The sequence below is a fragment of the Microtus oregoni genome, unplaced genomic scaffold, assembly GCF_018167655.1.
Source record: "Microtus oregoni isolate MIOR12 unplaced genomic scaffold, Mior012 000031F_ref0000149, whole genome shotgun sequence".
NCBI classification, from domain to species: Eukaryota; Metazoa; Chordata; class Mammalia; order Rodentia; family Cricetidae; genus Microtus; species Microtus oregoni.
In genome coordinates this window covers 27823819-27952719 of record NW_024543090.1, presented here as the reverse complement: position 1 = coordinate 27952719, position 128901 = coordinate 27823819, and the positions used below count along the sequence as shown (strand labels likewise).

Genomic DNA, 128901 nt, shown 5'->3' with positions numbered 1-128901 from the left:
ATTCTCCTTATGTCATGGACATTTCAGTCAGGTTTGCTAAAGCACAAATTATTTGTATGAGTTTTTGTGTAAATGGAGGAAAAGTTAGAACTTGTGAGACAATAGATGCAAAACATCAGGTCCAAGAAATGGCAAGATAATTCCCAATCTGAGCCGTATGGAAAAGAAGAAAGGGAGAAAATGTTTACAGATAATTTAGAAAAATCTTGGGATGAGCATTGAGTTTTCCAGAACTTGTGCCATGAGAGAGCTTAGCAGGGGTACCAGGATGAAACTGCATTCATTCAATTGTACTGTAAGACATAGCTCTTTTTCAGATATATATTCTAACAAAACAGGCAGGAGTACCTGTGGTGCCTAGAGTTGATACATATTCAAAAGTCATGGCCCATATTGAATCATAGCTTCAGTTCTCATATAATTCAATACCTGGTTCACTTACCATTTATTAAACATCCATTTACTGGTAGCTGATCAAGATGACATGTTGCAGGACATTTGATCACACTGTGAACCCCAAGATTGCATTATTTACTGAAAAAACCTGCTTCTAGCTATGTTGTGGCTCAATCCTAGCACACACCTTTAATCCAAGAGTTTTCTGCTTGAATATTGTGATCAGGATCAAATAAAATCAACCATAGGTCAAGAGCAAGTAACCAGTTGTCAGGAAAACATCATAGAGTAAGAAATCAGGAGGATGGAGGGGCGGGAGAGTGGAAGAGAGGTTTTGTTTGAAGTGACCAGGAAAAAGTCTCTTTCTGGGATGACAGCAGAGAAGGAAGCAGCTGAATACTTTCTCTGCCTCCCTGAGTTATCAGATTTTTCACTCTAGCATTTGGCTCCTGAGACTTTATTGATAAAATAGAGCTGGTGTGGGACAATGGTCTGTATTCTGTCAATTATATTTTAATAAAGCTGATTGGCCCTTAGCTAGGCAGAAAGTATAGGCAGGACAACCAGACAGGAAGCAGAGGTGGGTCAGTGAGAACAGGAGAATTCTGGGAAGAGGAAAGCTTGGTCTGCAGTTCTGGTGCAACCACAGAGCAAGCAAGATGTGACCGCCTCGCTGAAAAAGGTACTGAGCCATGTGGCTAACATAGACAAGAATAATGGGCTAATATTATAAGAGTTAATAAGAAGCCTGAGCTAATGGGCCAATCAGTTTATAACTAATGTAGACCTCTGTGTGATTTCTTTGGAACATAACAATTGCAGGAACCGGGCAGGACAGAAACCCCGACAACATAGAGCCATAGAGACTTAGTTAAAAACATCAGTGACACACATATAATTCTAACACTTGGAGGGAGGGGATAGAGGCAGGAAGATCAGGAGTTCAAGAGCAGCCTCTGCTACACAGCAAGTTTGAAGTCAGTTTGGGCTACATGAAACCCTATCTCGCCGGGCGATGGTGGCACACGCCTTTAATCCCAGCACTCAGGAGGCAGAGGCAGGCGGATCTCTGTGAGTTTGAGACCAACCTGGTCTACAGAGCTAGTTCCAGGACAGGCTCCAAAGCCACAGAGAAACCCTGTCTCGAAAAAGCAAAAAAAAAAAAAAAAAAAAAAAAAAAAGAAAAGAAAAGAAACCCTATCTCAAAAAAGCAAGGCAAAACAGTATTTTGAAAACTATGCATTTACTGAATGCACATTCTGTGCCACTCATCATTTTAAATTCAGGAAGTAAAGTCCATGGTCAATAAAGGGTTGATTTGGGTTCTAGTGAGAGAGACATAATACATACATATATTCATTCTATGTATGTATTTTAACTTTCTTAAATTATAAGAATAAAAATACTAAAGGGTCAGGAAGAACAGCAGTCTCTCTAATGGGATTGACAAGAGAGGGATCTATGGAAAAGTGATACTCAAGGCCAGCGTGGTCTACAAGAGCTAATTCCCAAATGGATGGAGAGAGAAAACATCAGATTGAGTGAGGTAACCCAAACCCAGAAAGACAACTATCATATGTACTCACCTATAGTGATTTTTAAACATAAAGCAAAGAAAACCAGCCTACAAACCACAATCCCAGAGAACCTAGACAACAATGAGGACTCTAAGAGAGACTTACATGGATCTAATCTACATGGGAAGTAGAAAAAGACAAGATCTCCTGAGTAAATTGGGAGTATGGGAGTCATGGGAGAGGGTAGAAGGGGAGGGGAGAGGCAGGGAGGGGAGCAGAGAAAAATATATAGTTCTATAAAAACAAAATAAAAAAGCTAAAAACGTTATCTATATATGAATACAATACAAACTTTAGATTTAGACTTGGGATTTCCTCTCCAAGATACTGTAATGAGATCTGGTGCCCTCTTCTGGCATGTGGGCATACACGGAGGCAGAATGTTGTATACATAATAAATAAATAAATAAATAAATAAATAAATAAATCTTTAAAAAAAAAAGAAAAATTGTAGGTGGTCAGTAATGGTGCACTCCTTTAATCCCAACACTCAGAAGGCAGAGGCAGCAGGCAGATCTCTGAGTTCAAGGCCAGCCTGGTCTATAGAGTAAGTTCCAGGACAGCCAGTGCTACACAGAGAAAACCTGTCTCAAAAAAAAAAAAAAAAGATTTGTAATATATATTATTATAATATCTCCAGAATTTAATCCCACTTGTATGACTTGTATTAGTCATTTTTCTACTGCTATGACACTCTTATGGGCTCCAAAGGGTTTGAGTGACTCTACTAGCCACAGTATACACAGCTTTCCTCACAGGCTTAGGGCAGCCCTCTTCCTGACCACACTTGCTGCTGACCTTGGTGGTCCTTCCATGGTACTAGCATCTCTAAAATGCTGGGGTTTCTATTGCAACAGGACTGCACCTATACCAGTAGCCTCTTCTGGCTTCTCTTCAGGGATTCTAAACACTGCCACACAGTGTCAAGCCTCAACTTCTGTCTATGACCCCTTCAGAACTGAGGCTTCTAATGCAACTAAGTTTGCACTTTCACCAATGGCCTCTCCTGGCCTCAGGTACCCTCCATGTCTCCTTCATGCCTTCAAAATCAATACTACTGGCCAGGCAGTGGTGGTGCACTCGGGAGGCAGAGGGAGCCGAATCTGTGTGAGTTGGAGGACAGCCTGGTCTACAAGAGTTAGTTCCAGGACAGGCACCAAAGTTACAGAGAAACCCAATCTCAAAAAGAAAAAAACACAAACAAACAAAAAACAGTATTCCCTAGGAGACTCTTACACATTCCAAATTCACCTGCCAGCACAGGGTACAGCCTTGGTTCCCGTAGGACCAGATCTGTGTACTGACTCTGAGGAAGCATTTCCTAGAAGAATCTGCTTTGCTGATACTGCTGGTCTCTTAATCATAGTGTATACTTCAGCCCCAGCTGTTTGAGCATAGGTAAGATTTTATTTTAGTAGTTCTGGCCTCCTAATGACAGCAAATTATTCAACCCCGTCCAACCAGAACCAGAGATTCTTAATTTGAAATACCAAATGGTCCTAATAGAGTCGTTAACGGAATCTCAAACTGCCTCTGAAACTTCCAAAGCCAGGCCTCCGTCATCTACTCTGGTCTCAGCATTATCTTCTTAGTTTCCACAATTTCTCATTAAGCTCTGAACACTCAATGGCTTCTCTGATTCAAAGTTCCAAAGTCCGTTCACAAGTCCTCCTGAAAACTTTGTTGGGTGTGTGCAGGTACTATTGCAGTAAACCCACAAACCTGGTATAGACGTCTGTCTTAGTTAGAATTTCTATTGTTGTGGTAAAACACCATAACTGAAGATAACATGAGAAGTCAAGTTAGTGCCTCCATAGAGCCTTCACCCTTACATGCCAGCGTCTTTGGTACAAGAAGTTACTCTGCATGCTAGCAAGGTAGAAATTTAAACACCAACCCAGCCACAAACGCTTTGATCTACAATCATGTCCTGCCTGCAAGATATGCTAGGTTTGTCTTAGGGCCCATTGCACAAAATCGAATCTATACCCAACACTGTTTGGGTGACCAAGAACTTGAGACTAGATAGCATAGGGACCTAGGGTAAAGCTAAATGCTACTGATTTTTTCGTTTGTTTTTACTGTTCTTAAGAAATAGCAATAACATGACTCCTAGTGACACTCAGTTACAGTCATAGATCAGTGCCTTCCTTAGGTATCATCAGAGAAGCTTCCTCCTACAGCAGTGGGAACAAATACTAAGACCCACCACCAGACACCATGCAGACAGTGAGAGACCTTGGAACACTCAGTGCTTTATGGGATTTCTCCATCAACCTCCCCCTCCCCACCTTTAGGGCTCAGGGAACCCCATGGAAGAGGTGGGAAAAGTATAAGATCCAGAGTGGATGAAGGACAACTAAGAAAACAAGGCCCTCTAAATCACTAAGATATATGCACGTATGAACTCATAGAGACTGAGGCAACACACACGCACACGGGATCTGCATGGGTCTGCACCAGTTGAGGTTATAGAGCTGAAAGATAAAGTGGACATGCCAATCAACCTCGTCTTTCCAGGAGCTTTTGTTCACTGGGCAATCATTACTTCGGTCTATTTTGGGGATAAGTAGGTGTGTGTGTGTATGTGTGTGTGTGTGTTGCCTCTTACACAACAGGCTCATATACACATGCAAAGAAAAGCCAAAAGAAAGTCAGGAAGCAGAGAAGGAGCAACCGGCCTACAAAGGGAGCTGTAGCAACCAAAACACAAAGAAAAACTTTCAGTTTTCCTCCCTCCGCAGAGAGAAAGGGACTCGATTATAAACTTTTACTAACTTTCCGTGGACTTGGGGTCTCTTGACCCCTACTGGTTTGACGGCTCTTCCCTGAGTGGGCCTAATTTTTCACTTTGTTTGCATAGCTACATTCAACCCATCAGGGACAACTAGGCATAAGTGGCACCCTAAAATTTGGACTTCAGAGCACAAATGGTAGCAGAACGGCTACAGGAGGCAGGAGAGGAGAAAGACTTCTGAATCCATCTCCCGACTCTAACTGCATGATCAGCTCTGATGCTCCTGCTGTCTTTGGGGGAACGTGCCCTGAAGGAGACTTTGGAGCTCAGCTCCAGTTGACTCCTGCACTGACAAGGAAGACACCCTCAAAACACCCTGGAGAAAGCTCACAGAGAACCTTGTACCCAAGGCTTCTGCCCTGGACAGGGAGCTCACCTGATCCAGCCTTCAGGACTCTGAGATTGCACGTTAGCTGGAGATTCATTCCCGCAGTTAACCTGAGTTCTCTGCAAGAGCAGCAAGTGCTCTTAACTGCCGCCGAGCCTTCTCTCCAGCCCTGTCACCTCTCCCCTGAATTTTCAGCATTCTGGCTTGTTCTATGTGATCTGAACTTGCCAGCTCTAATAACTGCATAACCCAATTTAAAAAAAATCTCTCCCCCTTCCAAATAGAAGTTTGCATATGCTATACCTTTTATATTTATCATATATATTTTGTATATAAATAAAATTTATATTTAATATGTCGAGTTGGGATTTATATTTTTATGTGTTTGTATCACTGGGTAATCAAACCCAGGGTTTATGCATGATAGAGAATCAATCTACCATTGAACTACATTCATCTCTGAAAGAGATTCTCTCTCTCTCTCTCTCCTTTGATGCCCATTTCTTTTCCTTGTTATCTTCTCTATATCCCCTGAGTATTGTGTACTTAATTTGTTTGTTCACTGCAGAGTGTAAATCAATCTACCTCCCCCTCCTATTCCTCAGCTCTGTGTAGCCTCACTTCTGCCAGTGGATTCTGAGTGTTTGACTGGAATTGGGGGCTATGGGGTCAGCAAGGGTGGAAGGAGGAATCACACTGGAAGGCTCTGCTGAAAATAAGTCAATTGGCCCAACTATAGCCTCCTAGCCAGTACTCTAAAAGGCGAGGTTTGACTTAAGAAGTACTCAGCAAATATTATTTCCCAACAGTGCAATTATCTCACAGTGATCCAGCAAGGTTTTGTAACCCTCGGAATTTTGAAACCATTTTATGCTGCAATCCGAGTAACAACAGATGGAAAGATTTTTTTAGAGTCATGAAATGTCAGTAGGGCATGGTGGCACATGCCTTCAATCCCTTAAGCTTGGAAGCAGAAGCAGGCGGATCTCTGTGAATTTGAAACAAGCCTGGTCTACATAATTAGTTTCATGCCATTCATGGTTATGTAGAGAGACCCTGTCTCAAAACTAATAATCATGAGTTGTCTTTAAGAAACTCGTGATTCCAAAGTTGAGCTTGGGATCAACGATGGAACTAAAGTTATTCCCTTTTAATTGTGTGTCTCTCTACAGAACCCGCCTCTCAACAATCTTCTTTTCATGCCATCATGCTGTCACTTGTAGCCCTCAACTAGGGCACCAACCCTTACTTCCAAGACTGGTATTTCCCCTTTAAAGACCTTTAGGGATTTATATTGTCTATCAGAATTATTTCTGTGTCTCATTCTATTCTACTGGCTAATACCAGTCTGCAAGTCAGGCTATCTTTTCTGATCTTTGTGAATGGCCTTCCAGGAATTTTCATAAACATTGTCGCTGCACCTGTACCAGCCAGACGGCTTAGCCGATATAAGTGCCTGCAGCTAAGCCTGAAGACTTGGGTTGATCCCTGGGACCCACGTGGTGGTAGTAGAGAAAAGACTTCTACAAATTATTTTCTGACCTCCCCATGTGTGCTGTGTTGTGTGTATGCTCCCCTATACCCTGTTAAAACCATTGTTTTTCACCAGACTCTTCTATTACCAGTTTGCCTCTGTTGTTGGGACACAAAGTGATGCGGATGCTCAGCTGAAGTCTCACATCGATGAACACATCTTCACAGTTCATGTGCACTGCTACTGACCTCATATACTTGGTGCTTCCTGCATTGTCTGTTTTTTAAAGCTTTTAAAAGATTGATTTATTTGTTTTGTTTTATGTGTATGAGGTCAGAAGAAGGTGTTTGATTCTGGAAGTAGAGTAACTGATGATCGTGAGCCACCATGCAGGTCCTGGGAACCAAACCGTGGGTCCTCTGCAAGAACCATAAGTGCTACTAACCTCTGAGCCCTCTGAGCCCTCTGTTCGCCCCGTTGTTTTGTCTGATTGAAAGGCTTATCAGGAACCAGCTTTCCTGTACAAATGATGTCAGAGTGAAGAAGTTAAACCTTTGACCAATTATGAGCCAACGAAGCCTCAAATTAAGATCAGAATTTGAGACATACAGTCCAAGAATCCTTTTAACTTTACTCTTTCTTCTTTCTCTGTTTCTTCTGTTTATCAAATACTTTTTAGAGTTTGTAGCACAGCTGAAATGGCGAGGCCACGGAGTGTAATACCAAAGAGCACAAATGCAGGACTTTTCTTTTTTAGCCCATGTCCATGGCGTGTGTGTGTGTGTGTGTGTGTGTGTGTGTGTGTGTGTAGGTCAGAGGTTGGTATCGGGTGTCTTCCGCACTCAATTTCTACCTTATGTTTTGAGATAAGGTCTTTCATTTAACTCATAGCTCATTGTTTTGGCTAGGATGGCTAAATAGTGATTTCAAGGGGCCCTCCCGTGAGTGGAATATATACCTGTGATGTAGGATTTCCCTCTGTATGCTGTGAATATCATTGGTTAATAAAGGAACTGCTTTGGGCCTATAGCAGAGCTATAGGGGAACAGAGCTAGGTGGGAAAAACTAAACTAAATGCTGGGAGAAAGGAGACGGAGTCAGAGAGAAGCCGTGTAGCCCTGCCAGAGACAGACGCCAGAACTTTAGCCAGTAAGCCACAGCCACATGGCGATATACAAATTAATAAAAATGGGTTAAATTCATATGTAAGAGTTAGCCAATAAGAAGCTAGAGCTAATGGGCCGAGCAATGATTTAATTAATACAGCTTCTGTGTGATTATTTCAGGGCTAAGCGGCTGGGAACAAACTAGCCCCCTCCTTACTACATACTTGTGTGCTTTCTAATGGATTTTCTGTAGGTGCTGGGATTGGCTCAGGTCCTTGTACTTATTGTTAGTGTTCAGGCATCTCTACTGGCCTGCTCTTGGGGTTCTGATAGGCTATGTCCTGAGCAGCAGCCTCTAAGAGCACCTCCTGTGCCCATTCTCTACATTCCCTGTTTTTTTTTAATATTTATTTATTTATTATGTATACAATGTTCTGTCTGTGTGTATGTCTGCAGGCCAGAAGAGGGCATCAGACCTTATTACAGATGGTTGTGAGCCACCATGTGGTTGCTGGGAATTGAACTCAGGACCTTTGGAAGAGCAGGCAATGCTCTTAACCACTGAGCCATCTCTCCAGCCCCATCTACATGCCCTGTTAAAAGGGCCCTGCCCACCTCCCATCTCTCTCTCTCTCTCTCTCTCTCTCTCCCCACTTCTCTGCCTATCTTCTGTCTCTTCCTCTCTCTCTCTCTCTCTCTCTCTCTCTCTCTCTCTCTCTCTTCTGCTGCTCCTGTCTCCAGAGGCCAGTCTTCCCTCTCTCCTCCCCCCTTTTCCATTTACTTCCCCCCCCCAATAAAACCCCCCTCCACAAGAGCTCTGTTGCATGGCATCTTTCTCTTTCATGCTATCTTTTTTCTAAGTTACAACATTGGTTCCATGACCAGGAAAGGCTCTCCTGCCTGCAGGCGGTTTTGTGGCATGTCAGGATCCTGGGACCCAGTCCACCTACAATAGCCTTCATTCAATGGGTCCCTTCATCCAAAACCTGCACTGGCTATCTCGTACGAGTGAGGACTTGTCTTGTCTCTCAAGTGTGATTCCTCACCTTTTGACTTATGTTCAGTCCTGGAACCAGGCAACCACGGCTCTCTCTCGGGCTCAGAGCCCTCGGCCCCCACCCTTTGCTTCACGACTCACTGGGTGGCCTGTGCCATTCTCAGATGCTTGGGTCCTTTGGGCTTTGCCCTATGCCCCCCCCCCCCCCCCGCACTTTGATGACTCTCCAGGGCGACTTGTACCGTTCTCACGATCCTCGCTTCATAAAAAGTCATCTTAGATCTTGTTCTGCCTCACTCATGGGGAGTATGCCTACCAAAAATCCACTTCCAAGCACTCTTTAACCTGATATTTTACCGGACCTCTGCAATATTCTGCCAGCGATCCTGATAGATGGAAGGAGGTATCACCCCTTCATACGTTCACTCTTCTGCCCCCCCCCCCCCCCCCCCCCCGTAAACCGTAAACCTTACACTAACTCTGTTGCATATGGCATGTTTGCTCAGTGGCAGAGCTCACCGAAAGGTAATCACTTAATGCTAGGACCCTACCCACCTGCTCCACCCTCAGCAGATCCGCTTTCTCGTTCACTGGTGGCTTTGCCTTCCGTTCAGTATTGGCAGTTAGGTCTCCGGCAGGGCTACCCACCTCTGACCATTCCACTGGATGTGAAGCTTCCTTTCTGGAGCACAGTTCTCTCCTCTTCTTCTTGTGTTTCTCTCAGGCTCAGAGCCCTTGGAACTGCCCTTTGGTGATGATCCACAGGGTGGCCTATGCCTATCTCGAAATTGACCCTCTCTGAATTACTGGGATGCTAGGAACAGTCTTGTGATCCTGACCAAATGTTCTTGCACTTCAGTTTTGTAAAGCAGAGATGACAATAAGAGAGAGCATCTATTTCATAGGGTAGTGTGAGGGTTAGAATATCTAGTACACAAGAAGTTCTTGGCATATACTCGATCATCTAAAATATTAACTAGAATCTGTTACTTAATTTTTTGATATCTAACGTAAGTTAAGTAGGAGAACAATGGATGGTGGGAAGAAAAAACTTTCTAGATAAAGAAATATCTTATTTGAAGTTCACAAGACAAGAAAAAAGAGTATTAGGAGAAGCATATAGAAACCAATGGTGTCTAGTGAGATAGCCTGGGACCAAATTATTAGGGGCCTTATAGACTATATATTATAGAGGGTTTTATTTTAATTATGAAAACTAGGAGAAATCGTGTGAAGGGTTTTAAACAAAAACCCAATTTTCTTTTCTAAAGATAACTTCTGTTGCTATGGGAGAGAATAGCTTGAAGGTAGACAGAGAAAGATTGGAAAAGCCAGGGAGCCAGAAAGTACACTTGATGGGGGTGGGTAATTTACAGTCTTGGGTCAGGTTGGCAGTAGAAGAAAGTGAACTGTACAAGGTCAAAGACTTTGATAATTTGTGGGAAGGGAGTATGTGAAATATAAGTAGAGGGAAAATACCTAGTGGCATTAGCCACTGGAGCCTTTAGTTACTGATGGGGCCATTCATTAGGAAGAACACCAGAAGAGGAAGATGTGCATGCAGAGAGGAGAGGACTCAGTGCTGGGCCTTTCAGATGTGGGCAGTGGAGGCGGCCCTCAAGTAGATCTCATTATGGGGCGGGGACTGGGTACTCAGTCCCGGAGTTTAAGGTAAAATCTGTCTTTTCTGCTCTTCAGTGCACAGGGTCAAGATGGAAAGGGAAGTTCCCTTCCAGCTAAACAAGACAGACTTAGCAAGTGATGGAAAAGGAATCAATACATGTCTACATTCCCGCACTTTCCTCCTAGGACATTTTAGAGCTAAGCAGTGACTCTATTGAGGCCGTCCCTGTACGATCCTGAATTGAGAATATGGAGTTCACACGGTCAGCAAAGGATAGTGAGTGGGCTGTGATGAACAAGGGAGCAGCACTGAAGGATTTCCTCTGGGTCAGCATGAAGAGGTTGTGGTACAGAGGGTCACCAAAGCTGTATCTCAAGATGGCAACCAAACTTGGAAATGCATCAGAGTCTTCTTCATGGTACTGGTTTCAAAGGCATGGAGAGCAGATAGGGCTTGGAGCTCTGTGGCAGGGCTGGAGTCCCTGCAGAGAGGACAGGGAGGGCCATTGGCAAAGGTGCAACCTCAGTTGTGGTGGAGAACCCTGGCCTACTGGGAATGCCAGGACAGTGGCAGCTGTATAGCGGTGCTAGCCTGAGTTTATAAAACAAGCTATGTATGCTTCAAACCTCAGACCCAGAGAGGTGGGGAGACCAGAACGCTTTGGCTTCCAGAAGATCATGATTGAGTCCCAGATATTGACCATTGGACTATTTACACCGGTGGAGTTTCGTTTTACTTTACTTTGATTGTGACTATGCCATGGGTCTCCCCCCCCCTTTTTTTCGAGACAGGGTTTCACTGTGGTGGAACTCACTCCATAGACCAGGTTGGCCTCAAATTCAGAGATCTGCCTGCCTCTGCCTCCCGAATGCTGGAATTAAAGGCAACATGTCTAGCTGGGCCTTCCCTCTTGAAATAAAAGTATGTAACTTCTTTTTTATTTTACAGGAGACTATAGTTGAGAGACTTTGAACTCTTAAGAGATATTGGATATTTTAAAGAGGTTGAACTTTTAAAGTGTTTGAAGTTTTTGAAGACTGTGGAACCTTTAAAGTTGAACATTATCTTATCTTATTAATATGAGCTCTTGAGGAAAAAGGAAAGGTTATGCTTTCTTTGTCTTATTTTTCCTTTTTTTTTTTTTTGGTTTTTCAAGACAGGGTTTCTCTGTTATTTTTCCTTTTTTGATACGGTGTCTCACTATGCCACTTTGGCCGGCCTGGAACTCACAGCTGTCTGCTTGACTCTGCCTTCCTGAGAGATTGTGCACCACCAAGCCTGACTAAAAAGGTCAGGGTTTAATAGTAATATATTCAAGAGTTAAGATAACAAGGGGTCAGCCAGGCTGTGGTGTCGCACGCCTTTAATCCCAGCGTTTAGGAGGCAGAGGCAGGTGGATCTCTGTGAGTTCAAGGCCAGTCTGGGCTACAAGAGCTAGTTTCAGGACAGGCTCCAAAGCTACAGAGAAACCCTGTCTCAAAAAAACAGAAAACAGGCTGGAGAGATAGCTCAGAGGTTAAGAGCACTGACTGCCCTTCCAGAGGTCCTGAGTTCAATTCTCAGCAACCACATGGTGGCTCCAAACCATCTGTAAAGAGATCTGGTGCCCTCTTCTGGCCTGAAGGCATACATGGAGGCTGAACACTGTGTACATAATAAATGAATAAATCTTTTTTTAAAAAAAGAAAAACAAAGGGGCTGGAGAGATGGCTCAGAGGTTAAGAGCATTGCCTGCTCTTCCAAAGGTCCTGAGTTCAATTCCCAGCAACCACATGGTGGTTCACAACCATCTATAATGGGGTCTGGTGTCCTCTTCTGGCCTGCAGGCATACACACAGACAGAATATTGTATATGTAATAAATAAATAAATATTTAAAAAAAAAAAAAAGAAAAACAAAAAACAAGCAAACAAACAAAAAAAAAACCCTGTCTCAAAAACAAAACAAAAAAAATTTAAAAAAGAAAGATAACAAAGGTCAACTGTATTGGTTAGGTTTTTCTTACCAACTTGATACAAACTAAAGTTGTCTCTGAAGAGGGAACTTCAATTAAGATAATGCCTCTATCATATTGGCCTATAGGCAAGGTTGTGGGGATATTTCTTGATTAATGATTGACGTGGGTGGCGGCGCACGCCTTTAATCCCAGCGCTTGGGAGGCAGAGGCAGGCGGATCTCTGTGAGTTCGAGGCCAGCGGCCAGCCTGGACTACAAGAGCTAGTTCCAGGACAGGAACCAAAAAGCTACGGAGAAACCCTGTCTCAAAAATCAAAAAAAAAAAAAAAAAAGAATGATTGATGTGGGAGAGCCCAGCATACTCTGGACAGTGCCAACCCGGGGCAGATAATCCTGAGTTATGTAAGAAAGACTATTTCTAAGTTTGGTGGCACACACCTTTAGTGCCAGTACTTGGGAGGGAGAGGCAGGTGGATCTCTGAGCGTAAGGACAGACTTCCACAGAAAGTTACAGGTCAGCCAGGACTACACAGTGAGACTCTGTCTTAAACAACAGCAACAGCAACAACAACAATGACAAAAACCCCCACAATCCCCATCTCCCACCCCCCAAAGAAAGAAAGTTGAGCAAGGCTTGGAAAGCAAGCCAGTAAGCAGTGTTCCTCCATATTCTCTGCTTTGGTTCCTGCCTTGAATTCTTGCCCTAACTTTCTTTTCAGGATGAACTGTAGCTGTAAGATAAAATTAACCTTTACCTCCCCAAGTTACTTTTGATAATGCTTTCAACCCCAGAAAACAAGCTAGAATGTTAGCTCCAGGAAGAGAACCCGCGGCTAAAGGAATAGAAGCCGTGGTGTGTAGGAATGGATTTCAGAGTGACTGGCTAGCAGAGAAAGCATAGTCACACAATGGCAGTCTGCCAGTTGGAACCAGTAGCTTCTCCGTCCAAGAAGCTAGATGACTCAAAACAACAGGGAAGGATTATGAAGTCCCAGTCTAAACCTGAAGCCCTGGAAAGTACAAGTCTGCATTCAAAGGCTAAAGAATGTGGCATCCACGGGCAATGGCAGCCACAAACCACAAACCTGCCCAAGCAGAGCCAAGCATGAGAACAGCTGTCTCTCCTGTCCATCCTCGGCAAGTCTCAGCCTGCCAGGCATGCTGTTCCCTTTGAGGATGACTTTCTTACTCACTTCACGGACCTACACACCAAACATTTATGGAAGAAATATTCTCAGGGACATACCTACAAGTGTACTTCCACCAAGTTTACAGTCTCTCAACTCAGTCAAGTCGACATCTAAGTTCGGCCATCACAACATATGGTGTGGAACATCTTTTTATACATTCATTTGCTGGTTGTGTGTCTTCCTTAGAGGGTGGCCTAGCTTACTTTCTATTGCTATGTTAACACACTGCCCAAAAACAACCCGGGGAGGAGAGGCTTGCACATTCTGATGACAGTCTGTCACAGAGGGAAATCAGGGCAGGAACTCAGGACAGGAACTGAAGCAAGGGCCTCGGAATGCAGCTTATTGACTTGATCTCCAGCTTGCTTTCTTATATGACCCACCACCTCTGCCCAGGGATGGCACTGTCTATAGTGGACCAGGCCTTCCCACATCAATCATTAATCAAGAAAATGTCCCACAGACTGCCAATCAAGTGGAGGCATTGTCTCAACAGAGTCTCACTCATTTCATATGACTTCAGTTTGTATCAAGTTGACAAAATTCTAATCAGCAGAATGAGGTACTGTTGAGGTCTTTGGTTAACTACAGTGTTGAGGATTGAACCCAGAGCCTTGTACATGCAAGGCAAGTCCTCTCTGCCGCTAAGCTGTAGACCTAGCCTTCTTAGACCTTTTTGTTTTTTCGAGACAGGGTTTCTCTGTAGCTTTGGAGCCTGTCCTGGAATCAGCTCTTGTAGACCAGGCGGGTCTCGAACTCTCAGAGTTCTGCCTGTCTCTGTCTCCTGAGTGTTGGGATTAAAGGCGTGTGCCTCCACTGCCCGGCTAGCCTTTTTTTTTTTAAAGATTTATTTATTTATTTTGTTTACAGTGTCCTGTCTGCATGTGTGCCTGCAGGCCAGAAGAGGACACCAGATTTCATTACAGATGGTTGTGAGCCACCAGGTGGTTGCTGGGAATTGAACTCAGGACTTCTGGAAGAACAATCTGTGCTCTTAACCTCTGAGCCATCTCTCCAGCCCCCCCCTTTTTTTCTTAATCTGAGACACTGGCACTACTGAGATCATTCTGTAACTCTGGCAGGCAGACAGGCAGGCAGGCAGGCAGACCTGAACTTGTGACCTTCCTGCCTGGGTTTCCTGAGTTGCTGGGACTATAGGTCTACATCAACTAGGCCTAGCTGACTTTTAAAATCAGGTTTTGAAAATCATAAAGTTTGCTGGGCGATGGTGGTGCACACCTTTAATCCTAGTACTTGGGAGGCAGAGGCAGGTGGATCTCTGTGAGTTCAAGGCCAGCCTGGTTTACAAGAGCTAGTCTCCAAAGTCACAGAGAAACCCTGTCTCAAAAAACCAAAAAAAAAAAAAAAAAAAAGAAAGGAAGGAAGGAAGAAAGAAAGAAAGAAAGAAAGAAAAAGAAGGGCTGGAGAAATGGCTTGAGCCCTCCTCTGGCGTGTGGAGGCAGAAAGTTGTATACATAATAAATAAATTTTTTAAAAAAAGGAAAGAAAAAGAAAATCATAAAGTTCTTTGTATATTTTGGATAGTGCTCTTTGATACCCAAGCCTTTAACAAACGTTTTGTCCTAGCCTGTGCCTGTTTTCTTTCTATTGTGGACTCTCAGTTTTTAAGAGTATAAGAGTCTTATTTGAAAAGTTTAAGCATCTTTGCTTTGAGTCATTGAAACGGGTTTTTTGTTTCAAGACAGATGAAGAGTTGTGGTGGCAGAAGTACTTCCTGGGAGCTGGATGTACTTAGCTATGGGAGTGGTTGTTTAAGCCGAGCATCAGAAGCACTCTTGTGTTAAGAATGTTCTACCCTAGGCGTGCTGGTGCCTCAACACTTAAGAGGGTGAGGCAGAAGAATTGTGAGTTCAAGGCCGTCCTAAGTTACACAGTGAGACACTTGTATTTACCTCCAGGATTTTAAGACCAAATAGGCACATGCTATATTGTCTAAGATGCCTGGCACTCACTATGAAGCTCAAGTAGGCTTCGAACTCCTACCTCCGTTTCCCTAATGTTAGGATTATAGAATGAGTGACCACACATTTAAAAGAGGTGTGTGTGTGTGTGTGTGTGTGTGTGTGTGTGCGCGCGCGCATGCTATATACCATGCCCTCTATAGCATAGTATATGGCGTGAAGACCTTTCCTAGGCCATATGACAAAGCTATAGAAGGCCAAAGCTAATGAGAAAATTTGCTGGGTAATCATACATATTAAAATTTTTACTCAAGTCAGAAAATAGTGAAATGCAACCTTGTGATCCTTATCTTTCCTTTGCCAATTAAAAAATTTGCCCAAGGCCGGGCGGTGGTGGCACGCCTTTAATCCCAGCACTCAGGAGGCAGAGGCAGGCGGATCTCTGTGAGTTCGAGACCAGCCTGGTCTACAAGAGCTAGCTCCAGGACAGGCTCCAAAACCACAGAGAAACCCTGTCTCGAAACCCCCCCCCCCAAAAAAATTTGCCCAATTAAAAAAATAATTTATTTGTGGTGGCAGGAATTGAAAGAGTTTGTTTCTGAATTGTGCTGGGAAACTCACACCTGAGTTGTACTGGGAAGTGTATACTGAAAGAGGAAAAGAATCATTTTCTCCCTATTCGGGCTCCTTTGGGAAGGCTGAATCCCAGCCTAAAGGGAGAATCATCAAAACTTTATATAATCTAGGAGTGAAAGGGTTGCAGAGATGGCTCAGTGGTTAAGAGCACTCACTGCTCTTGCAGAGGACCCAGGTTCAATTCCTCACACCCTCAAGTCAGCTCACCACTGCCTGTAACTCCAGTTCCAGGGAATCTGGTGTCCTCTTTTGAACTTTGTGGGCTCCTGCACACACATGGTGCACATACATACACGTGGGCACACACACATAGGCATATTTTTATTTAAAAAAAAATAGGATTAGGTGGAAAGATACACTGTGCTCTTGAGTTAGAAGTGCAGTGTTATTTAGAATGCCATTTCTCCCCAAATCCCATCTTCAGGGAAAGGGAATTCCTATCAAATTGTACATTCTCTGAGAAAATAATGTTTTTTGTTTTTTTTTTTACTTTTTAATGGATATATTTTACAAATGCATTGGAGAGTCATGCACTGCATTAGATGCAATCCTGGGCCACAAGTCTATACACTCCTTTGCAACTGGACTTGTGGTAGTGGAATCTTTCATCTCACCTTTATTGTTTACCGTGACCCCTGCATTGTCTTCAAAATAAAGAAACACTCCATCTTTTGTTCAATATGAATTTTGTTGTTGATTTACCACTGCTGGTTGGGCCTTTTTTCTTAGTTCTGGTTTGCCTTTCTTAACTGTGACCATTACCATGTTGTCCATATCAGCAGCAGGAAGTCTGTTCAGTCATCCCTTGGTTCCCTTCACAGAGATGGTTTTGGCCCCTGGATTGTCAGCACATTTGGTCATGGCTCCTCCCAGAAGACCCAGGGAAACCAGGAATTTTGCTCCAGAAGACCTACCACATATGTCCTTGTTTCGCCATCTTGAACCATAATATATTCTTTTTAAAATCAAGAATTTATAATACCCAGACATAGTGATTGCTTCTATTCCCAAAAGCTGCACTCCTGAGGCATAAAGACCACAAGTTCAAGGCCAGCCTGGGCTATATAATATGACACTGTCTCAAAACAGATCAAACAAACAACAACAAAATAAATCTTTGATATGAAGCATACTTTTACTCTTTAAAAGTTTGCTTATCAGGGCTTTCCCCATCTATCACTCAGAGGTCTGTATTAAACGTGGTGGGGTTTACTTATTTTTGTTTTGTGTGTATGTGTGTGTGTGTGTGTGTGAGAGAGAGAGAGAGAGAGAGAGAGAGAGAGAGAGACTATTTCTTCTAAATGGTGAGTGATTTATAAGTAAGGAGTTTACTCCCTGCTGTGTCCCCCTCCCCCGTGTCCGTCCCCCCCCCACCGTCCCCGTCCCCTCCCCCCCAAAAAGGCTCTTGTATTGGAACACTTGGCCCCCAGATGGTGGCACTGTCTGGGGAAGTGATGGAAACTTCAGAAGGTGGAACCTTTCTGGAGGAAGTCTGCCAGTGAAGGTGACCTTTACATCTTGGTCCCACTTCCTGTTCTCTGCTCCCTGTGGGGGGGTGGGGGGGTGAAATGTGCTCTCTGCCTCTTGACTGTCAGGGCTGCTTCCTGCTCCTGCTGTCATGGCTTCCTCCTCATGATGAACGCTGTCTCTCCAGAACTGTGGTCAAAAAAACAAAAATGAAACAAAACAAAGATCCACTTTTCTTTCCTAAGTTGCTGCTGCAACTTAGTTCTCCCAGCAACAGAGAAGGAACTAATACGGTGTTTCTAGATGAACTGGAAAAAATTCATGAACAAAAATTTAGTTACTTAATAATTTCAATTATCACATATCTTTTCCCCCTTTATGTTTGTGTGTGTTGTCCACTTAAGAAATCATTGCCTATTTCAAATCATGAAGAAATACCTTTACACTTGTTTTCTAAAGACTTTATTGTTTTACTTGTGACGTTGTAAAATGCCTGAGTGAGAAGTTGTAAAAGTCAGTTTCTATCCAGCTTAGAAACTTACCTTTTGTTGAGACAGGGTCTCTCTCTGTGGTCTGGGCTGTCCTGAAACTTGCTCTGTAGAGCGGGCTGGCCTTGCCTCTCCCCCTCCCTGACTTAATTTTTTAAGAAGGGGAGAATTGTAATCTGTGATAGGAATTCTGAAGGAGTCAAACAAGCAGCTTGCCACAGCCAAAATAGTAGGGAGAGTGATTACACAATTCTACCTCAGTGAAGTCCTCCCAACAAAAAAGGGTCATGCAGCAAGCTTCTCAGAAATTAGCTTTTTGATTCAATAACTAAGAGACCATAAAAAAGTAAAATGCAGGGCTAGGGCAGAGTGCCTGTCTGGCATGCACAAAGCCCTGGCTTCATCCTGAGCACTGCACAAAACACATGTGCTTCACCTCTGTAATCCTACCACTCGGGGGGTTCCTAATGAGCTGGAGGCCAGCCTAGGACTCTGTGACTATAAATAATAACTTGCAGGAAAACCCTGAGATGATCTGAATTAGGATGTGAGATCCTTTATCTCCCATCACAGAAACAGTCTCTTCTTGTGATTTAGATGTGAAATGTTGTCTATAGGCCCATGTGTTTGAACTGATCCTCGACTGATGACAGTGGGTTAGTATGTTGTGGAACCTTTGGGAAGTGGGGGACTTGCTGAAGGAAATGGGTTCCTAGGGGGCAGGGTATGGAGTAGTATAGCTGCCCCCAACTTCCTGTCTACCTGTTTCCTGACTGAGATCTTGATGTGACCATCCACCACAGGGTACTGTAACCACACTCTACCTGCCGTAATGTATCCAGGCTGTAAGTTGAAATTCTTTGCTCTCTTAGTTTGCTTCTTGTTGGCTGCTTGGTCCCATCAACAATGGAAGTCTGTAATGACATTCCTACCTCAATAACTTGATACCATGAGCTTTCCCTGCTGTTTATCTCCTCCTCTTCTACCACTACTTCTACTCTTCTACTGCTCGGCACCTTCCATTCCAACCTGTAAGCAAATCTCTCCAATCCATTTGACGCCGGAAAGCCTCAGCCACCGAACTCATGCATTCTTCCTTCACTGCCGAAGTCCATAAAGAACAATCACATTGGTGCCCCAGCTTTCTCATTTCTACTTAACTGGCCCGATTGTTTATTGCACATTTGCTCTTAGCAAACTGGCCAAAAAGTCAGCCCGTGATCTTATTTCTCTCTCATCTCTACCAGTGTATAAAAACTATGCTTTTAATGCTCCCCAGAACCAGCATGTCCAAATTGATTTTTCCCACCCCTCCCAAACCTTTTTTCTACCATTTCTTATTTCTGTTGAGATACTTGGGTTATCAATAACAATGCACTCATGTCTGTAACATGTATTCATTTTTGTCTTTCTCTTTTTTATAATTTTTGTCTTTTTTATTTTACTTTATTTGCAGTGGTGGTACTGGGGGTCAAATCCAGGGCTTTGCTAGACTAGTGCTCTGTTAATCACCGCTTTCAAAACATACTGAGGATACCATTATAACCCAATCATTTATTACCAGTATTTATTACTAATTGTTTATTACCAGTAATAAACAAACATATTTCCTGGGACTTTCTTCCCTAATAAATTTTTAGTCTCAAAAACAAGCATAAAATAATTTAAATCCTTGAAAAGTTAGTTTATCATAATATCTTACAAAGAGATATTTATAATCTACTGAGTGCAAGTAGCCTAGGCTAGCCCCAAAACCAACTGTGAAACAGAGAATAACCTGAATTCTTTGATTTTTCTTCCCTCACCTCCCAGATGTGGGAATTACAGGCATGTGCCAACATGCCCACTTTATAGAAATACCTTACATTATTTTTGGTCAGTGTATTCATCCATTCTATTGATAACAAAATATCTGAAGTTGAGTAGTTTATAAAGAAAAGATGTTTATTTATTTTACAGCTTTGGAGCCTGAAAGCCCCAAATGAAGAAACCTATGTTTGGTCCCCAGTGGGATCCTTCCTGAGCTGTAGTGTGGACAGAGCAAGAGTAAGAAAAACAGCTGCATATGGGAAGGGGCACAGGTGAGGGGAGCCTCAATCTGTAATCACTGTCTCTCTGAGGAACTACTCAGGGTTCTGGAAGAACTACGTAATTTCCTGCTGTGGACAGTACTTCTTACCTCGTCACCTTTTAAGGAGCCCTGCCCCTTCAAAGTACTTCTCAACATTGCCACACTGGGTTCGAAGGTCCAGCATGGAACTCTGGGAAGACACACTCAAATCATAACAGATGACAAGCATTGAAAAGCTATAGATAAAATCTCGTGTGGGCTAATAGGAAGGTCCTTCCATAGGTTCCCTACAGCATTGGCATACTAGTTGTGGCTTTTCATCAGGTCAAACTGTCACGTCTCAAGAGCACGATGTTTCAAAGCTAGAGTGCTTGAGACAGGCCCAAGAAGGCAGCTAAAATACCTGCTTTTCACCTGTTCCCAGACACTGGTAATTAGGGTTCTCCTAATAAGTACTGCTGCTCAGGAGAGCTCTTCACTTATTTCTTCATCGCTTTGTAAACTGCTTTGTAGAAAAGGAGGACGTTAGTTATTCAGTAACATGGGTGGAGTTGTAACAGAATCAAGGCTTGAAAGCAGTCTGTGAGACTCTCAAGCGTGAGCTCTTTCCTCCTCATCTCTAACACACTCGTGTTTCTGCAGAAACAGCTGGAGACCCTCTTGAGCCGTGTGGGAAGCATAACCCCCCAGGACCAAACATCAAATGTACATAACTGTGAGAAACAAAGCTCCTGATTTATAACAAGAGCACTGGAGGCTCATAGCAGTGAAAGTGAGACAGATTATTTTGCTGCCTTGCTAAGCCAGGCATCATCCTAGAATGGTAGACACACTGATGTAGCCAGTCACCATGGCTGGTTACAAGAGATAGTTTGTAAACCCTAGCAAGCCCCCTCCTGCTTTTCCCCACTTGCCAAGGAATCAGTAGGGAATGGCCTTACATGTTAGATAAGATAGGTTTTACTGTCCCTTTATTGCAATACTTGTCTTGGTTTCAACAAAAACTGTGAGTCATTTCTGCATTTTATATACTGTTTATTTTATAGCTTATCATGTATGTAATCTTGTCACCATTATGGTGGAGGGTTTTGCCCCATTTTAGTTAGGTTCTATTGATGTGATGGAACACAAAGACCAAAAGCAAGCTGGAGAGGAAAGGGTTAATTTTAATCACACTTCAATATAATAGCTCCTCATTGAAAGCAGTCATGGCAGGACCTCCAGAAACTAAGAAAGCAGTCAGGGCAGGCACCTAAAAGCAGGAGTTGATGCAAAGGCGATGGAGTCTTGATCCATCAAGTCCATATCTTTTTTAAAATTATTATTATGTATACAACATTCCTTCCATGTATGCTTGCCAGAAGAGGGCACCAGATCTCATTATAGATGGCTGTGAGCCACCATGTGGTTGCTGAAAATTGAGCTCAGGACCTCTGGAAGAGCAGTCAGTGCTCTTAACCTCTGTGCCATCTCTCCAGCCCCCCAAGTCCATGTCTTGATCAATCAACTTTCTTAGAGCACCTGAAACCACCAGCCAGGGATAACACCACCCACAGTGGGCTGGGCTTGCTCCCATCAATCATGAATTAAGATACTGCCTACAGCCTGCCTACAGCTGGATTTTAAGGATTTTTCTCAGTTGATGTTCTGTTCTCCCAGATGACTCTGGTTTGTGTCAAGTTGACATAAAATTAGCAAGCACCCCCAAACCCAATTAATGTTTCCAGGAAATACCCTTATCAAGCTCATCTCTCAGTTGATTCCCAAGCCAATGAAACTGATACCCAAGATTAACCATTGTTGCAAGACCTCCTACAAATTGGCATGCTAACGTGGTGGACTAAAATCTACCTAAAACCTGAGAAAGCTTGGAAAAGAAACCTAGACACAAAAGAACAAAGTTAAGCATGGCTTCTTGGTAGCTAGCATTTTGGTGGTGGCATGCAGTAGCTCCTTTAAGAGAAGTTTTCCTGATTCAGTGGTAGTAAAAGAAAAAAGTCACGCCATTTTGACATGCCAGCTTTCTGGGCTTTACTGCCAGTGCTAACTCTGACTTTTTCTGGAGGTTTGGCAATGGAACATTTAAATGGGATTTGTGAGGAATGTACTACAACTTGCATAGTGACAACATAGACCTGCTGTGTGCCTGAAACTGGGGCAATGTGCAGGGCTTGCAGAGGCAGGGAACGGATGTCCACCATGTTAGATTGTGCAGAGCAAGCATCAAGTACCATATATACCCTAGTAATGGGTCAGTTTAAGGTTTTAAGAAGTACTTAGCATTTTAAGAAGCTGTCCTGGTCAGTAAAGAATTACAGATATGCAATAAAGACAAATTCAGATGGAAAAGACCTTTAAATGGGTCTCAGTGTTGGATAAATGTACATAGACTTGGGAGAGAGAAGAAAAAGAGTACAGAGAGTTATAAAAAGAAGTAAATAGTTTTTTTAAACTTGTAGAAAAAGTAATAAAGTAAAAACAAGCCACATAAAGATGGAAAATTCACAGAGAGTCTGGATTATGTATATTATTGTGTTATCTTTAATTTTTTTTGACTGCAGAGAGACATTTGATTCTGGGGACTGCTAAGTTAAGCCGACACATATATTTCAAAGGTATCTTGAATTCAAAATTTGAGTATAAGGATATGTTGCTTTGGAAAAGAGATTCTTCTTTTGTTTCCACAGAGGATGAGAACCTGTGGATTGCTTCCAGACTAATATGGTTTGATGGACCAAGACCCTCTGAAAGGTTACTGTGAATACCCCCAAAAGAAAATACTTCACCCAATAAGCAGCAGGAAGAAGTTTGGACAGAACTATGCCCATATTCCCAAATATTATTTATAAATGTTTGTTTACATTTAAAGGGGGATATGCTATAGAGATGGGTACTTTGCATTGGTATGGATCTTGGTTTATTGAAACGAATTTAAGGTCAATTTTGTTATATGTATATTTCTTCTCTTGATTAAGGTATCGTAATTGTTCAGTTCATTAAAATATAATTTATAATTAAAAATATAGGCTAATAGATAATTATCAAGCTTGTAGTCATGTTAGTTAGATTTTCTAGATGGATAGAGATGTATTTCAGATGGATAGGCATTCCTCAACTCTTTCAAAGACTACAGAATATGGCATTTAACATGTTTTAAGAAGTTAGGACTTTTCATGATAGAGAAACATCTGCTCCTGGCAGCACCAATTACTTCAAGAGGAAGATGGGCATTGAAGAGGCTCTTTATGGAGTTTGCTAGCTGTTTGGGCAAGAAACTGCTCTTGCCTGGACTGCTTAACTGGACATGCAGGACCCACAGAGAAATGACTGCTAAACTTGCCTAAATGAGAGACAATCCTTCAGGGTTCCTTGCTACATGAAAGAGTCGGCTAGACGTTCTGTAGGATACAGAAGAAAGTGACTGACAAACTGCCAATATAGGCAGACCTGTCTTTGAAATTTCCTGTGTCATGAAAAAAAATCTGCTGGATACTATGGGCCTGTAGGCTGAAGATGTATGCCCCAATGTTACAGAAGAACTTTGGGTGACTGTTCAGGCAGCAAGATGTTTCTGTCAATTCTAGAGTTTTAGAAGTTGCTTTACAATGTACTTCCCGTTTACTTAGGTAATAGTATATCCTTCTGGAATCTTTGATGGAGTTGAAGAATTTATAATTAAAATTATATTTTTCCTTAGTTATGATAAAAATAGATATAAATATTGTAACTGTAATTCTTACTTGATACCTGTCTTGTCATACGTAATTTTACTAGGTTAAAGTTAAAACCTCCCTTTTTTATTTAAACAGAAAAGGGAAGTGATGTGGGATTTCCCTCTGTATGGTGTGAATACCATTGGTTAATAAAAAGAACTGTCTTGGGCCTGCACTGGGAACAGAAGTAGGCAGGGAAAACTAAACTGAATGTTGGGAGAAGAATGACAGAGTCAGAAGAAGCCATGGAGCCACCACCAGAGTCAGACATGACAAAACTTTGCCAGTAAGCTGCTGCCATGTGACAATACATAGATTAATAAAAATAAGTTAAATTCATTTGTAAGAGTTAGCCAATAAGAAGCTAGAGCTAATGGGCCAAGCAGTAGTTTAATTAATACAGTTTCTGTGTGATTATTTTGGGGCTAGCTGGGTGGCCAGGGAACCAATAAGCTCCCTCCTCTAACAACAAATGGCCTCTTGCAACAAACCATCATAATGACTTCATGATTAAATCAGTGCTTACTAGTTTGAAAATGCTAGGTGTGATGGTTTGAATGAGAATGCCCCCCGTAGGCTCAGATATTTGAATACTTAGTCCCCAGTTGATGGCACTGTCTGGGTAAGTTTAGGAGGTGTGGCCTTGCTAGAGGAAGTATATCCTTGGGGTTGTTTTGACATTTCAAGCCACGTGACATTGCCAGTTCATGCTCTCTGCTTCCTGCTTGTGGTTTGCTGCTCCAGGAATCAGCAGGCCTGCCTGCTGCTATGCTTCCCCACTGTGATGGTCACCTAAGTCTAAATAAACCCTTCTTTCTATAAGCTGTCTTCATTATGGTGTTTTTTTTTAAAATATTTATTTATTTATTATGTATACAATATTCTGTCTGTGTGTATGCCTGAAGGCCAGAAGAGGGCACCAGACCTCTTTACAGATGGTTGTGAACCACCATGTGGTTGCTGGGAATTGAACTCAGGACCTTTGGAAGAGCAGGCAATGCTCTTAGCCACTGAGCCATCTCTCCAGCCCCTTCATTATGGTGTTTTATCACAATAAGAAAGTAACCAATACAGAGAGCCTTGGAGAAATTTAATTGTTCTGTTTTATAAATAAAGCAACAAATTGCAGATATTAGCACATTTGTTTATAACATAGTTTACTAAAAAGTTTAAGCTGATTGTTGGGACCACTTAAAACAAAGATTCATTTCAAAATATCAGTGCTGGGAACATGGCTTGGCCACTGCCAAACCCTCCAAAACAAACACCTCTCCTAGAAAACAAAACAAACACATACCTTGCCTCAAATAAGAAACAGTTTATTTTGGAACCACATAGGAGTGGGTCATGCTTGGAAACAGACTCAAATTATTCAAAATTCCATGTTTTAACATGGTATCAGTTTCATTAAATTTTTTTTTTTTTTTTTTTTTTTTTTTGGTTTTTCGAGACAGGGTTTCTCTGTGGCTTTGGAGCCTGTCCTGGAACTAGCTCTGTAGACCAGGCTGGTCTCGAACTCACAGAGATCCGCCTGCCTCTGCCTCCCGAGTGCTGGGATTAAAGGCGTGCGCCACCATCGCCCGGCTAGTTTCATTAAATTTTTATAGTAATAGATCAAAAACAGTCATAAATCAAAGCTCAAAGCACCCCCTCCTTTTTTCCTAAATAGGGTCTCCTGGTGTAGTTCTGGCTGACTTGTAACTCATAGACATCCACCTGCTTCTGCCCCCAGAATGCTGGGATTAAAGGCTTGAGCCAGCATTATTTTTTTTCCCCATAGCAGTCTTAAATTGGGTGTGGTGGTACATGCCTTTACCTTTGTGAGTTTGAGGGCTACATTAATGAGTCTTTAAGTCAAATACATACACAGTCTTCTTCTTCTTCTTCTTCTTCTTCTTCTTCTTCTTCTTCTTCTTCTCCTTCTCCTCCTCCTCCTCCTCCTCCTCCTCCTCCTCCTCCTCCTCCTCCTCTTTCTCCTTTTTCCCCTAGCTTTTCAAGACAGTGTTTCTCTGTGTTGCCCTGAAACTCACTCTGTAGACCAGGCTGGGATCCGCCTGCCTGTCTTTCAGTGACAAAGGAATGTACTACCATGCCCGCTTGTACACAGTAGTCGTTAAGGCCTTTTATCTTATGTTCATTTTCCTAAGTGCATGTATATGCATTCCATGTGTACAGGAACCCATAGAAGTGAAATCTCCATGGAAACGGATTTATAGATAGTTGTGACCTATCCAATATGGATTGTGAGAACCAAACCCAGGTACTCTAAAAGAGGAGCAAGTGGTAATAACTGCTGAATCATCTCTCCAGTCCCCAAAGACACTTTTAAAATACACTGCTAGAAGCCTGGCGGTGGTGGCGCACACCTTTAATCCCAGCACTTGGGAAGCAGGGGCAGGCGGATCTCTGTGAGTTCGAGGCCAGCCTGGTCTACAGAGCGAGTGCCAGGACAGGCTCCAAAGCTACAGAGAAACCCTGTCTCGAAAAAAAAAAAATACACTGCTAGAAACATTTGCTTGTCAGACGGTGGTGACGAATATCTTTAATCTCAGCATGCAGGCGCCAGAGGCTGGAGGATCTCTGTGAGTTTGACAGCTTACAGGAGAGCAGTATTGTCTGCTACAGTTCTCAGGTGTTACCTGTGCAGTTCTAGCTTCTGGCCCAGTAGAGGCTAAGGATCTGTTTGTACAGCTCAAAAGGATTTACATTAGGCTACACACAGAGGCAATAAATTGTTTAGGAGGGCTAAGAAAGCAAGGAAACTTGGTCCCGGGTCTGTTTATTTCTATTTTCCACAGTTGAAATTTTAGTTTGACAATTCGTCTTATAGAATGTTTAATGCATGTGTGATGCCCCCGCCCCCTGGGGGGACTTTAGTTAATATTGCACAAGATGTCCAACAGAGACGGGTGATCAGGTGCTGCTTTTGCTGACCCAATATTCATTCTGCAGGCCCTGGATCAAGAAGCAATTTCCACTTTTTTAAAATATTTATTTATTATGTATACAATATTTAATCTGTGTGTGTTTGCAGACCAGAAGAGGACAGCAGACCTCGTTACAGATGGTTGTGAGCCACCATGTGGTTGCTGGGAATTGAACTCATGACCTTTGGAAGAGCAGGCAATGCTCTTAACCACTGAGCCATCTCTCCAGCCCCCAGCAATTTCCACTTTTAAGTGTTAATATTTTATTGGGTCTTGTGGTGTACACTTTTAATCACAGCACTTGGGAGGCAGAAGCAGGCTGATATCTGTGAATGTGAGGCTATCTTCTGTGAGTTCAAGTACCACACAGGAAACCACCTTGAAGCTCCCTAACCCCCACCCCAATTATAAGTATTATTTTTATATGACTTCAGTTGGTGTGGTGATTCCTTTGGTTGGTGTAGACAAAGTAACCGAAAACCTTCTGGAAGCAATTCACTACTCAAGATGCCATTAGGAAATTCTGGGAGTCTTGGGAGGAGGTAAAAATATTAGTATGGGGAGTTTGGAAGAAGTTAATTCTACTCTTCATCTGTCAGTTTGAGGGTTTCAAAACTTCAATGTAGTCAGTAATTGCTGATGTGGTCAAGTAGCAGGAGAGCTAGCAGTGGAGTCTGAGGCTTAGACAGAATTTCTACTAAGAGATTAGCAAAGAAAGCAATTTCTTTCTTTATTGGCTCCCATAAGCTCATATAGAACGGCACTACTAGTAGATGTGGCTTTGCTGGAGGAAGTGTGTCACTGTGGGGGTGGGCCTTGAGATTTCCTTTGCTCAAGCTCCACTCTGTGACATAGTTCACTTCCTGTAGCCTGGAACAAGGATGCTCAGCTCCTTCTCCAGCACCATGCCTGTCTGCATGCTACCATGTTGCACTATGCTAATAGACTAAACCTCTGAGAATGGAAGCCACCCCAATTGAATGTTTTTCCCTTTATAAGAGTTGCTATGGTCATGGTCTCTTCACAGCAATAGAAACCCTAAGACACTATGATCATAAAGGTGGATTTTCCACTGCAGTATGGATGTGCTGACTTCCCCCCAGTGTGGAAAATTTGATCGCATAAGCTGTGGCAGTGAGGACTGCATTTGTACTGTCTCTTACAAAAATTAAATACTTTTAAAATTACACTTACATATTTTGGGGGGCAGGCATGCACATACCATGGTACACTTGTGGCAGTTGGAGGACAACTCACAGGAGTCCGTTCTCTTCTACCATATGTGACACGGGGCTCAAACTCAGGCCATCAGGCTTGGTGGCAAGTGCCTTGACCAGCAGAGACATCTCACTACCTGTTGGTGGTTTCCTCCAGGATTTGCTTAATCTAATGGGGCATCTTATTCGGAAACAGGAGGTTTCCAAGGAGTTGAAACAATATGATGTTCTTTTTTTAAAAAAAATATTTATTTATTTATTATGTATACAGTATACAATATTCTGTCTGTATGTCTGCAGACCAGAAGAGGGCAGCAGACCTCATTACAGATGGTTGTGAGCCACCATGTGGTTGCCGGAATTGAACTCATGACCTTTGGAAGAGCAGGCAATGCTCTTAACCACTGAGTCATCTCTCCAGCCCCACAATATGATGTTCTAAGAGGAGGTAAAACATTCCATCCTGCAGGGAAGTTTGTTAATCTGAGGAAGGGAAAAAAAAAACTCAAATAGCTTTAGGAAGTTCCTGAGACCAGTAAGATTCACTAGGCTCCTTCCTCCCCGTGTAGGTAAGCAGTGGAGACTGCCAAGAAATTCTTAGACAAGCCAAGCTGCCTAGAACAGTGGGTCTCAACTTGTGGGTTGAGACACTGCTCTGTTATGACGCAGCAACAAAAAATAAGTGGTTGGAGATTGATTCCTAAGACCATTGCAAATATGTATTTTCCAATGGCCACAACCCACAGGTTGAGTAGGAGAATCTCAGATAAGGAATATTGCTTAGAAGAAGCAGAGACCGATTAAGCTAAGCATTTAGAACAACTGGACTACCTGGAAAGGACACTCTCCAAGCTGGTGAGGTGCCTACAGGCTCTGCAGTGTGCCTCCGGTTCCCAGCTTTTGTCAACTGTTTCCCACACTGGGATAGGATTTTGGTAATATAATTATCTTTGAGTCATTTCTGCTCCTGTAAATCACCCTAATAAAACTCTGTTCACCAACTTGGAGTTTGGTGGTATCCTTCCTCTGGTCTGCCATGTTCCCCTAGTGAGCAGACATTTGCTCACGTCTCCCCAGGAACAGTTATACAAATCACCCCAGAAAGTAGTTTCTTAAAATGGATTCTGTTTCTGCTGACGATGCTATGAATACTATCAGAAGGATAACAAAGGATTTAGAATATTAAATAACTTGTCGTTGTTTTTCTTGGTCATTGTGTGTTGTGATATGTTTTACTCTTTTGACTTTTTGGGAGGCCCACCACCCAGCTCCCAAGTAAATCCCCCACACAGAGGCTTATTATTATTACTTATGAGTGCCCAGCCTTAGCTTGGCTTGTTTCCTGTCAGCTTTCTTAAATTATCCCGACTACCTTTTGCCTCTGGGCTTTTATCTTTCTCTACCTCTGTATACCTTTACTTCTTTCTCTATGGATTGCTGTGTAGTTGGGTGGCTGGCCCCTGGTATCCTCCTCTCCTTGTTTTCTGGCTCTTCCTTTTCTCTTTTTTTCTGTTTTTTCTCTCTGCCTGCCAGCCCCACCTGTCCTTGCTCCTGCCTCTTAATTGGCTGTTCATTTTTTTATTAGGACCATCAGGTGTTTTAGACAGGCACAGTAATGGTTTCACAGAGGTAAACAAAAGTAACACACCTGAAAATAATATTCCCCAACAACTGTGACCAAATACATGATAAGAGACAAATTAATGGAGGTGAGGTTTATTTTGGCTACATCTTGGCAGGGAGGGCATGGTAGTGGGAGCCACTCTTGGCTGCAGCAGAAATATGAGGTACTAGTTCATGTCTAAGCAGATCAGGAAGCAGACAGGACAGGAAGCGGGGCTGGGCTATAAATATGAAAGCTTGCTCCACCCCCTCAACCAGCACTTCCTCTAGCTAAGCTCTGTCTTCTAAATGTTCAACAACATCTTAAAACAGCACACTAGCTGGAGACAAAGTGTTCAAACATTGGGACTTGTGGGGAGCAGTTTACATCTAAACCTCAGTGTTTGCTAGAGCAGCAGCAAGGTTCTACTGTGAGCAAAATGCTATCCGAGAGTATCCCATGCTGCAGGAGTCGGGTAAGTAGCTCAGTGGGTGAAGTGCTTGCTGTGAAAATATGAGGGCCTGGGTTTGGAGATCAATCCAGAATTCCAGGTAAGGACTTTCAGACCCATTCTGAATATCAGCCACCCCAAACCTGTGCTGCCCAGGTACTATGCGGAGTCTGACACAGATCTCAAGAGCACCCCCACCAGATCCACTCCACAAGTCTGCCTACCTAACAGCCACCCCACCCACCATGATGCCCCAGTACTGTATGGAAGATGACCTGAAACTCCAGGTGTGGACCCCCAGAGCCAGTTTGCTGCCACACCTACATCAAGATACCTCGGTACCATGTGACATGCTATGTCTCTGACCCAAGATATGAACTTCAGTGTGGCCTCCACTTAACCCCCCTCCACTGGAGGAAGTTGTGACATCCTGTGCCCCACACCCACAGAGCACTGCCCACTCCAAATATGACACCATCCCCTGCCACCCAAGGACCACCTGCAGAAGTCAGTCAGCCCTTTATAGATTTGATGATCAGCAGCAAGAACCTTATAAGCCTACAGAAGGCTTACTCCCAGTCTCAGAAGTTACATCCATCCCTACCTGAGCTGAGAACACTTCTGCTGAGCACCCCCAGCAGGCTTATTTCTTCCAATACCCCAATACTCACTACTAAGATCCCTTGGCTGGACCACAATCTGACAAGCTGTGGTAACAGCAAGCAAAGATCCAAACACCAACTCATGGAAGGCGAGACAAGATATCCCCAGCAAACAACACTTCCAATGACCCAAGCCTAGACGCCCAGGCTCCATCTCTACAACACAAACAATGTGAACAGCCAAGACAACATGTCTACTCCAGAAGTGAGTATTCCCAGAGCAATGTTCCCGGACAGAAGCAACTTAGCTAATGCATGAAAATGCCCAAATGAGAACAGAAAACATAAGCAAGTGAACCAAATAATAAAACAACTCAAGATATGAAAGTGGAATTTAATAAAAAGAATTTCTGAAGAAAAGCCAAAATGAAATTAACTCGGGAAGTCAAACAAAAAGATCAAAGAAATGTATTCCCGACAGATTAGATTGGGTGGAAGAAAGATTATCAGGTTGCACAGACACGGCAGAGGAAATAAATCTTAGAGTAAATGAAAATGTTAAAAACAAAAGACAAAACAGAATCTGCGGGAAATCTGGAACACTATTAAAGACCAAACTCCAGCACTCAGGAGGTAGGGGCAGGTGGAGCTCTGAGTTTGGGACCAGTCTGGTCTACAAGTCGAGTTCCAGGACAGCTGAGGCTACAAAGAGAAAACCTGTCTCATTACAAAGACCAAATCTATGAATAATAGGTATAGGGGAATGCAGGTCAAAGATACAGAAAATATTTTCAGCAAAGTCATAGAAGAAAAAGGTTCAAGAGGCATACAGAGTACCAGAATCAGAAAAGAAACTACCCAGTCGCATACTAAAACAAAGGATACTGAAAGTAATAAGAGAGACCAAGTACGTATAAAGACAGGCATACCATATCAACGCCCAACTTCAATGGAAGCTTTTAAAGCCAGAGGACTTGGTTCTACAAGTTCCAAGAGACCACAGATGCCAGCCAAGACTACTATACAAGAAAACTATCAGTCATAACCAAAGGAGAAAGGAAACATTTCTATGATAAAAACAGATCGAAGGAATTTATGTTCACTAAGACAGCTGTAAAGAGGATATTAGAAGAAATACTTCAGTCTGAGGAGAGGATTAAACATACCCAAGGGGGCACATACGTAATCCCAGAACAGTTAATCAACACAAGTTTAAGAAAACATTACAGTCACACAAAATAACAGGAATTAATAAACACTGCTGAACAAGTCTTAGTATTAATGGTTTTAATTCTCCAATAAAAAGCAGACTAATAGATTGGATTAGAAAATGGGATCCATTGTTTTACTGCCTCCCAGAAACACACCTCACCATCAACAACAGACACCTCCTTAGGGTACAGGGACAGAAAAGGCATGCTGTACAAACAGACCAAGCGGCCGGCAGGTGCAGCTATTCTAGTACCTGACAAAATGGGCTTAGAATACCATTTGTTCCCCTAAGTTCACTGGGGAATCTTTTGATGGTAGCAGTTTCACATTCTCTCTGAAGAATGTACAGTTTCTTTGTGTCAGGGAACCCCTAGATCCCTGGGCAGAACTAGAGGCCTGTTTGGAATCCCGACTCTAAGACGTAGGTTCTTGGTGATTTGAGACAAATTATTAAGCACAATTCCTCACAGGAAATTAATCTTAATAATAATACCTGTTCCGCAGAATTATTTTGAGCACTGAATGAGACACTGTATTTACAGGCTATACATAGTGGCTGGCATTTAATAAACAGCTGCTAGGGGTCTGGGAAGACGGGTCAGCAGTTAAGAGCACTGGCTGTTCTTCCAGAGGACCAAAGTTCAAGTTCCAGCACCCACATAACAGCTCATGACCATCTATAACTGCAGTTCTAGAGGATCTGACACCTTCTTCTGGTCTCCCCAGGCACCAGGCATGAACAGAGACATACATGCAGGCAAAACACCCATATATATAAAATAAAGTTTTAAAAAGTGGCAGCTATATAGTTTTGTTTTTATGCAGTTCTCTGGGTCCATATGGAAGAACATGAGATATTCTTTTATTAATAACAGTTGTCATTATAAAGTACAAAAAGCTTAGATTTAGCGTCTTCTGAAAACTTGATCCTTCTCACCCTCTTCATGATATTACAAAAATGCTCTGAAAGGCTGGGGTGTAGCTTGGTTAACAGAGACCCTGGCATGCACTAGGTTCTAGATTTGATCCCCAGCACCACCATATGTAGTGGTGCATGCCTGTCATCTGCTTGGGAGGTGGGGACTAGAAGATCAGGAATTGAAGGCAATTCTTGGTTACAAAGCGGCCAGTCTTGGCTACACGATAAGCCCTCCTTAAAAAAGCAAAACGCTGGGTAGTGGTAGCACATGTCTTTAATCCCATCACTTGGGAGGCAGAGATAGGCAGATCTCTGTGAGTCTGAGGCCAGTATGGTCTACAGAGTGAGTTCCAGGAAAGCCAGAGTTGTTACACAGAGAAAACCTGTCTCAAAAAGCCAAAACCAAATCACACCAAAACAAATAACCAAACAAATAGAGAGCTATGTCTATAAAACAAAAATTATTAGAAAAGGGGAATAAAAACAAAACCCCATGAAACAGCCAGGAGTGGTTGTGTATGCCTTTAATCCTAGCACTCAGAAGGCAGAGTTTGAGGCCAACCTGGTCTATAGAGCAAGTCCCAGGACAGCCAGAGAAACTCTGACATGGAAAAACCAAAAAACCACACAACAATACAGCTCTGGAGGGTACATTTATGGATATTAATCTCTATTCCACACTTCTGAACTCTTTACTTTCTTAAATGTCTTGGGTGGTAACAAAAGGAGGGTCTGCAGACTGGCACTAACTAATGGATTAGACTTTTGGTGGCATTGTTCTAGAAGAACTAAGCTAAAACTGGATTTCATAAAGTCAAAACAATGGAATGAAACATTGGTTTTAGGAGTCACCAGATGGCCACCTCGTGGCCTCTTTCTAGTCTTAAATACAACGAGGCTCAAACACCACACGTGTCAGCGTTTCACAATCCTTTAGCTTAGCATTCAAGGCTTTCTGGTAAACTTCTTTTGGTAGTGCTATGGATACTCAGTGCCTTGCTAATGACAGGCAGGCACTCTACTGCTGAGCTGTATTCTCAGCCTTCAGAACAACTTTTCTTCTTCCGCCCCCTTTTTGAGACAAGGCCTATCCACATAGTTCTGACAGTCCTGGAACTATGTAGACAAGGCTGGCCTCAAACTCAAAGAGATCTGCCCGCCTCTGCCTCTCAAGTGCTAGGATTATTCAATTTAAATCTGATTAATCTAGAAATTTATTTTCAAAACTTTAACTTCATCTTACAGTTAAAATAAGCATGGCTTAATGTCTGGAACCAAGAGGATAGATAAATCAACTTTTCAAGATTAAATTTTATGAAATCAGGTATTGAGATAAACTTTAACTATAATTTATACACTAGATTTCAAATAGCAAGAAAAGGAATGTAAAACATTAAACTATATTTTATATCACATATAATATTGGCATATATTTCAAGAAGACTTTAATTTCACATTTTTTAGGCAACTACTGCAAAATTATATGTAGCTTATATTTCTACCTGATGGTGGCAGTTAAGGCAGCCATACTCAACGCTTGATTCTTCCTTCCCTCGCTCCACTTCACGAACATACAGATTATATCTAATATCAGCTGTTTTTTGGCTCCATCTGCTTTCTCCATCTCTACTGCCATGCCCATGCCGCTTCATTCCTTAAGGCTTTCAATGACTTCTTACCAAAGCTGCGGACTTTTCTTTCCTTCCGTCCCTTCTTATTCCCCTCCACTCCAGTCACACTGACCTCATGTTTGACCTCCCTTTGGATTCCACAAACTGCCCTAACTTCTTCCCAGTCAGGGCCTAGCGCAGACCAAACTTCAGCTGTCCGCGTCCTCACCCGGAGAGCTACTTTATTCAGCTGCCCTTCTATTTTCCTTGTGAAACTACTATGGGACATTATCTCTCGTTTTTGGGTTTTTTTTTTGTTTGTTTTTTTTGTTTTGTTTTTCGAGACAGGATTTCTCTGTAGCTTTGGAGCCTGTCCTGGAATTAGCTCTTGTAGACCAGGCTGGTCTCAAACTCACAGAGATCCGCCTGCCTCTGCCTCCCGAGTGCTGGGATTAAAGGCGGGCGCCACTGCCGCCACTGCCACCACCGCCCAGCTCTCGCCTTTGTTTTAAATCCTTAGTCTCTCTTCCCTTTACCAGAAATGGGAGCAGAAGCCATGTTCTTCGTTGCTACTTTTATCTTTTCTAGCACAGAGAATGGTATCAGGTAGAATGGGCGCTCCAACAACTGCTGAAAGAATCCAACTTAACTGCTGATTAGACAGGCCCGCAGGCTTTAGGTGGTCAACAGAGGCTCCACCTTCCCGAGCACACATTCCTCTCTCCCTTAGCATCTACTGCCAGGGAACGCATCACCCTCCTTCTGGTACTCCTCTGACACACATGAGAGTCATCTGTGACATCTCTTCCAGACATTCTCATCCAGTCAAGCAAATTCTCCGAATTCTCAATCAGTTGTGGTTCTCTTCATTTCTACTTGTGACTACCTCAACCCAAGTCATTATTGCCTTCCAAATTACTCTTTCTCATGCCTTGGACTTTTTTTTTTTTGTTGTTGTTGAATAGTTACGAAAGATATCAGTTCATTCATTCACATAACATTTGAGGCTGTCACTAAGCCTCCACAGATACATCTCTGGGAATGCTTAAAATGACTCAGTCTCCCCTGTGCTTGCCTCTTAAACTTTTGTATTATTGTTTCTTTGGCTGGAGGGCCTTCACTAATCCTCTTATTAAAGAGAATTGCTTCTGAGGACCCCTTTGATTCCTCCTATTGGTGTGTGTTATCTCCCTTGGAAACCACATCAAATTTGGCAACATTTCTGCCATCATAATCATCGATGATGTATACTTGTCTATATGCTATAGCACAACAAAAGTAATATTCTGTGGCAATCATTAAATATTTACTCCAAATGTTATGGGAAGGCGTGACAATCTGAAAAACCTTAACAGCTGGACATATAGACACACACCTTTAATCCCAGCAACTGGGAGGCAGAGGCAGGTGGACCTCTTTGAGTTTGAGCTCAGCCGGGTCTACATTTTGAGTTCCAGGACAGCCAGAGCATCACATAGTGAGAGTCTGTCTCATGAAAAAAACAAAACACGCAAAACAATAAAATATTAAATCAAAAGAAAAAAAAAAAGCACCCGACCATGGCCCCCATAGTTTACTTTGCTATGCTCTAGTTAAGTCACACTGACTAGGAACTTTCACCATATTAGTAAAAAGGGCAAGTGGAGACACAATGATTACGTGTTTGAGGATACACACACACACACACACACACACACACACGAACTACTTGGATCTCATTTAAGCCTTTTTGCTCTTAGGATAAATTGCCAAAGTGTCTCAGATATTCCCATTCCTAGACACCAGATGCCAAAAGTTCCACAAGTAGTGGACTTCCCTGTTAAACATACCAAAGTGTAGCTTTGGAAATCTTGTGTAAGTTAAAATTTATAAGTCTTTTTCTTCACGAATCACTATCTCCCAATAAAATCTTGGTACATTAAAAATGGAATTAAAGGCGTGCGCCACCACCGCCCGGCCTTAATTCCATTTTTAATGTACCAAGAGTTTATTGGGAGGCAGAGGCACGCGGATCTCTGTGAGTTCGAGGCCAGCCTGAGCTAGTTCCAGGACAGGAACCAAAAGAGCTACGGAGAAACCCCGTCTCGAAAATTCAAAAAAAAAGGAACTCAACACCAAGGGTAGCACACGCCTTTAATCTCAACAATCCAGAGGCAAAGGCAGGAGGATCTCTGTGAGTTCGAGGTCACTCTGGCCTACAAACTGAGCTCCAGGTCATCCGGGGCTGTTAGAGATTCTATCTAGGAAAAAAAAAAATCTTGACATTGCAGACACGGCGGTGTCACTCTTACCACATTAAAAAAAAGCCGCCGAAACATTCTCATCACACACGAGCAGTTTACGCCAGGAGAAGAGGACACATCTTTTGTTCCTGCACTGGCACCTAAAATAGCAACTCCGGGTCTACCTTCCTGGACCACTTTAAGGTAAATCCTAGGCTCCTAGCTGCCTTTCCGCCTGCCGGGAATCTACTACAACACCCCACGAGCAAGCTTAAGCCCCAAGCGTCCCGCAGTCACTGTGATTCACGTGTCACGCCGGGGAGAAAGGACTCTCAGCACACGCACCCCAGTTCCCACACATTCCGCCCCACGGCGCGGCGTGAACACCCGGCCGCGCACATGGCCTCCGCAGCGCTCACCCCGCTGCCGCGCAGGCGCCGGGCGAGCCGGGACTTGCGGTCGCTCAGTGGATCATTCCGCCGCAGCCTTTGTGTGGCCGAGCGCTAGAAATGGCTTATTTCCTTTCTCTCTGTTTAAAGTCAAAACCAGACCCTTTCGTCCCTTTCACCCGCCGGAACGGGGCCCGGGGAGGGTGGCGGCAGGTCTGCTCCCGGGGGCAGTGGGGCGGAAACCGGCGCGGGCTGGCCAGGCCTCCGCAGGCATGCTGGGAGCTCGCCCGCCGTGTCCCTCCGCGCCGACGGGGACTTTTCGGTGGGGATTTTGGGCGCCGACCAGACGCGGCATTTTCGGAAAATAGCGCCCTGTGCAGCGAAGCGCTCTGTGTGTGGCGGGGCCGCGTCAGCCCTGCCGGCTCCGAGGCGCCGCGGTCCCCGCACCTCCTCCCGCTGCTCCCCCGCCGCCGCTCCCGAAGCTTTTCCAGGTCAGTGCGGGTCTGTGTAGGGCCCTGTTACCACCGGATGTGGAAGTTGATCTCTTCGCTGGTAAAAAATAATTCCACTTCCCCCGGAACCCAGATCATCCCCGCGATTTCCTGTTTATTGCATTAAGGCGCCGGGTTTCCGGGGCTCCCGGCCCCGCTCGTCTGGCGGGGGTCGGCGGGGTCGGCCTGGGTGTCCGCGCTGCCGTCGCCGCGCTTTGTCCGCCCGGCGCTTGGCTTCTGGGAGGGGCGGCAGACATGGTGGCGGCCGCCGCCCCCTCCTCGGCCAGGCGCCGCGGCCTCCTGCGGTCCCCACGGGCCGGGGCTGCGGTGGGGTCGCCATGGCCGTGGGGATCCGGGCCGGTGGGGCGGGCGGCTGGAAAGGCGGCGGGGCCTCCGCCCGCTCCTTTGTTTCGGGGGCCTGAACACCGGGCCGGGCCGGGCCGACGACCAGCGGGAAGGCCGGACTGGGCCGCTCCAGCGCTCTGGGGCCCACGGACGGGGTCGGGGGGCGCTCGGGTCTCGGCGGGAGAGCCGGCCCGGGGCAGGGTAGACAGGAGAGCCCTGGAGGGACGGACGGAGCCTGCCAGTCTCAGTGGTCGAGGCTTTTGCCCCCAGAGACTTGGCTGCCGGAACCCACGCGAGCGGGGGTGCGGGAAAGAAGCCGCGAGTTTTCGTCGGGTCATCTCATGTCTGGGCACAGATCGGTGTTGAGTGTGCTGTTGTGAACCTCTCCCACTGTGTTGAAGCCGCGTGCCTAGCTCCAAATGGGCATCTCCGAAATGAAAGCGAAGGATGGCACGGGCCTAATTGCTGTGTTTTCCCTTGAAGCTTTTGCTTTAAGTCCGTTTGGATTGTGTCTAGCAGACACATCTGTTTAAAGCAGGGGCGAGACCACAGAACTTCCTAAAGGGAGCTTCATAGCGTGGAAATAGTTTGAAGTTCCTTCTGCAGACACTGGTGTGCTGTCTCTTCAGGCGAGTTACTTTCTGAAGTGTAATTTTTATCTGGACAAAACGCTGGTGTACTTTTCCTTGTGAAGTAGTTGCCATCCCAGAATTTAAAACGCACCGAATTTACTATACGGAAGATATTACCTGATAGAGATTCACCCAGGTTTATTTAACTTTAACTGATAGAATTTGACTCAGCCCTTCAGACTCTATGGCTTTGTATCTTAAGGGAACTAATAACTGTTATCCCTTTATTCATTTTTCTTTTGTGAAAAGTCAAAAGTTGTTTCATGTGTTAACTCATGGTTTAGGCAAGAGACACATTGTTCTGCATTTTTGCAAATCTTTTTAGTGCCTAAACAGAAAAGAGGTTTTTGAATCTATTTTGCATGCTGTCTTATGTGATAATCACACCACATAACCACTGGAAAACACCGTACATCATGCATTTTTTCTTTATCCTGTTTTCGCCATGTAAGTACAATCAGGATACTGTACAAGACAAACTTTTAAAAAACATGAATGAGAAGAATGATTCAGAGATTCCTGAATTTTGGGAGAGAGGGCTCTCACTTTTTAAAAGATGGGGATTAAGATACGTAAGCATTACAAAGATTCTAATTTACCGATAGTCTTGAAGTCTCAGGAACATTTGGAACTAGTTCAAGTGACAAGACAGACAATAATGTGAATTTACAAGTACATCTACTGTGCTTGTAAAGACCTGTGCATCAGTGTTCTTTTCAGCACTGTAGGGCTCAGACTTGAGTTGAAGGTGAGACTTTTACTGAAACAAAGCATAAGTAATATTCATATATAATTTGCATATATAAGCCCTTAGCTTTTTTCTGAGTCAGTTTGGGTTTCCTAGGTGTGGGTGATGAATGTGTAAAATTTCAAGATGAGTTGGGCCTACTGGTTTTGGAAGGAAGCTGGGTTTGCAGTGGTTTCTTGTGACCTCTAGTCCGAATCTGTCAGTTGGCCTTTCTCTGCTGTTCATCAACAGGAAGCATCTGGCCATTCTTCATGTAATTGTCAGAAAGTGCCAGGTACATTTTCAATGTGTGCTATTCATATATATAAAAAGAAAGAGAGATTGGATCCTAGTTAATTTTACTTGATTTTGATTGTTTCCCCCCCTTTCCTGGCATTTTAAAAAAACTTTTTTTTTTTAAAAAAAAGTATCTCATCAGGTAACAGGTAAGGCAAACATTACTCAAAATATGTCACATAAAATTTTAAGTCAGAAATTCATTTTTGAGGGAACTGGAGTTTCTTTCAAGTTGCCTACGGCAGTAAATGCACCACTGGGATCCAGCCCTTATTTCACATTGGAGTCTGTTAGCACTTGAACATCTAGGAACTTGGTTTTTTTTTTTTTGTTTGTTTGATTGTTTTTCGAGGCAGGGTTTCTCTGTGGTTTTTGGAGCCTATCCTGGAACAAGCTCTTGTAGACCAGGCTGGTCTCGAACTCACAGAGATCCTCCTGCCTCTGCATCCCAAGTGCTGGGATTAAAGGCGCGCGCCACCACCACCTGGCTAGGAACTTGTTTATAGATCACCAACTACGATAATTTGACCTTGTATACGATATGTAGTGATCAAATTAAGGTCTTTAGTATCTCTGTCTTCTAAACTTTTGTGTGTGTGTGTGTTGGGACCCTTTCAAGTCTTCTGTCTAGTTTATAGAATATATAATTGTAAACTTTTTTATTTGAAATCAGGTAGCTTTCCAGTGACCCCATGGCTTTATAACTAATAGATAAGTTTCTGTAGCATTAATGTCTCAACTTTGGGTCAGTGATAATTAGCATTTTATTTTATCCCTGTAGAAGATATATTAGTGTCAGAAGAAATTAGAATTAGGACCTGTTTGTGTCCTTTGAACATATTGTCTGAAAAGGTCGGTGCATCTTTATTTGGGTTGCTTATGTTTATGACACTGGAGTAGAGACTTAGGCTGTAAGTAATTTCTCCAAAGATAAATCCTGATTTTATCTTGATGTAATAAAGGTGTGAAGAGTACCAGTTGAAGCACTATTGATAACGAGCAGTTGCTGACTCTTCCTGCATGCCACAGTTGCCTTCTTTGTACAGTAGGGATCATTCTAGCACCTATTGTGGTGGTAGGGATCATTAAATGATTTAGTACATATATAAAGTGGTTTTCAACCGTCCTAATGCTGTGACACTTTGAACAGTTCCTCATGTGCTAACCCCCAACCATAAAATTATTTTTGTTGTTACTTCATAACTGTAATTCTGTTGCTGTTATGAATTGTAATGTAAATGTTTGTTTTCTGATGGTCTTAGGCGACCCCTGTAAAAGGATCGGTCGTCTCCTAAAGGGGCTGTGTGACTCCAGGTTCAGGACCACTGCCTTAGATAGTTAATAGATCAGTAAGTTTTTTTAATTTTTAGTTTTTTTTTTAAGCAGAGTCTCCATTTAACCTCAATTTGCCCCAAACTCACCATATACTCCAGACTGACCTTGAGTTTGCCATAATCTCCTTGCTTCATCCTTTCAGATGCTGAGATTACAGGCATGAGTCACATGCCCAAACTAGTGTATATAGTTATCATGGGATCTCAGCCCCACCATTCAGAACCCGTGGAATTAGTAATCTTGGAATTTGTCTGTGTGTGAATGCACATGTGCACACCAATATTCACATATATTTGTGTGCATATACGCAAAAATAATAATGTTATGTAACCTCTGGAAGGAGTCCAATACAGTATCCCTTTTCAATTTGCTTACTTGTGTGTGGGTGCAAGAGGCCCATGCCACTTGGAGATTTACAGATTTGGGAGCCATTTTACTAGGATCAAACTCAGGACTGGCTTGGTGGCAGAGATCTTTGCCCTGGGGCTGGAGAGGTGTCTGGTTGAGAGCACTCGCTGCTTGTTCAGAACATTCAAGTTCAGTTTCCAGCACCTTGTCGCATAGCTCACAGCTGCTTATAATTCCAGTTCTAGGGGATCTGACCCCACTCTTCCGAACACTCACGGGATGTGTACATCCTGTTCCTGTGCATCACACACAGTAAAAAAGACCCTTTACCTACTGAGCCAACTCAATAGCCACTGTGCTTCTGTCTTTTAAATTAGATACTGTAATTTTATTATACAATGCAGTATCTTTTTCTAGACAAATCTTGAGAGTCTCTATTAAAGTTAGGTGTTTCAGTCTCATTACACTAGAGAGGTAGGCTACTGTTAACCCTGGTAGTATATCTAGTAGTGATTCTTTAAAAGAAGTGAGTGGGAGGGGTACCATGATACTGCTTTCTAACATAACCCCCTTCCATTTGGTAGAGAAGTAGCTACTAAGGCCATAAAATTTACAGTATTGGACACTATTTAAGGTCAGTTTCTTTCATGATGTAAACCTATCTGTTGGGTGTGGTAGCACACGCCTTTAATCCAAGAGCTGTGGGGGGGGGGAGGTCTCTTGAGTTCAAGACCAGCCTGGTCTACAGGGTGAGTTCGAGGACAGCCAGGGCTACACAGAGAAACCCTGTCTCAGTTGTCCCCCGCTCCAAACAAAACAAAACAAAATTGGATGTGTAGCTGCCTTGCTGTATCTCCCTTGTGTCTGTAGCACTTATGTCTAAGCAGGAAACTTTGGTGCATAAATGATTTGAAATTTTTCCTTTATATCCAAAATGGTTTATGTAGAATCTTTGACCTTTACTCATGTGACTGATTATTCTATTTTTTTTTTTTTTTTGGTTTTTCGAGATAGGGTTTCTCTGTGGTTTTGGAGCCTGTCCTGGAACTAGCTCTTGTAGACCAGGCTGGTCTCGAACTCACAGAGATCCTCCTGCCTCTGCCTCCCAAGTGCTGGGATTAAAGGCGTGCGCCACCACCGCCCGGTCTATTCTTTCCATTCATAGGGACCCCCACTGTCTTTCACTTAATACTGTGGTCTGAATGTGTCCTCCTGAAATTCATGTTGAACTCAGTCTTCAAGATGATGGTTTGGGGAGACTAGATGATGAATGTAAAGCCTTTATGCATGAGATTAGTGCCTTTCAGAAGAGACTGCAGACAGCCAGTTTGTGGTGACACCCACCTTTAGCACTCAGCAGGCAGAGGCAGGTGGATCTCTGTGAGTTTGAGGCCAGCCTGGTCTACTTAGTTCCAGAACAGTCAGGGAGGGCAACATAGAGAAAACCCTGTCTGCAAAAACAAAAACAACAAAAAAAGAATGCTGTTGATCTGTTGACCCATACCACTGTGATCTTGGACTTTGTCCTGTAGGGCTATGAGAGATACACCCAGAGAGAGCAGTTTGTTTGTGTAGCTCACACTGAGACAGTTTGTCTAGTGAATTTGGACATTAGTCACTTTCATATTTACTGTGCTTCCTTTATCAGAACCTCCCACCACTGAAGAAGTCTAGTGCTAGGATTTCTTGGCCACTTTAAACTGATGAACAATTTCAGTAGTCTCATGCTACTTGGGAATAATTTTGTTAATCTCTTGTTTTGTTTTTGATTTCTTCTATTCCTTTAACTTAATTGATACAGTTGACTCCTACTTACTGGAGAAAAATACAGAGTGAGCTTTTGCATTGTTTACCGTCACTATGGTGAATTTCAGTTCTGCTACTTGATAGACTAAATGAAAGAGGAATCTTGTTTTTTTCAGGAATCTAGCTGCCATATTTAACTTTTTCTTTCTGGTTACTCCACTGTCTGTAGAGGTTTATTCTCCCTGATTTCAAATGTACAGACATAAAATAGGAGAAGAAAATAAACTTCACAGGCTCCAAAGCTACAGAGAAACTGTCTCGAAAACCCAAAATAAATAGACTTCAGAATCTCTTCCAGTGTCTGCCTCATTCCTTTGTCTCATTACTGTTAAGAGCTCAGGTACAGTTTTTGCACTAGGTTCTCTCTCTCTCTCTCTCTCTCTCTCTCTCTCTCTCTCTCTCCTTTCTCTCTTTATGGGAAATGATTTATTTTAGCTCACATTTAAAGGATACAATCCATCATGGCAGCAGGAGCTATCCTGCATCCAGTCAGGAGCCAGCGTGATGATGCTCATCTTTGATCACTTTTTTATTCAATCCTGGGCCTTTTCTCATGGAATGTTTCCATCTATATTTATGGATGGTCATCCCAAGTCCACTATTAACCTAATGGAGATAACTGCTCACAGACATGCCCAGGACCTTGTCTCTTCAGTAGCTGTGGGTCCTGTCAAGCTGACAGTTGACAACAAGCATCTGATATACCCATGGATTTCCAATTTTAGTCTTTATCATTTCCTTTAACAATCCCATATTTTTTTCTAATAATTTTTTATTACTTTATAAATAATGCCATTCAAAATTTCTACTTTCTTCCCTCCTTCCACTTCTCTACTGTTCTCCCATCCCCTTCTACCCCTCCAGTCCTAAGAGAGGGCAGGGTATCCTGCCCTGTGGGAAATCCACGGCCCTCCCCACTCCATCCAGGTTTAGGAAGGTATGCTTCCAAATAGAACAGGATCCCAAAAAGCCAGTACATGCAGTAGAGACAAATCCTAGTGCCATTATTGTTGGCTTCTCAGTCTGCCCCAATTGTCAGCCACATTTAGAGGGTCTAGTTTGATCCCATGCTCATTCAGTCCCAGTCCAACTGGATTTGGTGCTCCCCTTAGCTCAGGCACAGTGTCTCAGTGGGTGGACCAACCCCTCGTGGTGCTGACTTCCTTGCTCATATTCTCCTTCTGCTCTTCAACTGGACCTTGGGAGCACAGTCCAGTGCTCCAATGTGGGTCTCTGTCTCCATCTCCATCTGTTGCCAGTTGAAGGTCTCTGGATCCCCTCAGCCTCTAGGTTCTCTATTACTTCCCTAACTTCCTGTAATACTGGATATCATATTTAAACTGTTTAAGAGAACTTATTTTTGTCAGTAATAATGGACTATCTTAATTATATGGAGCAAATATAGATAAATTGCTTGACATTAGGAAATTTTTAGATTTATATTATGTGAATGAGTGTTTTGTCTGCATGCACATATGTGCATCACTTGCTTGCCTCGTTCCTGCAGAGGTCAGAAGAGGGCATCAGATCCCTGGAACTGGAATTATGGGTGACTGTGTACCATCTTGAGGGTGCTGGGAATCGAATCCCTGTCTTCTGCAAGAGCAAGTGCTCTTGACTGCTGAACCATGACCTTAGCTTCCTGTTGCTTGATTTCATAAATACTCTTAAGCTTTTTCTCTTATTTAATATCCTATTCTTAGCCCCATTTGATTACTGTCTTTCTGTTTTGTGATTCTGTTACCAGTGTTGTCATTCCTGCCAATGGTAAGATCATCTGCTCTCTGCTCCCCCTCTTTTTTTTCTTTTCAACATGATTGTTTTATGTACTGCTGGTGTCTGAGAGTGTCAAGGCTCATGGTTTAGTGGAATGCTAAAGAACTTCCATCTTCCATAGATTTTTTTACTTTCTAGCTTTCTATCAGTTCACAGTTTTCTCCTATTTTGAAGTTGTCTATGATAGATGCTTTTCCTTTATTATGTCCACCAACCAGTAGTTTTCCTTAGATTCTCCTTCCTTGAATCCATCCTGCGTATAGCTGCAGAATAATTTCCCCAAAACTTCCAGATCACGTGCTCCTAATCTAAAAGCCCAAGGACAGAACTTGGCTTTGTCCTTTGTACTCTCCGCCGCCGTGCTTTCGACCTTTGCATTCACTGCTGTGCTAAGCAACATGGATTGAACCTGTGCTGAATAAATGTTTGAGTACATCAACCCTTTGAATAACCTACAGCAGTCTTCAGTAGTCTGCAGGGTAAAGTCAACTTTCTGATGCTCAGACATTTTCGTACTGCTTCTTTGACCTTAATCATGTAACATCTGTTTCCTTGTTGATGTTTTCCCCCTTTTCGTCCCTTTTAAAACTTAGTCAGATGCTTGCCCCGTGCCAGGCTCTCTTCATCTCTTATAGTGATGAGTAAAACCAAACTTTTGAGTGAGGGATGTAGTAAACAGTTTCTGGTATGGGGTGGTAATGAGTAGAAGAGGAATAAAGCTAGGCAAGGGGAGAGAAGGTGTGGTGTGGCTGCCACTTGAAATGGTCAGAGAAACCCAATACCTGGTGTCAGAGGGAACATGCTTGGCTTGTTAGAACATTCACTGAGACCTAGCTGAATGAATATAACAACAATCAAAGTTGTTTTCAAGTTTTTTTTAAAAAAAAAACTTTGCTGACCCTCATATATCAAAGGAAGTACTGCGAAACTCATTTTCAATTCCCAGATATCTTACAGTAGCCCACAGTAGGAAGTATTACACAGTATTACACAGTGGTCATGTATACTTGTTACTTTGGTTTTGTGTATATGTGCACAGGTAACTTTATATGCTAAGATTTTAAAAGAATAGTTGGTGTAGCTCAGAATAATGAGTCTTGGCTCATGATCTTGAAAATCATTGAAATCTGGTATGGTTTCTATTGCTGTGAAGAAACACCATGACCACAGCAATTCTTATAAAGGAAAACATTTAATTGGGGCAGACTTACAGAGGTTTAGTCCACTGTTATTGAGGGAAGCATGGCAGCATGCTGGCAGACATTATGCTGGAGAAGTAGCTGAGAGTTCTGTATCTGGATCTGCAAGCAGCATGAAGAAACAGTGGGCCTAGCTTGAGCTTCTGAGACCTCAAAGCCTACCCCCAATGACACGTTTCCTTCAACAAGGTGACATGTCCTAATCCTTTTAAATAATGCCACTCCCTATGAGCCTGTGGGAATCATTTTTATTCAAACCACCACAATTTTTATTTTTAAGTCTGAACTATAGTTTTTTGTTTTAGTCCATATATTCTTTTCATAGCTAACAACACATTTTTCTTTTCTTTTCTTTTTTGATTTTTCCAGACAGGGTTTCTCTGTAACAGTGCTTTGACTGTCCTGGAACTTGCTTCATAAACTAGGCTGGCCTCAAACTCACCTGCCTCTGCCTCCTGAGTGCTGGGATTAAGGATGTGTACCACCTTAAGGAATACAGAGATGTGATAATTGGATCACTGCATTGACACGTGGCTTTATACATACATCATTTCTTTGTCTTGGGAATATCCAAGATAGACCCTATTAGCTATTTTTAAGTATTTATTTGTTATAAATCAGTTATATAATTCATTCCTTCTATCCATTGGAACTTTATCCCCAACTATCCTCACTATTCTTTTCTGCAACCTTCCCAGGGTTTTGCTACCACTATCCTATTCTTAGAGATGGTATTTAACTTGTACATGTAACAGTATCTTTCTGTTTTTTTGGTTTTTCTAGAGTTTCTCTGTAGTTTTAGAGCCTGTCCTGGAACTAGTTCTGTAGACCAGGCTGGCCTCGAACTCACAGAGATTCACCTGCCTCTGTCTCCCAAGTACTGGGATTAAAGGCGTACGCCACCACAGCCTGGCTTTGGTTGTTATTTTTTAAAAAAGATTGATTTTTATTTTTAAATTTGTGTGTCTGTATGAGATATTTAAGACATTGGATCCCTTGGAGGTAGGGTTAAAAACAGTTGTAGCTGCTCAGTATGGGTGCTAGGAACCGAATTTGGGTCCACTGGAAGAGCAATCAATACTCTTAACTGCAGAGTTATCAGGTGTACCCGATTATGAAACAAAGTGGTTTAACTTAATGGAGAGAGAGTCACAGCATGGTTAAAGCTGCCTAAAACAAGGTGTTTGCCTATAACATTTGAACTTTAAAATTTCTTTAAAAGAGTTATATTTCAGGCCTTTTCCCTCTTTGTTCTGTGAATTGACCCTGTGGTTTCACACTTGCTAGGTGAGCAGTTTACCTTTTAGTTAACTCTCCAGCTCCCAGATTCTGATTTTGAGGCACTTGTATATTGCTTTTGTTGAGTTTTTATTTGGCCATAGTTCAGAGCAGATCCCTACCTAACAGTGCTAATCTTAGCTGGATGGTAGTGGTGGCACACACCTTTAATTCTAGCACTCGGGAGGCAGAAGCTGGTGGATCTCTGTAAGTTCAAGGCCAGCCTGATCTACAGAGTGAGTTCCAGGACAGCCAAGGCTATACAGAGAAACCCCGTCTCAGAACACACACATGCACACATATGTACACAGAGGATCAAAATAATAGTACTAAATCTTAACAATTGTAGCCTCTCTTCTAGCACTTGCTTTGGCTGTATAACATTGAACTTCTCAGCGTTGTGCCCGCAGCAACCTCGGTTCGAATCCGAGTCACGGCACCAAAAAAAAAAAAAAAAAATTGAACTCAGTGTCCCTTTTCTTTCCAAACCATACGTTCTGTATTTCTGCAGCACTTGTTCTCTTTCAACCGTAGACCTACATCACTGTTATCAGTATCCATGGCATAGACTCAACTGTAAATGGAGGTGGAGCTTTTTCTTTTTTTTGTCCCTCCCTGCCCAGTACCAGATTAACACACTAAAGCTTATATTAGTTGCAGGATGTTTGGCACATAGATCAGGTTTAATATTAACTAGCTCTTCAACTTAAATTAACCCATTTCTATTAATCTATGTTTTGCCACGTGGCTTTGTGGCTTTGCCTGTTCTTTAGCGCATCTTTTTCCTCTGGCAGTTGGCTTGCATCAGTTCCCGACTCCACATATCTCCTCTCTTTATTTTTAGTTTGGCTTTCCCATCTAGCCTTATTCTGCTTTGTTATAGGCCAAAGCAGCTTCTTTATTAACCAGTGAGAGCAGAATTTATTCACAGCATACAGAAGGATTATCCTGCAGCATTTCCCCCTTTCTGTCTAATCATAAAGGAAGATTTTAACTTTAACATAGTAAAATTACATACAACAAAACAGTTATTAAGGTAGAATTATGGTTACAATATCTATTCTATTTGTATTTTACAAAATTAGAGAAAATATTATCCATCCTATCTTGGTGAGTTTAAAGTTTTATATCTGATTTACCCTTTTATCATAACTAAGAAAAGTTATAACTATGATTATCTAGTCTTCAACTCTATAGAAGACCCCAGAAGGGTAAAATGTTACCCAATGATAGGGACCTCAAGCTGTCTGGACTGCCTGGACAGTTACCCAGAGTTCCTCTGCAATGTTGGGATATCCAACTCTGACCTACAGACCTAGCATATCTGACAGACTTTCCTATTAAGCAGGGAATTTTGAAGGATTGCTCTACCTAATCTTGGTAAAGCTTGGCAGTTGCCTTTCTTGTGTCCTGCTGGTCTAGTTTGGACAATAACTGTCAGCAATTGAGGCAAGGGCAGTTTCTTTGCCCACAAGGCTAGCTTTTGCCATAAAGAAAATGAATGCTATACAGTTTCTTTGATGCCCACCATCTTTTCTGAAGTAGATTGGTGTTGCCAGGAGGAGATGTATCTCACTATCTTGAAAAGTTTTAGGTTATTAAATAATTAAATGCTATATTCTGTATGTCTTTGAAGTGTTTGAGACCATCTATCTAAATATATCTGTGTATGACATTGAAAACATATCTAATATGACTATAAGTTTGACTAATATATATGACTATTATTTTTTTTTTGTTTGTTATGTGTTTTTTTTCCAGTTTTTTAAGACAAGGTTTCTTTGTAGCTTTGGAGCCTTCCTGGAACTAGTTTTGTAGACCAGGCTGGCCTCAAACTCACAGAGATCTACCTGCCTCTGCCTCCTGGGTGCTGATATTAAAGGCATGTCTTATCACCACCTGGCTTAATCTGTATTTTTAATTATACATTACATTTTTAAGTGAGTTGCATAAATATAATACCTTAAAAGTAGAAATATACATACAGTATAACACAATTAACTTTTTAAAAGATTTATTTATTTTTTATGTATATAGTATTCTGCCTGCATATATCCCTACAGGTTATAAGAGGGCATGAGCCACCATGTGGTTGCTGGGAAATGAACTCAGGACCTCTGTAAGCCAGTGCTCTTAACCTCTGAGCCATCTCTCCAGCTCCCCCCCCCATTAACTTTATATGTGAATCAAACCAAAATCCATACCAATGTAAAGAAATTTAACATTTTTTGGATTAAAGTTAAATTTAATAATCTACCCTTTTGGCTGGAGAGATGGCTCAGTGGTTAAGAGCATTGCCTGCTCTTCCAAAGGTCCTGAGTTCAATTCCCAGCAACCACATGGTGGCTCACAACCATCTGGAATGAAGTCTGGTGTCCTCTTCTGGCATGCGGGCATACATGGAGGCAGAATGTTGCATACATAATAAATAAATAAATTAAATTAAAAAAGTTAAAAAAATTAATCTACCCTTTTTCCCATCATCTCTGTATTATATCTCCCTTTCTTTTAGAAAGAGATTGATTATGACTAATAATATTTTGTAATCAAGCCCCTTAAATGAAAAAAATATTTATAACCAATATTTTGGGAATGGGGGCATAGTTTTCTGGACTACTTTCTGCTGTTTGGCGGGGAGCACTGGTAATCTTTGAGGGACTCTGAGGAAGTCAAGATAATTGCTAAGTCTTGGCTGTAGTATTCTGTGAGGTTGGATCATCTTAGTCAGCAGCCTGGAAGCTGCTTTGGATAAAGAACTCGGAGGAAACTGCAACCGAGGCATTTTGAGATGCTGTTCACCGGGGCTGTTTGTTTTTATTGGTGTCTGGTCCTCTTGTTCTGAAAATACATAAGCTTTCAAAGGTAACATATGTATCTGGATAAGAAGTATAGACTGTGCATTGTACATAGTTAGCTTAAGATAATTTCCTTGTTATGTGTTTGAGCAGGTATAATATGCATTTCATGTCTTGTAGTTCTTTTAGGTTTATTTCTTTATGTTTGTAGCCAGGGTTTCCAGGGAGTTTTCCTCAATCACACCTGATTTTTCTTAACTCAGAATGAATCCAGAGCCTCTCATTTCCTGTGGAAATAAAAGCATAATCTCTCTTCCAAAGTAACATATCTTTTGATTTCCATTTTGAAGTCAAGACATTTTAAAAGTACATAGGTTGTTTTAATCCAGCAACATTTATAATCAGATGTCTCTTAGTAGCTTTTGCTCCTTTTTTTCAGAAATCAAACAATCTAAGTCAAACAATTTAAATACACCATAATAACACATAGTATCTAGACTCTGTATTTTCCATCTTTATGTGGCTTTTTATAAACATTATTTTTACTATTTCTTTAAAGACTTTTTAAAACTAATTTTTTTCTGTGACTGTCTATACCCATTTTCCTTTTTTTTCTTAAGCCTACACCATTTTCAAACATGCTGTGACCCATTCAGATGCCTTTTTGTCTGAATCTGTTTTTATTGTGTATCCCTAACCTTTTCTGCCGGTATTAGCAAAAACTCTAAATCTGCCATGCAGAGCTGTGCTCTCAAGCTCTCAGGCAGTGGCTGAGAAGCCTCTTTACTGCAGCCCGGGAACCTTCCTTGCAGCGATTGGCCGCTAGCTCCATCTCGCAGGCAGTTGTGTGGAGATGCGTCTCTGTACCATGGCTGGCATGAGAGACTAAGAAGCCTTATTCTGCCTTGCTAATGGCCAAAAGCAGCAGCTTCTTTACTAACCATAATCACAGCGTACAGAAGGATTATCCTACAGCATAACATTGTGCAGTCTTGATATAGGCCTACATTATCATTACATCACTGTTATCAGTATCCATGGCACAGATTCAACATTGTGCACTCTTGATGTTTTCTCTGTCAAAAAATTAGTTCATTACTTTTTTTTGATTTTTTTTTTTTTTGAGACAGGGTTTCTCTGTAGCTTTGGAGCCTGTCCTGGCCTCGAACTCACAGAGATCCACCTGCCTCTGCCTCCCAAGTGCTGGGATTAAAGGCGCGCACCACCACTGCCCTGCCTAGTTCATTACTGTTTAATTTTAGCCTGAGGCAGCTTCTTAGGACATGAGGGGAAAAAAGGCCATATTTTTTTTTTCTGCAAATATCTCACAAATGTCCCCTAGCAGAGTTGTTAATATTATTTTCCTTAGAAACCTCTTAGTGGACCTACAGAGCCTGCAATGCTCTCAGAACTACTGTCTTCCAGGCTTTTGTGAGAATGGCCCTTTAAACTTTACCGTGTTCAACTGCTTTTCTAGTCCAAAGTTCCAGAGTCTTCCACCTTCCTCATTCATGTTCCGTCTCACCTCATCTGCCCCACCCCACGTAGTACACACATCACACCCAGACACTCCTATCTGCTATCAGTATCGTGTTTTTATCACATACTTCTCAGCTCCTCCTTCCTCTTTTGCATTGTGCTTGCCTGGGGAATCACATATAACATCTTTAAGTCAACACAAGTTCTGGAAGTAGACATCTTTGGGGACTAGTATTCAGCCTGTGTTTTGTAATATATATTTTTATAGAGTATGACTGTGAAAAACTTAACTATTTTTGCTTTTCTCTGAGAACCAGCCTTTTTAAATATTTTACTTAGCCTTCCTATGTCCATCATCATGCTTCCCAGACTCTTGACTGGACGTTTCCGTCCCTTACCAGGACTCCTTCCTGGAACCTCTGTGTGCTGGTTCTAGTGTAGATGTGCTTTCAAGTCTGTCAGTGCTCCCTTGAGGTCATCAAGCTTCTGAATACTTTCCATTGCATGTATTTTGGGTCCTTATTTCCCAAGCCATCTATTCATTCTGACTTACTCTGCTTTGGTTAGAACAGATACTCTCGTGATTTTTATGAAAAAGGAAACCATTGGCTCTGCTTTTTGGATTTTTGGTCTTGTATAGCACTGAATGACGTCAAGTTTGCTGTGTAGCCCAGACAGGCTTTGAACTCATGCTGATCCCCCGCCCCCGCCCCTCATCCCCTGGCCCATTCCTCAGCTGACTACTTTGTCTACCTTAAGATGACTAACTGGGGTTGGGGGATGAGGGATGACAAGAACGAGATTCACCCAGGGCCTCCTCAGATCTCTCTCCAGCTCTCATTTTATTTTTAAATAAATGTGTGTTGTATACTAGATGTGGTGGCACTTTTGTTTTCCCGGCTAAGGGAGGAGGGTCTGCATATGAGGCCAGCCTTGGCTACTTGGAAGGCTTTCTCAAAAAGGAAAAGGGGGGGGGGTATAGTGATCATTTTTCCCTTCCAGAAAAAAGAATTACACAGGGAGGAGAGACCACACCCAAATCCTTAGATGACACACTGCCTTCTACTTCAGAAGCTTCTCTGTATTCTCTTAAAAATAGAAGACAAAAATTAAAAATCTAGAAGTTCAGTTCAAAATGAGTGTACTTGATAAATCTTTTTACTTTTGTTCTCTTTGTATGATGGTGACAACAGTAAAATGTCTGTAGATTGTGTTATTAGTGAAATTCCTTTCTATTTATTTTTATTTTATGTGTAAGAGTGTTTGCCTGTGTGTATGTCTTTACCAAGTGTGTACAGTACCCGTTGAGGCCAAGGGAAGGCACTAGGTTCTCTGGAATTGGAGTTACAGGTGGTTGTGAGCTCCTTTGTAGGTGCTGGATACTGAACTCAAGTCCTCTGCAAGAGCAACAAGTGCTTTTAACTGTTGAGCCAGCTCTTCAGCCTCTGGGTTCCTTTCTCATGAAAGTGTTGACAATTAAATACTGGTTGCCAAGAATATTTTATACATACAGCTATATACATAACAATTTTATATCTTTTTATTATTTAAAAATTTTCAGCATTTAACTTTATATATTAAAAGTTTAAAACTTACCTGTAATTTATTTTTGATGTAAAGTTTTTTTTTTTTTTTTTTTTTGGTTTTTCGAGACAGGGTTTCTCTGTGGTTTTGGAGCCTGTCCTGGAACTAGCTCTTGTAGACCAGGCTGGTCTCGAACTCACAGAGATCCGCCTGCCTCTGCCTCCCGAGTGCTGGGATTAAAGGCGTGTGCCACCACCGCCTGGCTTGATGTAAAGATTTTTTAAAAAAGTTTGTTTTTAATTGCATGAGTAATATGTGTTCATTGAACAGAACAAGAAACTAAGTGGGAAATTTTATTATCTCACTTTATTGTTTATAGTTCTTTTTTTGTTCATTTTTTGCACAGTTTAGTATGTTGTATATAAAGATTATGATCTTGATTCTTAAAGCCATTACATTCTAGTTGTAAATATTTTTAAATAAAAGTATTAAAGTTATTTAAGTATGTGTGCTTGTATAAACTGTTGTTCTTGCAACCACTAGATGGCACTCAGCATGTATAATTCTTATGAGCTGAAGTAGCGGACGTTGAAGTTTCTAGGTGGGTCTTATGTTTTAATTTAAGTAAAACAGTGGTTTATGTTAGACTGTGATAAGCATTTCATAAACAGTAAATAAGTCCAAGGTGGAACATTTTGCTATGGGTGTTTCTAGTCTCAAGGAGAAAGGGAGTATTAAACTAAGGTGTAGCATGCCATATACAGTAGATTCTGGGTATATTAGCAGTCATTACAATTTATTGAATTATTTTTTCCAATTGAAGAGAATGAAATAATGAAACATTTTAATTGATAACCTTTAGTTTTCTTTTTAATATTAAGTTTTTTTCCCGAAGATTTAACATGTAGATAATTAGTCTGAATGAACTGAAAACTTAACCCAGCATGTTTGTGTGAGTGGTATACATATGTGTATGTGCATTTACATGTGTATGGGCACATATCTGTGTGTGTATACAAGTGCACATTCATGTATGTGAAATTAAGTGTCTTCAATTGCTCTCTACTTTATTTATTGGAGGCAGGGTCCCCCATTGAACTCAGAGCACTCTGAATTTGGCTAGCCTTATCTTCAAGGTGCTGGGTGCTGGACCACCACATCCACCTGGGTTTTGGGTATCTGAACTCTGGACCTCATGCTTCCTTCCACAGCATACAATGCCAGTACCCGTTGAACCATCCCCCAGCCTATTGGTCATTTTCTTTTCTTTTTTCTTTTTTCTTTTTTTTTGTTTTTTCGAGACAGGGTTTCTCTGTGGTTTTGGAGCTTGTCCTGGAACTAGCTCTTGTAGACCAGGCTGGTCTCGAACTCACAGAGATCTGCCTGCCTCTGCCTCCCGAGTGCTGGGATTAAAGGCGTGTGCTACCGCCGCCCGAGTTTCTTAAGAGTCAGAATTATTGCATTGTGTTTTCAGGTGAGCATAGAAGATGTTTGGTGCATTTTGGTATTTTTCCTTATTTGAAGTTTTATTTTTTATTTTTATCTGGCCAAAATGAGAGCATCTTTGATTTTGGTGTTGCATTGTCTTATTTTATTTTTTAATATACTTTTTAAGTTTAATGTGTATAAGTGTTTTGTTAACACATGTGTATGTGCACCCTGTCTGTATAGTGCATGTGGAAGCCAGAAGGGGACATCAGATGCTTAAGACCTGGACTTATGCATGGTTTTGAGCCACCTATGTGTGCTGGGAACTGAATCTAGGTTCTCTGAAAGAGCATCCAGTACTCTAACCATGGAACCATCTCTCCATCTCTTGCTTTCTTTCCATTAGGTCCATTTCTACCTTTCAAAATAATTTGATTCCTTCTGTTAAGTTAAAATAAAAATTATAGATTTGGGGCTGGAGAGAAGGCTCAGAGATTAAGAGTTCTCTGTTCCAGCAGAGGATCCAGAACATATGACGGTTCTTGTGAGACTTCTAGTATTCTTGACTGGACCATGAAATGCTAGAGCCTTCTCCACCTTTAATTTCTCAAATGCTTCCCCTATGTATACAAAGGGTCCCTAGAGGGCAGTGTTGCTGCTTTGGAGACCAGTGATTTCTTAGTCTAGTGACTTGAATCTGTTTGTGGGTTAAAAAACAAAACAAAACAAAACACAAGAGTTTCAGTACCCAGGATCATAAACATGATAGGTTCTGAATAGCTGAAACTTGGGGAAGTTATGGGCGGATATTTATTATATGCTTACCTGTAGTGTAGTGTAGATCATCAACCCTGCAGGTTCTGAGTAACTGAAACATGGAAGTTATAGGAGCACATTTATTCAAATGCTCACCTGTAGTGTAGTGTAGATCATCAACCCTGCAGGTTCTGAGTAACTGAAACATGGAAGTTATAGGAGCACATTTATTCAAATGCTCACCTGTAGTGTAGTGTAGATCATCAACTCTGCAGGTTCTGAGTAACTGAAGCATGGAAGTTATAGGAGCACATTTATTCAAATGCTCATCTGTAGTGTAGTGCAGATCATCAATTCTGCTCTTCAGCATCCGTTAGTTTTTCCACTCCTGTTTAGTGAGGCAGGCACGTCAGACTTCAGTGTGACTTTTACTTAGTGAACAGCTGCGCAATGAAACTTGTTCCTTTAAATTTTTGTCTTAAAATTAAGTAGGCAGAATAGTAACATTACAGAAACTGTAAAATGGGAAATTCCCCCATAATCATACTATTGGATCACTTTTAGAGCTAATATTCACATATACTACATATCATGTGTTATAAACAGGTGATCCAAAAGTATGATACATGTATATTCCAAGACACGTTGTGTCGGCCAGCTGACCTTGAATTTATGACCTTTTATCTACTTCAGTCAGATTACACCTGAATATCACCACACCTGTTATTTTATTTTATTCTTTATGCACATGTTTTAATATGCAAACTGTGTTTGTTGGCTTAGCATCACATAACTCTGTGTTACATAGCTTCAAACATTTGCATCCTGTGGTTTCTCTAACTGAACTACTTTCTGCCTTTAGATGGTTTCAAATGTGATTTGTCTATATTTTCCCTTTAGAATAGGATTATTGAGAGGTAATAATTTAATCAGTGGGTTTTTGACATTTTTATTTTGTTTTGTTTTTTTTTTTTTTTGGTTTTTCGAGACAGGGTTTCTCTGTGGTTTTGGAGCCTGTCCTGGAACTAGCTCTTGTAAACCAGGCTGGTCTCGAACTCACAGAGATCCGCCTGCCTCTGCCTCCCGAGTGCTGGGATTAAAGGCTTGTTTTGTTTTTTGAGACAGGGTTTCTCTATGTAACAGCCCTAGCTGTCCGGGAACTAGCTCTTGTAGACCAGGCTGACCTTGAACTCACAGAGATCTCCCTACTTCTGCCTCCCAAGTACTGGTGGTGCCACCACCGCCCAGTGACAGTCTTAAATATTTTAATAAATTTGTTAAATAAAGTTAAAGATGGTCTACTTTTAACTGCTGTTCGCGTATACTATAGAACAGTACATGAAACTGTAAGTTAAATCACATTTTAATTACTTTAAAATTATTTTACGCCAGGCGGTGGTGGTGCAGGCCTTTAATCCCAGCACTCGGGAGGCAGAGACAGGCGAATCTCTGTGAGTTTGAGGCCAGCCTGGTCTACTAGAGCTAGTGCAGGACAGGAACCAAAGCTACAGAGAAACCCTGTCTTGAAAAACCAATAAATAAATAAACAAACCAATAAATAAATAAATAAAATGATTTTGCTTCTGTCAGTAACAGCCAACACGTCTTTTCTTCTTCAGAATACATGTGCATCATGTTCTTTTACTGCTTTGTTGGATTCTTGTTTATGCTTCCTCCCTCATTTAATTTTGAGTCAGACTTTTTTTCTTTTTGCATTGTGTAGTCTTTTGTTAGCAACCAAAATGGAAGATGTCTGTTATACAACATGGGTAATTGTCTATAACTGGAGATTTCTTATATTCTAATATAGGTCATTTATAAATGCAATTTCTTTTATTAAAAACTTTCACCCTTTTTTGTCTGTTTACAATTTGCAAAAACTATTCTGAAAGTGGATATGTGTAGACACCTGTAAAGACTGCAAATCTCAGATGTGCAAAGTGTTTACAAGTTGCTTTCAAACACTGTGTGCCATTTGGGCCTTTACATTGCCATCTTTTTAAAAATCAGAATATTTTGATTCCAGCCCAGACTATAAAGCATTTAACTTTTGTTTGTTTGTTTTTTCGGAGATGGCTTTTCCCTGACTGCCCTGAAACACCATCTGTAGACCAGCCTGGCCTTGACTCAGAGATCAACCTGCCTCTACCTCCTGAGTGCTAGGATTGAAGGCGTATGCCACTATCTCTTGGCTCTAAAGGATTTTTTAGATGAGTTGAAATTAAGGAGGACAATACCGACTAAAAGAGAATTCTATTAGTCTGAGGTTTCAGAATCCCCCATACCAGAACCGACATCTTGGTAAAGGCTAGACTGGACCTTGGACAGAGTCCAGAGTCTGCAGGTCAGTGAACCGTGAGTGCTCCAGGTGCTTCTACCCTGACTTGTTGAGTTAGACCTCTTACATAATTAAAAGTTAGCATACGCTAGTTATCTTTGGTGCTAAGCATACATCTTCTGTTAATGATTTTATTTTTTCTTTGCTTGCGTGTTTTTGCTTGCTGAGCCAAGGTCTTGCTATGTAGTACAGGTATGAACATATTATAAATATACTAATAAATGTCTTCAAACTCAAGATTCTCCTGCCTCCACTTCATTGAGTGCTGGGTTATAGACAGGGATATGTGTCACCAAGACTGACTTTTTATTTTTGAATATGTAGAAGTATCACATTTTTTATATAAAACTTAAGTTACTTATGCATAGAAGATAGTATGCGATATCAAAGAAAATAGAATAGAGGGTAAAGAAGTCAGGATTTGAAAAGGAGTTATTGATAATTTTATATTTGACAAAGGGCCTGCTATCCAGAATGTATACAAATCAAGATGAAAAGAGCAGACAGACTAATTTCAGAATGAGAAAAATCTCGTGTAGCATGTTGTAGATGTGCTCCAGATGTGTCTCTGTCTGGCACTGTTTGCCAAATACATACCTGGCTGTATAAACACTGTAAAGGGTTTACATTGTATGCAACGTTAACAATGTTTATTTGAAAGATAGTTTTTATTTTAGAGACAGATTTAAGTGAAATTTGGCTTATCTATAGTATAGATACTGTGTTCAATAGTTTGGAGTTTGCTATACATCTATAGGAAAGGGATCAACTTTTCCTTTCTCTTTTAAAGATTATGTTGTCAAGCCGGGCGGTGGTGGCGCACGCCTTTAATCCCAGCACTCGGGAGGCAGAGGCAGGTGGATCTCTGTGATTTCGAGGCCAGCCTGGTCTACAAGAGCTAGTTCCAGGACAGGAACCAAAAGCTACGGAGAAACCCTGTCTCGAAAAACAAAAAAAAAAACAAAAAAAACAAAACAAAAAAAAGATTATGTTGTCTTTAATAGCACTGCTTAAGTTTCCACTGCCTTTTGAGTGTGATGGTGATGTTTACTGTTAAGCTTCTGCGTGGTCTCTGAGGGAAAGACCTCTGTCAGAGATAAGACGTTCTGTGTGTTTGCAGGGATTAAAGACCTTGGGTTACTGAGAAAAATGGGAGGGGGGAAGGGAAAGAAAACTAGAAGGTCAAAACTAGAAGCTGACAACTGCATATGTCAGCTTTCTCATTCTTTACCACAGAATAGGTTATGAATTCTTTTATTGTTGCACAAAAAACAACTAAGAAATCTCATCTGTGCACACCACCTAGTGTTCAAGGTTTTCTGTGGTTATTCCTGGGTTTGGCATGAATGCTCTTACATTACAGGATCTACTAAAATATAGAATAATTGGGCATAGTTCTTTCCAGAACTTAGATTTTCTTGTAGCTACCTCTTTTGTACCTCCTAGTGTTTCTTCTGAGTATATAGCATATTTTATCCCTTCCTGGAAGAAATACCATTCCAAGCTCTGTCACTGTCACATGTGTTCTTCCTGAGCGGTGGCTGTTGGCATAAGTCACTCCTGCCCTGTGGTTCATTTCTCATTTATGACGTTTTACCTCGTGAGTGTATTCTGTTGTAGACAAATTTGAATCCCAGCCACATCTTTTTCTTACTAAATCTCAAAAGATTTGCCTCAGAGAACTACAGTTTTCTCACTTCTCTTTCCAGAGCGTATTCTACAGTATCAAAGAATAAGCTTCTGGTCACTCCTCAGAATGACCGGCTCTAGAATATGAACTCCTCTGACCAGTTCATGTCTTTGTTCACCTATGGATTCCTGTCTTGGCCTTTTCTGACACATCTGTCTGTTTATCTTCCCTGCCTCCTCCTCCTTCTCCCTCCCTTGACTGGGACATTAGTCTTTAGAGAATTTTTGAATTCAAGATAAAATCTCTGTAGATTTATTGTGAGACACATGTCCTCCCCAGAAGACCATCCAACTCCCTTTTTAGTACTTTTTTGTTGTTTTTGTTTTTGAGGCAGGGTTTCTCTGTAGCTTTGGAGCCTGTCCTGGAATTAGCTCTTGTAGACCAGGCTGGTCTCAAACTCACAGAGATCCACCTGCCTCTGCTTCCCGAGTGCTGGATTAAAGCATGCGCCGCCACCGCCCAACTTCTTTTTAGTACATGTGTAGAGTATGAAGACATAGGTGTGCACTGTGTTTCCCGATCAGAAGGCCTGCGTTTTAGAATTTGAGCACACTCACTGTTTTAGAAAAGGGTAGGGAGACAATAGCTCATACTTTAGCTGTATGGAGTCATCAGGCTCCAAAAAAATTAGACGCCACTTTTAATTCTTAGGCTCACTGTGCCTGCTGCTTTACATCGTCTGTCATTTACTGGCCATATGTGAAGAATTTAAACCAGTTCTACTCAGGTAAAAACTTAGTGAGAAAAGAGATGTATTTTAAGAATTAAAATATAAATTATTTTGTGTGATCTTTAGTTTTAGATTAGCCATAGCACATTTGAAGGGATAACTGAGAATTAGGAATGAGGGGGAGTCATTTCACAGTATATAATGGAGATGCTGATGTCAGTTCATGTGTTTCATCCAGATGTCCCTGGTAGATTTGGGGAAGAAGCTGTTAGAAGCGGCACGAGCAGGTCAAGATGATGAAGTTCGTATTTTGATGGCAAATGGAGCTCCTTTTACTACAGACTGGGTAAAGAGTGATTTAATGTTGCTTTTTTTCTTCCTCTTCCTCTGCTTCTCCTCCCTTCTTCCCAGATAAAAGTTTAGCCGGTGTTTATGCTTGTAAATGATATACACATACTCACTTTGGGGGGTTATTTGTTCAGATTTTATAATTATAGCTATCTTTTAGGCTATATTATAATATTTAATTTTTTATGTGTACGGACATGTTCATGTAACTGCAGGTGTCTGTGAAGTGAAGTTAGAGGTGTTGGGTCCCCTGGAGCTGAGTTACAGGCAGTTGTTAGTTACCGGACATGAGTGCTAGAAACTGAAACTGGGTCCTCGAAGAGAAGTGCATACTCTCAATGGCCAAGCCATTTCTCCAGTTCCTAATTGAATTGTCTTTTCAATGAACACATTGCTCATATTGTTTTCTTGATAATAGTCTTATCCAATCAATATCTATGAATAAAGCTTGTTTTGTTTTAAAGACTTTGAACTATACTAGTTTGGTGTGATTACACATATAGCTGCTTGGATTCAATTCAAAGATAATATAATTAACAGGGAGAGAATCGATAATTCACAATGTGAAGATGGTGATTTAACTGCTCCTGAAAAAAGAAGCTTGCCTTTCTGTTGCTGCTTGAGAAACTGTAAGAAATGTGACTAGGGAGGCAGAGGCACGTGGATCTGTGTAGTGAATTCCAAGGATAGCCAAAGCTTCATAGTGAGACCCTGTCAGAGAGAGAGAGACCAACCGAATAGGAGGAAAGGAAAGGAAAGGAAAGGAAAGGAAAGAGGAGTTTGGTGCAGTGTAGGAGGCAGTAAGGAGAAGGAAGAAGACACCTGTTCATTTCTGAGAGTGAGGTCTTAGGAGCATGGAAGGTTGGGAATCTGCATTAACCTAATCGTTGATAACAAGGAAATTCTGGTTTTTAATTTTTTTTGTATTTTTCCTTGTTCTTTTTAAAATTTTCATGTAAAATAAATGCTTTGTCTGTTTTGGAAAATTTTATAAAAACATCAATTCCTGCATCTAACTTCAAAATCCACCAAATCATGGTAAGCCTCGTTCCTCCATGAACTTCCTTTGTGTTATTTTAAAGCAAGTCCCAGGAATTCCTCTATAAGTATTTAAGCATTTATCTGTATCAGGTAAGATGCAGCATTTGTCTGTATCAGAAATTAAGAAAATATTTCACTAAATATTTTCAAGGAAATCTTGAGTGCTTTCCTGAGAACAAAGAGTGAACCCAAAACACATTCAGTAACCTGGAATCCAGAGAATTCATTCTCTAAGAACTTTTGCTGAATTTAGTTTCCTTGCTGGTTCCCCCGCTCACCAGCATGGGGTACCGAAGACACCCCATGCTGTCTGGGAGTGCTCGGGCTAATTCTGGGGGGCAGTTCCAAGAACTGCACTTGCAGCATTCAGGCTATCTCAGAATACCCCCATTTCTTCCCACCTCTTCTCCCTGCTCTTGTGTGGGGCACTGCAAATAAATGGCCCGATATTAACCAGCGTTGAGGGAGAGCAAGAAAAGTTTGTTGAGCCGGGCGGTAGTGGCGCACGCCTTTAATCCCAGCACTTGGGAGGCAGAGGCAGGCGGATCTCTGTGAGTTCGAGGCCAGCCTGGTCTACAAAGGGAGTTCCAGGACAGGCTCCAAAGCTACAGAGAAACCCTGTCTCGAAAAACAAAAAACAAACAAACAAAAAAAGTTTATTGAAGGGAGTTTGGGGTCACAAGCCATGTCTTGTGCATTTGAAGTCAAACACCTGTGTCCCCGAGAAACTCGGCTGAGGAGTGAATGTACAGTTCCTTTGTGCTCAGGGCCCTGGCAGAGGCAAATGATTGTCCCCTGAGAAGCCTATTTTTTTAAATTCCAACTTTATATCTACTATTGAAATTGCAAGGAAGCAAACAGTTGAGTAAGTAACACCGAAACACAAAGCAGCTGGAATGTCTTACTGAAACAACCCGACAGTCCTGCTGAGGACTGAAGAGTTCAGTAACTCGTGAGAGACAACTGCAGACAAGTTAGAGCCGATGGTAGGAAGCCCAGCGTGTACTGTGGACACACAGAATGTGATATCAGGAGTGGTGAGAGACACCGTGACCCACAGAATAAACATTTTCCATGGCAACAAAGCTGTAAACAGCCCAGCGCTCATCAGTATTAGTAGACCCACAAAATGAGTGTGGATTGAAGTCCAGTTGCCTAGAATTTCCAGAATTGATAAGTACCCACAAATTTATAGCAGTCAGCTTGTTGAGAATGTGTGCCCATGAGGCTGGAGAGCTGTCTTTGGTTGAGAACACTTGTTGCCCTTGAGGAGGACCTGGGTTCATTGCTCAGCACTTAGATGGCAGCTCATGACTGCCTGAAACTTCAGTTCCAGAGGATTCTTCTGAACTCAACAGGCATTGCATACATACAGTGCAGACATATATGCAGACATTCATACACACAAGATAAATAATTTCTTTTAAAAATATGTGCTGTAGTACATCTAGGAAGAAGGATTGTAAATAAGAATTAGTGTTCACTGTATGTATATAAGGAGTTCCTGTGGGTCAGGAATGAACCGACAGATGACTTAGAGTAGCACTTCACCAAGATAAAGTTAGGATGGCCGGTAGACATGAAATGGGGGTCAACTGCCAGTGAATAAAAAGTAGGGCCAGCATCAGTGACGAGATGGTACAAAGGTGAATTGATGTCGCCATTTTGGAGGACAGTTTGACAGTGTTTAGTAAATTTTAATATGTATATGCCGTTTGTATCAGTTGAACTAGAATATTGAATAAAATCTTGGTTATGTGCTTAAATTACTAGAAGATCCTCTGTAGCAGAATTGTTTATAATAACAAAGCAGTGATCATTGGTTGGTTGATTAGTCTACAGCTTTTTCATGGAGTGGAATGTTGTAGAGCAAGTTAGTGTACTATATTTATGCCCATTAACATTTTGTAAACATAATATTAAGTTGAAAAATCAGAAGTACACGTGGTAGGATTCTAGTAAAGAATCAGACTGTACCATTTAAGGATATGTAGTTGATAAAAATAAAAACAATGCTTGTCAGAAAGTTCTGAGTAGGGTCTAGGGAGATGGCTTAGTGTGTAAAATGCTTGCCATTTAAGTATGAGGGCCTTGGTTTGGATCCCTAGAACTATACCACACAGATACATACCAGAACCAATTCTTTTTTGAGTAGCATTTATCCGACTAAGGAAGGGCTTATTATGATCGGAGAACAACCTGTAGGAGGACTTAAAATTACTAGACAGGTTATCCTTCCAGACTCTGGTGTTGACTTTACAGACATTAACTATTCTTGAAATTGTATGTAAGTATGCATGTTACATATTTTTTTGCATGTGAACCAAAAAGGAAAAATATTAAGAATAACAATAGAGGGGCTGGAGAGGTGGCTCAGTGGTTAAGAGCACAGGCTGCTCTTCCAGAGGTCCTGAGTTCAATTCCCAGCAACTATATGGTGGCTCACAACCATCTGTAATGAGATCTGGCGCCCTCTTCTGGCGTGTGGGCACACACGGAGGCAGAATGTTGTATATATAATAAATAAATCTTTAAAAAAATAAATAAATAAAAAAAAGAATAACAATAGAAATATAAAGTAGACCTCAGTACCTTACTGAGTAAGTCTCAGTGGTTGTTCGGTGTACTGTTAAAGGTTTTCATTAAATATAGAATATGAGAGTGGAGAAAAGGCCAGTTATATAAAAATACAATAAAGTGCTCTTCGCCTGATCGCTGCCATCATGGACATGAGTTGCGTGCTGCCCATCAAGCTCGCTAGGGTAACCAAAGTGCTGGGCAGGACCGGTCTCAGGGACAATGCACGCAGGTGCGTGATGGAGGAAGGTCATTGGTTAAAAAATAAAGAAACTGCCTTGGCTCATTTTATTGGTTAGAACATAGGTGGGTGGAGTAAACAGAACAGAATGCTGGGAGGAAGAGGAAGTGAGCTCAGAGACGACAAGCTCCCCTCTCCCTGGCAGATGCGATAGCTCTGTTCTCTGAGGCAGATGCACGCGATGAAGCAAGCCGCCAGGTCAGACATGCTGAATCTTTCCCGGTAAGACCGGTGCTACACAGTTCATTAGAGATGGCTGATAGGGATATGAGAATTAGCCTGTAAGGGCTAGAGTTAATGGGCCAAACAGTGTTTAAAAGAATACAATTTGTGTGTTGTTATTTCTGGTGTAAAGCTAGCCCTGCGAGAGCCGGGTGGGACGAAAAGCAGGCCCGCAGCTCATGCTACAGGTGCGTGTGGAATTCATGGATGACACCAGCCGCTCCATCATCCGAAACGTCAAAGGTCCCGTTCGAGAGGGAGATTAGCTCACCCTATTGGAATCAGAAAGGGAGGCTCAGAGGTTACGCTGACCTTCCTGCTGGGTCCTGAGTATCCACCACTTGGCGCCCATGATGACCTGCGACTATTAAATAAAACATTTGTATTGTTTTTTTAAAAAAATACAATAAAGCATGAAAAAAGGATTATTCAGCAATCTCACCTTTGATCTGTGAGGGTCTGTTAAAACCTCTATTAAAATAAGTGATTTTTTTGTTGTAATAAAATAATTATTTCTAAGGTTTGCTTTGTATTATGTCACTTGTGTGGCTTTAGGCAAATTGGTGACCTCCCTGCACTTCAGGTTCCTTTACTGCCATACGTATCAAGGTAATAATAGTGCCTGAGCTATGAAGCCAGTAAACGAAGGTCTTAGAACACTGTGGTCCATAGAAAGTGATTGCTTGGAGAAATGACTCAGTGGTTAAGTACTCTTGTTGCTCTTGCAGAGGATCTGGGTTCAGTTTTGTGTACCCACTTGTTGGCTCATAGCCATCTATAACTTCATTTCTAGGGGTTATGGCACATTCATGCATTTAGGCAAAACATTCATGCATATAAAGTAAAATTAGTAAATCTAAAACAAATAAAAAAAATTAAAACAGTTGCTATCTAATAATGACAGCCTGGCAAAGTTCATGTTCTGGTGAAATAGCTTTTTTAACGTCATTGACTGGCAATTGCAATTAGTGGGCTTTTCTGTGCTTCTTAGTGCATGTAATATAATGTAACCTAAGCTTCACCTATCTAGATATACCCCTCTGATATGAGATATGAATCTCTTCTTAATTCTCAGGTCATAATTAGCTCTAATTTTTAATAAAATTAATTAAGGTTGTTTTTCTGTTAGTAATAAAGAGCTAGGAGGCTGAGGCAGAATCTCAAGTTTGTCTAACTGTAGAGAAAGGGAAAGGGACCACTGACCTTTCCCCACTAATGCACGTGTGGGACCTCTTGAGGGCTTGTGAAGATAAGCCTGAGTTGAGTGATTTCTTTTGATGTGTGAATTACATAGTAATTCAAATACACAATGTAATATGCATCACTGTTTAAAAATAGAGTTTATAGTAGAAGTATATTAAAAGCAGCTAAACCTGGAATTTCTCTTTTGTGCATGTGTATGCATGTGTTCCTATGTTATAGTTGGGAACTTCTCCACTTCATCTGGCCGCACAGTATGGGCATTACTCTACCACAGAGGTACTTCTCCGAGCCGGTGTAAGTAGGGATGCCAGGACCAAAGTGGACCGGACCCCGTTGCACATGGCAGCCTCCGAGGGCCACGCCAGCATAGTGGAGGTTTTGCTAAAGGTAGGTCTTCTTTTTGGACTTAGATTTTGAATCCAAACCCTATACACACTTTGTAAGATGAAAAAAGGGAAAAGTTTTATTAAGTGCATACTTTTTGTTTTCTGTGTGATAGAGCATTTGTTATTGATGTGTATAAGTCTGTCAAATGAATATTGCCTTAAAGTTTTCTTTGTAGGGAAAAAATCTTCCTGTAGGTGTATTCTCAGTTAATTGCCAGCTATTGAAAGTCAGTCCTTTGGGTGAAGAACTTAATTCATTTAGAATCCTATGCAGGGAAGAATAGTCTTGGATGACTAGCAGGCAGATTAATAAGTAATTAAATTATCTTTAGTCATCCAAAATCTAATTAAATTATCTTCAGGTTACACAGAAGATTCTCAGACAGAGTGACAGCCTTTATTCTTAACCCTTTTCATCCTAACCCATAGACGAACCCATGTGAAAGAAATACAAGGAACTCTAGAGGACAAATTACATGTAATCCTAGGTATTTTTAAAGCCACATCAAAAAATAAAAATTCACTGGGCAGTGGTGGTATGTGCCTTTAACCCCAGCACTTGGAAGACAGATGTAGGCAATTCTTTGAGTTCGAGGCCAGCCTGGTCTACAGAGTGAATTTCAGGACAGGCTCCAAAGCTATGCAGAGAAACCCTGTTTTGAAAAAACAAAAACAAAACAAAAAAAGTAAAAAGTCATTTTAATATTTAATTTATTGTGTTTAAAACATTATCATTTCAACATGAGAGCAGAGTAGAAATCATTGCTGGGATGTTTCATATTCTGTTTGTTACTGAGCTCCAGGGCTTGTTTACACAAAGCGCACCTGTGCCTGACGAGCTGAAGTTTGCTGAATAGCCAGCCATTCCTTCCTGACATGTCAGACACTGCCTCAGACAGCTTCCTTTTGACTCCTTGGGTTGTGCTTGTTTTGAAAGCAAAGGGTATATTTAATTGTGAGGGATGAGAGGATTACTCACCATAAACCATTAAAGTGTTCCGGAGAAAAACTCAGCGCTGCCGTTCACCTGTAAGGCCATTCCAGCCCGTTGTGCCCCTAGTTGAGTAGCAAAATCTTAATTGTCTTATTTCAAGAAAGGAAAGTAGTTAGGAAAACCATCATGGTAGAAAAATGATTAGGTCACAGATAATTGATGAGTGCTAACATATATTAATAACATATATTAACACTCCCCCAAAATTAATGGTCCTTTTTCTTGTGTAGAAGCATTGTGGCTGATATTCTCATATCAGGGATTCTTTATATTTCATATCTTGAAATATTACTGATTTTGAAATATTTTTTAGCATGGTGCTGACGTCAATGCAAAGGATATGTTAAAGATGACAGCTCTGCATTGGGCAACAGAACATAATCATCAAGAGGTGGTGGAACTTTTAATCAAATATGGTGCTGATGTACACACGCAGAGTAAATTTTGTAAAACTGCATTTGATATTTCAATAGACAATGGAAATGAAGATTTAGCAGAGATATTACAGGTAACTTGGCTTTGAGTTTAAGAAAACATGAAAGGCAGCTTACAGATGGATGCTCTTTGTCTTGTAGCTTCTCCTGTTGGATTCAGTTCTTTTGAATGGCCTTGTTCTCTCCACTTCCTCTCTGTTCATTACTGTTTGTACTCTAGAGAGTTAGATGAGGCGCTGACCGTCTGTGTTTTCAGTTTCTGAACTCCCCTCCTAGACATTTCCATTATTTTGTCACACATTTGGATATCATGTTTTACCAAATCAGTTGTAAACTACTTTATAAAGACTCAGGAATTAATGTTCCTTCGATAAGTGATACAGTCTTTTTTATAATCTATTTTGTCTGTTTAAACAATTAAAATTGATTATGCATGTGTGGGGCAGGTGTAGGGTGGTTAGAGGGTACCCGGAGTCATCTCCATCTTCACGTGGGTTCTGGGGACTGAACTAAGGTCTTCAAGCTTCTCTGGCAAGTTCCTTTATTCACTGAACTATCCTGACCCCCTCTTTATTTTAAATCTACTTTGTCTAACATTAGTATGTGTAAATGTTTTAAAATGTAAGTTGGGATCTAGCAAGCTGGTATGTCTCACTATGCAGGGCTTTTATTTGTCTGGGCTTAGCTGTCCAGGGATGTGGATGAAAAGGTTTACTTTAGTTAAAAGGCTGAAGTGATTCCCAGTTGGGTTTGATTCATGTTCAGATAACCCCTTCCCCTTTACATCCTTTTTCTCATGGTGCAGCTTTTGGGAATTTCCCTAGGCAGCTCCTCCTTCTAACTAACCCTGTCTTTTCCCTCAGCCCCTCGATAGGGCTGACACTTCCAGTGGCACAAGCAGTAGGTACCAAGGCAGACACACCTGACTGAAAATGACAAAACTTTGCCAAGGTTTTGTGATACAGTCTGTTATTCTGGTTTCTTTCTTTCTTTTTTTTCACCCTCTGTAAAAACAAAACAACTATTATAGACATAGTTGTGTTTGCAGGATTTCTTCTTGCTTGTCTTCTTGTTCTGTTCTCAGTAGAACTCTCTAAGATCACCTGACTTCATTGAACTCCACAACTTATGAGATGTGCTGTGTGCTGGGAAATTATGAGTTTTACGTTGACTCTTCTCATCTTTCATATCTAGGAATACAGTTTAAGGGTTGAGATTTAAAGATTGAGAACAATTAAATGGGAAGGTCATATTTTGATATGTTATATATTGCCTAGTGTGGTAGAAATAATTTAATTTGACAGAACAGTAGACTACCTTTCAATGTGTAGCTTTTCTGTGTTCTGTAAGCACCTTTCAGATACTAATTTCTCCTCTGGTGGGGTTTGCTGTCACTCAACAGAAGGCTATAGGATGTGAATTCACACCTATCCTTAGAGCTGTACTCCCGGTGCTTCATTAGCAAGTCTTCCCATTGAATTGTGTGACTCTTCTGAGACTGCTTCTTCATATGTGTATTATGTACTGCATTGAAAGCCTGTCCCACATGTGCTGCCTGTAATTCTGAAAGTATTGTGATAATTTGTTCCCTAGATTGCTATGCAGAACCAAATCAACACCAACCCGGAGAGCCCTGACACTGTGACAATACACACTGCCACCCCACAGTTCATCATCGGACCTGGAGGGGTGGTGAACCTAACAGGTCTGGTATCTTCAGAAAGTTCATCCAAGGCAACAGGTATTGAGATGCATGTAGGACAGCTGTTAGGATGTTAAACATTAGTAGGTATCATCAGTTTGAGGAAGGACTGTTGGACAATGAGGGTAAGAATAACATCTGCTCTCCCGGTCCCCATCCTTCTGAGGTAGATGAATCTGAAGAAAGGCAGTCTTACAGTGTGTGACAGCATTGCAGCACCGATGCTGTCCAGCGTTAGTGAAGACTTGAGTGGACGTAGATGAGCAGGATGCACTGGGGTAAGCACCTGATGTAAATTCTCTTTTCTTTTCTTCTAGATGAAACAGGAGTGTCTGCTGTTCAGTTTGGGAACTCCTCTACGTCAGTATTAGCTACATTAGCTGCCTTAGCGGAGGCGTCTGCCCCATTGTCCAATTCTTCAGAAACTCCAGGTTAGAGAACAAGTCACATCTGTGCACTGACCTTTTCATAGTCCACTTTGTCAGGGTTTTCCTCTGTGCTTAGTGCTGTTTGAATCCTGTTCAGAAACCGCTTCATGATTTAGTAGACTATCTTGTTTTCTTCAAGAGTCTTTGCTTACAGTTTGTGTTTACCTCTGCGGTTTGTTCAGAATTAGTTGGTACATTTCTTGTTACTGTCTTATTTCTTATTAATTAAAGTTGGTACTTCTTATGTTTATTTTTGTATTAGCCACCAGTGTGATTCAATATCCTGATCCCATTTTTATTAAAAATAGTAAGAAAGTAAGAGGTACAGGGTGACAGAGGACTGGGGTGGGGGAGTTCTTCTCAGCTAATGTGAAGTAGGGTGGGCATCCATTGCTTGGCTCGCCCTGAGTGTGGTAATGTGTCCCATCCTGCTAGAACCTGTGTTTACATGGGAAACTAGAAAAAAATCCAGATGTTTTTCTTTTAAAAAAAAAAATTAAACCAGGCATGGTCTGTACTCCTGTAATCCCAGCATCTCAGGCTGAGGCAGGGGGAATTATAAGTTCTGTTTCAGCCTGGGCTACACAGTATGATACGGTCTCAAAGAAACAAGAGAAGACAACACCAAGAGAATAAATGCATAAGAAGTGCTAAATTTTAGTAACAAAATGAAAAGCGTACTTGTATGGGTCACATAAAACATGTGCTTGCCCATTTTGGACCTCGGTTTTTGCCATTTTTGACTTGTTTACATAGAGTAGATAAATATGAATTTGCATTTTTATAAATTTAGTTTTGGCAGTATCAGATAAGACTATTAGAAAAATCTTAACGACTGAAACAGTATAAAAACCACTCTTAAAAGGGCTAGCTGGGCCGCGCGGTGGTGGCGCACGCCTTTAATCCCAGCACTCAGGAGCCAGAGGCAGGTGGATCTCTGTGAGTTTGAGGTCTACCTGGTCTTCATAGCTAGTTCCAGGACAGCCAGGACTGTTACACAGAGAAACCCTGTTTTGAAAACCCAAAAAAAACCAAAAGGAAAAAAAGAAAGGTTAGCTGTGCCCCATGTTCTGGACTTGGTAGCACCCAATTATAATCCAAGCACTCAGGAGACAGAGGCAGGCAGATCTCTATGAGTTCCATGAGGCCATGCAGGGCTACATAGTGAGACCCTGTCTCAAAGGGGTGGGGTAGAGTGTTGGTTTAGCTGTGTTCAGATGATGACATGAAATATTGACAGGTAGTTGGTTCCAACCTGATTTGTTTTTATACTCTCCTCACATTGTCTTTTAGTTATTGTGTAAATAAATTATTCTTTTAATTTGGAAATTTTAGGGAAATCTTGAAGTAGTCAGGTACCATAGTGCCTGCCAATAGTCTTAGCTGCTCAAGAACTAAGACAGAATGACAAGTTCAAAGTCAGCCTAGGTGATACTGTGCCTTAAGAAAAGTAAAGACATGCACAGTCCCCCAAACCTTGAGAAATGTTATTCTAACTGTAGTTTAAATGATCATTTGGATCATATTTGCTTGTAAGAGTAAAGAATAACCTTCAATTCATTCTTTTCCAAATTTTATTTAGGGTGTCATTGAGTTTTTTACCATAAAGATTTAATGTGGACATAAATGAATTTCTTTTCACTTGGAAAAGAGAAAAATCTTACCCTTTTCCCATTTTCTTTGGCTACTTTATAAAAACATATATGTGTTATCCTGATTCTTGGCAGGTCTTAAGATTTTTGTAAATTACTTCTGGCCATTAGCATCCACAAGCATCACCGTTTTGACATGCTGCATTTTTTAGTTAGTACTTAGGTTTGCAGAAGCCATCAAAGACAGCCGGTTTCAGGGCTAACAGTAGCAGCTTAGAGAGAGTATGTGTGTTCACTGTGCGTGAGGCCCTGGCACCAGTGAAAAGGGGAGAAAGAAAACTTTCATTGTTGGTTTAAATGTGGAGACTTCATTTCAGTGCTCTGTCATGCTGAAGACTTGGGCGAGCTGGGGTGGGGATATTAGGGAATGCGACTGCAGCACAAGCCCAGGTCGATGCATCACTGCGATGCACACCAATGAAAGAGATCCAGTCTTGGGACGCGGTTGGCACATGCTCAGCCTTTTGAGGTGGAGGGTTTAGTGTAAAATACCTTTTTATAGACTGCCTTCTTGGGTAAAGAGTGCTTGCTGTTCAAACATGAGGACCTGAGTTTGAAGCCTCAGCTCCCAGATGGAAAGCCCAGGATGGCTGCATGCGCCCGTAATTCAAGCATGGGGAGGGCAGAGATAGGTAGCTCCAAAGAGCTGGCTTGCCAGCCAAAAGGGTGAAGTTGTGCTGAGTGGGACTCCCTGTTTTTCGCTAGTAAGATGACCAGCTGTAGAGGAAGATACCTCACAGCCTGCCCTGACTCCTCCGTGGCTTGCACACACATGTACACACACGTGTGCCACACACACCACCCCAGTGGCTTTTCAGAAAGCCTTTGTTTTGTAGCCCTAGCCTGTAGTCCTATGACTTTTCTTTGCTTTCTGTATTCTTCTCTGTGGCCCAGTTACATAATACCTTGATTAAATAGAAATCTATGAGTTCCCCTCATTTTCTATTTAAAAATTTGTAATTGTTAGATGTATTTGAAAGATATAAAGGGTCTAGTGGCCATTGAAAATTCTCTTTCTCAAAGTAAAGTTTTTATCAGGAAATTTTTTTTTTTAAATATTTATTTATTTATTATGTATACAATATTCTGTCTGTCTGTATGTCTGCAGGCCAGAAGAGGGCACCAGACCTCATTCCAGATGGTTGTGAGCCACCATGTGGTTGCTGGGAATTGAACTCAGGACCTTTGGAAGAGCAGGCAATGCTCTTAACCGCTGAGCCATCTCTCCAGCCCTATCAGGAAATTTTTATGCATTATATTTTTGGTCTATTCCAGAATAGGGTAATGAAACTTAGGAATGAGTTACTGGGTCATGTGAGTCTTTTTAGTTTTACTTTTCTTTGTTCTTAATTTCAGGTTAGATTATAGGAGTCTGCCTTCAAAATGTTATATTTTTCTGTAATGTAGTTTTTGTTTCATGTAAATATTTCTACATAAAAGTGTTCAGAAGTCTTGGTAGTTTTCAGGGAATGTTTTCTTATTGGCCTTAATTCAGCTTATGGCATGGTAATTTAACCTCAAAGGCACAGACATTGTTTGGCTCTCCTCATTATAGCTTGACTTTTATATTAGATCAATGAATATTTATGATATTACAGTTACCTTTTATTAAGCCAATTTGTACACACACACACACACACACATACACACTTTATGTCTACAATCTTCTAAAGTTTTAAGGTTGTTTTTTCTTACATATTCCAACATTTGGCTATTAGATTGTTCTCTAGGTTTGGGATGTGTACTTTTTATAATTGTTTTCCTTTTAATTTTTTTCATACATACTTTATCATTACACAACTTAAAAGAGCCTTTTAGATGAAAGGTAGGACTTATTATTTTAATGACAGTTATTGCTAACAGTGCAAAGATGAAAGTTCTTGAGCTGAGCCTTGACTGTTGTGACCTCAGAAGTTTCTTACATACGCTACAGCTTTTAAATAGTAGTACTTTTACTTAGTATTCAACCAGTGAGCCTTTCTTTTTTATATGGATGTTTAAAAGAAATCAAAGCAGTAGGTGTGCATTGGAAACATGAATAGTTATTCTGCTGGATGTATTGCTCCTGTGTGCTCTCTGTGTTATCTCATGGTTCTTTTCCTGAAATTGTCTGGTGTGCTTGCTAACAAAGCATAATTATTGCTTAGGGCAAACAAAATAACGAGAACTCTCAAAAGTTCGTTTGCATTTTAGGGTATTCTGGGTTTGTGTTGTGACCCTTTGACTCTGTTAGTTAATTGTCACTCTTCGTTAAAACCTTTACCCTTTCCACTCCCTCTTAAACGTGTTATTACAGATTTTATAAAGTTCACTCCAGGAGAATCTTCCTCAGTTCATAAGAGGAAGGCGGGTAGAGGGTAGAACATGTTTTCATTACTTACAGATGTTTTGTTACTTTCATCCATGTTTTACACATGACTGGTGTAGTTATTCTAGTGACCTTGTTGTATTCCATTGTATGATGGCCCCAGTTTATTTACTGCCAAGAGTGTGTGGTTGTTTCTTGTTTTACCTCACAGTTTCTGCTGTGAAGCTCTTAGGAGTGCCAATTAGCATGGCTTTATGCACACATTTTTGGGGCTCAGTGTAGAATTGCCTGGGGGGAAGAAGTTTTGACATATCAACATGAGATTTTGTTTTCTTTTACTTAGGCAATGCCAAAGGCAAAGTTTCTAGCTGTCAGCAGAACTCTCTGTGCACCTCTTAGAAATTATTGAGAGCATAGTTGGGGGCTTGGTTGTGCAAAAGTTGAATTACACATTGCCATACAGTGCCAACTCTGTTTTTGCTCACTTGGTCCAAAAGGGACTCCTGCTTGTTCTGCATGTCCCTTGATACATAAATGTGTCTAGAGTAAAATCATGAAGTTCTCATTGGAGTTGAGTCTTTGATACAGGGCTTCTCTGCGTAGCCTTGGCGGCTCTGGAACTAACTCTGTAGACCAGGCTGACCTCAAACTCACAGAGATACACCTACCTCTGCCTCCTGAGTGCTGGGATTAAGGGCGTGTGCACCATCACCTGGCGGAGTTGCGTCATTTCATTAAGTAGCTGTAACCTTTGTTATTAGTCAGTGATCTTATATTGAACTTCATGTGAAGAAGATACAGAGGAGTGAAGATTATTAAAATGCGGTCATAAAAAGGTGGTTGGGACTCAATTATAAATTTTAAAACTTTCAGTCAACTACTTACATAGACGTCTATATTACCTTTGGCAGTGACATTTAAAAACCATGTAAACTTATCCAGTATGAAAGACACAGACAAAAAATGCATTTATATTCATATTGAATGATTTTTACTTTCTTTTCCCCTTCTAGTAGTGGCCACAGAGGAAGTGGTTACCGCAGAATCTGTCGATGGTGCAATTCAGCAAGTAGTTAGCTCAGGGGGTCAGCAAGTCATCACGATAGTTACAGATGGAATCCAACTGGGAAACTTGCACTCCATTCCAACCAGTGGGATGGGTCAGCCCATCATTGTGACCATGCCTGATGGACAGCAAGGTTAGTACTAGATGTCTGGGTGAAGTTGCTTTGCATTCAATACTCGGGACACTGTTTAAACAGCACTTATTTATGCACTGAATTTTACTCATATAATCTTTTATAATGGATATAATTCCCTGATTTTATTTACTTAGACTAGTATTTAAATTAGCTTACTTGAGCACTTAGTAGGTGGAATTAGCCTCAAAATATTCTGTGTGGAAAATGAAATATTGCTACAAATAGTACACAAATAACTCAGAATTGGACAATTTTTAGACTGTTTTATGCAATTCATATATAATGAGAACTTTAAAAAAATGCCATCAAAGAAAAGAAACTACTAGCGGTACAAATTGAGGGTGTGGCCCAGATCTCTGGTAGGTATAGAGCTTGAGAAGTGTGGCAAGCTGGGAAGCTGAGCTCTGGAAGTGTGGAGACAAGCGCAAGAGGATGTTCCTGCTGTTGAGATGGCAGAGGCTCGTCTGTAAGACCAGAAGCCTGTACTATACACATGTCCAGACTGTGTTGAGTAGAACTGGAGAGAATTGTGCCCAGCATGTGCATTTGAGCTATCGTGTCTTTCCAGTGATACCTAAGATCAGCCATATTCCTAGCAACAGCCTAAAAGATAGAACTGTTGCTTTAAAAAGTGTTTGCACAAATGAGCATCTTAGCCTAGGATGCTAGCATAGTGAGACACCTGAGATACGACTGGGCACTGTTGGGTAATCAGGAAACATATTTTTGATTTAAGTGAATTTCAAAAAGAAAAAAGTCGGGCTGGAGAGATGGCTCAGTGGTTAAGAGCATTGCCTGCTCTTCCAAAGGTCCTGAGTTCAATTCCCAGCAACCACATGGTGGCTCACAACCATCTGTAAAGAGGTCTGGCGCCCTCTTCTGGCCTTCAGGCATACAGACAGAATATTGTATACATAATAAATAAATAAATAAATATAAAAAAAAAAAAAAAAAAAAAAAACAAAAAGAAAAAAGTCAACCAAACAATAATAACAATAACAACAAAAAACAGGAAATGCTGATTATATTCCTAGTTGAGTTTGGAAAAGAAAGCACATTATAAATGATTCTGAGGACATGAGACAGGTAGGCATATGCAAGCTTGGCAAACCTCAGTCTGCTGGTAACAAGGTGACTGGGGTGCCATTGTCTTGGCACAGCAGCACGCTGGACAGCTGTGGAACCATGACCAGTGTCTCCTCTCCACCAGCACAGAACTCCAAGAGGAATGCTTCAAAGTCAGACTTTTTGGTATTTTTGAGACAGGGTTTCTCTCTGTAGCTTTGGAGCCTATCCTGGAATTAGCTCTTGTAGACTAGACTGACCTTGAACTCATAAAGATCTGCTTGCCTCTGCCTCCTGAGTGCTGGGTTTAAAGGTGAGCGCCACAACCACTTGGCTGCAGAGACATTTTTTTGAGAGCACCAAAGGAATATGTACATGCTTCATGAAAGAGTATGAACACAAACAGGTTTGGTACAGATGGTTCATTGTCTGTTTATACGCATGAAGTGAATGCGCCCCTCAGAGTAGGCTACAGAAGGGCAGGTGAGACTCACAGCATCCTGTTCTGTGTGTATGTTTTGTTCCTGTGCATGCACACAAACACTGTGTTCTGAGCCGGGCGGTGGTGGCGCACGCCTTTAATCCCAGCACTCGGGAGGCAGAGGCAGGCGGATCTCTGTGAGTTCGAGACCAGCCTGGTCTACAGAGCTAGTTCCAGGACAGGCTCCAAAGCCACAGAGAAACCCTGTCTCGAAAAAACAAAAACAAAAACAAAAAAAAACAAACACTGTGTTCTGGAGGGGATTCCTGCCTCACGGGCTCTAGGACAGCTTCCTAGAAAAGGAATCTGCAGTCTGAAGTGTGACTGCGCACCTCCACTCTCCCCAGACAGTCTCAAGGCAGTGTGTGAGTACTAGCTGCCATTAGAGGCGGAGGAAGGGACATGTGGGCGCCAGATGTTTGATATGGCGGGTAAACAGACACCACTTTGAGGTGTTCAGGAACCAGGCACAATCAAGTTTTAAGTGTGGCAAACTTGTCACTTGCCACTTCAGCTTCTGTGGGAAGTTCTCTACCAAATTAGTTGATGTGACAATGAACAATAATAATTAGAAAGAACTATCAAATTGTTTTTCCTGTTAATAATAAGAAGACTTCAAAGCTATGGAACCATTTTACTGTTTGCAGCATGGTGTGCTTGTACTGTGGTCAGACTGCCTATATGGGCAAGAGGGTCACATGCCTGGGCACCCTTATTTCTTCAGCCACACACTGAAGATCAACATCTCAGAGACTATGCTACATTTTGGAGTATAATGCCATCAGGAACGTTCTCCCTCAGGGATGTCCATTCAAGAGTTTTATAACTTTTACCCCATTGCAAAAAACCCAAACAAACAGCCCATAACCTCATAGCTGAACTGATTGCTTTTGACTTTGAGTTCATACTCTTTGTAGGCAATGTTGGCTTTAATGGACTGCTCGAGTTCTTGGCTCCTACTTCTGGCATAGCTGTTCTAGGGAGGAGATATGTATGACAGTGTGGAACCAATAATTATGAAGGAATCTGACAGTAGTGTGGTCTGTTTCATTTGGGGAATATGGATAAGTAATCAGACCTGTTGGTACTTGACCCTTATAGCTCACTGGGTCACCTTTATATCCATGGTCTAACCTCATTGCTGTACTATCAGTTAAGCACTTTTAGATGTTTTGTAGATTGACTCTGGTAGTGGCAGCAGTCAGAGGCAAATAGACTGTTGGGAAGTCTAGGTGACTTCCGTGAATGTCCCAGTCGGCATCATGGTCACTGACCATCTGAACAGAATGGAGATAGAGAATGAGGGCAGCTTTGAGCATGGTGTAAATGCTTCAGTTACAGAAGGCACCTGACTGTGAGCATGACCATCCCATGCCAGTTAGTGCAGAGCTTCCTGAATAGTGTGGAAGCTGTCCCAGCAAGTCCACTAGGAATGTCTAAATGAGAGAAGAGAACTAGTAGGCAGCCATGCAGGCTGTTCCACACACCGAGGCCCTAGATCTTATGTGCTGGGAGGTGACTACTCTGTCTGCATTGAGCTAGATTATGTGACCATGATCCACATCCTTATCAAGAAGTTGAGATTCAGCCGGGAGATGGTGGCGCATGCCTTTAACCCCAGCACTCGGGAGGCAGAGGCAGGCGGATCTCTGTGAGTTCGAGACCAGCCTGGTCTACAGAGCTAGTTCCAGGACAGGCTCCAAAGCCACAGAGAAACCCTGTCTCGAAAAACCAAAAAAAAAAAAAAAAAAAACAAAAAAAGAAGAAGAAGAAGTTGAGATTCTCTTTGGAGAGGAATGGTGAATATCAGCATTATACTGAAGTTACTGAAGGAAGCCACAACAAACTGTCTGTTCACCACCTTTCATGAGCCCAGGCAGGCTTTGCCACACACACTGCTCCCTTGCCACAGAGGCTTCCTGATTACAGAGGGGGTGTCAGAGTACCTGCAAAACTTTCTCCAGAAGCCAAAAATACACAACATAAACTGTTTTAAGTAGGGGATAAGCTTTGTTTTTTACTAGATTAGAGAGAAGAAAAGTTTTATGCTGTAGGCTTTTTATTCAGTTGTATAAGAGCCATAAAGGCACACCCCACCATGCCTGGCTGACACTACCAATTTTTTCTCCATTCTTGAATTGTTATAAACATAATTTGTTATTAATAAAATAAAATAACACTTTCTTAGCACAGCTAATGTTTTAAATACTTTTGTAAGCATGGTTCTATACATATATTTATGTGTGCTACATACATGCAGTGCCCATGGAGGCCACAAGAAGGTGTCAGATCCCTTGGAACTGTAGTTATAAACAGTTGTGAGCTGCCATGTTGATGCTGGGAACTGAGCCCTAGGCCCCTGAAAGAACAGCCAATGCTCTTAACTGCTAAGTCCCATTTCTAATGTTTTAAATTACTGTACATTGAATTAAATTAATACTAGTTTCACTACTTTTAAATGCATTACCTTTGTTGCTGACAGTTTTTAATGTTTTGACAAAAATTTACAAAGCATTTACCATTACTTGTTGGGAGGAGAATGTGTGCAGCACAGCACACGTGGAAGTCAGCACAACTGAAGGGAATCCATTCTTTTCTTCCTCCATGTGGATCCCAGCATTGAATTCAAGTCGTCAGGCTTGGTGGCAAGTGTCCTTACCTGTAGAGCCATAATGCTGGCCATGTTTTGATAATAAAATAAACATTTACATATTTTTTGAGGCAAGGTCTCACTCTGTAGACCAGACTGACTTTGAACTCACAGAGATCCACCTGCCTCTGCCTCCTGAGTGTCCCACCATGCCCACTTTGACAAAAAGTTCTGATAGTCTTAGAAAACGGCTGGAATTTCCCTCATGACTTAAAAACTAATTAAAATTTTTCTTCCTGGCTATCAAATATGTTGCCAGGGTCCATGTTTTCTATGAAAACACTAAGAACGTAAAGAATGCCCACTAGTCCAGCAGGGAAGCAGGAACAGTGTTCACCATTGTGTGCGTTCAGGTAGAGTACTGGCAGGCATTGCAAAGCTCTGCTGAGAAAGGGAAATCTAAATGGAGCTGGAAAAGCAGACACAGAGTGATGCATGTGTGTTTGAGAGTGTACTCTGTATATGCATCCCATGCATGTGTGTTTGAGAGTGTACTCTGTATATGTATACTTGTTGTTTTTACATGAATTGTTGTGAGAATAATACACAAGAAACTAGTAAAAGGAATTATGTTTGCAGGTGCCTGAGACCTCTTAAAATATGTGTCTTTAATATTATTTTGACCTTTCAGCTGTGGATGAGTATATTATGTATATGATTACCCTCAGTAGCTACTTTAGTAAGTGGGCTTCAGAGAGACCATGAAGGTGGCCAATAAGGCCATCTTTATACAAGAGCAATGTTTGAAATGACTGGGGCTGCTTGCTGCAGGCGAGTAGCACCAACAGTATTGAGACTTTTTATCTCTTAGTTGTCTGGGGTGACGTAACAAGTGTACCTTTTTCATTTTAGTATTAACAGTACCAGCAACAGACATTGCTGAAGAAACTGTCATCAGTGAGGAGCCGCCAGTTAAGAGACAGTGTCTGGAAATAATTGAGAACCGGGTGGAATCTGCAGAAATTGAAGTAAGGAGCCTTTTACCCGGTGTGTTTTGCTGCAGTCATCCAAAATAAATTGTTTCTTCTTCTTCTTATCGTTATTATTATTATTTGTCATTTTTATTTATTACTGGCCATGTTTTGATAAATAATGAAAGTGCATAGTGTCATCATTTTGTTTTAGCTTTTTGACCTCATACATATGGCAAGCCCTCAATAAATAAATATTGAATGAATGAATGAATGAGTGGAGAATTTGTTTGTAACAAAGTTTGTTATGCTGGTAACATTTGTACTGTCTTTGGTTCTTGGATTCCATTCCTTATTTTTTGTTAAACTCATCCATACCATTCTCATAAGTCACTGGAGGAAGATACCATTTTTATATGGAAAATTCTTTTCTTTCAAAAGTGCTTCTCCCTGATGGGCCTGGAAATCCTCTTACAGAAAGTTGATGTTTGCTAAACATTTTGTTTGTAAGTGCAAAAGATGATTGTTTATTTTCCTAGTACGTCCTTTGAAGAACTTGGATTCATTTAGACTGGTGTTAACACCTACCTTTTTCCTCTCCCAAACTCATGTGTTGGTGTAACAAATCATGATCTCTTAGCTTTCTCTTACATGACTATAAATAAAATTCCATCTACCGAACTTATAGTGTCTCACACAAAGCATGATTCTTAAGTAACTTTGAAGAGTAAATGCAATAGAAACATCTTTGAACTAGAAACTATTCAAGCTCTTGACCTAGCTGTAAGCTTTGAGTCTTGGTTTTATTTTCTCCTGAGTTGGAATTTAAATGAGTATTACTTCATTCTAGGCTTTTCATGAGAACAGGTAAATTCAGCACCCTCTTTACCTTTACTACATCTGTGTGTAAAATTGATGATTGCTTAGCTGTTCTTGTCGATGGCTCTGGTTATCACAGAAAGGGGTTTGTTTTGTTTGGTAAGTAAATGGCAACACAATTCTTTAATATTAAAGACAGAGTATATTCTCATATGTATTAAAAATTAAATATATTAGGTACATTGTGGGCATAATCACAAGTATCGGACTAAACAGAGTCTAGTTATAAATAAAGCCTGCCTTAAAATCTACACAAAAGAATCTATGGCTAGTGGTTTATCCAGGATATCTAGTAAAATTTTAAATATTAATATTGGGTGTGATGTTTTATTTCTCAAAATTTAAAGTGGTACCTATAGGACAGTTCTGATTTACAAACTAAAAACTTACTTCACTAAACAGAATCTTATTTCGTCCTCACTAAATGCCCTTGTGTATGTATGTGGTCTGTGTGTGTACGTATTGGTGTATATATGTATGCGTGTGTGTGGAGGCCAGAGGTTGATAGGTGTCTCAATCACTCTCTACCTTGTTTTTATCTTTTACTTTTTAAAAATTAATTAGCTTTATTTTATGTGCATGAGTGTTTTGCTTGTATGTATGTGTACCATATGTGTTCCTGGTGTCTGCAGAGGCCAGGGTCTTTGGATACCCTGAAACTGGAGCTAAACATGGTTGTGAGCCACCTTGTGAATGCTGGGAACAGAACCCAAGTCTTCTGCAAGAGCGGCAAGTGCACTTAACGGATGAGCCATCTCCCCAGCCTTCCACCTTGTTTATTTGAGAGAGGATCCCTCACTGAGCCTGGAGCTTGTCAGTTCTGCTAGACTAGGGTGTGGGTTGAGGAGGAGCAGCAAGCCTTATGGGTCCTTCTGCCTCTGCCTCCTCAGCACTTGAGAATACAAGTGTGCACCATGCTCCCCGCTTTTTACATGGGTCCTGGAGATCCAAACTCAAGTTCTCATGGTTGCACAGCAAGCACATTACTGGGTGAGCATCTCTGCACCCCAGAGGTTCACTTTGTTGTCCTTTTCTCATTGTCGGCTGGTCTCTTTGGAACATAGAAAGTGAAAAAAAAAATACTGCTTTGTTTCCATTCTATAATAAAACGTTTAAAATTGTTTGAATTTCATTAAATGTAAGTTTATTTAACAGTTTACTTGTTTGGTTTATTGAGATAGGGTCTCTCTGTGTAGCCTTAGCTGTCCTGGAACTCACAGATCCATCTGCCTCTGCCTCCCGAGGACTGGGATTAAAGGTGTGCGGCACCACCTGACTAACAGTTTATTTTTTAAACCATAGTGATTGTAGCCTATCCCTTTATTTACTAATGACTAGTGGGCCTGTTTCCCTCCAAGTCCAGCCTGGTTCCTTTTCTAGTCTTCAGAGAATAGGGGAAGGAATTCCAGTTAAACGAGAGAGGAGCTAGGGGCACTAATTAAATAGAACTAAGAAGGAAGTTTTAGGGAGATTGGTTTAATTTGGTATAAAGAACAGTGGAATTTTACATTTGTTTTCAGTAGAACTTTTTGGTAATGGACATCTTTGTTGGCATCACTGGAAATGCTTAAGCCAAGGTGATGTGATCTTTTAGGTTTCTAGTCTAGTTGATGCCTATCTAGACTAGAAGAGATGGAGCACTTGGAGTCATAGGATAAGGATGTAGCATCCAGTGTTCATGTCAGGTTCATGTTTTCCTACAACATGTAAAGTCACTCTTTTACATGTATTTTCTTTGATGACAGTAGAATTATCCTAGGAGCAAGCTTTTATGCAGTTTCCTTGGATGACATCTCGACCAAACTTTAACCCTAGAAGTTTTTGTAAAATTGATTCTCAAGTGGGGAGATTTTGACCCTAAAGGATATTTGGCAATGTTTAGAAGCCTTTTTGGTTGTCACAACTGTGGGTAGAGGCTAGGTTGGTATCCTCTGTTACCCAGGACAACATTAAGAATTTATGTCATTCAAGCATATTAGTAGTGCTTAGATTAAAAAAAAACAAAACTATTAAGAAATATAAAACTTTAACTCATGCACAATTTTCATGGGTCTTTCTCTATTTTTCACGGGGCTCACAGCTGACAGGGTGACTGTCTATAAGATTTTTCCAGCAGTCAGTAATCTCTGGAAAAGTTCATTTAAATTGTTAAAAGTTAATTATAGATGTTGTGACAGTGAGGAACATGAAATGGCTTTCATTTTGGAGAGGCAGATACAAATAAGATGCCAGCCACACTGCCTTAGTGCGTTCAACTTTGCTTCTGCTTCTTGGCTCCCTGTTGAAGATGCTGTGAAGGGGAAGTGTGTCTTCCGGGTGGGTATTCCCCCAAATGAGCAGCCTTGAGCTGTTCAATGGAAGTAAATGTGTATGTGGGAGGGAGACAATGCGCTAAGCACGTTAGGAGCCAGGTTTCGCTGCTTCTTAGGTAGTTATATGAATTCCAGTCAGAGGGAACTTTATATTTATTGTTTCATTTTATTTGCATTGGTGTTTTGGCTGCATGTATGTGTGAGGGTGTCAGATACTAGAGTTACAGACAGCTGCCATGTGGGTGCTGGGAATTGAACCTGGGTCCTCTGGAAGAGCAGTCAGTGCTCTTAACTCCTGAGCCGTTTCTCCAGCCCTCTAGAGATGACTGTTTATTAGTCAATTTTCTTGTTTGTTTGTTTTTAGACCTTTTTTGTGTTGTGGGGGTGGTGGGTGTTGAGGATCAAGCCTGATACATGCTAAGCACATGCTAGGTCTACCCCTGAGCTACCCTGTCCGTTCCTCCACCTTATTTTTCTTCCTTTCTTTCCTTCTCCTTCTTGTCTTTCCTCCTTTTCCTCCTCTTCTTTGTGTTTGTTTGTTTGTTTGTTTTGAGGCAGGGTCTCACTATGTCGCTCTGACTGACCCAGACCTCACCAGGTAGACCACTGTGACCTCAAACATATCTGCCTGCTTCTGCTCCCAAGAACTGGAATCAAAGTTATATGCCACCATGCCTAGTAGGATGGTTTGTTTTGTAAATGAAATGTCTGAGTCCTTTAGTCGGGTGTAAATAAAGGGTCCTTCATGTTAGTGCTTTTATGAAAAGTGATCTGTAAATTTTTTTTTAAAATATTTATTTATTTATTTATTTATTTATTATGTATACAATAGTCTGTCTGTGTGCATGTCTGCAGGCCAGAAGAGGGCACCAGACCTCTTTATAGATGGTTGTGAGCCACCATGTGGTTGCTGGGAATTGAACTCAGGACCTTTGGAAGAAGAGGCAATGCTCTTAACCACTGAGCCATCTCTCCAGCCCCCGTGATCTGTAAATTTTAAGTGCTGTCTTAACTTGATATATTTTTTTAATTTGTTTTTGTTTATTTCATTTATTTTATATGTTTTCTTGGTTTTGTTTTGGGTAGGGTCCTGCTATAGACCTGGCTAGTCTAGGAGTAGCCTTGTAGCCCAGGCTAGCCTTTCACTACAGCAGTCTTCTTCACCTCAGCCTCCAGGGTGCTGAAATCACAGCTGAATCTCCAGCCATGCATGGTTTGTCTTTCTTCTGCCAGGGTTTAAAGTTCTGTATAGTCACAGGCCCTCTATCTCTTCTCAGGAAGTTCTTTCTCCAAAGCTGGGGAAGAAGAGGGTCTTCTATGGAGAAGGCCAAGTAAAGGTATATTTTGGCTTTATGAACCATATGAATCCTGCAGCTGCCCAAGTCTGTTGTGTTAGAGACAGCAGCCACAGACAGTTCAAAGCGAGGAGGTGTGGCTGTGTGTCAAGAACTGCGTTGATACAAATCACATCATTTATCACATCTGGACAGGTGATCTTTAGGTGCAAGCAAATAGCTCTGACACCGGACCTAGCTTTTATCCTGAAAAAAAAAAATTAGGACTTGAAGCTGAAGGGACAGCTCAGCAGTTAAGAACACTGGCTGTTCTTCCAGAGGACCTGAGTTCACTTTCCAGCACCCCAGAGATCTGACACACTCTTCTAGTCTTAACCGGGGGCGCGCGCGCGCGCACACACACACACACACACACACACACACACACACACACAGTAATTTAAAAAATAAACCTTTAATACCTGCTAAGGGAGATACCATAATCATGAAGCTGGTTTTCCCAAGGCAAGACTCATCCATTATAGTGTGGATTTGCTGATTTCTGTGATTTCCCCAAATGTGAGAAACTTGGCATAATTTGTAGCTAGGGCCTAGGAGAGATGGCTCAGTGGTGATTAAGGACATGTATTGCTGTTACAGGGAACCAGATCCCATTCATGTCAAACAGCTCATAACTGCTGTAACTCTAGCTCCAGGGGCTCTCACAACTTCTGGCTTCTGTAGGTACTTGCACAGACACATAAGTGCCTCGTAATTAAAAATAAAACATTAAGACGTGTGTGTGTGTGTGTCTTTGTGTGTGTTGGGCTGACAAGGTGGCTCAGCAAGTAATGCCATGCAAGCCTGGTGACCTGGGTTCGATCCTTGAAGCCCATATAAAGGCAAACAGAACCAGCTCTACAGAGTCATCCTCTAACTTCCACACACGGCGCACATGCACATAGACACAGTGTACACACACAATAATAACTGGTAATAATAATCAGTTAAAACTTAAAAACACACTAGTTCTCAGAGACATGGGTTTGGTTTTCTGATATTTTGAGTGTGTGACCTTGGCTAATTTGGCATTTCGAGGCGTAGCCTGTTCATCAACAAGACGGAAAATGAATAGCATCAGCAATCGATTGAAGACTTTGTGAAAGGAAAGCCTGGTGTCATGGCGCACGCCTTTAATCCCCTCTGTGAGTTTGAGGCTAGGCGGGTGTACATAGTAAGTTCCAAGCCAGCCAGAGCTACACCGTGAAAGAGATGAAATGGGGACAGATGCAGGCCGAGCACAGTGATGAGCATATGATAAATGCTCAGTAAGTGATATTTACTAGCAGAATCACCCTACAATGTGTGTTAAGGTAGAGATAAACTATTGTAATTGTGTCTTTCAGTTTATAATATATAATAGCTAGAACAAAGATAAACATTTCAGTATTTGAAAAGTATATATTAAAATTATCAAATTGTCCCACACTTGCTTTTATGGCAGAACTAGAGGATCATCATTGAAAATAGAGCTGAAATCATTATCTGTTGCCCTATGGTTCTGTTACCTAATATATTAATTCGGGGTTACGGTGTATGTTGTGGCTGCCAATCTTGATTATTACTAGGGTTTCATTTTCTTAGAGGTCTGTGATGTTAGATGACTTTCTTTTCCTCCAGTGCTGGGAGTTGAGCCCTGAGTTTCCTGGATGCTAAGCAGCTACAACCTATCCCTAGAACAGTACCTTAGCACCACATATTAACGGATGAAATTATTGCTATATGAAATATCAAAATTGGAGGCTGGAGAGATGGCTTAGGAGTTAAGAGCCCTTGCTCCTTTTTCAGAGGACCCAAGTTCAATTCCCAGTACCTACATGGCAGCTCACAGTAGTCTGTAACTCCAGTTCCAGGAGATCTGATGCCCTCTTCTGGCCTCCTTAGGTACTGTACTCTTAGAGTGCGCAGGCACACACACACGCAAAACACCCATACCATTTATGTGCAATAACAATATATCAAAATTGGGCCAACAAAATGGCTCAGTAGGTGGAGGTACTCACTGTGGAAGCCTAACATCTTGGGTTTGATCCCAAGTCTGGGTAAGGTTAGAAGCAAAAAAAAACCTGACCCCAGAAAGTTGTCCTCTGAACACATATGTGCTGAAGCACATGAGCCCACAGAAACTCACAGTAAATACTAAAAATATCAAAATTGGCTAGTGTGGCTTTACTATAAAATATTAAATCCATAGGATTAACATTTGTATTTAAATAAAAATGTCAGCTGTCAGCCTGTTGCACTATTGATGTGTGAAACACAGCTATGTAAAGAAACTTCCTTGAAGTAGCTATGACATCAGAGAAAGATCTCAGTTAAATAACATTTGCCATTTCTCAGACTTTTATTTACTTTGAAAACTGAGATGGTAAACAAGTTCTTGTTCCATATTCCTGCATTTCTGAAAAGTAAAGCGTACAACACTAAAAGTCTATGTATTAATCATATTTAAAAGATTCAACAAGTACTAAGTATCTTTGTCTTTACATTTTACAGATTTAGATAAAAAGATGATGAAATGAGTCTTTTATTTGGCCCAATTGATGAAAGGGAGCTATTACTTTATTTGTATTAAAATGTATTTTACTTACTGCTCAGAACCTGTGAGGTTCTGTGTTTGACCCCAGCTGGGTGGTGCGCGCGCGTGTGTGTGTGCGCACGTGTGTGTGTGCGCGTGTGTGTGTGCGTGTGTGTGTGCGTGCGTGTGTGTGCGTGCGTGCGTGTGTGTGCGTGCGTGCGTGTGTGTGTGTGTGTGTGTGTGCAGTGAGATAAGGAAGATAGGACTAAGCCATTTCACTTTCCACTGTTTGTCTCACTCCATTTGCTTTCATCTTCTTCAGTAATAGTAAATCCCTTGCAAATGCCAGCTGTTAATAAATAACTAATACGAGATGATCCCTTTATATAGGCAGTTTGTTCTAATATTTCCTATGCAATTGGAAAATTTTATGTATATTCAAAACTGACTAACAAAAGATCTTATTTCTTAACACATGTAAATTTAAAAAGATTTAGTTTCATTATTTATTTATTTATTTATTTATTTATTTTTAGTTATGTGTATGTGTGCATCCACAGAGCTGGTGCCTGGCAAGGTCAGAGGCATCAGAGCCCCCTGGAGCTGGAGGAAAATTATGGAATGCTTCTTGAGTTTGTGTGTTGTCCTTGTGCAAGGGCCATGATAATCTCTGTATTATTCCAATTTTAGCATATGTGCTGTCAAAGCAAGCTAAGCCCGCTCCTCATAGGTCTTGCTCCCAGGGAAACACAACCAGGCTCTACCTTTCTCCTCTACCTCTGGTCATTGGCAAGCTCAGAGTCCTGCATAGGTCACAGCGGTTCTAGTGTTGATTGCTTCCCTGAGGCTTGATTCTTCTGGCTGCCATCTTTCCTAGCATCTTGGAAGGTCCTAAGAGAAGGGAAGCAGCGATGTAAGGTATTAGGTAGGACCTGGTATCGCTGAAACTGGAAATAAATACATTCCTTTCTTGGACTTCTCAGTCACTCCCATATCTGGTGGAGCAATAAGAATCAGAAAAAATACTAAATCTAATTTCATTCTCAGCTTAGGACAGTGGGTGGGATCATATGGTGGGTGTGAGGGAGAGAGGGAGGGGTGCATGTTGTTCCTGGTAGGGACAATTGAGCAGTAAAGCAGAGACAGTCTGTGTCAGGAGGCAGTGGATATATAGGAGGAGCTCCTCAGACTCCTCAAAGACCTCCCTCACCTTCCGCTCCCTCTGGGCATGCTCAGTGTAAACCTGGCGTTTTTTTCTGTAATTCAGTTACGTTCAGGTTCCTGCCTCACTAGGGGATCATAGGTCTTTGCGATGAGATTACTCCATTCCTGAGATAGGAAACTTCCCTGAGCCTGGGACTGTGGATTAGGTTTTCTCCATGTGCTTACTACAGGTATATGAAAGGGTTCTTTATAGTGTTGGCCTCTTTCTCCTTGATAATAGAGGTGCAGTGAAGAGAAGAAATAATTATACTGTTTCCTTTGGACTGGGTTTGTATGTGCTGGCTCTCAGTAACTGGGGATTTAAAGAGTTTATACATGTTTAACAGTAGAAGGTTGTTAGAGTTGCCTTTTATGGATTGCCCACTGTATGACTTCGCAAGTCTGGCCCAGCACCTGTTGTGGTGGAGTCCAGGTGTTTGGCTTGGTGGTGTAGAGGAGCATGGGTCGTTTTGAATTTAGTGACATTTGAATACCATAAACCCAGTTCTCGAAGTGCTCTTGGGAAGGCTGCGTCATTTCTGAGCACTAATTTTCTCACTTGTAGCCTGATACATGAGGAGTGAGTCATGGAGTTGCCTTTGCTCAGCTGTGGTAGGGGCTCAGCTCTGTGGTTGTTTTCTGAGGAGAGATGAGGTGTGTTTACATAGTTTCCTCTGAAGTCTTCTGTTACTTTCTTCAGTACATAAGAGAACAGGTGCACATTTTATGTCTGTTATTCTTATTTATAAATTAGAAATAATTTTCTTGAAATTAGAGAATAATCTCTGTCTCATAGTACAGAGAACAAAACTGGGGAGTCCCCTGTGGATTGGTGGAAAGGTGAGAACGTCCTGGAGGTGCCTACCACTAGGCAGCTGCTGTGGCCACTGCAGTGTTTTGTCTGTCTGTCTTCCTTGTATTTTTTGAAGGACACATGATAATGTTAATATATTTGTGCAAAAATTGAAAACACGATTTTCTTTTCTAAACTAGGAGAGAGAAGCACTTCAGAAACAGCTGGACGAGGCGAACCGGGAGGCGCAGAAGTACCGGCAGCAGCTGCTCAAGAAGGAGCAGGAGGCGGAGGCCTACAGGCAGAAGCTGGAGGCCATGACGCGCCTCCAGACCAGCAAAGAGGCTGTCTAGCCGCCTGACATGAACATGAGTTTGATTTTACCTTTTGTCCAGAAAGAATGCAGTCTTGAACTGCACACAGTAAAGACACAGCCACGGGAGTACTGAATAATAGAAAATACTGCAGATTGATAATGGGACTTAAGCCATGAGCTCTGAATTCTTGTAATATAAAACTTTAGAACTTGTGAAATGTATTTAAAACTGAATTCTGTAAATAGTTTTTTGGTTGTTTCTTTTTTTACAGTTACAAATGAGTTGATAAAGATTGTTGAGGAGATCCAAAAACCATAGTAAGGCACTGTTACAGGCAATTCTTGATTTGGGTACAGACTTCATATCTCAGAGACAGGAGTTCAAAGGTGGTTGTTGTCGGTTAGACCAAATGTGTATTAATTATGGTGGACTGACGCTGGAAATAACTCTGCAAAGAGATTTCTCCCAGGAACTTTTGTACAGCTTTTAAGTTGTCTCAGGTTCACTGAAAACATTTTTTTAGGAAGCAGAAATTTTATATTTGTTCAATTTCAGCTACACGCAAGTAGATTTACATGTATATGAAGCAAATATTTTTAAAATTTTGTTTGTACATATTCTGCATGTTCTATGATTTTAAGATGCATCCCTTGCTTAGATATGTTTCCCACAAAGACGATGAAAGTTACCAGGAAATACATAAGGCACCGCTGTCGCTCTGTCAGCCACGGAAAGGAAGTAAGCAGCTGGGTTAACTGGCAACCATGACAGTGTTCTTGGAAGGAGCAGCTTGCAAGAGAACGCGAATCTGCAAAATCTATGCTTTTTTTGAAAATTCCATTATGGGGACGTGAGACTGTATTCTGTGCCTTCCATCATGATTTCCACGTGAGCACTTTGAGGCGCTGGATTTTAAGATAATGTTTTTGGCAAACTCAGTGCATTTGGGTTTCTGAAATATTTCATGGACTTACTCCCCCCCCCCCCCGCCCAAGAAATTATTCTTATGGAAAATTGCTTTTGTATGTAGAACAGGAACCTTTTGTACTCGGTGATGCTATAGATACGTCTAATGTAACGTCCGCTATTCCCTGTGAAGCTCCAGGCCTGCGTTGCAGCTCAGTCTCGTCACAACAAGGCCCACTCCACAGTGTGTGGACATTTGGCAGGCTCTTTCATTCTGTTTTGTAAAATGTAACTTCAAGCTCTTTATTTTCTTTTTTGTTTTTGTTTTATTGCTTTATGATAACGTTTAACCCCACAACTACTCTAGATGATCTGTATAAAGAACCAATTACCTTCAAGACTGTACTGGCCTCCTTTTCTATTTTACAATTAAATATCTTTCCACATATGCTCAGTGCAGACTTGTGTTTTGACTGTACATTCCTCTCACAGTAAAACGTGGGCAGTAGAGCTCAGTGGTGGAGCAGGTCCTTGGTGCTTTTGGACTCTGGTTCAAATCCCATCACACACATGACCCGAGCTACATTCTGCCATATGAAAACATGCCTTAAAATCCCCCAGAGGGACTGACTCCTTGGGAATGTGATGGTTCTCGCCCGGGTTATCCTTACACGAGGTAAGGTGATAAAGGGTCTGGAGCCTCAGCCCGCCCTTGCTGCTTTCTGGAGAGCACAGGAAGTCTCCATGACAAATATAAGAAGACTAAGGAAGAGAATTCCAGCATTTCTCTAAGTTTGATATTAAATTTATTCCTTTTGAAATGTAACCTCACTTCCAGTCTGGTCTCCAACCAATGAATTCTGATGACCTTCCTACATAGTTCTGGGGTTATAAGCATGTGCCACTACAATAGTGTAGGCGGAGTTTTCCTGTCCCGACCACCTGCTCCCAAATAACCGGCAGCCGTTTCCAAATAACTGACTCGGAGACTTAATATAAATTAACTCTTACATCTAAATTAACCCATATTTTTCTCCTGTCATTCTGCCCTCCATCCCAGCATCCTTAGTTTGATAGCCCCACTTATACTTCCTGCCTGGTTGCCGGCCAATCAGCGTTTTATTAAATCAATCCAGGTGACAGGATACAAAAGGATTATTCCGCAGCAGACTTGGGTTTGACAGACATGAAGAGAGATCTCTCACTGTCTCAACCTAGCTGGTCTTGAACTTTTGAATTCAATTGATCCTCCTCTGGGTAGCTGAGACAACAGGTATATCCCTCCACCATCTTTACATAAATGTTAAATGATCTAACACGAGATTTTAGGGCTAGGCCTATAGCTCAGGGGTGGAATGCTTTCCTGACATACACAGGGCCCTGGGTTCAGTCTCCAGCAGGACGAAAGCAAAATGTGTAATGCTAGTTTAAAAATGCAAACCACATTTCAGCAGCACGAAGCTGCTTGCTTTCGGTCAGAAGTCACCGGAGAGTATGCGGTTTGGGCTTGTGTAGTAATTAGTGCTAAACAGAAAGCTGGTGCACATTTAATTCCTGGACAGGCAGTGTTGGGGTGGAGAGGCCACTGTGTTCAGGCAGTGGCCAGTGCAGTTTTGTTCCCAGATTAGATTAGCTTCGAAAAGCCTCAAGGTGGTGCCGAAAGAGCGTCAGCCGCTGTATGCTGCTCCTTTTACTCCCAGCTGGAAAGTGGTAAGGGTGTAATTTTGATCTCCAATAATAACAGTGAGCCGATTGATGTGAGAAAACAATTGGTTGTGCTGTACCAGGATTCCGGTAGCCGTGAGATGTTCACTGTTGTCAGCGTCTCAATCTTCATCCGACTCGCTGCTGAAAAAGCGATCCTTAGCCGAGAATCTGTGATGGAAACGCAATGGCCCTCCCCTCCCCTGCCCCTCTTTTAACAGTTTTCAGGCAGGCTGGAAAAGCCTCCGTGCTGTTCTGTATTGAGGACGAAAGTAACTGACAAAATGTGAAATAAAAATATTCAGAAATCTACAATTGTTTTCCAGTTCACAAAGATGGGTTTGCAATTAGCAGCAGTCTGGTTGCCGAGTGCTGACTTTTCCCATTTGTGCATAAACAAGTGCCTGAGACCAGCGTTTCTCTGCAGGAGTCTATGCAAGAGCGAAGCCATTAACTGCAAGGGCCTAACGAGCTCTTTGTTTCATTCTCATCGTTTGCTGTGCACCCAGAATGGTTATCCTTGTTTGTTCCTTTGTTTTTGTATTCTCTAGATACTGAGCTCATAAAAATGGTCTAGTGTGTGTGTGTGTGTGTGTGTGTGTGTGTGTGCACGTGCGCGCTCATACTTGTGCAGGTATGTTTGTATGTGTGTGGAGACCAGAGGACATGAAATCTATTTGTGTGTGCACACGTGCACATACATGCCTATATGTTCATGCTCATGCCATTGTATGTGTGCTGAAGTTGGTTCTCTTTCACCATGTGGAATCTAACTAGATCATCAGGCTTGGTAGCAAGTGCCCTTACTCTCTGAGCCATCTTGAAGGCTCACACTTGCTTTAAAAATAATTTTTTAAAAAAGATTTTAAATTTATATTTATTTTATGTGCTTGGGTGCTTTGCCTCTATGTATGTAAGTGCATGCAGTGCACACAGAGGCCAGCAGGGGGCATTGGACCATCTGGAGTTACGGGCCATTGTGAGTTGGGAACTGAACCCAGGTCCTCCGGAAAAGCAGCAAATGCTCTTAACCACTGGGCCACCTCTCCAGCCTCCACACTTGGCTTTTGAAATGTGGTTTCTGGATGGCATTCGAGTTCTCATGCTTGCGTTTTAAGTTTCCTCCCCTGCCCCAGCTTGTTCCGTCTCTTGAAGGTGGTGGGAAGGTGAGAGAGCTCGCTTGACAGCAGAACAAAGTTTCTGACGCGGGACTCAAGAGGAAATAGGTGAACAAACTCCCGTCTGCAATTAAAAGATCTCTATACAAATATGTTTAAAGCACAGGCTTAAAGGAAAGCCGGTGCCAGGATATGTTGACTAACATCGTTTGTGGTGATGTTTATTGACCATAGGAGGAAATCCTGTAACAGACACCAACGCAGCGACAGAGATGGATATGGGGCTTGATCCTGAGGAGACTTTTCTCTTTGTGCTACTTACGGTTCCACCTACACTGAGCTTTTTAATACTGGGAAGACCTTGACACTTGACTCAAAGTAAAAATACAACGAGAAGCAACATTTTTAGATAAAACCACAAAGCAGTTTGAGGAACCCTTGTGGCATATGGTGAAGCTCCCATAGCATTAGTGTTGGGCTCATAGAGCAAACAGGAAAACTAATTTTTCTTCTATTCAACTGGTTCCTACTGAATAAATAACCCTTTTGTCTTGTCAAATCAACTTAGGAATTGATTCACCAATAGGCTTGTCAGTTCATTAAGTAATATTTACTGTACTTGGATCTCATTATAGATAACTAATCTGTTGTAGTTTTAAGCCATGCCTGATATTTGTTTTTTTTTTTCTGTGTTAAATGGGAACACCTGATGCACATAGATTTACTTTGACGCAAGCGCTCCTGGTTCATCCTCAGAGTGCTCTCTAGACTATCACGGAAAACACGGCATTAGCACTAGCCGTGTGCTAGTTCCAAGTTAAAATTTGAATACCAATATTTTTGATGATTTTTGGTTGAACAGTATTTTTTTTACATTTATTTACTCTCTCCCTGACCTTACTGTGTGCATGTGTGTGTGTGTGTGTGTGCGTGCATGTATGTGCTTGTACCACAGCATGTGTGTAGATTTCAGAAGCCAGTTTCTTTCCTCGACCATGCAAGTCCTAGGGGATTAAGCCCAGGTCGCCAGGTTAAGGTTGGAAGTGCCTTAACCAGCAGAGCCATCTCTCTGGCTCGTATGTTATTTGATTTTTTAAAAATGTGTTGTCTGTTTTTGACAGGGTCTCATGTTTCCCAGACTAGCCTGGGAATCCACTGTACCACACACTGTTCTGGGACGACTGATCCTCATGCTTCCTCTGCCCACGTGCTGTAATCATAGGGCGTGTCACCTGACTGGGAATCTGCTCTGCCACACGCTGTCCTGGGACGACTAGTCGATCCTCATGCTTCTGTCCACGTGCTGTGACCATAGGCCATCACCTGAGTGCTCATGTTTGCACCTAGGGTTTCGGGTGCTAGGAAAGCTCTCTAGCAAGTGGGTCACACCCCTAGCCCTTATTTACATCTTCTCTAAGACACATGATTTGTAAAAATTAATGAGGTTTTGAGTGGGTGCTTTTTCTATAATGCATGCACGTGCAGTGTTCGTGTCTCTCCGTCGTTCTTCGGCCCGGGATCGCTGTCCTTTCTCACTTCTGTTCACCACCTTTCCTTGTCCCTAAAGTTTCCCTTAATCTCTTCCTGTTCCCTGTGTCCTCTCCCTTCCATCTCTAATGTCCGCTATTCCATTCCATGGTGTACCAATTAGACTAACCAGTTTCCACACTCGAGCGAGAGAACACGGGGTCCTTCTTTTCCTGTGTCAGTATCTCCATCAGCCTTTCCTCCGTTATCCCCACATCACTGCAAATCGCTGCGAATGGCGAGATTGCATTCTTCTTCATGACAGTGTGATATTCCGGTGTAACTACACCATGTTCTGTCGCTGTTGCTGTTTTGCCATTCTCCTGCCGAAGGGCATCGGGGTTGGCACTGCAGTCACAACTCCTGGAGAGATGTTGAGTCTGCAAGGCTGGTTAGCTGGTTACAGCCTCAGTGGTTGTGGAGGGTTTGGGATGTTGCAAATCCAGAGCCTAATCCCAACTTATCTTGGGCTGTCTTTAGCCCCCTAAACAGCCGTTTCTTGCCCACCTCTGTGTCAGGCCTAGCATCCTGTGACTCATGGCTGAGAACCTTTGGAATGTATTAGCAAAACTCTAGTTTTCCACCAATCAGAAGTCTAAGTTCAAATCTGAGGCCTATGGCAGTGCTCTGTCTGCCTTGCTCTGTAACCCGCCTACTTGATGTATCCACTGATGTGTTTGAAAAGGGTCTTGATTTATGGCTTTCTTTGTTCTATTTCTATGAAAAGTTCATGAAACTGCTACCTCACTGAGGAATGATATTTGGAGGAAACTAAACCTAGGTCCTGGGGCCATGATCACCCATGTTGGCTCTGGAATAAGCTCTCTTACTCCCTTTGTAGTGGGAGTTGTGTTTTTGTGACGGCAGCCTCGTACTTTGGCTATTGTGACTAATACTGTAATAATCAGGAGTGAATGTATCTTATTGGTAGAATGAGTTCCTCTCAAAAATATTTTTATATTTATTTGTGTATGTATGGCATGTTTCTATGTATAGAAATATCGCTTCCAGTTTGTTTTCCTACTATATCATAATGGACATCATCATATTCAATTTTCAAGTTCATGTGTTGGCTTTGTACACTGTCTTACAATTGACTTGTTAGTCTCGGATAGTGAGGCCTTACTTGGCTTTATCAAACTGCTCTCTGTAATATCTATGAAGAGTAACAGTGATGAGCATTCTTAGTTCACCCACATTGCATCTGGTGCTGGTAGGAGTTAGGAGCTAAGTGGTGTCTTTTATATAGGCAGCTATTGAGAGTGACAGGCCACTAGCGTGGGAGACATCTGGGACCCGGCACATGCAGCTGGGCTTAGAAGCTGTGAGTTTTGAAACCTCAGATTCACCAAGATGATAGCCAATCACCCCGTCTTTTTCCTTTTCATTTCCTGATTCTTACCTCTTCCTGGGTTTCCCTAAGTCACCTGCGACTCAATTAAAAATCTCCCACAGGTATTCAAACCAGCTGGCCAAGAATGCCTCACCTTGATCCTTGGTTTACAGATGAGTGCAGCCAATCACTGGGCACAAGTGGATGGGATTCTGAGGACCAGGAAGTCGTGGCTTATGAGCCTGCATGTATGTCTATGTGCCGTATTCATACCTGCTGTCCACGGGGCCAGAAGAGGACATCAGATTCCATGGAAATGGAGTTACAGATGTCTGTGAGCTGCCTCATGAGTGCTAGAAACCAAATCCAGGTCCCATGGAAAAGCAGTCAGTGCTCTTAATGGCTGAGCCAGTTCCCTAGTTCCCTTTTTCAACTTCTTGTTGGCAAAGCAACTGCCCCTTTTCCTTTCTTACGTGTGACATTTTCCCTGTATACCAATGGATCCCTTGCAGACACCAACTACATAACTTCCAATTCCATCCCAGTTATGACACTGTATTGCACTGTATTGTCAGGTCCTGGAGTGTGAGGACTCAGCCTCACGAGTCTGCTCCGACCTCAGACACAGGTTGCCAGGAAGGACTTTGCTACTTGTGTTTGCGAACTACATGCTATAGACAGGATTCCCACGTCCTTCTTAGACTTATATTCTTCCAGGATGGCTCATAGAACTATAGCAAACACACTTCTCGTTGATCACAAGGCTATGATGCAGGGTGCTTTCTACAGCCAGGGAAAGAGCGGCACACGGGGTGTGGAGCTGCCATCTCTGGGTGCTATCCTTCGGGGAGCCCCGTGTGCTCAGCCACTCTGAAGTCTTCCAATCTCTTCTTCCAGAGGTACTTTTTTTTCAAGAGGGGGAAGGTGAGGGCTGGGGATCAAACTCGGGGTCATGTGCGTGCTGGGTAGATGATCTGCACTGGGTCTCACCCCTTGCTTAACCTCCAGCTCTTTCTACTCTTCCCTCTGAGCAGGAATTCTGTTGTCATAGATACAGATGATGTTTTAGACAGAGACTCCTTTTGCTCAGGTTGGGCTTAAACTCTTGGGTTCAAACATCCTCAGGTCAGAGCCTCTAAGGAACTCAATATAAGGAACAAAAAAACCTCCCAGGATTTTTGATATTTTATGGCACTGTTGGGATTCAGGACAAACTCACCCCCCCCCCCAGAATATGATTTCAGGAGAAGGGAATTTGCTGTCCCCCCTCCCCGCCCATGGACTTCCTGTGTGCTAGTCTGAGAAGCCATAGGCATAGGGGTCGCTCTCAAAAGCTGTCCTTTCGTAGAAGACATTCAGAAAGAAGCCTCTGTCAGAAAAACTGCTTGCCTCAGGAAGAGGAGGGCTCCAGACCACTGCCATCACCAGGAAGATTTTCATCTGACGTAGGACAGTGTTTCTTCCCCTTTGGGAATGAGCCTGTCCTGCACTCTGCTGTATCCAGTCCCTTCTCTGTTCTGCAGCTCTGCTTGCTGTGGAAGCTTCCGTCAGCCGAAGGACTTCCTGACTCAGTCATTAAGCAGGGTTTTCTACCGTTTGCCTGTCTTATGTTAGGTTAAATTGTAGCCCAGACAAAGCCAGAACAAGTACTATGTAGTAATGGAAAAAATAACCCTTTGTGTCCATTGCTAACTCCTGCCTGTTGCTGACCCCTCCTGAACTCAGCCTGCTCGTGTCCCTCACCTCATAGAGAAGCCAGAGGAGGAGCAACCTAGTTATCTGTGCCACTTCTTGTGAACGCCTTGTTCTGATTCCCGAACTCCAATCTTTGTCGGAGGCAGGGGCCTCTAGTTTCTGACCGCAGGGACAGAAAAGATGGAGGACTCTTTTTGTTTATCTACCTGGAGTTGCTTGTGGGCGTGGGTTGGTCGGTGCCCTGATTGGTCTAAAAAACAGTTCCCTCTGGATCTGTTGACCAAAGTTCTAATCAAGAAGGATCAGGAGAAGAGAGGCTGAAATTGAGCCTGCAGGAAGGGACTGTAGGGGGCGGGGCTAAAGGAGAGGAATGGAGAACTCTTTAAATAAGAAGTGTGCTGGCTGCCAGGGAGTCCACAGCAGGGAAGAGTAGTGGATAAGAAGCCGGGCTGCTAGCTGCCTTCCACAGTCTTCTCGGTCCGTCTTCCAGGAGGAGCAAGCCAAGGGAGATGATGGAACCCCATGAATACCGAGCTAGAGGTGAGTGATGGGGACCCTGTGGATCTTCCCTAAGGCAAGGCTGTGGAAACTGCTGCTGGGAGCAGGTGACTGTTAGAATTGCCCTGGGAGAGCTGTCTTCAGCACTCCTTCAGTTTCTCCTGAACAGGATGTGGATTAGAGGTCTAAGCGGTTCCCTCATTCTCTGTCCCACATGTACGCTGCCTGTGTCTTGCATTTTGTCCCCTCTCTACCTGCCCACAAAATAGACTATTTGCATTTGTGATCCATTCAATAAAATAGAAACAACAATGTCCCAAATATTTATTAGCACAATTAATATTCATTTCTCTATGTGAAGTAGTTAGTTCTCTTAGTGTTCACTCCCTAAGTATTCTCCAAGTGCCCACCTGTATATGGGCTTCCGTGAAAAAGCAAAACCAAATGGTTACCCTGTTTTGCAGAGGGGAAACGGGTAGTTACTTAAAGAGAATTTTTAGGAGGACACGTCTCTCAAAGCCACTTGTGACTATGATGACTTTGGTCCTGCTTCTTCCATTTAGTACACATTAGCGTAAAGGTTCTTTTAAATGCCTATGTGACAAAAGAGAATTTTGAGTGTCTTTATAATTTTCTAACAGTCTCATCTCCACTACCGGGGCAGATTGCCTAAAATTTCCTGGCTGTAAGGTAATCTCCTGTTTTGAATCTACCCTTTCCTCTCTTCTCCCCTAGCGATAAGTGGCTATCAGCCTTGGCAGGCATTGTGTGTTAAAGTGTCTCAATGCCTTTCAACGGTGCCCTTAGCTGAGAGCGAGGGTCCTTATCCTGCCCTGAGTAGTGGCAGCTCCCTTTCGTCTGCTGGGCACCACTGCTGGGTGCCCAAGGCTGCGGAGGGCTGAGGGAGTCAAGTGCCCTGAACCCTCCGTTTTGTGTAGGCCTGGTTCTGTGTGCGGGAACTTCGCATAAGCTGATGTAGAGAGGAAGCCAGGCTCCTTGTCTTCTCTGCTCCTTCTCTCCTTTGCAGGAAGGAGAGGAGGGTGCTTAGGGAGGGTTTCCGGTTGTTGCCAGGAGATGCACAACACAAGGGTGGCGGGATGGGAGTGATTGTGAGAGAGTGCCTCTGAAGAGTGAGACCCCTGAAGAAATGAAAGGGAAGGAAGAATAACTTCCCGTAAGAAATTCTTCTTATCTAGTCTTCAATCATTCGGTATGTTTATTTGAACATGAAAGGTGTGTTACAAGTCCCGAGGAACAGCATCAGGGTGTTGGGAGCCACACATCTTTGGGCTCCAGGTTAGTTCACAAGCTTTTCTGGGCTCCTGCTTGTGCTTTAGACATATTCCATGCACCTCAGAAAGTGTATGTGACATTAGTGTGTGTGTGTGTAAACTTACAGCTTCATTCACACTCAAAAGATGTTGCCAAGTTAAAAAAGATGGGAGTGTTGATTTAATGAATCTAGCAAGATGTTTTCTCCTTTTATTAGAGTTGAGCCTTGAAGCTTCCATCCGTGCTGACAGAGAGCACAGTACAGGTGTGTGTGTGTGTGTGTGTGAGAGAGAGAGAGAGAGAGAGAGAGAGAGAGAGAGAGAGAGAGAGAGAGAATGTGTAATCAGTTTGTGGTTCAAAGAGCTACTGAGTCTCTGTGTGAGCCTTTAAGGTAACGAATTAATAGCTATTCTGTTTCTGGGAAGAAAACAAGGGGAGAGTAGTCCATAAGAGCAAGGAAGGGGAAAGAGAAGAACTGTTTCACTCTGCTGCTGAAGTTCTGTGTTTTGCAGACTTTCCCCATTTGCTCATCTGTTTTCTCACAGGATCTCTGCATCAGCCATTCATACCACCCCCCTCCTTGTCCTGTTGGGGAATCATATCTACCCGGCCCGAGAATCCATCTAATTTAACCAAGTCTTTTGATTGGGGTCCAAGAGGGACAGGTATGCATAGCCCAAGGAAAAGTGACTTGGTTCCTCTGCTCCTGTCCAGGGAAAGAGATGGTGGATTATATCTGCCAGTACCTGAGCACCGTGCGGGAGAGGCAGGTGGCTCCAAACGTGCAGCCTGGGTACCTGCGAGCCCAGCTACCTGGGAGTGCTCCCGAGGAACCCGACAGCTGGGACAGCATCTTTGGGGACATTGAACGAATCATCATGCCTGGGGTGAGATACAGCAACTACTGCAGATTCTAAATCTCAGGGTATGGCAGGGATGGGCGGTATCCTAGGAAACTTCCACTTGAGTCAGTGTGGCAGGACAACACAGGCATCATTTTCTTGTCACCCGATGTCACGGCCCATCTTCTGAGAATGGGAGGCCATGGCTTTGCCTGGAGGTGAGGTTCTCATGCCAGTGCTGACCTACAGTGCTGACTGAGGAGCCACACAGCTCATGAGGTGGATGGGGACAAAAAGACTGGTGTGAAGAAAAGGGACAACCGTGGAGCAAGGAAGGAGAGCAGAGGCCAGGGACAGTGCCTACATCCTAATAGACAGGGCCAGGAACCGCCTATCCAACCTCTGAAATCCTACCAAATGGATGGAGCCAAACAGAGAATGCCAGTCCCCAGGAGCACCCTAGCTGCTGGCTTGGAAGGCAAGCTGCGAGCCCCATCAGCGCCTCCTTCCTCTATGGTTCCCAGCAGGGAGGTCTGGTGATTGAGCTGCTTCTTAGGGACAGCAAAGAGCTGTTCTGGAATTACTAATATGCCCCATGATAACGGAGGGAGCAGCCTTTGGTGATGGTGGCTTGGGTAGGGACCAAATAGAGGGAAGCTGACTGATGCATGAGGCTTGAGTTGGAACTCACTGCCCTGGGCTATGAGGGCATCCCTAGTCACCAGAAATGCCCCTACTAATATCACCCCAGTTCCTTCCCCTGCCCTACACTAGCCCGTGATGAGCTGTTTCATTTAGTCCTCCTAGTCACCCATTTGACAAATAAGGAAAATGAGGCTCTGAGTTTATTTTGCCTAAGATCCTGTGAGGCAGATCCAGGATTTCAGCATTAGTCAACTAACCCTTTGCTTTCTCCCCATACTCCGACACCTCCATGCCATGTGACTAGACCCCTAAAATGGACCCGACCCGACAACACTCATTCCATAAACCCAGTGCCCCCTGAGTCTCTCTGCTTAGAACATTCCGGTGCTGACCTGTGTGTGTCTAAAAACTCCTCCCAGTGTCGACTTGAGGTTTGCGCCCATGAGTTTCCCAAGTCTTAGATGTGACAGATGCATCTAGAAGTCGGGATGAGAAAACTCTCAAACTCCACAAAGGGCAAGTTTTTCCCTAAAGGCCTAGTTCCTCGATAAGATTATCTCACCCATTTCATTCTGGGCTGCTGTCACCCAGGGACTAACTGTCATTAGGACTGATTCTCAGAGCGACTGTTAGCGCTGCTGAGGAGGCGAGGAGGCGCAACAGTTTCCGGGGGCGTGGCCAAGGAGGCTTATTTCTGGAGGTCTGTCCGCTTTGATAAGGTCACTTCGGGCTTATCTCATCTGATAATTTTACAAGAACTGATAACTGCATCTTGATAGTACCGGGGGATGGAACCCTTCTCTCTGTTCCAAGTGAGGTCTCTAAGCACAGTGAGAACGAGGGCGCAATCTTCCATTTCATCTTCCAGGCGGTGCTAGCCCCCTAAGAGTCAGCCCGGAAGTAGCTGGCCCTTTGCGCTTCATTGAAAACTGCATGGTTCTTCCTTCCTGCCATTTCTTAGACACTGAGAAGAAAAAGTTTCATTTTGTTTTAATTCCAATCTTGGCAAGAAGGTGAGAGCAGAAGAGCAAGCAGGCAAACTTCGTGGGGAAAGGATCTTGCTAGCAAGCCTGAGGCCATTCAAACCCTGGGACCCACATGGTGGAAGGAAAGACGTGCCTCCCTCAGACCTGCACGGGCACACAGGCACACACACACACACACACACACACACACACACACACACACACACACACACGGGGGGGGGGGAGGGGGGGAGAGAGAGAGAGAGAGAGAAACATAATATAAAAATTAAAAAGAAAGAATATTAGAGACTGACAGAAACCCATTGAGGGAAGGCCGGGTACCGTTCTGTTTGGGTGTCTGGGTAGATTCTGCAACCTTGGGGCCTGGATGATGTTTGGGTCTGAGGGATGCTTCCTCTCTCTGCCAGTTCCATTTCACATCAATAGCACAGGAATGAGGCGGGACCTCATGGGGATGCGGTGAGAATTGACAAATACGATAGAGCCCGGGGAAGCAGAGGCTATCGGAACCACCTGCTAGTCTCCCGCTTGTTGAGGATTGAAGAGAGAGTAGCGGTCAGGCTGTGTGGTGTCTCTGTTACCTGCAGTAGTTAGTTCCCCGTTTATATTACCACCTTACAATTGGCTGGTTTCTTGTTCACGTGCCTCTGCCCAACTGTCCTAGGAATCATTTCATGATGGGGAGGTACAGGATAGGTTCCTGGCTTTATAAAGATGAGAGATATACACATATTTTGAGATGACCTTTAAGAAAAACTAAAAATGGATCTCAAAGTTAACTGAGGAAAACACGGGGATTTGGAGCTTAAGTTCCTAGACTTCACAGGGCATTAGCAAGGAGCTAAGTGAGGGAAAGAGTAGCCAAGGAGCAGGAGTGCGGTGGGGGTGGGGGTGGCGCACGCCTTTAATCCCAGCACTTGGGAGGCAGAGGCAGGCGGATCTCTGTGAGTTCAAGGCCAGCCTGGTCTACAAGAGCTAGTTCCAAGACAGGCTCCAAAGCTACAGAGAAACCCTGTCTCGAAAAACAAAAACAAACAAATAAAACAAAACAAAAGAGTAGCCATGGATCCCGCACCCTTGGACTACAGTGTGCACTAGAAAGGTTGCAAGGATTTGTTCACCAAAACAGAACGGTGCACCAAGGTGCTCTCCTGTGAGTTGTTAGTAGTAGCACATTCATGCTGAGTGTTCCGGCTCAGGGATCAAAGTGGGCCCTAGGAGCTGAGGAAGGACTCATGAAGAAATACATGGTGGTTTTCTAAAGATCAGCAGGTTTTGGAGGGCCATGTCTTTATGAGAAGCCAGGCGACACAGCCTCACTCAGAGACAAACGCAGGAGGAAGCAGGACAGCCAGGTGAATGTTGCTGAGTGTGAGCCACCGAGTGTGTGTCCACTATAGGAGGGGCTCTCCGCAGTTGTTCAGCCCCTTCTTATATCTCTCACTGTGGGCTCAGTGTTAGCCTAGCGTTACCTCCCATACTCCCTGGCTAGTCTCTCTTTCCCGTCCTTACCTCTCCACACAGGGAAGCCCAGGACAGTTTAGAACAAATCTGACTGACTCCCAGCAGGAGCTCCCTTCCCAGAGACCTTACTGGTCCACACACAATAGAAGATCTGCGAGGAGACTGCTGTTTGCTCTTCCGACCTTCCGGTTTCTGCTTCCTTTTATTTTCTGGCAGGGAATCAGTGTGGGGCTAATGTGAGAGTCCCACATCCCCAGTTACTGCAGCAACCTTCATTTCTTAGAGTTTCTTTCCCGTGTGTACAAAGGCCCTCTTCTGATGAGCTAGCTCAGTCCGGGATACTTGGAGAGAAAGAACGATGATGAGCACTCCTTTTTATGGACTGTGTTTCTCATCTCTCTGAAAAGCATCTTCCCATTTTAAGAGTTGCTTTTCCTTTCCAGAGAGGTTGTCTAGAGGAGAGAGCTTTCCGGGAGTGCCATCTGGTGCCAGCTGTGACTGTGGTGTGTGTGTGCTCTGTCTCTAGGTGGTACACTGGCAGAGCCCCCATATGCACGCCTACTATCCCGCCCTTACCTCTTGGCCGTCCCTGCTAGGAGATATGCTGGCCGATGCCATTAACTGCTTAGGATTCACGTGGGTGAGTAAAAATGGCTGTGACTACTGATACCTGGGGACATAGTAGGGGTGGCATCCCAGGACAGATGTATTCTGTTCTTTATCTCTGAAAGGGTGGGCACGTCTAAACAAACATTAGTAATGGGTTATTAATTGAAAATAAAAACATTAACTATTACAATGACTGTATTTTCTTAAACTTAAGCTTTATATAAATCATCTCATCTAATCCTATAGAATCAGGAGTACCGGCCCTATTTTATAGATGAGGAAATTGAGGTTTAAGCCATTTATCTTGCTAAATTCACAGAGTTTATTCAGACTCTGATGAGATTTGAATTGATATTTGGTCACTTCTACAGTTTGTGACCTTAGCAGGGCACTTTGACGCCTCTTGAGTCACAACTTCCCCTGCACTCTGGTCTCTGAAGAGTCAGAGATTATGCTGCAGGACTTCCTTAAGCTTTGTGCAGCCCTGCGTGCTGCCAGAAGCCGCTTGGAACATTCTTATCTCTTAGGCTTGAACTTTCGTAGTGCCCCGGAGGTTGGGGAGAGCCCAACTAGGGCTGTTATCTTGGGAAAGAACACAGTAATTTCTTAGTAAAAATATTCCCTTGGGTTTTAAAATATCAGCTGGGTGTCTTAGAGGCTTGGAGAGATGGATTCAAACCAGTCAGTCATTCCCGGATTGTTTCTTCGTAGAGCCCTGATCTCATTGAGGGCAGCGTGGATCCAAAGCCCTTTTTTGACGAGGAAGGATAGGATGGGTGGGGCCGATGTGTGCACACCGGGCCTCTACATAAGTTCCCTTGGGTATTGAGGCCGAGAGGCTGGCATTTCAAATGGGGCTGGTGGGGGCATCTCGGTACCCTGGGTCATTTCCGTTTTTCAGGCTTCCAGTCCAGCCTGCACAGAGCTGGAGATGGGCGTCATGGACTGGCTGGCGAAGATGCTGGGGCTCCCTGAGCACTTCCTTCACCACCATCCCAGCAGCCGGGGAGGAGGTGTCTTGCAGGTGCCTGTGATGACAGCTTTCTTTCTCACACTGGGGCCGGGCACGGGAAGTAAAGACGAATCCTTCCCCACAATTCCCCGTTCCTTAAAGTCACCCCATCGCCACTACCGGCGGCGTCATATCCCGCACCACCGTGTAGCTTGCACCTCTGCCACAGTCGCTGAGCACCACTGTCTCCAGCACATCGCCTCATAGATTAATTCAGTGTCTGATTATCACAGGGCCCCCACAAATCATGTCTGGAGAAAAATTTCAGCCAACCTTGTCTATCTTAAGGGGCAATCCCTTTAATGTGGCTGCTCTTCATTTGGTAGACAGAAATGAGCTTCCAGAGGGCCACGTTGCCAAGAACCACTGAAAACAAAACCCGACCCAAATCACCAGCCCTGGCACCAGCCAGGGCTCTCTCTGTCCTTTTGGAATCAAACTCCATTTTCATTCTGGAAAAAGCAGAGATCTCCTCTCCTCTCTTATTCCGTCTTCTCTCTCTCTCTCTCTCTCTCTCTCTCTCTCTCTGTCTTTCCCTCTTCCTCTCCTCTTTGTGCTGGGGATCAAATACAGGGCCGAGTGTAGGCTATATATGGCCTCTACTACTGAGATGTACTCCTGGTCCCAAGTGTGTTTTTTCTTTTCTGTGATTTTTACATGGTGAGAAAACCTATCCACAAGAAATGGGACATTCTCTTGCTTGTTTCCGGAACAGTATTTTTCTTGTTTCTGTAGCTACTCTGAAAGGTGTTGGTATTAGGGTGTGGACTTACTTTCAGAATGCAGACCAGGTATGGGAGTTGGGGAGGACAGAGACCCTTTGGGGAGGAGCACTCCACTTCCTTACTAATAGTGATCGCGCGCACACACACACACACACACACACACACACACACACACACACACCCTACAAGAGACCAGACTTGGGGAACAGGACACAGAGAAGCTGATGGGATTGGTAACCCTCTCCACTGCAGAGCACTGTCAGCGAGTCCACTTTGATTGCCCTGCTGGCAGCAAGGAAGAACAAAATCCTAGAAATGCAAAACTCTGAGCCCGATGCTGATGAATCCACTCTGAACGCTCGACTGGTTGCCTACGCCTCTGACCAGGTAAGTTGCCTGGTACCTGTGCGATTGTTATCTATGCCTGTGAATTCTGGGTTTCGGTGAGGGTTGACCTGGGGATTGACTCCAAAAACCATAAGGAATGCCAATTTTAAATGTGGACATTCAATTCCTTCAGTCTTGGTCTTCCGCTAGTCATGCTGATCTAGTCATGCTGATTCTAGTCATGCTGATCTCACGGCAGCCCTTTTGTGGACTGTTTTCTGTGACCCACGCAGGCTCACTCCTCAGTGGAGAAGGCTGGCTTGATTTCCCTTGTGAAGATGAGATTTCTGCCTGTGGATGACAACTTTTCACTCCGAGGAGAAGCTCTTCAGAGAGCCATTGAGGAAGACAAGCAGCAGGGCTTGGTGCCCGTCTTTGTAAGTCAGGATGTATCTTTAAGAACAGTGTGCTAGAATGTAGATGCCAGTAAGCCAGAGATTTTGACCGAATCCTGGTAAGTAATCTGCTGCCAACAGAAGCAGAAAAACCCTTACGTTTAGTGTTTTATAAATTATGAGGTGTCCTTCCTTTTTTTTTTTTTTGATAGGGTTTCTCTGTGCAGCCCTGGCTATCCCAGAACCTTTGTAGACAAGGCTGGTGTAAATGGAAATTTCTGTCCCGCAGTCATTCTGTCCCAAATAAGCACGCAGAGGCTTATATTAATTATAAACTGGCCAATTGCTCAGACCTATTACTAACTAGCTCTTAGGACTTAAATTCACCCAAAATTCTTGTCTATGTTTAGCCATTTGGCTTGGTACCTTTTATCAGTAAGGCATTCTTATCTTACTTCCTCTGCATCTGGCTGGTGACTGACTCTGCTTCTCCTCTCTCCAGAATTCTCCTAGTCTGGCTGCCCCACCTATACTTCCTGCCTGGCTACTGGCCAATCTCAGCGTCTTATTAAAACAATATGAATGACAAATCTTTACAGTGAACAAGAGCATTATCCACAGCAGGCTAGCCTCTGTCTCCCAAGTGCTGGGACTAAAGGCATGCACCACAACACCTAGCTTGAGGAGTTATTTCATGATGTGTTATAAAATACAGTTTATGGGTTGTAGCCAGTGCTAAAAAGAAATGGAAAATATCCAGTTGCATTTGTGCACCTAGAGCATATATTGTTTTGTGAAACTTTCATCTTTGTTTTTTTGAGACAGGGTCTCACTATCTTGACCAGGCTAGCCTTGAACTCATAGAGACCTCTCTGACTCTGCCTCTCATGAGGGCTGGGATTAAAGGTGTGCACCACCACACCTGATGAAACTTTCATTTTAGATGTGCATGCTTGTGGAATAGGTTACTGGGTAAAGTAGATGTCTTCCTGCAAACTATGATAAAATAGAGCATGAAATATGCCCGTGCTGGGTGTGGGTGTGCTGCAGATGGCCGATGATGTCAGGAAGGAAATCTTGGATCAGGCTCGATGTGTCATGTGCCCCTTTATCTCTCTCTAGGTCTGTGCAACATTAGGGACCACTGGGGTCTGTGCGTTTGACAGGCTGTCAGAACTGGGCCCCATCTGTAAGTATCTGTCCTCACTGGCTAAGAAGATAAGGGATAACGGTTGAAATATTTGCTAGAACGAGCTTCACGGAAACCAGGCCCACTGAATTATTCTTATTGGTTGATTTGGTGATGAAGGAAATCACCAAAGGTCATGAGAGTCACTCCCTGGCAGGTCAAGGTCACTGGGCTTTTTCTTAGTGGTGAGAGAAAGCTAGAAATGCTGTATTTGCCTCATGTCCGAGGAAGCATTTGTCAACTCTCCATTGCTGTGACAAATAAGAAAATTACATGAAATAATATTTAAATGTTATATTATATAAAACTGTAATTTTATATAAAATAAATTAACAAAATAAAAATGATAAAATTAAAAAACAATAATAAATATAATAAAATTTCAAATAATGAAATTATGAGGAGAAAGGGTTTATTTTGGCTCAAAGTTTTGGAGACTTTCAGTACTCAATCAGTTGGCCCTGTCACCATTGGGCTCAGAGTGACTCACCAAATGTCAGTGTATGTTGAAGCAAAACCAATCAGCACACATCAGAGAAGCAGAGGGGAGAGGCGAGCATCTCACCACCTCCCCAAACTACACCCAGTGACCTCCCGATAGGCTCCACCTCTTAAAGCCCCCCCCCCCCCCATATAGCCACCTGGGGAACAAGCTTTTAGCACATGAGTCTTAAGGGGACACGGAGCATCCAAACTGTGGAAAAGTCTCAAGTGTTCTCCTTCTCTCACTTGTAACGCTGAAATCTATTCAAAGCAGGCTCTATTTAAAACATAAAATCTATATAGAAATAAGGAGGCAGCAATGCCTGCTTCAACTCTACCCCCTTGTACCAATGCGGGGTCATCTCATCTCCATGACCCTTGCTGACTCCTTTAGCAGGGTACATCATCCTTTTCCGGGTCTTCTCTTTTGCAGTCTGCCATGGTGTTGGCTAGGTGAACAATGCCTTTGGTTGGCTGGTAGTAACTCTTTTACCGCACCACCCACCCCACCACCTAGCAGATGGCATTTGCTTTCTCAGGTGCCAGTGAGGGGCTGTGGCTCCATGTCGATGCTGCTTATGCTGGGACAGCCTTTCTGTGCCCTGAGCTCCGGGGATTCCTGACGGGCATCGAGTACGCCGACTCGTTCACCTTTAATCCTTCTAAGTGGATGATGGTACACTTTGACTGCACTGGGTTCTGGTGAGTCGCCCTCTGAGCACGTGGAAATGCCTTGCTTCCTTAAAAAGACCTCAGCCACCTCTAATATCAGCTTGGAAACCCACAGGGTGAAGGACAAGTACAAGCTGCAGCAGACCTTCAGTGTGAACCCCGTCTACCTCAGACATGCCAACTCTGGGGCAACCACAGACTTCATGGTGAGTTTCCAGGAACCGGCAGCCTGTGGCTTCTCTGATGGGAGTTATTAACTGACTCTTGGGGGTTTGCATGGCTGCTCCCTTCAGAGGCAGCAAACTATGAGTTCATCACATAGTTTCCAAGTTGTGCACGTGAACACAGAAAACAAAGCAAAAACAAAGTCCCCAAACCAAACTTCTAGAAAAATGACAATTCCTTAATCTTTTTGACTTGTTTTCCTCCCAGAGGTTTTCTCTCTACCACAGGTAGATCAGCCTCTGTTGGTGGAAGTTTCTGTCCCACCAGCTAGCTCCCAAATAACCACACAGAGACTTATTATTAATTATAAATGCTCAGCTAGTACAATAGCTTAGGGTTGTTACTAACTAGCTCTTACAGCTTAAATCAACCCACAGTTATTTAATTTACAATCTGCCACATGGCGTATGGCTTATTACCTCAACTTCTGCACATCTTCTTTCCTCTGCATCTGGCTGGTGACCCCACCCTTCTGTCCAGTGTTCTCTCAGTCTGACTCTCCCGCCTAACTTCTTTCCGCCTAGCTATTGGCCAGTTAGCTCATTATTAAACCAACGAGAGCAACATATCTTCACAGTGTACGAAAGGATTGTTCCGCAGCAAGCTCCTCTTACCATCTTTGGCTGTTTTTTGTTTGTTTGTATTTGCTTATTATATAGGAGAGTGTGGAGCATTTCCTGGGGTGGGAAAGAGTCTTCTTGCTAAATCAAACACGCTGGAGCGATGCGTGTCACCATCCTCGACACAGGCCATGCAGGAGCCCTGTAGGGAGAAGGCCTTCTCCGGCCTCCAGGCTGACAGCATCTTGACTCTTTCAGACTTGGGCTTTCAGCACATACCACGTCTTAGGATTTACTCTTCAGTTTGAAAATGAGCCCCTCATTTTAGGCAGGACTGGGATGTAAATAAACATTCTGTGTATCACACGGCTAGTGAAAGGTTTGAAAGAACACATGTGCTTGGCATGGAATTCTGTGCATTAGTAATCATTTGGGAAACCATCGAAAGTCCTTGAGCCTCGAGAACATGGCACCGACTTCACAGGGGTTTGTGGAGGCTTTCATGGGAACATACACATCAGTCACTTAGCACAGCGTCTGAGTGGCAGATGCTCAATCATTAGCATGCATACAACTCCAGAAAGGTCTTCTTCTTCTTCTTCTTCTTCTTCTTCTTCTTCTTCTTCTTCTTCTTCTTCTTTTTTTTAATTGAGAAGAGGAAAAAAAACAAGTTTCCACCTCCTCTCAGCCTCCCATTTCCCTCCCCCTCCTCCCACCATTCTCCCCGTCCTCCCACCCTTCTCCCCCTCCCCCCACTCCTCTCCTCCTCCCTCTCCAGTCCAAAGAGCAGTCAGGGTTCCCTGCCCTGTGGTAAGTCCTAGGTCCTCCCCCCTCCGTCCACATCTAGGAAGGTGAACATCCAAACTGGCTAGGCTCCCACAAAGCCAGCACATTAAGTAGGATCAAAACCTCGTGCCATTGTCCTTGGCTTCTCATCAGCCCTCATTGTTCGCCATGTTCAGAGAGTCCGGTTTTATCCCATGCTTTTTCAGCCACAGTCCAGCTCCCAATAGATCAGCTCCACTGTCTCAGTGGGTGGGTGCACCCCTCGTGGTCCCGACTTCTTTGCTCATGTTCTCCCTCCTGCTCCTCATTGGGACCTTGGGAGCTTAGTTCAGTGCTCCAGTGTGGGTCTCTGTCTCTATCTCCATCCATCACCAGATGAAGGTTCTATGGTGATATGCAAGATATTCGTCAATATTGCTATAGGATAGGGTCATTTCAGGTTCCCTATCCTCAGCTGCCCAAGGAACTAACTGGGGACATTGCCTTGGGCTCCTGGGAGCCACTCTAGGTTCAAGTCTCTTGCCAACCCTAAGGTGGCTCCCTTAACTAAGAATTGTGCTTCGGTGCTCCCCTATCCAACCTTCCTTTATCCCAATCATCCTTTTTCCCCAAGTTCCCCCCATCCTCCCCTTCTCCCTTTTCTCTCACCATCTCCCCTTGCCCCATCCCACCCCACCCCCAAGATCCCAATTTCCTCCCCGGCAATTTTGTCTACTTCCCATAGCCAAGAGGATAACTATATGTTTTTCCTTGGGTTCACCTTCTTACTTAGCTTCTTTAGGTTCACCAATTGTAGACTCTGTGACCCTTATTTATGGCTAGAAATCAATTGTGAGTGAGTACATCCCATGTTCATCTTTTTGGGTCTAGGTTACCTCACTCAGGATAGTGTTTTCTATTTCCATCCATTTGCATGCAAAATTCGAGAAGTCATTGTTTTTTACTGCAGCGTAGTACTCTAATGTGTATATATTCCACACTTTCTTCATCCATTCTTCCATTGAAGGGTATCTAGGTTGTTTCCAGGTTCTGGCTATTACAAATAATACTGCTATGAACATAGTTGAACAAATGCTCTTGTCATATGATAGGGCATCTCTTGGGTATATTCCCAGGAGTGGTATTGCTGGGTCCACGGGTAGGTTGATCCCTACTAAAACTGAGAAGCTTCTGTAAAGCAAAGGACACTGTCACTAAGACAAAAAGGCAACCTACTGACTGGGAGAAGATCTTCACCAACTCCGCAACAGACAAAGGTCTGATCTCCAAAATATATAGAGATCTCAGGAAACTAGACTTTAAAATGCTAATTAACCCAATTAAAAAATGGGGCACTGAACTGAACAGAGAATTCTCAACAGAAGAAGTTCAAATGGCCAAAAGACACTTAAGGTCATGCTCAACCTCCTTAGCGATCAGGGAAATGCAAATCAAAACAACTTTGAGATATCATCTTACACCTGTTAGAATGGCTAAAATAAAAAACTCCAATGATAGCCTTTGCTGGAGAGGCTGTGGAGGAAGGGGTACCCTCATCCATTGCTGGTGGGAATGCAATCTTGTGCAACCACTGTGGAAATCAGAAATAAGCTGCAGGGTTTGCTATTGCAACTTGGCCAAACACACAAGCGCTATGGCTACACTGCCTGTGCTTGAAGCATGCTTCTCCTCTGGCTGGCCTGCGTGACCCTGGACAAATGGCTTACATTCTGTCTAGGTTTCTCTCTGTGTGAATGTGGACAGGAGCAGTTCTGCCTTCTGAGCTTGCTGTGAGAACGGAATGAATTAATACAGTGGTACACTGTGAGCAAAGCCTGGCCACCCTGGTGAAGAGCTGGTTGGTTTTTCTCCTTAGACAGCCCAGGTGCCCTTTCCTTTTATTTAGCTCTGTAGTAGAGGCGCCATCATCACTTATGCTGATGATTCTTTGGTGAAGACATTTATTTCCCTGAAGTTTAGGAAAGCTTTGGGGTTGCAGACAGTGAGCTTACAGTGTGGGAGGGAGACCTTCTACAGGAGAATAAAGATAGGTGGCCTCTTTTACCCTTTCTGGTGAGTATTCAAAAAATAAAAATTAAAAAAAGCAATTAAATGCTACAACGGCCAGTCAGTCCTGCCTGTGAGATGGTGCCTACGATTCTAGGAGTTTAGTTGAACTGGAAACTTTTCGTCTTGACTCCACCTCCCAAATGCTGGGATCCCAGGGCTACGCCATCATGCCCAGTCTTTGCAGTGCTGGGACCAAACCAGGACCTCACATACATTACACAGGCACTCTACCCACAGGGTCCCTGGCGAGTTCTTGAAGGTCTGCTGTTATTTTTGTGAGTCTAGCAGCCCGAGTGTATCTTAAAGTACATGGGAAGGTGCTCATGACTTTGTTAAGTCCCAGTGTGGTCTGAAGGCCACTAATAATACTTTCTTAGAAATAGCTGAATCTCTGGGATGCCTTCCTCTTGGCTGCTGCAGGAAACTTCCATCATGGCATCACTGCGGAATCAAACGGATTCATTTTTCAAGCATATGAGGAAACTTCTCTAGAGCCACGAGATTGCTCTCTCTGCCATAGTTCTCAGACTCTTAGAGCTGCGCCAAGCTTCTTCGCATCCAAGGGGCTACAGTCTTGAGTAGAAGCCAAGTCCAGTTCTGAGAGGACCTAGATGCATTACAGTGCTTCAGGTGTTTAATTTGGGGTAGGGAGCCTCTGGAACCATCTGGAATCAGGGCTGCTGTCTCTGCCGTCAGTGAAGCTTCCCCGAACTTCTGACCTTTCCAATGGCAGAGAGCACCAGCAGCAGCAGGAAGACCCATAATGCCTTGAGGAAACACAGAGGATGTTAGGAGACATCTCCAGTTAAGGAAGATCCAAGCCAGTCTCTATGAGTATAAACTTCCCCAACCTGGCTGAAATTGGCTAAGACAGTCCATATAGTTTGGTTTTGGCAGAGTATTAAGAACAGGAACGAACATCATGAGGAGACCTCAGCTGAAATGCTCCCTGTCTCTCCCTAGTAATTTTCTGGTCAAACAAGGTGGTTAGTTCAGAATAATCTAGAAACCGGCACTTTAAGCACCCACTCGCTATTCTACTGAATGTCCTTAGGACGAAGATAGGGCAGATTGTACGTGGCAAGAATTTTGTCCTTTCCTAAGGCTTTGGTGCCCTCTGCTGGCTGACAGAAGTCCTTGAGCTGGCCTTCCACCAGACAAGTCAAAGGTTTCTCTTTCTCCCAGTCCTCCTCCTCCTCCTCCTCCTCCTCCTCCTCCTCCTCCTCCTCTCTCTCTCTCTCCCTCCCTCCCTCCCTCCCTCTTTCTCTGTCTCTCTCTTTCTCCCTCCCTACCTTCCCTTCCTTCCTCTCTTTCTCTGTTTTTTCCCTTTCTCTCTTTATCTCTCTCTCTCTTTCTGTCTCTCTTTCTTTTGAAATGTTCTCTCTGTATAGCCCTGGCTGTCTGGAACTTGATATGTAGATTAGGCTGGTCTCAGATTCACAATGATCTGCCTGCCTCTGCCTCTCCAGTGCTGGGATTAAAGGTGTGAGTCACCACGCCTGGGCATCTAGTGCTTTCTGGAAGGACATAGTGTCTTTGATATGGGGGTAATATCCCCGCTGGTTCCGACCTGGGAAACCAGTGTGGACCAGGAAGATGAGTATCAGTGAAGCCCTGGAGAGAGGCAGGCGAATGTTCAACAGGATGAATATGTTTTAGGGAGCAGAAATCGTAGTGGAGGCTCTCTGACATTTGCAGTAGAGCCTGGGAGAAGCCATCTTGCTCATGAGAATGCCAACGCCATTTCAGATCTGAGACATTAGATCAGGAATTTTCAGCTGTTTGGTAACTGCAACTCTGAACTTTAAGCTCTGTTTAATTTGGTATCAGAGAAAAACTGATTTCAGCCCAAGGCAAGAGGTCCACACACGTTTGCAGTCTGAATGCTTGGGTTGTGTGTCTGGAGCTACCAGAAGCTCACTGCAAATGCCAGGAGGTGGCAGTGAGGTTAAGTGAGGACCATCTCGGTGCCGGACAGACACAGATGTAATATGTTCATCATCTCAACAGCCCACACTAACTGGACAGTTTCCTCTGAGTTTTTTTTTTTTTTTTTGTTTTTTCGAGACAGGGTTTCTCTGTATGGTACCTGTCCCAGAACTAGCTCTTGTAACCCAGGCTGGCCTCGAACTCCCAGAGATCCACCTGCCTCTGCCTCCCCAGCGCTGGGATTAAAGGCGTGTGACACCACCGCCTGGCTTCCTCTGAGTTTTTGCACCCATTATTCCTGTGCCATTTCCTGGGAAGTGCCTTTTGTTCTACACACCGCGAGGCAGCCCCGCCAAAGTCACACAGTATAAGGGGCAGGCAGGAGGGAAGCCCAGGCCTCTCAGGCCCTAGCATCTGAGCTCTTACTGACTGTTCTTTACCGCACTGTTCATGTTCAGACACAGACCTTTCATTTCTGCTTGCCTCGAGTTTCTTCTAGGCTGGAATGAAATACTTAAAGCTGCAGTCGAAATGAGGCGTCACCTTCGGTTCCAGGTCACAGACTTTGTTCCCGTTTTCCCACTCCGTGGAGTACCACCGGGATAACTTGTCTTGGTCTGCTCCTTAGCGACAGCTTTGGGAGTCATGGCGACACCACTGGTCCCAGGAGGGCTGGGCAGGCAACACATAATGCTAAGGGCACCCAAGGGACTGGACACCTTGCTGCTAACCATGAGCTCTGTGTTTCTTGTTTCTAGCACTGGCAGATTCCCCTGAGTCGGCGCTTTCGCTCCATTAAGCTCTGGTTCGTGATTCGGTCCTTCGGGGTGAAGAATCTTCAAGCGCATGTCAGACACGTATGTTGTGTGAGGGCTGTGGGACCGAACCCATGCTGCTTTGCGAGTTCATGGGAAGGAAGACTTGTCCCGGTTTTACAAATCTGCCCAGGGGATCCTTGGTGTCTGGCTCAGGTGGTAGGTAGGGCCTGTAGAGGGGCTTCTGGGATTTGATGATTGGTTATTTAGAGGAGCGCCGAGCCTGTGTAATCCCAGTGGATTGTTGTACTTTGTAGCTCGCGTTTCTTATTTTCGAAGCCGTCAACACGAGCACAGCTTCCTTTAGAGGTGTCCCCCCCCCCCCCCAGTATCTCACCTTTCCTGTTGCTGTCTTTGGGAACCGAGGAGTGCAGGCTCAAAAGCCTAGTTTGCACAAAGAGAAGGGGAAAGTTGGTCAAACGGAGTGTGTAGGTCAAAGTAGGGTCATAACTTTTTTTTTCTAGTTAAGGCGTTGGGGCAGATACTCTGATTGTCACAGCCGGTTGAAAATTATGGTCACGATTACAGGGACGTCTGAAAGCCAGCTTTCCCCACCTGCAGAGTCCCTACCAAGTCCCTACGGCCCCTCTCCTGCCTGGTGCTAGCAGATTTCACTGAAGGCCTGCTGGTACATTTTTTCCCAGTTCTTTTTACTAACTACACAATTATTGTGTAGCCAAGAGACTCAGTTAAGTGACTTGGGCACTGGTGTTCTTCATGGCAAAGACACTCGGCTGAGACCTCAGGCCAGAAGTGTTTCTCAACCCCCCGGGTTAACTCAAAGACACGATCTTTTTCTTCAGTCACTCGATGTATCTTTGCCTTTTCACCTTTTTCCTCGGGAAATTCCTTATTTCCCCAATGAACAAGAAAGTGTAATGGAGAAAAGTGTAATGGTGACGGTGGTACCTGGACTGCCAATGAGCAGTTACCACCTCCTCCTGATGATGGTCGTGGGTGGGGATGGAGATGGGAGGGTGGTGGGTAGGAGGGGAGATGATGGAGGCCATGGGAATTTCTTTCTTTTTTTTTAATATTTGTTTATTTATTATGTATACAATATTCTATCTGGTATGTATGCCTGCAGGTCAGAAGAGGGCACCAGACCTCATTACAGATGGTTCTGAGCCACCATGTGGTTGCTGGGAATTGAACTCAGGACCTTTGGAAGAGCAGGCAATGCTCTTAACCACTGAGCCATCTCTCCAGCCCCAGTGATGGGAATTTCTTTTGTCTGCAGCTTGGGCTTGGATATTCTACTGGTCAACCTTCTCTAGCTTCTCTAGCCTTTGGCTCGCCCTTGGATTCCCATCACCTCCCTACTGTTTGACCACATCAGACCACGCCCTGGGTCTGCTTTATTCCTATCAGTAGCCTGCACCTTAGCTCGGGCATTTCATAGACAAATCCAAACTCCCAACCCAGCCTACAGCTGCGCCCCACCCTGCCCTTCTGCTTTCCAAATGGTGTCAAGTTCTACTTCCCCAGAAGTGTCCCTGAGCACTCCCCATCTTCTGCCTCTGTGGCATCCCCAGGGACACCTGGTCAAGCACATTTGAAGGACCTGGAGCGAAGCCCTGGGATGGTGAGGACCGAGCTAAAATGCAGCTGTTCGGCATAAGCTAACTCATCTCTTGGAGTTGCTTGTGATTAAATTATCGCTTACATAGCACTAGAGAGCCTGTACCACCCACTCTTCTGGAGTCTTGAGATGGTGATCAGGGGAGACTCAGAGACGGCAAGGAATTACCTTGCTCAAGAGCAAAAGTCCTGGGACTTTATTGCAACCTTCCCAGTTACAAAAGCCCTGTTTTCTTTATAGTTCTGTCTTCCCTTAACTGTGCTGAGCTCTTGAAGCTTTTAGAAGCCGGCTTCTATAAAGCCATCTCTGGGCTATAGAGTGGGGCTTTAGAGATTTGCATTTTGGCTTTACCCTTTGTTGACCCTGGGCAGAGTAATCTTTCTGCATTTGCTTTCTTGGACCTACAAAATGATGTGGTAATACCATTCTCAAAGGTTAAACGAGACAACATGCACAGCACACAGGTTTTAGCATAGGGCCTGACAAGTATTCCTCTACTTCTAGCTTTTCATTTTCTTTTTAAGGGTGTAGCCCAGACTTGCAGTCCTCTTCAGCACTTACCCACTGGGTCTCACCACGACTGGGTATGGTATATATTTTTTTAATGACCATGAGTTATCATTATCCATTTCCTGTCACCTGTAGGTGACTGGAAAACCTTTGGAAACAGCCATGTGGTCTTTCCTGTCACTGTAACACAATGACAATATGTGAACTCATGGGGGCAGCTGGATGTTTTCCCGAAAATCTCATTTCAAAAAGGAGTGGTTCCACGTCGGCCTATGGCGGTCGTGGCTCCCTGGTGAGTGGTGTGCCCACGCAGGTTGGCAGTGCTGCTGTCCTCGCATGAGCACATAGACGAGTCAGGGAGCAGTCAGTGTGCTTTCCTGGGCCAGGACCTGTGACTTCAGGTCAGTTGTTCTTAGCGAGCAAGTGGGAATGCAGCTTCATTGGTGTGCTGTTTGCTCCCCGTGCTCAAAGCCCATTGTCTGACCCCCAGGACTGCCTACGTCTCTCCCGGTGGTGTACACCTGGGAGGTGGAGGTAGAAGGGTCACCTGGTGGTTCAAGGTCATCCTCAGCTACACAATGAGTTTGAGCCAGTCTGGGATACGTGAGAGACTTTCTCACGAGAAAGAAAAGAAAAAAAGTTCATAGGACAGTGGTGAGGGCTTGGACACACACACACACACACACACACACACACACACAGAGACAGAGAGAGAGAGAGGTTGGTTCAAATAGCACTGTCTCCTTACGGTCAAGGACAACTAAAGCTCTTGTCGTCTGAAACACAACATCAGGTGGGAGGTCCAGCCTAAAAATCACTTAGTAGAGACCACGTGAAAGAGAAGTAACCCAGGTGGTCTTAGACTGGGATCTCTAGGCTCGCCTCTACCCCATAAGACAGGTCTCACAATGTAGACCGGAGTGGCTTTGGGCACACACAGATCTGCCCACCTTAGCCTTCTGAGTGTTGGGATTAAAGACCTGTAACACCGTTTCTGGAAACCTTGACCTTCAGATCCTCCTGCCACAACCTCCATAAGTCTTTATTTAATGGTCGATTGAACACAGGATTTTGTATTTGGGCTAGCAGATTGCCAGTTGAGCCATAGCCCAGTTCTTCTCAATTCAAAAGTTCTATGTAAAAGTAAAACTCAAGAAAAAAACACAGGAAAAATTTAAAAAATCATATAAACTTTGTAAAAAAATCAACATGATTTAATTTTTGGTGATAAATATGCACAACATATAAAACAATGGTATGATATTACCTATACTCGATATCAAATGAGTACTGCTATTGGCAGAACATTTCACCATCTCAAGAAGAACCTCTGTACCTGCTAACTAGATACAAGCTTTCTCCCATGGTGTGGGTGGTGATGGTATATAAACTATAAACTCCCCGCGAAGTGCCAGTAAAAAGGGATGGGAGGGCGTTAAGCTCTGGAGTGTGAGAGCATGGTGAGCAACGGGAAGTCAGTTGATAACCCTGTGTGTGTGGGAGGGGTCTTCAGACAGGGTTTCTCTGTGTAGCCCTGGCTGTTCTGGAACTTGCTCTGTAGACCAGGCTGGCCTCGAACTCACAGAGATCTGCCTGCCTCTGCCTGCCGCATGCTGGGATTAAAGGCGTGTGCCACCATGCCTGGTCCAGTTGAGCCTTTTGAGGCAGGGCTATGACTGAGCCTACACAGCCTGCTGTGCCTTCCTTTGGGCACTGAGTTGGGCCCTTGCTGGCTCCTGTGGCCAGCGGAGAAGCTGAGAAACTGGAATAGGAGGCTGACTTTCGAGTTCTGGGACTGAGCTGAAAGAGGACTTGGAGACCCAAGGTGTCTGAGTGGCTGTGATGGGGCAGGAAGCGAAACATAGAGACTTCTTCCCAGCTTGAACAGGCGCGAGGCCACATGGGGAAGACAGGCAGGCAGAGGCCACACAGGCTTCAGGATTCATCTGGGCCACCGGTCTAAACTGTTGAACAGGATCAAAGGAGATGCAGTTTGGTTTTTGCCCATTAACCATTTTTTTTTTAATGTTTACAATTCCAGGGTACAGAAATGGCTAAATACTTTGAATCTCTGGTCAGAAACGACCCTTTCTTTGAAATCCCTGCTAAGAGGCACCTTGGTTTGGTGGTTTTCCGTCTGAAGGTAATATGCTCGTCCATGGCTCCCTGAGAAGGGATCTTCCGTTTCAGAGTTGAGTGGGAATTGAGTCTCTTTAGACCAATAAATGGTGGGCTTTTACAAGTGGCATGATGTACACTCCTTTCTTCTTGGTCTTCACATAGGGTCCCAATTGTCTCACAGAAAGCGTGTTAAAGGAAATAGTCAAAGGTGGCCAGCTCTTCCTTATCCCAGCCACTGTCCAGGACAAACTGATCATCCGCTTCACCGTGACATCGCAGTTTACCACCAAGGAGGACATTCTGAGAGATTGGAACCTCATCCGAGAGGCTGCTACCCTTGTCCTGAGCCAGCACTGCACTTCCCAGCCGAGCCCTCGGGCCAAGAACCTCATCCCACCGCTGCCGACCAGAGGCTCCTGGGACCTGACCAGTGGGCTGTCCCTGGATTCTGTCAACGAGGGAGGAGATGACCCAGCTCAGGCCCGGAAGATCATCAAGCAGCCCCAGCAGCTGGGGGCCAGTCCGAGGAGAAGGGAAGGTGCCTGCGATCTCGAAACCCTGCTGGATCCACCAGATGACTGCTTCTCGGAAGAGGCCCCAGATGCCACCAAGCACAAGCTGTCGTCCTTTCTGTTCAGTTACTTGTCGGTACAGAACAGGAAGAAGACAGTGCGATCCCTCAGCTGCAACAGCGTGCCAGCAAGTGCCCAGAAGTCACTACCCACGGATGGTCCAGTGAAGAATGGGGGCTCCTTCCGGGCCAGAATCTTCTCGAGATTTCCAGAAGAGATGATGGTGATGAAGAAAAGCGCCTTCAAAAAGCTGATCAAGTTCTACAGTGTCCCCAGCTTCCCGGAATGCAGTTCTCAGTGTGCCCTCCAACTGCCCTGCTGCCCTCTGCAGGCCCTGGTGTAGAGGTTTCCATCAGAATGCAAGGATGTGCTTCAGGGAGCTCGCGAACCCCTCAAAATCATGTGCAACTTGTGTGCTTATGTGTGTGTGCGTCTTGCGGGGAGCAAATCTGCAATTTTGATCATAGCCTCATGGGGGGTTCGTGACTCACAATGGACGGTAACTGGGGGGGGGGGGTTGAGCTCAAATGCGTCAGAGCCTTGCAGCAGCCTGCCAGACAGAAGGGGTGAAGAGGGTGGTGTCCCAACTGTTAAGCTTGTAATGTGAAATGCAACCTAGAAATAAATTGTGCTTATATCTGAAATAAAGCAAGTCTGACTTAATTGACATCCAAAACACCAACAGCTAAGCAAGCAGTGTTCTAGAAGTGTAATGCCTGTACCCGGACCCTGCTTTTCAGAAGGTTGGAGATTTTATTCTAATTATGAGAAAGTAGAATTGGATTCCTTGGTATCAAGCAAGAAAGGCAGCTTGTTATTTGAGACCAGGGCTTATTATATAGCCCTGGCTGGCCTGGAACTCATTATGTAGACCAGGCTGGCCTCGAACTCATAGAGATCCACCTGCCTCTGCCTCCCAAGTGCTGGGATTAAAGGTGTACGCCTCCCTCCATGCCAGCACCAGCAGTTTGTATTTTTAAAGCCTCAATTCTCATCTAGGACTGTGACTTCCACGTAAAACTGTGTCCTCATTTATAAACTGCCTTGCTATTACCTACAGAGGAGTCTTAAAAACAAAGCAACAACAAAACCCACTGATTCCTCGGGCTTGGATACACATTTCTGTGGCTAACAGCATGCCCTGCTCTTGTAGAAGACCCAAGTTCAGGTTCTAGTAACCGTGTCAGAAGGTTTACAGTTGCCTGTAACTCCAGCTCCAGGGGGACGAACACCTCTGGCTGGCTTCCTCAGGCACAAGTACTCACATACACAGACAGACAGACAGAGACCTTTAAAAGTGAAATAAATCTTCATAGAAGATTGATGCCTAGAAATATTGAGTTGCTATGGGGTGACCCCGGACTTCGGCGTGATTTGAATACCCCAGGTGATGCTAATGTACAGCATTTTAGGGGACCACCATTAAGCTCACTAGTTTCTGAAAGGGTCAATGTGTCCCCAGATGATTTCAAAGAATAGTCAAGTCTGGGAACATGGTACTGAGCCAAAGCTTCTCAGATTTGAGCCTGTGTATGAATAAGCGAGGGGGCTTGTTCAAACAGCTGTTGCTGAGCCCACTCCCTGGGCTTTTGACTCTGGCTCTAGGGTGGGGCCTAAGGTTTTGTGTTAAGAAGATCCCAAGTGACATTGGTCGGCAGTGTTTTCTCCAGGGCTCCAGGGCTCTCTGTGGCAGCTGAGCAATGTCGATGAGCTGTGTGACTCGCTGCCACCCTTGCAGCCTCCCCTCCCTTTCGTCCTCCAAACCCTCCTCCCACTTTCCCTCTCTCCTGGACCCACTGTTTCTCAAGTTTGCTTCAGAAAAGATCAGGCTTCCCAGTGATATCAACTGATATAGTTTAATAAAATGCATAAGACTAGGTAGGCATAAACCCTCATATCAAGGCTGGAAGAGACAACTCAGTAGGAGGAAAAGGGTCCCAAGAACAGGCAAAAGGGCCCAAGATACTCCCACCCCCATTTGGAAGTTCCAGAAGAACACCAAACTACATGACTATAACATACATGCAGAGACCTTAGTGCAGACCCGTGCAGGCTCCATGATTGTTGCTTCAGTCTCTGGAGCCCCTATAAACCCTGTTTAGTTGATTCTGTGGGCTGTGTTCTTGTGGTGTTCTTGGCCCCTTCTGGCTCCTACAATCCTTCCTCCCTCTCTTCCTCAGGGTTCTCTGAGCTCCCAGCTCTGCCTAGTGTTTGGGTGTGGGTCTCTGCATCTGCTTCCCTCAGCTGCTGGGAAGAAGCCTCTCCCATGACAACTGGGCTAGGCGAGCTGGGTGACTTTTAACAAAGAGGTTTGATAAGATGCTTTACAGAGTTGCATTTAGTTATATATAACTATATATATAACTATATATATATAACTATATATATATTTTATAGCAAACCACACATACATGTATCTTAGAGATAAGCCTAATTAAGATCAAGGTACATAGGGTTGGAGAAATAGCTCAGAGGCTAAAAACACTGACTGTTCTTCCAGAGGTCTCGAGTTCAATTCTCAGCAACCACATGATGGCTCACAACCATCTAGAGTGAGATCTGGGACCCTCTTCTGGTATGCAGGCAGGACACTTTATTTATTTATCTAGCTATTTTTGTATAATAAATAAACAAATCTTAAAAAAAGAACAAGGTACATCCTGACACTGACCTTCCTTGGGTCTCCTCTTTGAGCCCTTATTTATGAGTTGAGCTTCAGAAGGAGAGAATTCAGCTCCTCAGATCTGAGTTACACCAAGTGAGCACAAACGATGCATCATTCAGGGGCCTCTTTCTCTGTCTGAATTGTTCCCTATATGCGACTCCTGACTCACATTGGAATTTGTTAGAAATTGAGATTCTGATTCCAACTCCGGTGTGTGCGTCCTAGAACTCAGGTGATTCTGTGTTCAGGTGAGATGTGGCTCATCTAAGGAGTCCTTTTTCTTCAATAGAGCAGGCAACACACCATTACTGCCCTACTGTGATCCAGGCACTGATGAGTGACATATGCAGTCTTCTGTGTTCATGGGACATAGCTTCATGGGTGCATGAAATCTGAGCCAAAGGAAGCTAACCATGTGAGTGGAACATAGCACCAACCACCCATGCACTGCCATCTGATGTCTTGTGTGTCCCGAGAGCCTGCAGCCAAGCCTGCTACACTAGAACCCTGTTGGCTATCAGCCTACCTCCATTAGAACAGTAGCCTGCTATGCTAGAACCCTGTTGGCTATCAGTTTATCTCCATCAGAACAGTGCAGGATGCTGTGAGTGGCTCGCTTTTCCCCCTCCTTTATCTCTCTCTCTCTCCTTCCTTCCTTCTTTCCTTTTTTTTTTTTTGAGACAGGGTTTTCCTGGCAGTACTGGAACTCACTCTGTAGGCCAGGCTGGACTTGAACTAACTGAGATCTGCTTGCCTCTGCCTCCCAAGTGCTGGGATTAAAGGTGTGACCCACCACTGCCCAGCTGATACTGCCTTTCTTGTTTGCTGTCTCATGATAGAGTCTATGCAGTCATCATGATAATTATTGATAGAGTTGTAACATGATGAAGACTGACCCTTGTTTGAGGGTCTTTCCAACCGTCTGTCCTTCAGGATCTGACCTACTTTCCCAGTCTCTTAGGTGACACTGGTGTTAAGAGCACCTCTTAGGTCATAGCGGTCCCCAGTAAGTGCTTTAGTGTAGACATCGGGTAAGAAGCATGTTTATTAAATCATCTTATTAAGTTTTATTAGATCATCTCCATTTCTATACCAACGTTCATTAGCTTCCATTTTAGAGCTGACACTTCCTGGTTGCATCCCCACATCATCTGAGTCCATGTCACAGTCCACCTATATGTCAGTTACAAGCAGCTACCTGCTGAACGATGTGAATAAATATTAGCTCAAGTTAAAACACCCTCTGTGCTTTCAAACCAAGGTAGTGCTGCTATTATCGGCAAATTTAAAAAAATCCTTGTTAGTGTATAAAATTACATATAACAATGGTTTCCATTAAGTTCATCTCATTATTCCTCAGTTTCCCTCTCATTCTGGCGGATACCTTTCTTTTTCCAAACTAGTGCCTTCTACCCCTCCCCCCCCACAGTGTGTGTGTGTGTGTGTGTGTCTGTGTGTGTGTGTGTGTGTGTGTGTGTGTGTGTGTGTACATGTGGTAGAGTGGAGTGGGGGAGTTTAACTAGGCTTTCTTACAGGAACCTTACAGGTAAGGTATCAGTTTACAGAAGTAAGAACATCTGACTAGTAGCTACACCAATGAAGAAAATGACTCTTTTTCCCAAGCAATCACCAACTGCCTATAAGTCTTCAGAGAGGGACAGGGTTTTGTGAGCCCTCCCCAACAGAACCGTGACAGGTTCCATCTTGTGAGGTCTTCACAGATAACAATTATCATGAGTTCATTTCATGGATGCAGTGAGCTTGTCATGTCTGGAAGACAGCTGTTCCACCATGTTTCATCCTTTCCTGTGACTCTTAAACTCTTTCTTCCACCATGTTCCCTGAGCCCTGAAAAGGGTGAATTAGATGTTATTTGTGTAGGAGGCACGGAAGTCCTTGGTCTCACAGATAAGCACTAGGGAAACCAGGAATGTTAGCCATGCAGGGCTGTATTTTCAAAGCGAGGGATGTATAATCTGTTTTCCACCCAGAAGGCTGGGAGCAGAGATGCTTAATAGCCTGGTGACTTTTGTCTTATTTATATGACTGAAACCACACCAGATTCTTAAGATGTCACTTGTAATCAATCTATAGAACCCATCTTTTTGGAAGATGTCTCATGTACTTTTACAAAGAATTTTGATGTAGTTATGCCTTAAGCTTTCTTGTGCACACGGGATTGTATTATATCAAGAAACCTTTTCTCAAATTATACTGTATTTAAATATGCCTGAAACAAATTGCTAGGTGTCATACTCTCAAAGTTTGAACTAACACTGACTACTGAGTCATGTTGAACTGGACTTTCTTCTTGCTTCTCACAGATTGAAACTCTGGGGCCATGGTGGTTACAGAGACATTGGAGGCTGTGGGAGTTGCAGCAGGTGACAACTAGTGTTCAGACATCAACCCACCAGAGGAGTGATTCTCTGAGGGAGGAGAACCCATCCAGGCAAGGTCTATGGGACCAGTGACTCTGGAAATGGTCTCTCCTGTCTGTAATGTTACATTTCCTAAAGCAGCTATGGTGTTTCCCCAATACCTACATTGTAGTGTGAGGTCAGAGACTCCACAGCTCTCTCGGGAGCAGACGCCTCAGAGAGAGACGCCATGCCCCGCTCCTGGGATGAAGCTCCGACCCAGGATGGACTAGGCTGGAATCTCCCCGGTAAGCGCACCTTGGGGTGCTACATACAGATGATTAGAGGTGGGCTAAATTAATATGTGAGAATTAGCCTAGAAGAGAATGGGCCAGGCAGTGTTTGGAGGAATACAGTGTCTGTGTAATTATTTCGGGGCATAAGCTAGCCGAGCAGGCGGCCGGGGTGCTGGGGACGCAGCCCTGCCGCCCCATATTACTACAGTTGGCGCCCAGACGTGTGGACAACTAAACCCACTTAAAAAACCTGAGAAGGCTTAAAAATAAGGGAGCGAGAGTTTAACACAGATTTTGCTGTTTGTTGGTGGCGTGCTGTAGAGAGATTTCCTGATTCGGCAATAGTAGCAGAAAAAAAAACGCTGTGTCATTTTAAAGCGCGACTTCCTGGGGCTGTGCCGCCATTGAGATCTCTGTCTGGCTCCTGCGGGAGACAGAGCTTTTGAATAGAGCATTTGGAGTAAAGTGCTATGATTTGTTTGATGGCAACTAGACTCGCTGTGTTCTCGGGTCTGCTCTGCTTGTTAGAGGCAAGCATGTGCTTTCATCTAAGAGAGGCTTCCTGACTCAGCTTTAGCTGCAAAGCCTGCAGCTCATTAAGAGGTCCTGCCACGAAACACTTAAACGGTGTTGACGAAAAGCTGAACACATGCTTTTTGGTTTTCAGCCGTAGCAGGAAAAAAGCTGTGCCGTTTAAAAATGCCGGCTTTCTGGGCTGTCCTGCCAGGACAAACTCTGACTCTTTTACACAGGCGGTTTGTGCGGTTTGCAAGCACAGGCTGCTGAAGCTCGCTTGCTGGCTACAGCCAGTACCTCAGCCATGAGGCTGGAAAGCTAAGGAATGGGCTGGATCCAGCCGGCAAAGCCACGCCTTTAATCCTACTGATATTGCTTGGTAAATTAAAGACTTGTGTGGTCAGAAAAAGAGAGATTACAGTAAAGAGAGATTCAAAGACAAAGAAAATTTCTAAATGGTTTGAAGTGTGTTAAAAATATATGCAGACTAAAATTTAAAGTTCTTAAAGTAACAAAAAAAAAAAAAGGAAGAGAGTTGTTGTGTGTGGTAGCACACGCCTTTAATCCCAGTGCCTAGAAGGCAGAGACAAACAGGTCTCTGTGAGTTCAAGGTGTCGTAGTGTACACCTTTAATCCCAATGCCTGGGAGGCAGAGACAGGCGGATCTCTGAGAGTTCAAAGACAGCCTGGTCTACAGAGTTACTTCAGGTCAAAGATACAGAGAACCTGTCTCAAAAAGCAAAAAGTTAAAAGTAAAAATAAACGAAATAGAGGTTAAAACAAAGCTGTACAAAGATGGAAAATACACAGAGAATCTTGATACTGTATGCTATTATGCTCTCTTTGAATTATTTGAATGCTGAGGAAGGAGCAACAGCTCCTAAAAGATATTTATTTATAAATACTGCTGAACTAATCCAACATAGATATCTTGAATTTGGATCTAAGGATATGATACTTTGGAAAAGAGTTCCTTATTTTGTTTTCACAGAGGATGAGACGCTGTTTATTTCTTCTATTCCGATTTGGTATGATGGACCACGTCCTCCTGAATGGTTCCTGTGCACGCCTTCAGAAAATTGCTTTGCTCAACTGCCAACTTAGATGAAACTAACACACAGGTTATAACATGAAAGACCTAATTAACGACGCCCCCATTCAGCAGGAAGCAGTTTGGAGAGAAATAACTGCGCCCATATTCCCAAAAAATGTTTATAAATGTTCTTTTACATTTAAAGGGGGATATGATATAGGTATGAATAATTTACATTAGTATAGATTTTGCTTTATTGATAGAGATTTAAGGTCAATTTTGTTATATGTATAAGTGTTTCTGATTTTGATTAAGGTATTGTGATTGTGTAGTTCATTTAAATATGTACTGTATAATTAAGAAATATAGGTTGTTAATGGATAATCATCGATAATAGTAAAGCTTGTAGTCATGTTAATTAGATTTTCTAGATATATAGAGATATATTTTAGATAGACATTCTTCATGTCTTTCAAAGATTACAGAATAGGACTTTTCATGACAATGAGACACTCTGCTCCTGACAGCACCAATCTACTTCAAGAGGAAGATGGGCATCGAAGAGGCTCGTTATGGAGTTTGATAGCCATTTGGGCAAGAAACTGCTCTTGCCTGGACTATTGCATAAACTGGACACAGAGAACCCGCAGAGAGAGGACTACTGAACTTGCCTAAGGTGAGATGATCTTTCGGGGTTCCTGATTCATGAAAGAGTCTGCGAGACATTCTGCAGGACACAACAGATAGTGACTGAACTGACTTTGCATTTTCCTGCTTTATGGAAAGTCTGCTGGATACCATGGGTCTGAAGGCTGAAGATGGATGCTCCAACGGTACAGAGGAACTTTGGGTGACTGTCCAGGCAGCGAGATGTCTCTGTCATTTCTAGAGTTTTAAAAGTTGCTTTTTTCTTGTTTGCTTAGGTAGTATTGTATCTTTCTGGAGTCTTTGATGGAGTTAAGAATAGTTAGTTATAGTTTTCCTTAGTTATGATAAAGATTATTGTAACTTTTACTTGATAACTGTTTTGTTATATGTAATTTTGCTATGTTAAAGCCTTTTTTTTTTTGTTTAAACCGAAAAAGGGGAAATGATGGAGGAAGGTCATTGGCCAATAAAGAAACTGCTTGGCCCTGTGGGTGGAGTAAACAGAACAAAATGCTGGGAGGAAGAGGAAGTGAGGTCAGAGACTCCACAGCTCTCTCGGGAGCAGATGCCTCAGAGAGAGACGCCATGCCCCGCTCCTGGGATGAAGCTCCGACCCAGGATGGACTAGGCTGGAATCTCCCCGGTAAGCGCACCTTGGGGTGCTACATACAGATGATTAGAGGTGGGCTAAATTAATATGTGAGAATTAGCCTAGAAGAGAATGGGCCAGGCAGTGTTTGGAGGAATACAGTGTCCGTGTAATTATTTCGGGGCATAAGCTAGCCGAGCAGGCGGCCGGGATGCTGGGGACGCAGCCCTGCCGCCCCATATTACTACAGTAGTGTATAATTTCATATGATATGTATGTGTAATCTCATGATTGCATCTCAATCTTCTGGGCACATATATCTATGGATGGTCAGGAAGATGACTTCTCATTCACTGTATAATTTTGATATATAGAAAATACTCTAGGATATACTTCATAACTAGATCTATTGCCTCATGAAAACTGTAAGACACTTGTAAGCCTGCTTTGTTCTTTTTACTCAGACTAACACAAGAAAACAATATCTTCTTAGTCTAAGACAAGTTACACACAATTAGCTTGTTTTTACCTCAGGGCAACTTCAAACTAGACTAAATGTTTTTGTATATGGATCATAAGTTAAAAACTTTACAGATATGCATAAGGTCAGAGTTGCAAATGTCTACCAAGGTTATTAACACAAAGCAACTTAAAAATCAGGCTAATTCTTTGCTTGCCTAGTCTGACTGATAAGACCTGACTCTCTCTGCAGATCTCTCTGTAGCTTGTGTCACCTGGGCACTGTGCCTCCAGCTTCTGGTCACAGTCTTATGCCTGGAACCTTGAAACCTTGTGTTGCCATGGCAAATGGCTCAATACCTTATCATTTACTCAGCGAATGTGCTGTGACCAACAGGATGGAACTCTTATAACTTTTTTCTTATTGCCTCAAGCGTACTGTAAAAAAATGTATTTCAGCTAGGTGAACAAAGAAGCAGGGAGAATTGGAACAGAGAATTGAAACAAAGGAGACCTAGAAAGAATTAGAACATAGAAGAAAATTAGAGAACAGAAAAATAAAGAGCATGACCTGAACAGCACATGTGTGAATTTATTCCATACCCTTCAGATAGAAAAACCTTAAGTTTAGTTCTTGCTATGCTGTGGAGCTTTTTTTTTCAAACCCTGGGGGTAGCCTTGAGAGCTGGTCTTTCAGGGCTACTAACACAGCACATATAGGCATGGTTCTGGCCTTATAAAAGGAGGAAGACTAGTCTTTAAAACTGGTTATCTC

At 43.0% G+C, this 128901-nt stretch overlaps 2 protein-coding genes and 4 pseudogenes across 11 annotated transcripts; 4 read left to right on the top strand and 2 right to left on the bottom strand.

Moving 5' to 3' along the window:
* Positions 1 to 16510: 16510 nt before the first annotated feature.
* Positions 16511 to 16993, bottom strand: LOC121465585 (annotated as a pseudogene).
* A 20202-nt stretch (positions 16994 to 37195) lies between these two features.
* Gabpb1 (GA binding protein transcription factor subunit beta 1) lies at positions 37196 to 90363 on the top strand. 9 transcript variants are annotated; one of them, XM_041679081.1, is made up of 9 exons: positions 37196 to 37385; positions 60047 to 60154; positions 65660 to 65827; positions 67134 to 67328; positions 68848 to 68995; positions 69274 to 69387; positions 74358 to 74543; positions 79595 to 79710; positions 88893 to 90363. In XM_041679081.1, the coding sequence occupies exons 2-9, from the start codon at positions 60047 to 60049 to the stop codon at positions 89043 to 89045; spliced, it is 1188 nt and encodes a 395-aa protein (XP_041535015.1). In that variant the 5' UTR covers positions 37196 to 37385; the 3' UTR covers positions 89046 to 90363. The 9 variants fall into 9 exon arrangements, with proteins under 9 accessions (XP_041535015.1, XP_041535020.1, XP_041535014.1 ...); XM_041679080.1 differs by lacking the exon at positions 37196 to 37385 and adding an exon at positions 37424 to 37446 and having other exon boundaries at positions 74361 to 74543; XM_041679085.1 differs by lacking the exon at positions 37196 to 37385 and adding an exon at positions 37425 to 37446 and having other exon boundaries at positions 68848 to 68959; positions 74361 to 74543.
* LOC121465723 lies at positions 63921 to 64548 on the top strand (annotated as a pseudogene).
* LOC121465908 lies at positions 84593 to 84734 on the top strand (annotated as a pseudogene).
* LOC121465899 lies at positions 87307 to 87406 on the bottom strand (annotated as a pseudogene).
* A 7351-nt stretch (positions 90364 to 97714) lies between the features above and the next one.
* On the top strand, positions 97715 to 119903 carry Hdc (histidine decarboxylase). 2 transcript variants are annotated; one of them, XM_041679180.1, is made up of 12 exons: positions 97715 to 97832; positions 99777 to 99949; positions 103526 to 103639; positions 104510 to 104632; positions 105598 to 105732; positions 105966 to 106109; positions 107190 to 107256; positions 108279 to 108441; positions 108527 to 108617; positions 114719 to 114817; positions 118909 to 119010; positions 119151 to 119903. In XM_041679180.1, exons 1-12 carry the CDS (start codon positions 97802 to 97804, stop codon positions 119901 to 119903), a joined length of 1995 nt encoding a protein of 664 aa, XP_041535114.1. In that variant the 5' UTR covers positions 97715 to 97801. The 2 variants fall into 2 exon arrangements, with proteins under 2 accessions (XP_041535114.1, XP_041535115.1); XM_041679181.1 differs by lacking the exon at positions 114719 to 114817.
* Positions 119904 to 128901: the final 8998 nt, after the last annotated feature.

Coding starts and splice junctions, on each gene's coding strand:
- Gabpb1 (XM_041679081.1), top strand. CDS start 60,047: ATGTCCCTGGTAGATTTGGGGAAGAAGCTGTTAGAAGCGGCACGAGCA. Junction 67,329..68,847: donor ATTTAGCAGAGATATTACAG/GTAACTTGGCTT, acceptor TTTGTTCCCTAG/ATTGCTATGCAGAACCAAAT. Junction 74,544..79,594: donor CATGCCTGATGGACAGCAAG/GTTAGTACTAGA, acceptor TTTTCATTTTAG/TATTAACAGTACCAGCAACA.
- Hdc (XM_041679180.1), top strand. CDS start 97,802: ATGATGGAACCCCATGAATACCGAGCTAGAG. Junction 99,950..103,525: donor AACGAATCATCATGCCTGGG/GTGAGATACAGC, acceptor CTCTGTCTCTAG/GTGGTACACTGGCAGAGCCC. Junction 119,011..119,150: donor TGGTGGTTTTCCGTCTGAAG/GTAATATGCTCG, acceptor GTCTTCACATAG/GGTCCCAATTGTCTCACAGA.